The 144,179-nt window shown below is 37.0% G+C and overlaps 1 protein-coding gene and 1 pseudogene across 5 annotated transcripts; both read right to left on the bottom strand.

Annotated features, from left to right (window-relative positions):
* Positions 1 to 28,777: 28,777 nt before the first annotated feature.
* LOC118916953 (40S ribosomal protein S20-like) lies at positions 28,778 to 30,024 on the bottom strand (annotated as a pseudogene).
* An 11,270-nt stretch (positions 30,025 to 41,294) lies between these two features.
* On the bottom strand, positions 41,295 to 111,701 carry MSR1 (macrophage scavenger receptor 1). Of its 5 annotated transcripts, none has more exons than XM_057505143.1 (10): positions 111,513 to 111,701; positions 101,259 to 101,440; positions 99,533 to 99,646; positions 93,909 to 94,321; positions 90,894 to 91,080; positions 80,702 to 80,782; positions 75,778 to 75,867; positions 68,343 to 68,396; positions 51,171 to 51,359; positions 41,295 to 41,504 (listed from the first exon to the last, which is right to left on the bottom strand). In XM_057505143.1, exons 2-10 carry the CDS (start codon positions 101,359 to 101,361, stop codon positions 41,371 to 41,373), a joined length of 1,365 nt encoding a protein of 454 aa, XP_057361126.1. In that variant the 5' UTR covers positions 101,362 to 101,440; positions 111,513 to 111,701; the 3' UTR covers positions 41,295 to 41,370. The 5 variants fall into 5 exon arrangements, with proteins under 5 accessions (XP_057361126.1, XP_057361125.1, XP_057361129.1 ...); XM_057505142.1 differs by having other exon boundaries at positions 41,296 to 41,504; positions 101,259 to 101,362; positions 111,513 to 111,699; XM_057505146.1 differs by lacking the exon at positions 41,295 to 41,504 and adding an exon at positions 66,099 to 66,148 and having other exon boundaries at positions 51,232 to 51,359; positions 101,259 to 101,362; positions 111,513 to 111,700.
* Between the last annotated feature and the right edge of the window lie 32,478 nt (positions 111,702 to 144,179).

Below are 144,179 nucleotides of genomic sequence, written 5' to 3'. Positions count from 1 at the left end.
ATACTATGTTTGTGAGTGGAAGATTCAATATTCCATCTCTGAAAAGTAGTCAATGGATTTAATGTAGTCCCAACAAAATTCAAGATTTTTGTTTCCAAGAAGATTAACTAATTCTAAAATTTATATTGAAATGCAAAGGACCAAAAATAGTCCTATAATCTTGAAGAGGGATTAACAGCTGAAATACCTGCAGTACCAGATTATCAGGAATCAGATTTATAAATTATAAGGATTAAGACAGTTAAGATTAACCCACACATATATGATCTGATAGACAAAGTTAACATTTCAGTGAAGTAGGGAAATCTTCTCAATAAATGGTCTTGAATAATTTGATATCTATATGGAACACAAATTTATCTTGAACCCTACCTTACACCAAACATAAAAACATCAATTCTAGATAATTTGTAGATCTAAATATAATAGGTAAAACAACAAAGCATTTAAAGGAAACAGTCATGATTTTAGAATAGACCAATATTTCTTTTAAAAGACACATGAAATCTTTACCATAAAAAGAAAAAAGTTGGTACTTTTATTGTATTAAAATCAAGTTCTAGTTCTAAAATATCACCATTAAGAGACTGAAAAAGTGACATGTAGAGTGGGAGCAGATATATACAGTACATGTCTGACAAAGAACTCATATTCAAAATATATAAAGAATTCCTCTAAACCAATAAAGACAGTCAACACAATAGGAAAAAGGGAAGTTCACAAAAGAAAATGTTCAAATATCCAATAAACATATGAAAATGTGCTCAACTTCATTAGTTTTCAAGGAAATGCAAATTGAAACCACAGTGAGAGTCAACAATGAGTCTTCAAGAATGGTTAAAAAAAAAGAGAGACAATATCAGGTGCCCACAAATATTTAAAGCAACCACAACTCTATATGCTACTGTTAGTATAAATTCGTATAAAACTTTGGTAAACTATTTGGAAGTATATAGAAAAACTGAATAAATACATTATCTAATTCACTTTTAGTATATATTCAACAGCAAGGCATATGTATATTCATGAAAAGTTATCAACAGAAATGTTAATGGCAGCACTACTGTGTGGTGGACAAATTGGAAACTAACCAAATGCCCAACATATAAATGGGCATTTACGGGTGAGTAAGTACATGTTAGCATAGTCATTCAATAAAAAATATACAACAGTATATAATGGATATATATTAGTATATTCACACAATAAAATACTGTACAACTACATAGAATAATTTTACAATAATTCCTAGAGAAAAAGGCTGTCAACAAGGACTACATTCTCTATGAATCCATTTACATAAAGCACAAAAAAGAAACTATGCTGGTGCACATCATGGAAGTATTTGCTCTTGGGTGCTGCCAGCAACTGGAGACAGAACAAGGCATATTCTGTGTGCCATCAAAATTCTGTTTCTTGACTAATGATTATATGGGTGTTTTCAGTTATCAAAATGTATGAAGTGGCACATTTATGATACTTGGACTTTTGTGCATGCATGTTAGACTTGAATTAAAAAGTTAAAAAGAAATAAAGCTCACTCTGGCTGTTCATGAAGAATTTATTTGAAAGGAGCAAGAGTAGAACTGGGGAGACAATTTAGGAGGTCATAGTTCTGGCAAGAGATGAAGGCAGCCCAAGATGGTAGTATAGTAAAAGGAAATTACATGAAGTTTTCTAACTATCATAGCACAGAGCATGAAACTGAGTTAGCTAAAGAAATACAGCAAGTGGTTTTGAGAAGCAGCAATGGTGCATTTATGATGCATACAATCATCTTGTGTAATTTCTGTAGCTATATTTAGCTACTCAGGTACTAACAACAAAAATGCAGGCAGTTGATTTTACACAGTATTGGGGTAGGGTCAGATCAGCGTGAATAAAGAATGAAGTATCAGAGTATTGGCAAGAAACTCCTCACATTTTTCCGTAGAGATTTGCCTTCCTGGTAGTGACAGATGTTATGGTTCCACCAAAACCTTTGTTTCTGATTCACATTCTCAAATCTGGAGGTTTTCCACAAGACGCATGGGTGATCATGCATATGTCATGACCATGACAGATTTTTTAAATCTATTATCCAAATGGCTCCAAACGTTAGAATTAACATAGATTCTGCATTTTCTTTTACATCTCATTTTCAATCCATTATCTCTGGTTACATCTTGAAACTCCCTCTATTGGCTCTTCTTAAAGTAAAAGTAAGGTTGGAAAATAGCTGTGTTTTAAAACCCAGGATTATAACACTAGACGTTACCTCTTCTCCAAAAACTGCATCTGTGACTTGCATTTCCTGGCCTAAATATGTGGCAAAGTTATATTTTAGGTCATAAAGGAAACAGAGTATAGCTATTGAGCATTGCAGTAACGGATGTTTACACTAGATTTCTGCTTTGGGATTTTAAAACTAATGAAACGACAATCATTCAAGCTGTAATATCCATGGAAACGTTTCACTCAGAAACCACATGATAGAGAATATCCTTCTCATATGCAAAATAACCTAGATGGCATTTCTGAGATGGCATGAATTTTCATATCCCTTATCCTTGTATGAAAGCTTTCCTTCTCAATCTCAGATAATATTGAAAATGCCTATTAAATCAAATAACTTTTATGGTTTGCTTGTTATGCTCAAAGCACTTTGGCAGATATTTAGACAAATAAAATAATCACCTATGGTCTCAATTTTCAAGAAGCCTATGTGTTTGAATTATTTGTAAAATAGAGATGCAATAAAAGGTTGGAGGCTTTTGAAATTATGTTCTACCATGATTCCAGGATAGATACTGTGAAGTTAATTGTAAACTGCAACATGCATTTATAAGGATTGGGAGAGGGGTGATGAAAGGTCCACTTCAGGATAAGATGGTGAATAGCTGCTAATTCCAACTCTCAAATGTGACCCTGTAGGTATCACAGAAGAGAACATTTGAGTTACCCCAGAACCAAATACTTAAAACTACAAGAAACTGTTGATGAGCTATATGGTGACTGGGTCCTGCTGTAAGTTCAGGAAATAATAGCCTTAGAATGGGTCCCAAACCGAACCCCTTGCCAGCCCTTCTGACTGCCCAGGCTGGATCACTTATTGTTCCAGCTCTATTTGGGGGCAGAAAAGCATCAGGAGAAGTTTGATACCTTTGAGAGTCACTGGGTCCCATCAAGGACATGCTAGTTAAGGAGCGGGTTGTAAGAGTTCCGTATTTTGTTAATAGCTTGGTCACTATAGAGTCTTCCTCATCTACCATATCTAGATGAATAAACCCAGCATCATTCTGTGAAAAGAGAAGTGCCTAGAATTGAGATAGTAAGAGATTCCCTGAAACACAAGATTGGTTGGTGGGAATGAAGGTGTGATGGGGATGTACTGGAACTGCATCAGGTATCAGAAGCCCTCTGCCCTAAAGCAAATTCCACCACATTCTCTAAATGGCAGAAAGGGCAGATACTAGGACCTGGGTTTTCATCTCCCCTCTTCTCCCCTCTGCCCCCTTCCAACAACACATTACCAGATTCTTCCGAGAGAATATTAGTTCAAGGGACTAAATATGTAAATATTAGAGAAGTGTAAGCACCATAAAAGATATGCTCCCAAACCAAACAATGTATAAGTAATTTAGAAACAAATAATGAAAGTAACATCTCTACTACTCCAGCCACCCTGTTCTCATTGCGGAGCGCCTGGACTTCCTGACAGAGAGACGACACTCAGGACCCTGTTCTCATACTACAGCTGACATATGTCCCAAATCCTCAGGGTCAATATAAATGTAACTGGGCATTTATGTGAAAAGCAAACATAGATTTAAAATATCATAAGGAACAAAGAGGAAAGTTATGTATAGGTAAAAGTGATATTCCATCAAGAAAAAATTGATCATAAGCCTTTGTACCAGAAAAGATATATATATATATATATATATATATATATATGGTTGTGTGTGTGTGTGTGTGTGTGTATATATATATATATATATATACACATATATAAAAGCAATATACTTGACAGGATCCCAAAATGAAAATAAATGAATCAAAATGTATTTTGAGATTGTAAGTTAAGTTAAACTTTTCAGGAAATAACAGATCAAACAGTTGAATTAAATTTTGGAGGATATCTATATACTGGTAGTCGCACACTAATAGGTATGTACTGAGTAAAATTAGTGGGGAAGAAAAGCGTATAGTATGTGACGTTCATATAAGAATGTGGGGGAAATACGATGTGCGTGTCTTCATATATACTTGTATTTGAATGGGACACAGAAACAGTAGACATACATGAATAATTATTAGGGGGTTGGGAAGATGGTGGGAGTCCAGCACAAAATCAGATATTTTTTTGTGGATATTTTTTATACAATATTGGCTTTGTAGATACCTATTAAAAAATAACTCGTCTTTCAAAAAGAGAGTCTGCCGTTTTCCAAGTCAGCCACGTGGCGTCCAGTGGGAAGAGACGCTGCGACGTGGTGTCCGCCACGGCAAGGATCAGAGCCGGCGGCCTCGCAGATGGGGGCGCTGGGGTGCCACCGGTGAGCAGGATGCGGGTGGAGGCTCATTCCGGACTGCAGATGAGGAAGAGGTCTGAGGGCGAGGATGGAGGGGAGATCCACAGCTAGACCAGCTCCATGGCAGGATCCCAAGTGGCGGGACAGGACCTACAGAGCTTGGGGCCCGGTGAACCCTGTGGCGTCGAAGGCCAGAGCAGAGGGGCACGAGGCGCGCGCAGGAAAATTCTGAGAAACTGGTGCGCCGGGCAATTTCTAAGAGACCTATATCCAAATTAGGAACAGGAGAGGTTGTTCCAGAGCCAGTTTTGCCAGAGCTTGAATATGGTTCCACCGAGGACCGAGCCAGTCCGTCTTGGCTGGTGGGCTGGGACAAATGAAAGGATCTTGAAGAGCAGAGGGTATACACAAAATGTATAAGCAGGTCTTGAGGAAAAAGTACCCCATTTTTTTCACTTATAATAGTATGGGTAAGTTAATAAGTATTTTCACATTCATTACATCATGTGAAGCTCAGAATAGCTCTGTTAAATAACCAGAACTCCTATGTCTGTTAGTGCTCCCTAGATGCGAACGCTGGCGTTCAGGTACATGAAATGGCATGTTCATGTTCACATGCCTGGTAAGACACTGTGCAGAACGAAAACAGTTCTTACCCCTGCTCACTACCTCACCACTAATTTATTCAGTCATTACTCAGTAAGTCAAGCACTTACTAGCAAGAGGCAGTTTTTCTCCTTGTTCCCCCCTAGGGAGGCAGCCCACCATGCCATGAGGTAGCCTCTCTGCTAATGTGTATCCAAGAGGAATTCTCTTCGCCTCTATACCACTGGCAAGAAGAAATGTGAGATAAATGCATTAAATTCAAGCCCAGTGTTTTTCAAGACCACAGTGGGATGCCCAGAAGCCCATTTATGCAAGGTGTGATGATCTAGTTTTGGGGTTTGATAAGACTCCCTCACCCACACTACCAATGTGTTCCTTAGGACCATTTCACTGAATATTAACACCAGCATCAAGGAGAGGACAGGGAAATAAGAGAGATGGAATCTAAGTTCCACCAATTTTTCTATTTAGTAGCCCATGAATGAGAATGCTTAGGAGGCAGGATATTGACAGGATGAGGTGCTGGGGTTATTTGATGATGCAAATTATTCAGCCTAACCCAGCTCCCTCCATGGAATGGATAGTAAAATTGGAGCTTTCTCACAGCCACATGACAATTTGCCTTGGACACTGTGTTTTCTTTTTATGTTGAAAAAGGGAAAGACCTTCTCAAATCCTGTATTTTTTCCCACATTAAAATCATCATGTGCTTTAAGTTAATGGGTCAGTGGGACAGACTAACATTTTAAATAGACTTAACTTACAGATGTGCATATATTAGGGTGAAGTATGTCTGCCTTTTCCCTTTCTCCCTTTTCATACCTTATTTCCATCTTTATCACTAAACTTTTGCCAGTAAATTCTACAGATTAGCTAGCTTAGATTACATGTTATTACTGTTTACATGATGGTCAGAGATACAGGTTGCTAGGATGTTTCTCAAAATGTCGATTGCAGCTGCCTGATTTCCATTTTTGATTCCAGTAAAGGTCGATCAATGTTGACAAAAGCTTAATTAATTAGTCCCTTTGACTACAGGACAATTTGGAATGAAATTTCAGAGGCAATCTCAAATAACTGGCTAGGTTTCACCTACTCTGATATTTCTTACAGGTATTTACTTACTACTTTGTTTCCTGTACTTCAAAAATTAACCCTTTTGAACTTTTATTTTTCATTTTTGATGAGTGGTGACATGTTTATTCTCCTGATGGTTAGAAGCTTACTTTCTAATTATGCAATCCCCCCATCCTCTCCCTTCTTGCCTGTCCCAGCCATGCCCACTCTCTCTTTCTCCTTTCCTTCCACCTTTCCTTGTTTCTACCTATTCTCTTCTTTCCCAATCTTCTATTATTCTTTCTCTTTGGTTGTTTTTTTATAATTATTTGACGACTTTCTACTATGGGCCAGTTGCTATGCTTGTTTCCAGGTATACCGGCACAGCTCCTGGCCCTGAGGACATCAAACTCCAGCAGTGTCACTACTAAGCCACCATGGACTACATGCAAGGGATGGAGGGAAAACCTTGAGAAAGGGGCCATTCCTTGGAGGGACAAAGGGTAGAATGAAAGAATTGGGGAAGTTTGCAATTCCTAAGTTTTTATGAATCTATCAGAGAAATGAGAACAGCTTCAGCACAGGGAAACATAATGAAATTGCATGAGGTGTTCAGAATCCTGAGGAGCCCGTACACGGCTGTGCCAGAAAGGACACGACAGTGTTTACGGCCGGGAAAGCACAAGGTGTAGGTTTGAAAGGGCCTGCATCCGTGGTGGGCTCTGTGAATTTTATCTTGTAGGCAATGCACTCCATTAAGGATATTCAAGATAGTAAATAGAGTGCATGATTCTACTTTAAGAAAATCATTTCTCATATAAGTGGTTTACGACTCTTGAAGGAAATGTATAAACAAACAAAACTCTCTTATCTATGATCCCTTCCCAAATAATTTTAGGAGCAAATAGCCTAAAGCCGTGAACCCAGGAGCTTCTCCTGCCAGGGGGGTGATGACTAGCTCACCGGCGCCTCAGGGCCGGGCCGTGGAGGAACCAGCATTCAGTCAGGAGACGCACGGTCTGCGCACATGCACTCAGCTATTCCTGAGCCGGTATCCCGAATTCCTCAAAGCTCATGTCCGCTCCCTTGAGCACGTATTTTGAGTGCAACCAATTTGTGATCTCAAAATGTAAAACGGTGGAGGCAGAGGGGATCCACAACAGTATCAGAATAAAGGTGTTCAGTCAGTCCGTTCCTCCCATCACCCAAAATGCCTAATGGCAGCATATTGCTTCTTGAGTAAGATTGCAGTTACTTTGCTGTGATTGTGATCATTTTCAAGTGCACGAGGGGACAGCTCAAAATATTTGCCAGTGAACTTTAATCAATGCCATGAGAAAATTGTGGAATATCTCCCACAAAATTGTAGTCATCTTCTTGGACAGCTTCAGCAGAAAAAGTGGAAAACTGCAGAAAATTGTTTAAAATAATGCAGTTAAAATGGTTTACACTTGCAGACAACCTTTCTCTCAAGCCCTGCTATTTTATCATTTATTTAATATCATCTATGATTTTAGCTGCTAGCTTAAATTTTGCTTTCGAGTTTCCTCCTTGCATTACGACTGCCTGGCCCTGGCATGCCACCAGTAAGCATTTTCTCTTTCCTGATTACCAGGCACCCGGGCAGTTGCATATTCTGGTTTACAGCTCTAAACGGTGATGACTGCTTATTGAAGACTGCTATTTCATGCACATATTTTGTGACTACGCTGTTTCTGGTTAAATTACAAACATTTCAAATCTTTTATTGCTGACGTTCCAAGCGCCCTTTTTTAGATAACCACAGGTCTTTAGTTTTTAATAATCAATAAGAGCTATTGGCTTCAAAATTTTTATACAAAAGAAATTTTTTAAACTTACAGGAAGCTTATTATTTACAGAGTTTTTAAAAAATAATAATGCAATAGGATTAAAGGTCTTATCTTTGTAATATAACTCTTTTCTCCTCTCTGGACTTAGAATTGTGATGGTTTAGTCCACTTATTTGCCAATTAATCAAATGCACCCTTGCAGTCCCTCTTTTTTTCTTGTGCAGTTATTTGTGTTGTAGGTTTTCTCACAAATAGTCTCCAAGCTTCCAGGAAGCATGAAACATACACCACTCTTTTCTAGCTGCCAAAACTCCCAGAAAAACTTCACATACTATTTTGCATATTCTATATTAGCATCTGGATTAAATATTTTGATGAGAAACTTGTTTCCAGTCTTTTAGTATATTTGATATATGAGGGAGGTAGATTTGCTTATAAATTTACCAGTCTATCTTATCTCCTTCCTTTCCTTATAGTTCATGTGCTTTTGCTATAAGAATTTTCAGATTTCCATGGTGGAGGAGTCGTCAAAGTGCTCTTCCAATAATGGGAAAGTAGATTAAGATATACATTATATACATAAATTTCAGTACACAATAGTGATGACCTGCCCCACAGAGGTGCTTACATGTTTATTTAATATGTTTAAAACATGTATTTTAAATAATTGCAATGTAGGAAAATAGGCAAAAACACAAGTAAGAGAAGATCCAGATGCTATTATTATAAACTGAGCAGAGAACCTAAGAAGAGAGAAGGAAAAACATTTCATTCTGGCAGGAAATGTAAAAGATTTCAAGGGGTGACATTCATAGGAGAGAAGTAAGTATAGAAACAATTTGGAAAAAATTTGAAAGTAAGCTTTGATCATATAAAGAATAGAGACAACAAAAATATTCTTTCTAAAGGAACTGGACATAGAAAAAAATTACCTCCTTAGCCCTAGAACTAAAAACTTAGAACTTATGAACTATAAGTAAAACCTCATAAATGTCATAAATACTAGAGAAATAGGATAACCATACAGGTAAAACAAATATATTGAAAAGGAGCTGATGCTACTCCTGAGACAAAAATCTAAAAAGAAAGAGATACTTCAAACTAATGGCAATATTTTTCACTTACGAGAGAAAACATGTTTTCCAATTTATAGAAGGAGGAAAATGATTCAATATCATTCAAACCAGCCAGGCAAATTCTAGCTCTTTCAATAACCACTTTGGAGAAAAGACAGTATTTTTGAACTTCATAAAATTTATAGAATGTGATCCATGGCTCTAGACCTTATGCTCAGCTAAAATATTAGCATACCTAAAGCCATGAGAAATTAAGTTTTTCAAGAATGAAGTAAAGTTTAGGGAAGAAATAGGCTTCCAAAATTTTAGAAACTGTCATCAAAATAAAAATACTCAATTCTTATTTACAATTATATGCAAAAGTAATTTTTCCAGAAGTAATTCACACTCATGTTTCCCATTTAATTGGCCAGCACTTAAGGAGTCCTATCTGTATATGAACTAATGTACTAAGTGGACAAAGAGATTTCCAATTTGGCAAGACTGCCTAGAAATCAAATATTGGACCCCACCATAATTTTTTGCAACTGGGGTAGCAGCCAAAATTGTCACTGCCTGCCTCAGATATCAGGAGAAGGTGGCAAGGTAATAGATGCCTTAAGATTTCACTGAACATATGGTGTCCAATACTGTTCCCGTGTAATGAGAAGCACTATTCATACTGTCTTGAGAGATACTCATACAGAACCTGTTCAGCCCTGGGCTGCCAGGAGTGGGGTGGGGTGCTTGCCTGATCATGATCCAGATCCTCCTTCAGTATAGACACAAACATGACAGGACCTTCCACATCAGTGTGGCCCCCAAGGGACTCTGGCCAAAGGGATCTCTGGTGGTCCTTGTGGGATGGGACGTAAGTGGGACGCCTATGTCATACCTAACATTTCCTCTTCCATCAAACTCATACACAGTATCTTGGGCCAAATCCATGCACATCTTCTGCTTCCTTTTTCTTAGTTTATACAGATTTTTATCCTTTTATTAATCCAAGTTTTTTTCATGCTGTCATGAATCCTAGCCAATATTCCCTTCACTAGTCAATTTGCTTGAATTCGTGAGCATAAAAGGCTCCCCATCTAGGGCCAGTGAGGGATATAACTTGTCTACATATTCTTCCCATTCAAAATCCATGCCCACATTTTTTTTTGTCCAAATCTTGCAATATGGAGGCTAAATTTCTTGGTAACTGGGACTGTTAGGTGCTTTCTCCTCTAATGTAGGGGCTGGGACAAAACAGCTGGGTGGTATGTGGAAGATGGTTTCAGCCTTAATGGACAAGTCAGTAATTCTGCTCTGCAGACATTTTCAAATCATATCGAATAATAGGTGAGAAGGAAATGATCTTCCCTATTCTGACTTCTAGGAAGGTTTTCCAAATTATTTTAGACTGTTTCCTTATAATTTTGAATGACTCTGCATTCTCATGATGTATTTCCCGAAACCATTTATGTCTATGGCTTAGGGTTCTCCTTGGCAAGGGTAAAAATATATGACACTGTGAATGCTATTGCAAAAATCAGATATCAATACCAACAAATGCCAAGACCTCTTAAAAACAATGGTTGCAAACAGGAATTTATTAAAAGTTATCCCAGCAACAGCAAGGGTGTAACTGAAGAAATTAATCAATGAAAGCTGATGAAAAAGATGTAATTTTGAAATTATGGGTATGCTTAGGAATATCTCACTATGTGGGAAGAATATTTTGATGTTGCTTCTTTTTATAACTGGATACATTTACATTCAGTTCTGCACTGGAATGAAATGAGAGGCCCTATCATTGTGAAGCATCTAAAGTTCACCAAACATTCAAAAGTACCAATGAATAGAAACAAAATATTTTTGTTAAGGGAGTGCCACACAAAAATGGCGTTTTCCTACAAGGGCCCTTCTTCACCGTACTTCACATTCCCACATTTCTGTTAGTATATAACCTAGGCCTTACACTGTGTGTGTTTCAGTGTAATTTTGGAATTCAGAAACTGTCCTCTTTTGGTTGATAGTCACCCTCCATTTGACATGTGAATCTCTTACTATATTTTCTGTTGACAAAGGTACCGTTGTTGCTGACACTTTCCTAAGAATGATCCTAAAACAAAGATAGAGGCCTTCTACATAGATCTTCCCCCTTGTTCCCACCAATTTTTTTTTTTTTTTCTGAAAAGGATAAAGGGAACGGAAAGAGAAGAGGAAAGAAGGCGGCTTTTTGATTATTCTTGGTTGACAAAAGACGAACCCCCTACATGGATTGCTCGGGGTCCAAGCATTTTTCTGACTTGTGAGCAGATGAAAGATAATATGAGGTCCCCTCAGAAAATATGGAGGAGGAAGCAGCCTGAGTGGCTGATTTATGTCGGTGGCTGGGTTAAAGTTCCACCCATTCATTTGAGGGCAACAGCGACAAAAGAAACGATCGCTAGAAGCCTGGCCTCTCAGTCCCAGCTGGGAGACCATCCGTGCCTCCAAATCTCTGGGAGGAATATTCCTACCATCCGCTCAGCATTCGGAGCCCCATGCTGCGACAAATGGTTCTACCATAGTATTAAATATGATTTATTTTTCTCTCTTGTCAATTTGTGCCTTGACAGTACCTGTAACCATTTAATATCATTCCTTTATTTACCATCAACCTAAACATTTTACATAAATGAACTGAAGCTATATACGTATATGAGTTTATGTGTGTCTTTACTTTATAATTTCTAATTGTAAAAATAGATACTTTGGACTTCACTGAACTTGTTAAATAGAAGTGGAAGTGTTATAAATGCTCTGTATAGAAAAGGAATGGGAGTAAAGTTCTGTAAGATCATGAGAGTAGTTCTCTGTTTTGGAGAAACGGAATAGGAAAGAGGTCTTTGGAAGGGAAGAGAGGGAAAAGGACAGAATGTACCCATGCCAAAGTGAGAGGACAATGGCACTGTGACCTCAGATTAGGGTGGCTGAGTAGTGACAGGGAAGAACAGTGGTTCTACTCAGAGTGAGATGGGCTGGGACTGGGGACATCTCTGTGCATCAGAATTATGCCAACAGGAGAAGGAAAGGGAGACTAGAGAGAAGGATACGATAGAAATACTGTATTTTGTCCTATGTAACTTAGAGTTGGTTTTTTAACTGAGTAGTCAGATCATAGATGTGGGTATACCATAATAAAAAGAGAATAGAAACAAATAAAGTAATTTCTAAAACTTTGTAAGGTCATTGCCCTAATCTACTTATGATGGGGCATCACTGTCATTAGAAACCTGTTTATGCCATAAAGGAGAGCAAGACAATGGGTCAACACCAGTTAAGGAGGATATAGAAGCAATAGAAAGATACAGACAAGCTGTTAAGACGTAAGACACAGCTGTTAAGACGTAAAACAATAAGTGGGACCCCGCCAGCTTCCTCCTAAGACATCTCCCTGCAGAGGAGCATGAAATTCTTAATGTCCTGAGCTGGCTCTGCACCCACTGCACAGACCCAGACACAACCCTGTCACGGACCGAGTCAGTGAAGCCATTATGTTTGCCTGATGCCAAAACCCTCCAATGAGCCTGGCAAATTCTACCACAGATGAGGTAGCTTAAAGGGCCCAGATTCAGAGCAACAAGAATCATGACATCTATTGGAGTTGAGCTCAACATAAGTGCTGCATGATACTGTACTTGACTTCAAATTTGTGGATGTACAAAAAAAAACAAAGCATAAAAACAAAACCATCCTTTTTGTAGTAACATTGTTAAGTGGTTGTAAATTCCCTAAAAAGCAGCATGGTATATGTAACACAGGATGTATTGGAGCCAGTTCTCCCTAGATTCAGATTTTAGTTCCTCTATACTCTGTATGACTTAAACCCTGTTTTCATATTTTTCTCTTTAACCAGGGATAACATGAGCTCTTACCAAATTGTGGGATTCAAAGTCTCAGGTGAAATGTTCAAACTATCACTTAGCATTTTGTCACACAAATCTTAAAAACTTAAAACAATTATGATTTCTCTCAAATTCTGAGGAAAAAGTCTCTTTCCTGAAATAAACAGATGAAAAACACCTTTGGAAAGAAGAATGATTTCCCCCAAAGGTAGTTGTTCCTTCTACCTTCATCCCACCACAACTTATTTTTCATATCAATTGATATGTTTCTCAGATTTATAGGTTCTGTGATATCCAAAAAATTGGCTCTTCTTTTAAAAGTCCGTTTATTTAAGCACTTATATCTCATATTTACTCATTCAATATTACCTTGAATTTTGACTTAGGCTTCCCAGTAAAAGTCCATTTATTTAAGCACTTATATCTCATATTTACTCATTCAATATTACCTTGAATTTTGACTTAGGCTTCCCAGTAACATGGAATGGGTTTTTAGAATTTAGAATCAGAAAAAAAAACACATTTAGAATGAGAAAGTACAGGGTAATTTTTTTTTTTTTTCTTGGTAGCTTTGCAAGTGAGATCATCCTGGATTAGGCAGTTTAGGACCTAAATCCAGTGCCAAGTGTTTGTTCAGAATGGGACAAAGGGAGATTTGACAGAGAAAGAAGAGGGAAGCGGTGATGGGGCTGGCAGGGCAGGGCCGGGAGGGACGCGGACAGCAGCCAAGGGAGGCAGAGGGCCGCCAGCAGCTGGGAGAGGAGCAAGTCAGCACAGACTTTGGGCCTTAAACAAATTGGTTATTATCTCCCAGTACCATAGTCAAAAGCCTGACCTGGGTCTCAGGGACTAAAATCGAGGTGTTGGCAGGGCTGCTTTCCTCTCAGAGGCTCTGGAGGAGCACCCAGTCCTTGCTGTGTCCAGCCTCTAGAAGCCGGCAGAGTCCCTGGGTTTAGAGCCCCCTTCCCCCCACTTCAGAGCCAGCAGACAGGTGGATTCTTGCACACTCCGTCTCTCCGACCACCTCTTCTGTCTCCTTATTCTGCTCTGAGTGGTGCCTGTGGTAAAGTTGAGCTCATCCATATAGTCCAGGATTATTATCATAATCTCCCCATTTTAAGGTGAGCTGATTAACAACTTTAATTCCATCCGCAACCTTGATTCCCTTTTGCCGTGTAATATGATGTGCCCACAGCTTTGGGGATTAAGGACATGGCACCTTTTATTATCTTTACTTCTGGCTAAACATTCCAAAACTACTCCAAATTATTTTTGAGTTCTGAGTCACCTGGGTAGTCATGAACACTTCCTCCAGGAAGTCCTTCCTACTTTTTAGTTTCAAAAGGTATTCTTGTGTCCTTTAATAATCTTTGGTGCCCTGACCCATGCGTTGTTGTACTGCATTTAAGTCAGTCCTGCGTGCTTTACTACTACTTAGAAAAGCACACTAGAAAATTCCTCCTTCTCTTACATAATAAACTCTTTCAGAAAGTCATTTTAGTGTGATCTCATTTGCCTATTTTTATTTCAGTAATGCCAGTAATTGTTTTCTCTCTTCTCATTTTCCATGACACTTGACTTACATAATTATAAATGCAGATAGAGTACTCTCATATTCCTCACATCTGAGTTCATGACTACTTGTTCCTATTCACTTTGACTTACCTATTAGTTTTTAAACCTCTTTAGGAGATAAACATGTTTTAAGTTGTTATGCTATAATAGCATATGATATATATATGCTATTTGTTAGCCACCATATAGAAGGGTGTGGTTAACACTGAAAGAGATCACATTTTAGGAATACAGTGACGCTTTTAGTAAAATAAAGAGTTCAGAGAAGACATGAAAAAAATGGTCCCTGGACATGAACAGAAAAAAAAAAAAAAATGGTGCCTTTTACCAGTCTTCACATGTACTGACTGGCCAGTAAGTAAATATGTAAGTACCTCTTCAATACCCATTATTCTCAATGTTGAAAATAAATTACCATTCCTCACGCTCATTATTAATACATTTTTAGCCAGATTGTTCATATAGACAGAGAACCCAGAACAAACCACCCTAGGGAAGGCCCTAATTAGGTAAGTGTCCTCTTCCACACCCATGAAGTCTGAAATTTAGTTAATTCATACAATTTTGCCACTTACACAGATTTTTAATAAACCACTGCTTTCTGTTTTAGGCTCCCATCCTAAATCTAGTGGAGGATGAGATGCCTTAGGGGACAGCAATTTATCCTTTTTCATTCCAGGCAGCTGGTATCTGCTCTCAATCCACCAACAAGGTCCTGGATTCTGCCCCCTCACCAGAGGTCGCATGTATGCATTCATGGTCGCAGTGGGAACACATATGCACGTGTCTGCTGCACTGCTGTGGCCCAGAGAGGGTGCAATTCTCCCCTCCTGGCTACATCTGCCAAATGTAGAATTAAAGAACTAACTAGATGGTATGACCAGATGAGATCCTCTAAAAGTATCCTGTACCTCAAAATCCCACTGTTTTGTTGCAAACTTTCTTTGTCTCTTCTGGGTGGTTCACTTAAGCTCACTGTGACTGATCATATAGTGCACAGGTATGCTGCAGTTAAGAAAATGTCCACTAGCCCCTGTAACAGACAAGCCCCGATCATTAGTGGCTTAACACAATCCATGTTTATTTCTCACCCATATGTGGGCCCCTGACGGTTACTGATTGTAGTTCTCCTCACATCTGCTACAGCCCCAGCTGCCAGAGGTTCTGCTTCCTAGAATATGGCTTCTAAGGATATTTTTAATGGTGTCTTCCAGACTGCGAATGAGGAGGAGGAAGGGGAAGGGGGAGTGGAAAAAGAGGAAGTAGAGGAGAAAAAGGGAAAACACAGAGGGAGAGCTTTACGGAGCAGACCCCTGAGTGCTCAGTATCACTCCTTCCACCTTCCTTTAGTCAGAACTTGGTAGCGTGGCCATACCTTCTGCAACTGCATTCCCAGCAGGAAGGACAAATGCTATTTTTCTCTGCTACAACGGGAAAGGTAAGAGAGATTTCATTTGATTTCACACTTCAGTTCTAAATACTTTATCATACAAAGGCTAACGGAGGTAGGGTTTGCAAGAAAGTAGGTGCACAGATATGTTTTGTAGGAGATTTGGGGATTCTACTACTACTGGAGATTTGGTAACACCACTAAAATTTCTTTCCCCATCCTCCTACAACACATCTAATGGGGGACAACATGAAGTACTGAACAGCTAGAGGAGGAAAAGATGTCAAAATGAAAAAGGGAGAATGGAAACATGCTTTGAAGTTTTCCTGAAAACATTCTGTTCTCACTTCGCTATGTGCTCTCCCTTCTACAGGGAACGTACAAGGAACCCCAAATGGTTGCAAGTGTGCATAGATCAAAGTCAGTGCCTCCTTAGATGGAGAAAAGGCATCAGATTGAAGACTTCCCATTGATAAGAGCTACCATGAGCACTTAGAATTATTAAACTCTTTGCTTGCCTTCTTCTTTTTAATTTTCACACCCATCTCATGCGACAATTCTAATGAGATTTTTACAAAAACGAAAATTGAATTTCAGAAAGTAAGTTACAATATGACACAGCAGAAAGTGGTGGAACTAGGACTAAATTCCATGTCCTCTTTACTGCAGGGCCTTGCACTCCTGCTGATATGGGAAGGCTTCAAGATCATCAACAATATGTAAACACCTCATTTAGGAAAGAATAGAATGATATTTATCTTAAGAAAAATATTTACCTCTAAAGAAATAAACTTTAAATTTCATTTGAAATAGGTTGTATTTGGTAAAAATCAAATTACAAGTAGTTTATTTCACTTTCCAAGGAAATTTCTAAGGAAACAAAGATTCAAGTACAGTAACAAAACAAGGAGAGTTTTAGAAAAATACAATGTATTGAACATCTTCATATAACTAAGAAAAACCTAATATGTACTTAAAATTTGCCAAAAGAAAATTATTACTCTAAAATAAATAATTTTTATCCATACATGCAATTTTTTCTTAAACTTCAATACTGCGAGGAAGTCTATATTGGATTTGGAGGGATGATTTCCTTACACTGGTATCTTGACTCTGTCTAATTGTACCTTAGTTATAAAGAACGGTTGATGGAAACTGGTACAAAGTTACATAGGACCTACATTTGAAAAATGATTCCTTATTAACATATTCAGCCATGTCTATTACCCACAGCAGATTTCAGAATATATTAATTTTCAAGTTACTTGTTTCTGATGATTACATTTCTTGCTTCTTTAATATAATGATAGTAACTATACAATGTTTTCCAAATGAGTTTACTGAAAAGCCAAAATTTTGAAGGATAGCAGAGTATACCACCCCAAAATATGCCACTTTGGCGTAAAGATTTTTCTAAACTGAAGGCAATTCACAAGAAGTAGATACAAGAAACACTCTGCTCTTCCCCTATCTGCTAAACACATGACAAGATTTGCTAAGGTTCTCCGTCCTTTCTCTACCAGGAAGGACAGAAATGAACCAGAGACAACTCTACATCCTCATCAGCCCAGATAGGGCACCAGGACAATCTACATAACCGACTTGATTAACTAGCCTTTAGTTACTGTTAGTTCCCCCAAATGACTTTTCCACCATCTGTTATTTTAGAAACTCAAAAATCCTTTTCCTTTGTCTTGTCACTTCTCTACAAATGCAATGTTCTTTTGTTAAGAAGCTAGATAAATCTGGTTCTAACCACCCCTTGAATTACTCAGCACTAGGTAGTCACTCCCATGGGTATACGCAATGTATATATTAATCGATTTGCATTTGTCTTTCTCTTTTCAATCTGCCTTTTGTAGAATTTGCAGGGCCCCAGCCAGTAAACCTCAGATGGGTAGAGGAAAGATTTTTTTCCTCCCCTTTAATGCAAAGACATAAAATCCAGGACCAGGTCTTCTGAACAAAATTAACTTTGAGGAGGAGCAGCATGCTAATGGACTTTATTACCAGACATAGCAAATAAAGCACCACTAGACAATTCAGGGAATGCCGCGAGTAAAGCAATTAGTCTAAAATATAAGATCTTCTCACAGAAGTAAAACTCATACAGTCTGTTACTTCTCCGAAAGAAGTATAATGTAGGAAAACCAGAAAAATACAACAGAGAAATTGAAAAAGAAATGAAGAGTAAGAAATAGAAAGAACATAAATGTTTAACTCAGATTGAAAAGCTAGTAGGGAGCATCTAGATGGAGTTCAGCTTAATTTGAAATTCATATAAACCACAAATGACGATTTTAATGTAACTATGTCCTAAATATTGCATGGAGCATACCATTACTCAAAAAAAAATTGTTTATTTGAAATTCAACAGTTAACTGGTCATTCTCCACTACTGTTAAATCTGGCAACTCTAATAAGAGCATATCAATGACTCTCATTTTCATTATTACTATTAAATTCTTATTCCCCACCTTCATAGTTTAATACGATGTTCTGGTTTCATGTTCATTTGTGATCATTTATTTGTGACTCCACTCGGTATACAGAATTTTCCTGGCATTATTGCCACAGTATTAAAATTTTTGTAAGCATTTTTTTAAACACTTGAGGTTGGCTGCTTTAAGAAGAGAGCATGCAGTTTTACAATGTGTTATGCACAGATAATGTGTTTTTAACTGTGAATGTGTTTATTGAAGGCAAAGAAAGTATTAAATGTGTTCTCATGGATCAGTAATTGCCAATCGAGGCAGGTTTTCCCTTATTCCCACTTCTCACACTATTTTGATTTTTCCTGCTTTTTTCTCATCTCTTCCTGATTCCTGGATCTATCCCTCTCCAGCTCTCCTTTGCCTCCTATCTCTCTGCAGCTAAGCCAACACCTGAAAACTCATGTAAATTTACTCTACTGTCCACACCCTGTTGACCTTTTCTGGCAGTTTCTCATTTACGTAAAGCAGCCTATAGTCAAAGGAATTAAAGTCTTGCAAAATGCATGACTACAAACACTTGCTGTGCTTTTTCTGCTTCTCAGTAGAGGAACTGATCAGTGTCTGCTGGCTTAAAGTGTGACAGAAGCATACACACAGGAAAGCAGATATGATAAACCTCTTCATGATAGGTTTTCCTCTGAATGGGGCCTGACCACCTTACAACAAAGTTGGAGTAAATGTACTTCTCCTAAATGCTGTCAATACTCGGTCTCCTACCGCCACAATTTCCAACCTTTTTTCACCCTCCATTCCTACAATCCACTCTCCTGCCACTAAGTTCACAAGAATTTACTAGGTCCTAAAATCCAAAGTTCACTTTACTTTTCATTTTTGAACAATGCAGCATTTAACATTGTCATTCCATCTTCTGGAAATAATCACCTTCTAGCATTGTACCCCTACAATGCCTTTTCCTTTGAAGTTATTTATGAAATAATTAAAACTGCAAAACAAAATCATATGATGAACAGCTATGAAGCCACTATCTATCTTGAGAATGAAAACGTTAAAAACAGAACTCGAACTTCCTATACATTCCTGTCTACAGTCCTGTCTCTCTCACTCCCCATCCCCAGAGCCTCAATTTGGTGTATATTACCTATCTTTATTTTTTTACCTTGATTACATTCGTATTTTAAAATAAAGTATATTATTGATTGGCATTTACTTGAGTTTCATATAAATGGAGCTACACTATTTCTCTATAGAGGCCTTGGTTTTATTGTTATTATTCTTAAATCAACTATGCGAGATTTATTCATATTGGTCCACACAATCCTAGTTTCTTTTTACAGCATATTCATTGTTTGAATACACTACTGTTGACTGCCCGAAAGAATACCCCAAAAACCTTTTGATCAAGTGAAGTTTATTAAAGCACCTGCAGTAAAGGAGAACTCAACATTAATTTCATTTTATGCATGTTCAGAAGAGAGAAAGCAAGGGAAGATATTTATATAGCTTTAGGATGCAGACTGGGTAATTTTAAGGTGGACCTTGCAAGGCAAGAAAGTTCATGACTGCACAGCGTGGGTTTATGGCATCACGACTTTAGATTTGGGGGCACAGAGTGAAGTTCTTAAAGATATCTTGGTAAGTCTGATAGACTAAATGATAGAATTACTAGTTTTTAAAGCAGACTATGTCAGAAGATTCACAGACTTAATTCCAGAGCAAGTATTTTTTCAAACAAGTTAACTTACTTTGCTGGTTCTCAGTATCAGTTAACGTAGGGCTATTGTTAATATAGCTCAGTTTTCTTTAAGTCTGGGGCAGGAGAAGTATTTTCTTTTTTCTAAACACAGCATGATATAATAGTGTCTAAATTTTTACCACAATTTTCTAAGATCCATTTTCTCTGTCAAGTGATTTTTTTCAAGACTACTATGAACAACTCTGTGATACAATTTATTTTTATTTTTATTTTTGTGAGGGCATCTCTCATATTTATTGATCAAATGGTTGTTAACAACAATAAAATTCTGTATAGGGGAGTCAATGCTCAATGCACAATCATTAATCTACCCCAAGCCTAATTTTCGTCAGTCTCCAATCTTCTGAAGCATAACGAACAAGTTCTTACATGGAAAACAAATTCTTACAGTGAATAAGTTACATGGTGAACAGTACAAGGGCAGTCATCACAGAAACATTCGGTTTTGCTCATGCGTTATGAACTATAAACAGTCAGTTCAAATATGAATACTCATTTGATTTTTATACTTGATCTATATGTGGATACCACATTTCTCTCTTTATTATTATTATTTTTAATAAAATGCTGAAGTGGTAGGTAGATACAAGATAAAGGTAGAAAACATAGTTTAGTGTTGTAAGAGAGCAAATGTAGATGATCAGGTGTGTGCCTGTAGACTATGTGTTAATCCAAGCTAGACCAGGGCAATAAAACATCCACGTATGCAGAAGATTTCTCTCAGAATGGGGGGGGGGGGTGAGGTGCTATGCCTCACCTCTGTTGATCCCCAATTTCTCGCCTGATGGCCCCCCTGCGACTGTGACTGTCTTAGGTTGTTCCTCCCTTGAGGAATCTTACCCGTCTCTGGCTAACCAGTCATCTTCCGGGGCCATACAGGGAGATGTAAAGTTGGTAAGTGAGAGAGAAGCAATATTGTTTGAAAAGGTTAGCTTTTTACTTCTTTGCATATTAATGCCCTGTGGCTTCTATGCCCAGCATTTGTCTTGAGGTATCTTTACCACTTGGAAGAATTACGATACTCGGTAAATTCGATATGAGGCACGAATTCTATTTAAAGGTTGTAATTAGGAAGGAAGAAGAAAAGCTATAGAAGTAGCAGGTGGAAGAAAACATGGGAAGATTGACTATTTCTTTGACATATCTTCTTGTAGAGTAACTTCAGCATGTATAGGTTTTAAGCTGCTACTTAAATTGCACACACACATTAACATAATAGGAGTATAGTTACATAACCAAAGCATATCTGTAATTACCAGCCATCTCCAGTGAAACCAAGAAAACCAGTTAGGCACCTTAGGCATTTGTGAAAACTTATCTATGATATGGTGGATATTGTCCAACTGAACTTGAACAGTCTGAGAGAAATCAGACAAATTAAAACAACCCATTCCTGGGGACTGTTCACATCCCATATGTTCTTTTAACAGTAAATAGTCTGTAGTTGTAAGATTTTGGAGCACTACAATTTGCACTTCTCCTAATTCTTGGTTCAGTCCCAACAGTATAGATTCACTCAAATTTGTTGTTTTACTGTAAGCACAGGCCAGCTTAGATATATCCTTATTCATTCCCATGGCAAGTCCAGGAACTGGTGGGATGAGTGCATCTACAGCTGTAGCAGTGCGTGAATCTTTGTTAGGGTTTTTTGATGATCATCTTCTGGCATGAGTCTTCCAGAGAGTGCTGATGTTGGAAGTTCTTTTTCATATCGTATCTTAGTTGATTTTTGGGGTAGCCAAATTAGGCTTTGATCCTCTGTATAAACACAAACAGGCCCTTTGCCTACACTTTTATATGCCCTTTATACCCTTGTGTAGAACTCATTGGAGGTCACCACACAGGAACAGCCTTTTTTTTTTTTGTATCATTAATCTACACTTACATGACGAATATTATGTTGACTAGGCTCTCCCCTATACCAGGTCCCCCCTATAGATCCCTTTACAGTCACTGTCCATCAGCATAGCAAAATGTTGTAGAATCACTACTTGTCTTCTCTGTGTTGTACAGCCCTCCACTTTCTCCCACCTCCACATGCATACTAATCTTAATATCCCCTTTCTTCTTCCCCTCCCTTATCCCTCCCTACCCACCCATCCTCCCCAGCCCTTTTCCTTTGGTACCTGTTCATCCATTCTTGAGTTCTGTGATTCTGCTGCTGTTTTGTTCCTTCAGTTTTTCCTTTGTTCTTATATTCCACAGATGAGTGAAATCATTTGGTATTTCTCTTTCTCTGCTTGGCTTGTTTCACTGAGCATAATACCCTCCAGCTCCATCCATGTTGCTGCAAATGGTAGGATTTGCCCTTTTCTTATGGCTGAGTAGTATTCCATTGTGTATATGTACCACATCTTCTTATCCATTCATTTATCGATGGATATTTAGGTTGCTTCCAATTCTTGGCTATTGTAAATAGTGCTGTGATAAACATAGAGGTGCACTGGTCTTTCTCAAACTTGACTGCCGCATTCTTGGGGTAAATTCCTAGGAGTACAATTTCTGGGTCAAATGGTAAGTCTGTTTTGAGCATTTTGATGTACCTCCATACTGCTTTCCACAATGGTTGAACTAATTTACATTCCCACCAGCAGTGTAGGAGGGTTCCCCTTTCTCCACAGCCTCGCCAACATTTGTTGTTGTTTGTCTTTTGGATGGCAGCCATCCTTACTGGTGTGAGGTGATACCTCATTGTAGTTTTAATTTGCATTTCTCTGATAATTAGCGATGTGGAGCATCTTTTCATGTGCCTGTTGGCCATCTGTATTTCTTTTTTGGAGAACTGTCTGTTCAGTTCCTCTGCCCATTTATTAATTGGGTTATTTGTTTTTTGTTTGTTGAGGCGTGTGGACTCTATATATTCTGGACGTCAAGCCTTTATCGGATGTGTCATTTTCAAATATATTCTCCCATACTGTAGGGTTCCTTTTTGTTCTATTGATGGTGTCTTTTGCTGTACAGAAGCTTTTCAGCTTAATATAGTCCCATTTGTTCATTTTTGCTGTTGTTTTCCTTGCCCAGGGAGATATGTTCAAGAAGAGGTCACTCATGTTTATGCCTAAGAGGTTTTTGCCTATGTTTTCTTCCAAGAGTTTAATGGTTTCATGACTTACATTCAGGTCTTTGATCCATTTTGAGTTTACTTTTGTATATGGGGTTAGACAATGGTCCAGTTTCATTCTCCTACATGTAGCTGTCCAGTTTTGCCAGCACCATCTGTTGAAGAGACTGTCATTTTGCCATTGTGTGTCCATGGCTCCTTTACCAAATATTAATTGACCATATATGTCTGGGTTAATATCTGGATTCTCTAGTCTGTTCCATTGGTCTGTGGCTCTGTTCATGTGCCAGTACCAAATTGTCTTGATTACTATGAGTTTATAGTAGAGCTTGAAGTTGGGGAGTGAGATCCCCCCTACTTTATTCTTCTTTCTCAGGATTGCTTTGGCTATTCAGGGTCTTTGGTGTTTCCATATGAATTTTTGAATTATTTGTTCCAGTTCATTGAAGAATGTTGCTGGTAGTTTCATAGGGATTGCATCAAATCTGTATATTGCTTTGGGCAGGATGGCCATTTTGACAATATTAATTCTTCCTAGCCACGAGCATGGGATGAGTTTCCATCTGTTAGTGTCCCCTTTAATTTCTCTTAAGAGTGACTTGTAGTTTTCAGAGTATAAGTCTTTCACTTCTTTGGTTAGGTTTATTCCTAGGTATTATATTTTTTTTGATGCAGTTGTGAATGGAGTTGTTTTCCTGATATCTCTTTCTGTTGGTTCATTGTTAGTGTATAGGAAAGCCACAGATTTCTGTGTGTTGATTTTGTATCCTGCAACTTTGCTGTATCCCGATATCAGTTCTAGTAGTTTTGGGGTGGAGTCTTTATGGTTTTTTATGTACAGTATCATGTCATCTGCAAATAGTGAGTTTAACTTCTTCTTTACAATCTGGATTCCTTGTATTTTTTTGTTTTGTCTGATTGCCGTGGCTAGGACCTCCAGTACTATGTTAAATGACAGTGGGGAGAGTGGGCATCCCTGTCTAGTTCCCGATCTCAGGGGAAATGCTTTCAGCTTCTCGCTGTTCAATATAATGTTGGCTGTGGGTTTATCATAGATGGCCTTTATTATGTTGAGGTACTTGCCCTCTATTCCCATTTTGCTGAGAGTTTTTATCATGAATGGATGCTGAACTTTGTCAAATGCTTTTTCAGCATCTATGGAGATGATCATGTGGTTTTTGTCTTTCTTTTTGTTGATGTGGTGGATGATGTTGATGGATTTTCAAATGTTGTACGATCCTTGCATCCCTGGGATGAATCCCACTTGGTCATGGTGTACGATCCTTTTGATGTATTTTTGAATTTGGTTTGCTAATATTTTGTTGAGTATATTTGCATCTATGTTCATCAGGGATATTGGTCTGTAGTTTTCTTTTTTGGTGGGGTCTTTGCCTGATTTTGGTATTAGGGTGATATTAGCTTCATAGAATGAGTTTGGGAGTATCCCCTCCTCCTCTATTTTTTGGAAATCTTTAAGGAGAATGGGTATTATGTCTTCCCTGTATGTCTGATAAAATTCCAAGGTAAATCCATCTGGCCCGGGGGTTTTGTTCTTTGGTAGTTTTTTGATTACCGCTTCAATTTTGTTGCTGGTAATTGGTCTTCTTTAGATTTTCTGTTTCTTTCTGGGTCAGTCTTGGAAGGTTGTATTTTTCTAGGAAGTTGTCCATTTCTCCTAGGTTTCCCAGCTTGTTAGCATATAGGTTTTCATAGTATTCTCTAATAATTCTTTGTATTTCTGTGGGATCCGTCGTGATTTTTCCTTTCTCATTTCTGATACTGTTGATTTGTGTTGACTCTCTTTTCCTCTTAATAAGTCTGGCTAGAGGCTTATCTATTTTGTTTATTTTCTCGAAGAACCAGCTCTTGGTTTCATTGATTTTTGCTATTGTTTTATTCTTCTCAATTTTATTTATTTCTTCTCTGATCTTTATTATGTCCCTCCTTCTGCTGACCTTAGGCCTCATTTGTTCTTCTTTTTCCAGTTTCAATACTTGTGGCATAAGACCATTCATTTGTGATTGTTCTTCCTTTTTCAAATATGCTTGGATTGCTATATACTTTCCTCTTAAGACTGCTTTTGCTGTGTCCCACAGAAGTTGGGGCTTAGTGTTGTTGTTGTCATTTGTTTCCATATATTGCTGGATCTCCATTTTGATTTGGTCATTGATCCATTGATTATTTAGGAGCGTATTTTTTAGCCTCCATGTGTTTGTGAGCCTTTTTGCTTTCTTTGTACAGTTTATTTCTAGTTTTATGCCTTTGTGGTCTGAAAAGTTGGTTGGTAGGATTTCAATCTTTTGGAATTTACTGAGGCTCTTTTTGTGGCCTAGTGTGTGGTCTATTCTGGAGAATGTTTCATGTGCACTTGAGAAGAATGTGTATCCTGTTGCTTTTGGATGTAGAGTTCTATAGATGTCTATTAGGTCCATCTGTTCTACTGTGTTGTTCAGTGCCTCCGTGTACTTACTTATTTTCTGCCTGGTGGATCTATCCTTTGGGGTGAGTGGTGTGTTGAAGTCTCCTAAAATGAATGCATTGCAGTCTATTTCCCCTTTTAGTTCTGTTAGTATTTGTTTCACATATGCTGGTGCTGCTGTGTTGGGTGCATATATATTTAGAACGTTTATATCCTCTTGTTGGACTGAGCCCTTTATCATTATGTAGAGTCCTTCTTTATCTCTTGTTACTTTCTTTGCTTTGAAGTCTATTTTGTCTGATATTAGTACTGCAACCCCTGCTTTCTTTTCGCTGTTGTTTGCCTGAAATATGTTTTTCCATCCCTTTACTTTTAGTCTGTACATGTCTTTGGGTTTGAGGTGAGTTTCTGGTAAGCAGCATATAGATGGGTCTTGCTTTTTTATCCATTCTATTAGTCTGTGTCTTTTGATTGGTGAATTCAGTCCATTAACATTTAGGGTGACTATTGAGAGATATGTACTTATTGCCATTGCAGGCTTTAAAGTCATGGTTACCAAAGGTTCAAGGTTAGCCTCTTTAGTATCTTACTGCCTAACTTAGCTCACTTATTGAGCTGTTATATACACTGTCTGGAGATTCTTTTCTTCTCTCCCTTCTCATTCCTCCTCCTCCATTCTTCATATGTTGGGTGTTTTGTGCTGTGCTCTTTTTAGGAGTGCTCACATCTAGAGCAGACCCTGTAAGATGTCCTATAGAGGTGGTTTGTGGGAAGCAAATTCCCTCAGCTTTTGCTTGTCTGGGAATTGTTTAATCCCTCCATCATATTTAAATGATAATTGTGCTGGATACAGTATCCTTGGTTCAAGGCCCTTCTGTTTCATTGCATTAAATATATCATGCCATTCTCTTCTGGCCTGTAGGGTTTCTGTCGAGAACTCTGACGTTAGACTGATGGGTTTTCCTTTATAGGTGACCTTTTTCTCTCTAGCTGCCTTTAAAACTCTTTCCTTGTCCTTGATCTTTGCCATTTTAATTATTATGTGTCTTGGTGTTGTCCTCCTTGGATCCTTTCTGTTGGGGGTACTGTGTATTTCTGTGGTCTGTTCGATTATTTCCTCCCCCAGTTTGGGGAAGTTTTCAGCAATTATTTCTTCCAATTTACTTTCCATCCCTTTTCCTTTCTCTTCTTCTTCTGGTACCCCTATAATATGGATATTGTTCCTTTTGGATTGGTCACACAGTTCTCTTAATATTGTTTCATTCCTGGAGATCCTTTTATATCTCTCTATGTCAGCTTCTATGCATTCCTGTTCTCTGGTTTCTATTCCATCAATGGCCTCTTGCATCCTATCCATTCTGTTTATAAACCCTTACAGAGTTTGTTTCATTTCTGTGATCTTCTTTCTGGCATCTGTGATCTCCCTCCAGACTTCATCCCATCTCTCTTGCGTATTTCTCTGCATCTCTGTCAGCATGTTTATGATTTTTATTTTAAATTCTTTTACAGGAAGACTGGTTAGGTCTGTCTCCTTCTCTGGTGTTGTCTCTGTGATCTATGTCTGCCTGTAGTTTTGCCTTTTCATGGTGATAGGAATAGTTTGCAGAGCTGGGACGAGTGACGGCTGGAAGGACTTCCCTTCTTGTTGGTTTGTGGCCCTCCTCTCCTGGGAGAACAGCGACCTCTAGTGGCTTGTGCTGCGCAGCTGCGCGCAGACAGGACTTCTGCTTCCTGCCCGGTTGCTATGGAGTTTATCTCCGCTGTTGCTGTGGGGGTGGCCTGGCTCGGGCAGCTACTCCAAAGTGGTGGAGTCGCGTTGGAGGGGGAGCAGCCGGGAGGCTATTTATCTCTGTAAAGGGCCTCCATGGTCCCTGCAGCCCAGGGGATTAGGGTGCCCAGAGATCCCCAGATTCCCTACCTCTGAATTAAGTGTCCCGCCCTGCCCCTTTAAGACTTCCAAAAAGCACCCTCCGAAACAAACAACAACCACACACACAAAAAAAAATAAATTTAAAAAATAAATAAATTAATTAAAAAATGGCCATTCATTTTTCTTTATTCTCCAGCGCCAGCTTCAGGCATCTGCTCACCGGTCTTGCTGCCCTGTTTCCCTAGTATTGGGGTCCCTATCCCTTTAAGACTTCCAAAAAGTGCTCGACAAAACAAAACAGGAAAAAAAAAAAAAAGATGGCCACTTGCTTTTCTTATGTCCTCCGGCGCCAGGCCTCCGGTACCTGCTCACTGTTCTTTCTGCCCTGTTCCCCCAGTATCCAGGGCCCCCCGCGCATGCACTGTGTCTGCGCTCTGGCCCGGATGGCTGGGGCTGGGTGTTCGGCAGTCCTGGGCTCCGTCTCCCTCCCGCTCTGCCTGCTCTTCTCCCGCTGGGAGCTGGGGGGAGGGGCGCTCGGCTCCCGCGGGGCCGGGGCTTGTATCTTACCCCCTTCGTGAGGCGCTGGGTTCTCTCAGGTGTGGATGTGGTCTGGATATTGTCCTGTGTCCTCTGGTCTTTATTCTAGGAAGGGTTGTCTTTGTTATATTTTCATAGATATATGTGGTTTTGTGAGGAGATTTCCGCTACTCTGCTCACACCGCCATCTTGGCTCCACCCCCTGTGATACTATTTTTTAAGAGTAGAATCTTAAAGTATAACAGAGTAAAGGAAATGAGCATTTTAAAATTTACTAGGTGATGACAATTTGGTCCACAAATAGATGCTTAAAACTTAAATTCCCACTAGAACCTTATGAGTGTTTTCTCTAATCTTCTCAGTATTTTCAATGGTTAGACTTTTAAAAAATTTCCCTAAGTTAAACATTTTATTGTGTCTTTGTGTGCTGTGGGTAAAATTGCAGTATTTCCAGAATCTCTTGCCAGGCCTTAGTGTATCTCCATATCAATAGGTGTTTCCCAGGGGTGGAGAGAAGAAGTGTTTCTCCATATCAACAGGTAATTACAAAGGTAAGAAGGCTTATCTAGACCAGAGAGGTTTGGTGGGGCCCCTTCTTCTGTAGCCCTGAGAGACATGGGAGAGCAGCAATGGACCACTGCTTATAAGAAACAAATGGGATTCTCCCACTTTATTTCTCCCTTTGACCGATTTTGTTTTCAAAGATATTTTGCCCCAGGATTTTCCCCTTGAGTTACAGTGCTTTTTAAAAAAAAAAAAAAAAAAAACAGCTGATAATTAATTTATTAAAAAGTTTGATTTAAGCATCTGCAATGGTGACCAATCTCAACTCCTGGCTCAACTCAATACTGATCAAAAAGTAATCTGCTTGACAATCCCAGAACAGTGCAAGTCAATGAGTTGCTTGTGGGATCCTCATCTGAAAACGACCCCAAGTCTTGGACCCTTCACCACAAGGTGTTTTTCTTACAGTGATTCTCAGTGTTGGTAAGCATCCAAAATGGTCCTTTCACTTTGAGATTCTTTTCCTTTGCACCTCTGATCAAGTCAGCACATACCTTCCCCAGAGACTTTACCCTGTGGCTGAGTAGAGTAGTTCTAATTTGGTGACTTGCCACCTCTGGTTCCATAGGTGTCTTTACAGTGTCCTTAAAAGCCATGGCTGCAGTGTGGCTTCCCGATCGACTTGTTCCTCAGCGAGAGTCAACAGCCCCTGAGCAGGAACAGGGGGACCAGGGCTCTGCAGCAGCTGTGACGGCGTCTTCCTTAAAGAGCTGTGCGCTTTCTTAGTGATTAGTTTGTTCTCTGTCATATTTTTTGCCTACTTTGCTATGGAGTCATTTGTTCTCTTCTGTATTGATTTTACATGCTCTGTAGTTTTATGGAAACCAATTATTTTCTTATTATATGCAGTACAATTTTTGGCTTGTCTTTTCTTTCTCTGTTTTATATATTTAGATTCCAATAAATATTATTCAATGTAGTAAAATTCAATCTTTTCCCTATATTTTTTTGTCTCATTCAAGAAATATTTTCCTACAGGGAAATTATAAAGATAGCCATTTTCATTATTTTTTCTAGTTTTCCAAGTTGAGATTAACATTTAGATCCTTAGTTGAACAGGAATTGAATTTTGTTTCATATAAGTAAGGCACAGATCTCATTTTTTTCCATACATGGATGAATAGTTTACTCAGAATAATTAAGAACATCTTTTCCAACCTTCTATCATACATCATGCTTCCATACACATGTTGGTCTACTCTAGGCTCTAAATTTTATTCTTTTTCTATTGTTCTATTTGTCTATTCCAGAACCATTACCATCCACTTGTTTGGCATAATGTCATGATACTTTGCAAATTTTCCCATCTAGTTCTTTCTTCTTCAAGCAGGTCCTTTTTTATTTGCTTTTTTCCTCTTACCTTCCATGTCATTTTGGAGTCAGCCTGTCAAGTTCTACTATAAATATAAATACACAGAAACAACAAACAAATTTTAAAATCCTGATGCTGTTTTAATTGGAATTACATTGACTCTAAATAAGGCTGGGAAGAATTGGGTTTTTTTTTTTTTGATACCCAATCTCTTTATTCATGAAGATGAAATCTTTTACTACTTGCTTGTACCTTTCTTAATATTGCAGTGACCATGAAAATGCACTTCTCTGATCCGACTGTAGAGGGCAGAGCTGGCTGATGAGGGGATCCATCACCATCTGGCAGCTGGTGTCACATGGCCCCAGGTTGCTCCTGGGCTGATGACTGAGCACAGTGGGGAACTAAGGCAGGCCCCTTCTTGCTTAATTCAGGGCTCCTCAGACAGGTAAACTGGGCTCAGGGTCTCCCTGGTGGCTGGGCAGAAACCTTCTTAGACCTGCTCTGTGGTCTGAGATTATTCCTACCCAAACCACCCTCCTTCCCTCTCTCCTTCCACAGGCATCAGACCCAAGTCACAGTCTAAGGCTCTCCTACTTTTTTCCCCCTCATCCTTCAAAGGTTTCCCCTACAATGTTTTGTTGCAAATTGCATCTCAGTGTCTACCCTTTGCAGTATCCAAATGAACACAATGCTTTTCAAAGAGTTTTGCAATTCTCCTCCAAAGTTATCTGATTTTTATGAGATTTGTCCTAAATACTTAAGATTAAAAAATCATGCCTTTTGATTGCTATTGGGGTGGAGAGATTGAACACAGGGACCAGCATATATCTTTGAGTACTTGCCTAGATCATGTATTCCTACCTCAAGGATGTAGAAAGCAGAAGAGAGACTGTCATAACTGTGCTAGGTCAGAATCCCTATGGACATACAAAAGGCCCCTGGCCACCCTCAACCACCCTCACAAGGCTAAGATTTAGGTTGCAGGGATAATAAAGGGAAAATAGCAGGACTCCTGACTCCTGCCTGCAGAGACTTAGGAACAAGACGAGTAGAATCACAAAGCATCCAAGCTCAGGAATGACATACAAACCTGGTTCTGTAAACCTAGAATTGAAAAATCAGAGTTCTAAATTGATCTATTGGTTTCTTATGTATCAACCCCAAATTTTGGATGTTACCATAATGAGGCGAACCCTATGGATTCTGTCTGAAATTTTGGAGGTGCCATTTCAGTAAAACCTTGCTGCCCAGACAAGAAACCACTACAGGGTGACACAGCCTAGAAGAAACCTCCTAGCAATTGAAGATCATTTTCTAAGGGTTTGGTGGAGAATTTTGGATGAGTTTATTCATAAATCTATGAGAGAAGTCAAGAATGAGTAATCTCATTTTTTCTAACAGAACAGCCTTTGGTTTGAGGATCAATCTAAACTTGAGACAATGTTCTGGAACAACCTCCACACAAAGGAATAGAACAATCTCCCCGAACAGTGGCTGCCTGGGTCAGGCCGAGCTGGGACACAGCACCAGCCCCCGTCCCTTGGCTCTCTGGGCTACGTGCTTACAGTCCTCTTATTGTGGAGCTCAGTGGCTCCCTATGTTCCAATGCTGAATGCTAGGACTCCAACTGCTCACCCCACTTGTGAGATTTAGCTCATCGACTTGGATTCTGCCCCTACTTTGCAGGATGCTAGGTGGTCCAAAGCCATATTTTCTTTCATTCCATTGTTAACACCATTTGGAGTTTCAATAGGCCCTATCCTCTTGCAAGCTCCCTCCCTGCCTCCACTTTGGTCCAGAAGTCTCCATTAATGAGCAGATATGCTGATCAGCGGTCCACCCTCCCAAAGATGTAATCAGTGTGTAACATTCAGGGAGGCTTTTCAGTGAACTACATTACTATGGTTCTTTACGCTCATTATTACTTTGCTGTAAGAGATAAGACCAGTGAATCTAAAGAAGGTTGAGTAATTTTCCTAAGCTTACACCAGGACTAAATTTGTGAAATGCAGTCAGATGAACCCAGGTGTTCTGGACTTCAGACCCTGTGTCCCTTCCACTGTGCCTTTTCACCTACCACGGTAAGCACTTACGTTCCCCTTTTCTGTACTCAATCTGCAGGTGGCTGACCTCACTGCATCATGTCAGATGCCTCAGTGCAAACTGTGTGTCTAAACCTTGACAAGGTCCTCTCAACCAGACCCACCCTCTGTCCCTGCCCTGGTCAGAGGGGCGTGTTATCCTCCCACTGCCCCTCACTCCTCTGCCTTGCTGATAAATCCTTGGAAAACACAAATGCTGGGAAATCAGCCGTCTTCCCTATTTTGCATTTTAGTATTTCTAGTTCCTTCTATTTCCATTGTAAACGCTACTGATTCTGGGATGCCACCATTATTTGAGAGAATATTCAGCTATAGAAAAACTTTTACAACTAAGTTATATTTCCTGTCTCCTATTTAATTTGTAAATTGTTTTCCATTAGCTTTAATTTATTAAAATGTGCCATGAGAAGTCAGAAAATGCTCAGAGAGCCCAGTTAATATGCCCTGGCACCAACACTCAGGGAAGGTTATGCCTCCTCAGCTAAGCAGACGCTTAAGTCACTTAAGGCTCATTTTAAAGTTCAAAAATGAAATTATTACTGCATAGGGACATCAGCAAAGTGCTTAAAGGGTACCACAGGAAAGCAATAAGTGATATTTTACATGAACAAATACCTTTTAATGGTCTATTAACAATTCTGTGTTTGAACCACACATTATCTTCTAAACTGGGCATTGTTCAGAAGCACTGGACTATAATATTATCTATTATATTATGAGTAGAATAAAGTGATAAAAGAGCTGAACTATTTTCCAATGATGGCTGGAGACAGGTTAAGGAGTTCAGGGCATGAGAGAGAGAGAGAGAGAGGATGGGTAAAGAGATCTGTGATGTACAAGGATACTTGAAGAAGACTGACACTCCACTTGGGTCCAAGTAAGTCACAGCACCAGAGAGCAGGATAGAGGGGCTGCAGTTCTCATGGTCTCTCACTATGAGCAGGGATACATTAGGGTGTACCTGGCAAAAGGACCCAGCTGGACTGAAAAGGAGAGGCTGTTGGCACAGACTTAGTGGACCATAGACCCCAGCTGGGCAGGGCCCCAGGAGCCCCAGGCAGGGAAGCCCTGCAGTAATCAGACACTGAGGCAGACACACAGGGATTTGGCCAGTGTATGCAGTAGGATTAATAGGACACTCAGAATTCTCAACAAATAGGATAGGTGCCAGGATTCTGGCTGCATTCATGATTTGAGATCACACCTGCTTGGTGGGGATTGGGTTTCTAACATGGGTTCAGTCTTACTTCACGAACTGGCCAGACTGAGTCATGAAGTAACAGAGCCTATTTGTTAGCTAGAGCCTCGGACAGAGTATGAATCCACTGGGCACATCTACATCGTGGAAATTCTTCCTGTCCATCTCTTGTTGAACAGTCCTATCTCACTAGTCAATGCTTGCCTGTTTTGAGGTCTTAGTAAATGTATGGTGGTGTTCTCTTGGAAACTAACTTGTAAGATTAGCAGCTGTAATAGAGAATGGGAACTGTATTAGGTGAATGTTTTTTGTAGATTTAGAAGAGGAAAGTAAGACTCCTCAGTGAGTGACACAGTAAAAAAATAAAATAAAATGTGATCTGTGATGTACAAGCAATTAACAGGCCTTCGATGACAGGTCAGAGCCTGAGCGGGAAGAGACTGAGGCGAGAGGTATCTGAGGGGTAAAGGGTCAGTAAGATCTACACGTGAGACCTTCCCAGGGGCTGCAGGATTCAACAAGGGGACACTTCATACTGGTTCTGAGCTATGTTAATGGGAATCATCAGTTTCCTTGAATCCTCAGGCTTTATGTTTGTGGTATTTTGGTCACGATGGAATGTGAGTGGTGTCGCAATAGGCATTAAAGGAGAAGAATCATACTCTTGGAACACTAAGATGAAACCTGAATTTAACTGCCTCAGAGGAAGCAGGAACAGCAACCCCAGCTCATAAGGGAAGCATCAGGGCTGTTAACACCAGTGAAATTCCTGGGGACACCGGTGGGGGAGACCTAGGTCTCCTTCTGCTGGGGGGGGGGAGGGAAATCAATCTGTTTAATGTAAGTTTAAAGGATCTCTTTTCAGACTTCTCAGTTCCAGACTATTAGAGCAAAAAGAAATGATCTACACACATTATCTTCCCAAATTATAATTCAGTATGGCCCTGGTGTTAAAATAATCTATATCCAGATCTTAAAGAATTTCTGATCCCTGTAAAGACACATTTATAATCCCTCAAAATGATGAATTCCTTAAATTAGTATCTACTATGTACTTTCATGTCCTAAAAGTCTATATTTTAAAACTTCAGTGGTGGGGAGCTAGAATTTCAACACCCAAGAATTAAAGTGGATATAAAGGTCTCTGTCCACCGTCCTTGTTACTATAGCTTTTAATAAGTATCCCTTCAGTATGTGCCTTTCAGTGAGAAATCTAAGTGCCTTCTTACATAATACTAACCTTAAAAAGTTCCCTCAATTGCTCTCACATTATTTTATTGATTTTTACAAGTCTATAAGTACTTTTGTTATCCCCATATACATGTGAAAAAATTGATGCTCACGGATTGACATTTATGGAGTTTAAACTTTGATGTGGTGAACGAGCACCGAACTCACATCTGACCATGAGAGCTAAAGAACAGAAGGTACTGGGAGGTGAGGGCTGAGCCCAGCCGTCATGGTCTGGGCCAAGAAGTGTTTCCCTGAAACTTCCCACTCAAAACCGTGCCTTTGATATGCAAAGGTGGGCCTCCCTTAAGTCTTTTAAGAAAAGTATGGAAATTAAAGCAGAGTCTCTATCACTAACGATACTGGCACCTGGCTATGTCATAACATGAATTATACAATAAAGGTAATTATGCCAAAATGATGAATCAGAACTACTAAGAAACCTATAATATTATTACCACATATTAAAAATCCATCCTGCACACATGTATAATTCTATACTCAGGATTATACCAAACCAGACTCACTCCTGAGTATAAAATAAAAACAAATTTTCTCTACCTCTCTCTCATTTTCCCTTCCTGAAGAGCAATAATAATAATGCTAATTCAAATATTATTAGACTGCAGAGCTTACAGATTTTCGTATCAGAATCTAATTTTACCAGAATTTTGACACCATCAAGTAGGAGTCAAGGTGTAATATCTTACCATAAAGATTAGAAAGTGCCATTGGCTTGCTTAATTTCACACCACTCAGCAGGGGCATTGTGAGCCCCAAACTAGATCGTGGGACCTGCTCTAAATTGCTGTGGAGCAACAGGGAGGAATATCACTTTCAGCCTAAACCCCATAATCAAGCTAAGCAGATGCCTGGTATTATGTACATCAAGCCTGCGTATAACCAGTTTTTCTTCCGGCCGCCATCACCGTTAGATATTACCTCCCTTTCCACGGCTTTACATTGGTTCCCAGATGCCTCTTAAATCCAATTAAAACCTCCAAGTTGGAGTTTTTATTCTAGCAATTGGTTCGTTTTCAGCTCTGAGTGTTCTACCCAGGCGGTTAAAGTCTCACCTGTGCCTGGCCCTCCCTGACACAAATCTCCACGCCAAACCACATTCTTCTCCTTTTAGATGATAACCACTCGCCAAGAAGGGCCCAGGGTTCTTCCTTTTCCCCTACGGCTCCGTGGCTGTCCACGGCGGGCCCGGGGGGCTCCGTGCTGTGTCAGGTGCCGGCTGAGTGACTTAATGAGCAGACGGTTTGGATGAAGACCTCGGCAAGTGTGCTCTAGGACTGGACGGTTTTATTCTAACAGCTTTTAAACTGAACCCCAGGTCTTTTCCGGGGTGGGAGGGGGGAAAGCAAAACACTGGAGGGAGGAGAGAAAACTACTCAGGGGAGTGACCGGAACTTCGGAAGCAGATTCCCGGGGAGTGTTTCTGCCAGGGCTTCTGGATCTGGGATGTCTGCGTGGTGCCATCTAGGGCCAGTCTCTGTGAAAATTCCTCTTCCTTTTCGTTTTCTTTTCTTTCTCTGAATCCAGTGGCTCCCAAAAGCTGGCTGTCTACCTTGGGCAAGCCAAGCACCCCCAAGCGGCCCTGAAAATGGCCCCCTTCCTGTTTTTAATATTCTCCAGTTTTCAAGATAATTTCTTCACTAAATTAGACTGAGCTCATTCACACAGCATTTCTCTCTTCCTAAAGCTCTGAGTACATTAAAAGTTCTAGATACACAGTAAACTTTCGATTTTAATTTACAGGGCGCCATCACATTGCTGGCCCTAATGAAGCGGCGATGTGTGGAGGTCTCAGAGCCACATCAAAATGCAACTTGCAAACAAAAGCAACCTCAAATCATTCAGTTTCTTCACTTACATTAACACCATCCAATGTGGGAGGGCTCGTGAATATTAGGGGTCCTTAACAACAACTTGTTAGTAATTCTAGTTCACATGTGCTCCTCACAGTAATGCCCTGAGTTACTAAGTCACATAGAATCACTCCATTTTATATGCCAGGGTTTGAGCATGAACCTAAATCACTCCCCTTAAGAACGTGCGGCCAGCAGGAGGCAGAGCCAGGACAGAACTGTGGTTCCTCCCCATTCCCATCTGGTACTCTGACCAAATCATACAGCTTCTTACGAAATATTAACCTCTTCCTGAAATGACACAGCCTTCCCTTGGGGCACATGGCAAATAATAACAAATTGTTGGAGCTGCTCATCTTCACAAGGAGAGCATTAGCACAGGGAATATTATGTGTTTGTGTTTTATCTTAGTGTGGTATGTTTCTCAATGTTAATAAAAGGTAAATGATATTGTAATTCTATTTTAAAATGAAAAATACAACAGTGTTCTGACATAGCAAATGTTGATTCTGTTGTTTCACATAAGCCAGTTTTATGGGTAGAGATCACCCCCAAAGATAATTTGAGTACACAGGCACAGAGAGGAAAATGTTTATGCAATAAACTTGATCCCTTAAATTTCTTTGTATTTTCCTTACCACCAGCAAGGTGGAATGAAAGTGTTTTTAAGTAGGTAGTCAACTTTAGAATGTGAATATTAAGACAAAAACAATTGTCTTCTTAAAGTCCCACAGGCCATTTTTTCCCCAACTAGTTTGTTATATCATTTCTTCAGCGTAAAATGTTAAAAAATCACAAACTGACTTACCTTCTAATTCAAAATTCTCCACATATAATGAAGAGATCATTAGCAAATGTGCTGTTCCTTGGATCTCCTGTTTCTTCCTTCTGTCCTTCCCTCTGTCTTTCTCTTTGCTTTTTCTGAACCCTCTCAGGTGATGGCTTTTACTCCTTTATCTCCTTGGCAGCTGACTTGGGTATGTGAACAATTAGTTTTCTCCCTCAGCAGGCTTGACTTTCCTAATAGGCCCTTATTCAGAAAAGGACCTGTGTTTTTTCACTTCATTCTGTCATTAAACCTTTAAAGGACAAAATTTTATGCAATTTAGCAAAAGAAAATAAATGCACAATTTATGTTTTTAATTTTATTACTCATTTTAAGGAAATGTAAGCATAAAGCATAAAAGGCTTTTTTTTTTTTAAGTTGAAATGTTTTACAGGTTTGATTGAACTTACTTGGCCCTAGAAAGGTTCTTAATGATGATTAACAAATGTATTTGAGTCTGTTTTTCTCCCTAACCTTAAATCACTCTAGGCATGTAATTCTACAGTTTTTCATTCAGGAAACCCCAAAGCACTTTAAGGGTCACATTTAATTCTAGATACTAAAAATAAGATAGTAATTTCCCTTTTTAAAATCCTTGGTGTATTTAACATTTTCATAGAAAAACCTACAGCACAAAAATTGGATACTTAATTTAAAACTTTTAAAGCCTGGGTCTATGCGTTTCAGCCTCAGCACAGAGTTGCGTTTAGAAAGCACAGTTCAACAGCCAAAGTAATTGGAAATAATTCCATTTTTTACTTACATGCTTTATATACTGGAAGGTGAAAGCTTAGGTTCTTCTTAGGTCTTGTCTGTCCATGTATCTTGCCCTAGGCAGGTGCATGATTTTCTAAACTCCCTGTATACAGGGCTTCTTAAAAACATCCAAAGAAACTCTACCCAGCTTTTCTTACCTGGCCTTGCACAGTCTATGGTATGTTTCAGCTGTGACCTTTGGCCCCTGGCACGGGAGGGTTGTTGATCCCATTTGCAGCATTTCTGAGCAATGCTTGTTGCTCTTCCAGCTTGAGTTCCAAGTCGGGCAAAACATTTGACCACAACTGAATGCCTACATCAGTCCTTCAGGTAATCCTCAGACAAGTAAGAACTGATGTAACAATCATTTGGAAGGTCTGCTGTGTGTCCTCTGGAATCAGGGACCAGAGCCCCAAACTGGGACTGTTGGCTGCCACTGTTTCAAGTCCAAGACAGCTACAGGGACCGGGAAGTGAGGAGGACAGGCATGAAGAGCAGTGCTACAAAACGTACCCAGTTTTCAAGTTGCTTTTTTCTTAGCTCAACATTTGCTTAGTTGCTGTAAAATTCTGTTTTCCAGAGTCCTGACAAAGTTAGTTGTGACAGTTCTCACTGGTTTTTCCATGTTTCTGTGGGGAATGATGTCTTGCCGATGGGTTTCAGCCTCAGGGACGTTCACTACGGCTTCAGTGAGGCCGAGGAATGACAATGTAACACTCTTCAGGGGAAAGGGTTTACTACCGGGCTTGTTCTCCTGGCAATAGATCAAGCACTAGAGTTACGTCTGTAATCCACCTTCATCTCTGCCTTCTGTTTATATAATGACTCCATCAGTAAAAGCTTATTGCCTACAGGTGTGGAAGCAGTGGCCTAGCAGCAGGCCAGATACATCATCAAGTAGTTTAGGTTCACGTGAGGATCCTGGCCACAGGAACCTTCACTTTATCCACAAATGGGCACATGGAACTGCCAACTCCACTATTTTGCTAATGTCACTTTCCCTATTTTTTCCTTTTGTTTAAGAAACTATTCTAAATAATAACATACACCTAAAACAAGTCCTTTGTTAAAGATATAAAAGTTTAAACATAACTTTTGTAAATGACATGAATAAAATTCTAAATATACTCAGTCAAACAAAAGACCTGATAAATACCAGTAAGGAATACCAGGTTCCATTTTGTGATGTGAGAAGACTGATTTGGTTAAAGAAAAACACTTAAAAATCCATTACCTAACATTTGCTAAAGAAAATGTGGAAAGTAAATGTACAGTTAAAACAAAATTGGACTGTATTTTGGCTATATGCTTTGTAAAAGCTGTATCTAGCGCCAAACAGATAATTCCTAAAATTCCTGTATTCCATTTCAATAAATTCAAAACTGTATCAACATAACCATGTCCTAATTGTTCTTCCCCTGTAAACACTGTTAACTGTCTATCTGACAGCCAGCCATTCCCTTCTTCCAGCTCTCTACCAGAACCTTGATTTCCTTTAGTTAACATGGACTTTTGAGCTTCATGAGCCGTGAGCAGAGGTCTGGAGTAAACTCAATGTATTATTCTAATGCAGTAGTGGTAGTTTTGTATCTCCTGCCAGTGATTGGTTGATTATAAGCATTGCTGCAATCCTGAGCACATGAGTTAAAGAGGCTCCAAATGTTCTATTTTCTTCTTGATAACAAGTATTACATATGATTCATAATAGAATATGACTCAATTCAACACTTTCCCTGAGACTACCATAGTTTATAATTTTTGGAAAAATTGGAAATTTTTACTTGAAATTATGTCTGCAGACAATTAAGGTGAAATATGTTTTGTTCTCAAATACCAACTGATTTTTTTTCTTATTTTCTACCTCCATTTTCCTTCACCTTCCTCTTTTTTAAAAAATATTTTTTAATGCAAAAATTCTTTTTAATACCATCTCGTTTGCTATGGAAATACCTAGATAGTGGAAATGAACACAGAGAATTAATAACTAGGTGAAGGTAAAGGCAGGGTTTGAGACACGTCTGTCTACATTCAGAGTCCATTCTCTAAATCATGACATTACACTGCTGGAGGAAGTCACTTATGTTCAACAACTAGAAGAATGTCATATGATAGAAGTGCATTTTTAGCAGGTTGGTTCTAATAGTTCCAATTCTAAGATAACATTCTTGCCTTTGCAGGTGAGAGGGCAATGAGTCTACCATCTGGTTACTATTTGTAAAGTGAGACATCAGGATAGGAAAAAATGTTTAAGCTCATGCTATTACTTATCACATTATTAAGGGAAGACCAGTAAAGCCCTTCGACAAGTACTGCTACTTTCTATCCACATTCCTCTGGGTTGGGCTTAGGAAACTTGAAAATTATGTTCTAGTTAGGGCTGAAATTAGATTCAATTGGGCTTCAACAGGAATCACTGGTCTTGCTGCCTGTACACCTGGACAGCAGGATGTATTCAGTGGGCTCCAGGGTGGCCTCTCACTCTAGGATATGCCCTTGGGAAGGGCTGACTGTTACTAAGGTACTGGGAGTACTCAGGGTCATTGACCCTTTAGGGCTGAAGATGTCTCTCTCTCTGGTTGTAAATGTTGACTTCATCAAAGACACCAAAAAAGGATAGCTGAAACTTCCCTCTGCACTTAAGATACTTGGGTGCTGTTTCTTAAAATGGAGTAATTAGATGTATTCATATTTTAAACACATTGTCCCAGAATTGTAACAAGCTAACTAAACTCAGCTCAATTAAAAATGCATAACAAACTAAACTCCATGTTTAAACTGATATTTACGAGCCACCAATTATCTGGACATATGTAGGGATGGTGGGCATCTGCCTTTTCTCATATGTCCTGCTTTCAGTTAACTTAATAGTTCAGTAAGAAAGACTGTCAATACATGACCATGTAAAATAACAACCATGTTACTAGTATCAATAACCATGTTATTACTGGCCATTCCAGTTATGGGCATGTAAAACCTCCTGATGAGTTTTGCATCACGGCTAAAACCTATCATTAACATTGCTGTTTAATGGCCAAGGTACTGCACATTCAGAGATCTCGAGAGCTGGAGAAGATTCTTCCTTTAAAAATGTGTATGATTGGAGATTTTGCAAACTTGGCACAATCTCAATCCTCTCATTATTCATAAAGTAGTTAAGCTAGTCAAAGAAGACAAAAAGCACCAAAATTGTAACCTTGTGGTGAACATATAAATTGGAGCCAATGATTGGAATGTGTTTCCATTACCACTGGCATTTGTAGTCTAGAAGCCTTGAACTTCAATATACTCAATTCAACATGCATCATTATTATTAGAAAATCCCATTTAAAAACCTAAAGAAGTTAAAATGGTTCAAATAGAGAATTGCAATTAAATATAAAGGTGTTCAGTATGTTTATCCAGTGATTTTTAAATATTCTTTTTTTGGACAATATTATTAATATCTTAAATATTAATTAAATGATTTTAATGGAACAAAATGATCATTTTGCAACAAAGATTTATAAATGTGAATGAAAATATAATAATTATAAAGTGCATGTGACTCCAGCATCTTCAGCATGTGAACAGACTCTGACGCCCCATTGTCCAATTTTACACTCTTCAATAGATGATTCTCTCCCAAAGCAAAATACTTCATTCAGCCATATTGGACCAGTACCTGCAAAAATTATATACAAATGCATTAGTAAGTACAGTTTAGGGTTTATGTTTGAGTGGGACAAAGCCATTAACTTATTTACTAATTTAACATAACATGTTGATTCTTATCTACATATAAATTCTGTCCTATTAGGATTCAAAAATTAATCTCCTGCCCCAGAAAACTTTATATTCTGTCAATGTGTAAACTACTAAAATACAAAGTACTAAGAGCTGTAACAAAGGTACATACACAGTTCTTTGAAATTTTAGATTATAGAATACTTGATTTTCTCTAAGGATTTAATAAATTATTTTTTAAAAATAAGAAAGTAAGTAAGCTTTAATAATTATGGATATATGCAGTGACCGGATTATATAAGTATAGTTGTACGAGATACTCTGGGATATAAGATATCCTGGACTTTTTCTTTAGCTTCCAGTGTAGTTCAGTGTATGTGTGCCTGGCTTACCAAATGCATTATCTGTTTTTTAATTAAACTAAGACTAATACAATCAGCAAAGGGCTTAGAAACTATCCTGCAAGAAGAACATGGATTTTTAATTGTAAACACAAGCAAACAATGTGAAAGTGGCAGAGCTAACACTGTGTTTGTCTGAATTCTTCCTCAGACACATTGGAAGGGAAAACAATGCCCGTCACCAGTAGGCTACATAGCAAATATTTAGTCTCCTAAATAGACAAACTTAACTGCCACTTTCAAGAAGACAGTATTTTATCAATGAATATGAAAATAACTTCCTTTGGAAAGGAATTTATGCATGTCAAGAAAAGATAATTTTAAAAATAATATTTGGAAATGTTTTTCTGAGATTCTCTGAACATTTTCTAAGTACATCACATACAAAAGTTCTCTTTTACACTTAAGACATTTGGAAACAGAATCTTTGTAAAACTTCTAAGTGAATGATTTTATGTCTTTTTTTAATAGATAATATTGCACACATCTTGTTGAGTTTTCAGGAACATTTCATGCCATCAAGAAACTGATTATTTTTTCAAAACTGGTGAATGGTAAATTACTCTGGATCAGTAATCTTGATACTGTAAGCATAATCAACAATGCATTTCTTCCATTTGAATCAATAAGACATTGAAAGATTCTCTTTCAGTCATCAGAACTATATAAAACATATTTGGAAATAATTTCAACTTAGAAACAGATCTTTGTGTAGCTCTAAAACATAATGTTAAGACTTGTTTCTCAGAGAGGCATGTATAATAAATGGCACATATGACATTACTCATACTGATTTTCAAATATTCTGTGAGCTTAGTATATAAAAGTTAACAATGTATATGTTAATAACATGCATAATTGTATAGCAGTATGTGCATATATGAATAAATTAGAAGGTATTGGGATTTTTGTAATCATAATGTGGACAACATTTGACCTAAACTTTAAAAATGGGTATAAAAAAGAAGTCATTCCATATAGTGGGGGCAGCATGAGAATGCTTGATGTATTAGAATAGCTAACAGTCTTCTGGCATTCAAAACACAAAGTATATTAATGAGGAAAGAAAGACTCATTGGAAAGGTTGGATAGAAAGTTGGGACGATGATATAAAAATTTTAGAATTTTATATTGTGAGTCATCAAGAGAAATGACAGCATCAGAACTACATTTCAGAAATGTATGTCTGGCAGAAATGTGGAAATTGGACTGAAGAAGAAATATCTGTTAGCTAGAAGGACAGTTAACAGGATGTCTGTATAGATATTTTCCATAAAGGCTCATGTTCCTATTTACTCTTAGAATTATTCAGGAAATTTTTATTTTCACATGCAAATTCACTTAATTCTTGAATAATTTTTGCCCTCACTAGAAAAATCCAAATATGAGACAAAATTATATTTAGGTTTACATTATCAAGGTAGTTGGGAACATTGTATTTTTTATCTCATATAACAATAACTAAATTATTAGAACCCAGACAATGTTTTATTAGAAAAACAAAGGTTTTCCTGGCTGACAATTTAAGACTAGTAACCTGGAAAGCTCCAGTGTTTTTTTGAAATGTTTATAATAGTTCTGAGCCTTCTCAAGTTGAAATTTTTAAGGCAGATAAAAAAGAAAAGATTATGTCCTCAAAATCAGAAACCTTACTAGGGATACTTTTCAGCTCCCAAAATTGCTCTTACTATGTAAAGCAAGGTCTCTTTTGTGTCTATGAGTGTTTTCATGTGTGAACAAGTTTGTGAATCTGTGTTTCTTTTTGAATATATAAAGTCTATACAAACTTTCTGGTAACCCTAAAAGGCTACTGTAGGCAAATAATAACAATTGCACAAACAGTAAAACTACCCCCATGTTAACACCGAAGTCAAAACAGTGGGATATTTATAAACTGTATTTATTACATTTATGGATGTTTATAAGTTGTATAAATAAATATAAGTAAAATTTTTGGTGAAAGCCTGGCTCTGTCATAATTGGGAGCATGGGAATGGTGTGGCTCTATGGCCCTTGTAGCCAGGGCACTGTGATGCCTTCACTGTATGTTTTGTAGATCTAGTCCCTGGATTTTGATCTCAGGATGCAGAATTTTTACCATCTAAAAGAAATAAGAGTGAGAATCCTCCTAAAGGCTGCAGCACAGAAGGGTCATCCCCAAAGGGGCAGCGCTAGATGGATACTATTTAGTCAATGTGCTGACATGTGAGACCAAGTCTATAGAAACCACAGTGAAGGAATTCAAGAGCCTTAGAATACCAAAGCTGTAGTAATAAGAAGAAACATTTAAGCACACTCTTTGAGGAATCTACTATGTAATGGGAAATATTCAAAGTCCTTTGATTTTTTTTATCTCATTAAATTCTCAAATAACCTTAAAAAGTTAAGTGCTTTTAAAGGGCCATTTTGCTGTTGAGGAAGTGAAAGTCTGAGAGACTCAGTAGCTGTGCCCAAGGTCATGTGGCTGACGCACCCTGGAGCCGGCTTCCCCACCCTGCCTGGTCTGCCCAGAGCCAGGGCCTTTAATCAGCAATCCCTTGCATTAGTAGATTCAGTCATTCAACAAATCTGTTTCAGTAGTTGCACTGAGGGAACAAAACCCAAATCCATTCACTCTTGAACTGAACTGCTTTGTGAGGGTTTCTGCTTTAGGAAGATGCAGCAACTGGGGTCACATGCGTCATGGGCGGCAGTGTTGATATTTGCATCTAGAACCCCTACCTCCTATTCCAGTGCTTTCTCCACCAAGAACACGTGGATGTTATAAATATATTGTGCCATTCAGTAATTCTGTTCTTTTGCTATGTGGAAAAGATTCAGACACAGTGAACATCCTAGGTTTTGTCACACACAGTTTTCAAAATGTATGCCTGCTAATAACTTTGTAAAACAATGGTAGTTATCTCAATCTCATAGGTAAATAAACTGAGACTCAGAAAGGATGTGCAACTTTCTCAAATTAACAAAGAGAATAGAGCCAAGCAGCAGATTATAAGGACATTTACAACTTAGTGCTATTCAATGCGTACACACAAGTTCAAATAAAGTTTTAAAGATAACTTTCAAATATTTTATTTTTATATTAATGTATTCAGGACTATTGAGCATAAGGGAAGATTTTATTTAATACCTATTTCCCATCTCATTCCAAATTGTTTTCTGCATTAAAAATTAATGCAAAGGTAGGATGAAATTCAGAAAACTTTATGTAGACCGCAAAGAGTAAAACAAACTTTGTTTTTACTTTTTTAGGTAATAACTGTTACTCAAGAATGTTTCCTGTTGCTTCTGTCATTGTTTTTTTTTTTTTGCCTCTGCACTAACTTTTCTACTACTACTATGCCAAATTGTTACATATATTTTAGATGTTTTTGTCTAATCCTATCTGTTTATCATTTATCTCTTTATCTACCTAACCATCTCTATATCTATTATTCCATTTACAATTTGAGAGCCGTAGGGAACAAGTGGACCAGTTTTGTGTTTACAAAAGCAAGCCAACAATAAATGTATTGTTAACGGTTTCTGGAATTTTGTGAACATGGTTTGTGATGCTTGGGTATGCTTTACATATGATACACTTCCTCTTAATCTCTTTTTAAAAGACAGGTATTGAAATTTCTTGGAGAGATTCGAGTTTCTTTAACTTGATCTTCGGTAACCCATCACTTCTATCAAAATAAAGTATTCATATATCATATATTAGCCAGATATATAATAAAGTGATGAAATTTGAGATTAGCTGCTGAAAAGTAAGTGGGAAAGCAAAAATCACTAATGGATAAAAGTCTCTGAATGAACTTTAACTGAATCCAGTCATGTCCAGGTCACCCGAATTTTTTTTTTTGCAGCTGACACCAACTCACCCATTTATTTGACTGAGAACATTAAAGAGGACAACAAAATTAAACAATGTTTAATAAAATTCCTATAGAAAACTCAGTCTCAGAGCAAATACTCAACTCTCTTTCCAATGTCACTGAGGACTGAGAGCTCCCAACAGTCTTTGGGGAATATGCAGTAGTTGTGCTGATGCTGCCAGTACGCAGAAGAGCACCCACTTACACATTCAAACCAGTGGTTCCTATTGCACATGTAACATTATTTGCCACCTAGCACCCTAAATATATGGTACCTCAACAAATAAATTAAAGAATTCCATGTGTCATGAAACCATTTCAATTTGAGCTAGTATCCTTAAAAAATCACATTTTTACAAGTTTTAATAAATACAGTAAGAACAGCTGGCATTTTACTAAAATCCTGAATTTTAGTTCTGGAGTTTATCCCATATATAGTTTCCTTTTCATTTACTTTCTGCCTTGGATACATTTGCTCAAGTATTATGCTCTATGAAGTGAAATCTTTCATAGATAGCATGTAAAAACTGTGTGTGCCTCATTACAGAACCAGCTGGAAGAACTGGATCAAAAACTTAGGAAAAAGCTCTGCTTTCTGTAGAACTTTAAAACATACAGCAGTTTGATTCACACATGCAAACATATAGGAGTCAATTTCCATAAGGAGGTTAAACATTGGGTAATTGTGAACTTCCTTCCATAACATCTGTTTAATATAAGAAATGGTAGCTTCCCGAGGGACCTCCAGCTGGATATAAATCCCAGTGGGCAAAAGGAAATCCACAGGTATGGAGCCATCACATGCTATCTGTGAATCCACTGCCCAGATGTCAAGGATGTCTGCCATAGCAGGAGGCATTATGAAACTGAAGCACATTTATAACCATGGGGCCCTTGAAATGATAGCCCCCATTTCAGTCTTTTAGGAAAACAGATGGCATTCTTTATTTTTAAAAGCGAAGTTTTCATGGGAGACTTTTTTCAGATTAGAAGATAACACTGCCCGGGACTCCGCCGCCGCCACCTCCCGGCTCCGAGTGTGTGGTCAACAGCCCAGGGCGCCGCGACCTTCCAGTTGTGGCGCCCCCATCCCTGCCTCCCTCAGTCACCTCCCGCCTGCCCTTGCACGGCGCTACACCAGCCCGCCGACCACTTCCTTAAACTTAGATGAGCTAGCTGCCCCAGGCCCAGCCTTCCCTGCTGCATCTGCATGCAGGCTCAGATGTGCCTGGAACACATTCCTGGGGTACCACCGTTGTCTGATAAAGGTCATCCAAGTTTGCTACAGGGAGACCACTGGGACAAGAGATCCGAAAGCCTACACAGGGACAAGGGTCTCCCTCTTCCTTCCCTGCCCCATGCAATGACAAGCACTAGGAGCTATTCAGTGCTTCCTCCTTTTAACCTCTTTTTGTCTACTCAGGCAAAAAAGAGAACACTCCATTTCATGCAAAAGGTGTATCCAAGTGAAAGAACCTATTTAAAGGAGCATGCTTTAAGCTTTATGCCTATAAATCATTTTGCTTGCAGCTGCAAAATGAATTATTCTTAAAGCTAACAAGAATTATCTCTCGTAAGCCAGTTTTGCTATTTTAAAATCAGAAGGAAACAAGGAGAGGGGGAAATGGTATCCAGAAACTGTATTCTGTCTTTAATGGGGGAATCATACAAAGGGGATAAATTAAACTTTTTTTTTTCTTGTTTCAGTTTTGGTAATAAGGTATAATATAGTATTAATCTGGTTCTTCTTACTTTCCTAAGAGAATGACAAATAATTAAAACTCAGATGCAACTCTCTTACCCGTCTGCTCATATTTCTAAGTTTCCTTTCCTTTCTGTATTCCGCATTCAGAACTGCCTTTTCTTTTCCTCCTGAGTGAAATTATAAATTTAAGGTGGGGTAGGAAAATAAGGAGGACATAAAAAGGTTGTTTGCCATGTCTACGCCAAAATCAGCTTACAATGTAAGCCTGTTTCTTAAAATATGATGTGCAATGAAGCAGATCATGACATTCATTTCTGAGTCCTTTTCTTCAGAACAAATAACCTCAGTGCTACTATTTCTCCCAGCTCATCTTGCTTTATTATTTTAAAATTCTCATAATCATTCTTCAATTGCTTGGTGTGATTATTCAGTCACACTTGTGTATAGCAGGAAACCACATTCAGCTTTATGACCTGTGAACATCACTGATGTCAGGAAGCTATGTAACATCAATCTGATCCTTCTACCTTTCAGAGAGGATGGCATCTGCACTTGTGATGGTACAGCGGGTGTTGGTGCTTGGTAGAGATCGCTGCCACTATTAAGCAGTGCTATGAGTGAGGCTTTGTATTATGCACTTTCTACATGCCAGCTTATTTAAGATTCAGAATAAATCTGCTGGGTTGTTATTATTATTCTCAGTTTATTAGAAAGGAAATTGAAACTCTGAGACATAAGCAGCAGAGCTAAGGTTTCAACTCTTATCTCCTTATTTATAAAACTCCCATTCTTTCCAATTCACTTCAGTAGGCACTTGTAAATGTGGAAGGAAAAACACAATTCCGGTGCACCTTGTTGTCTTACTATAGTAAAAGTCTAGTAAAGGTACAGAATGACCAGTTACCGTAAATACACAGCCTCACTAAAAATGGACACTCATCTCAGGGAGGCAGCATCTGAAGACAACGTAAAAGAATCGTCTCCATGTAGCCAAATGTGTAACTTCACATGAGACTAAACTCTATCGTTTCATTACTTATATAAGTAGAAAACATTTTCTTGCCAGTATTTCAGAAGAATTATTTCCTTCCTTTCTTACCAATGCTTTAGATGAGAAATCCCTAGAGATACAAGCAGGAATGAATGAAAGCAATGGGGGAACAAATATTTTACTTGTGAGACGAGGCCTTAAAGTTAATACAGTCTTAAGACACTAGACTCCAGCTGTGTGCCTACCACCTCTGTTTGGAAACTTAATGGGAAAACAGCTTTGCAGTCTATGGAAGGCTTCATATACAGAGAGGAAATAAAGCTGGGTAATGACATCTTGTTCGCTTTCCTACCGCAGATCGTATTTTGCCAAACCTTATTAGTTTTCCCCAAATTAAGGTGCAAGCACTACTGCTGTTGCTCTGAGTTTGGTTTTCTCTTTGTAATAGATTAAAGGTTACCTTCAAGATATGAGAGATGAATAAACTATACTACTGGGCTTGTTTCTTAAAGATACAAAGCTAAATGCAGAGTTGCCAACTCTGGATAATGTAAGCTATAAAATAACTCAGCTTCATGAAAGATGTTTTAGGATATTTTTCTCTTTTGGGGCTGAGCCATTCAGCTAGTCCGTGTTGATTAAATTACCTGAACTGGCAAACTGTATTTCATTTTGTCAACAAAGACACATACTAAGAATTCAAATCATCCGTATGTGGTTATTTCTAAAACTGAATAATTCCCAGCAATCTATCAGGTGAGTAGGCAGCATGAATGAGAACTCTTGGCCTTCTTTTAGAATTGCAATGGTCGACTTCACAGAAGCTAACAGCCACTTGAAATGTTCATACACTTTTGTATTTAAAATAAATAGCCTTTCAAGCTATGGATTTTAGCTACCATAAACATAGATTCCCTCCCACTGTAGAAACTGACTGGCATCTTAGTTTTACTAAATGATTGACTGATTCATTTGATTCTCTACTGACTAAGGGATGGAGGGTTTTTTTTCTTTCCCTCTTCTCTGGAAAAAAAAAGTCCATTTATTGATGTTTAAAACATTTCACTTTAGGGGGTAAATTTTACAGGCACATGAGTAATTTTAATCCCAGAAACTCTCACCATCACACTCTTTTGTCTTCTTTTGCCTGTTTATGAGATTAAATTATCCTTCTGGCCTCTGAAGACTTCAGAACCTGGACCCCTGCTTAAATTCATCTCTTAGACCTGATATAGTGAATCTGATATAGTGAATTCATTTAGGTAAAGGGCTAAAGGATGTAATTATGGCCTATTATTAATACTACTCAGGTAGTTAGCACAAATGCCTGCACATAGTTACCATTCAATAAACTAGCATAATATTAACATCTTTTATGAATTTAAGAAGTCTATCTTATATTGTTTTAGTTTTTCTATCTGATGATTTGACATTATCCTATTTTACCACTGTAGATAAAATAGCAGCACTACCAGATAATCTTATCTCTATAACTTTGCATGTAATTTCCTCTTGTCCTTATCTATTTAGAACAATACTTATGAAACTCAAAGTCAAATCTTTTTTTTCCTTGGTCAACATCAACTTCAGAGAAACCAATTATTATTATTTCTAATCAGATTTGAACAGTAGGATAAGTAACTAGGAAATAATGATTTTTAAATTCTAGTTTATAAACCTATATGGCTATTTATTTCTAATCTCATAATTCAGAACTGAAGTGCTTATGTATGTTTAATTATACATAAAGCTTATTATAAGGTGCCAATTTAGAAAAAATAAATCAGACAGTAATAATGTGATGGGTATACATTCAAATATTTTGTGCCCTTACAGCACCTGATGGAGTGTAGTTTTTCATGCCACTTGGCTGACAGACATCTTGCCATGTGCTCACTTAACCTTTCTGAGCTATCTCTTTTTACACATTCATAGAAGGTTATTGAGTCATTCAGGTGAAAATACACGAATATACATGCTGCAAAAGAATTATCCAGTGTTTTATCAGCCTCAGAGAGGAAGACAACCTTTCTCTTCCCTTATTTCCCGTCACATTTCTGAAAGGGGGAGAAATCATAGTAGTGGGTCCAGAGAACCCGAGTACCCGTCTCCTTCCCATTCATGGTTCCTTATTGTCCTTTCAGAAGGTGGGCTCCATAGTGACTAAGGACAATCTCATTCTGTGGACCACGACTAGGAGGTAAATGCAGATGCTGGTACCCTCCCCTCCAGTTCCACAAGAGAGCAAATATGAGTGAGCACATGGAACTGCTCAGAGGCCTACAAGATCCAGCTATGCGAACTGAGCTTCGCAGGATACCGTGCCTTGTCTATAATTAACTTGTCCCTGTTTCTCTTGTTCTGCCTTACCAATCACTCTATTTTTTCTACATTAGTATTCTCCAACTAATGAAGTCTAAATGAAGTTTAAACATTAAAGGTTGTCTGAGAGCATATGCTATTTGATTTAAATATCCCTTTCTTTTCATTTCTGCTTTCTAAGAAAGGCCATTTAAAAAATCCTACGTAGAATTTTCTTCTTATCCCATATGTTCCTGTCTCTACTTGATTTTATGTATTAGAGAGTGCCTACATATCACTAAAAAAAAAAAAAAAGAAAGAAAACATTTTCTTTAATTTAAATTACCTTGTCCAAAATAAGCTCCCTTATGCACATTTTGAACACCTTGGTATCCCAAACTCCTACAGATGACCTGTCCACCACGCAATTCCCAGCGGTCGTCACAAATTGTACCCCACTGGCCATTATGGAAAATCTCCACTCTTCCTTCATGAGAAACACTACCACCAACCAGTCGAACTGTTCTGGATGGAGCTGTAACAAAAACAAGCAGGGGTTAATTTTGTATTCTATAGAGAGATAGACAGATAGATACAGATATAGCCATAGAGTGTTTTGCTTTTAAGAAAAAAAGCATTTTAGCACAATGTTCCAGTAAGTTCAGCTACTGGAATAAATATTACACTTTCTAGCACCACCTATTGATAAAGATTTTAATTGCAAACATTGCATTAGTTGAAGCTGAAGAAGAAACAATCTATTCTCTCTGTTTTAACATTTATGTCAGTTAGTACATGAGAACACATCAAAGATTGTTCCAATGACTTAAAAATCAACAGCTACAAGTTTATTAATATTATATAGATTTTTAAATACTTTTTAGAAAAATTATGTCAGAAGTGATGTGCTATTTTAACACACTAACACACAAAATTGAACACACAATTCAGTGACTTTCAATGATATTGAAGGTTGAGAAGGTACATGATAATATAAACACAAAAATAAATGACCAATATCCTACTTTTTACCAAGAGAAACAAGATGACTAAAGTGACAACAATAACTTAGAAAAAAATAGTATTAGTCCTTATTATAAGGCCCTGGATTTTTGTTCCAAAGTGTTTTTTCTTTTTTGAAAAAGAATTAATGATATAAAAATCCAGCAATGTTTGTTCATTTTGAGAACTCACTAAAGCAGTAAATTTGTAAATAAATATACTATAATTATAAAAATAATCGTATTCTGCAATATCTAATGGAATTTGTATATGTACAATAAACTTATATGAAATCTTGATCACATACAGGTTTACATAAATATGAAATGGCACTTTCCTCTTTTTCAAGGACAACATACACATTTGAACTTAGGGACATATAAATAAAAGTGTGTAATTAATATTACAAAAGCAATTAATTTGAAGAATCAAAATTACTTTAAGGAGCCTGTATGAGTCAAGTAAGTTTTGTTTAAATATCATTTGGCTGAAAAAACAGAATGAAAGGCAGAGACAGAAAGTATTTCTAAAAATTTAGTTAGGGCTAAATAAAATTCTCTAATAATCATAAAAGATAATAAAAAATGCAGTTCTACATATATATTTTCACACAGCAAGATGTAATTATCAACAGAAATATCTAATGTGAAGGGAATTTTAGGGAATGGGTTTTCAAAGTTCAATTAATTGAGGACATATTTTTTTGCCTAATTGCAGTAAATTTTGTTCAAACAACAATCCAGTAACATGTAAAGAATATCAACCATTTTCTATAACAAAACTAACTTGACTGAGCCATTCAGAAACATAATAGCTAACATGTAAATATGGAGTATTATAATTATTTTGATTCTTCCAAAATAGAATTCAGTGCTAAATAGTGAATTAATGTAATCATGCCCAGGTGCATAAGCCATTCCTCACATAATAAACATGAATTTAAAACATTTTTAAAGGGAAAATAATTTTCTCTTACAGTATTCACACTTTCAATTACTGAGTAAGATACCTGTGTGACCCAACATTTCGCTGTAATTGCCTAAGAAAACAGGAAATAATCCAGGAATAGATTGTGTAGTTTTAAAAATTAAAGTCCTGTAGCATTAACTAGTGCCTCCCCAAATGTGTTATTCTTACAGAAGGTGAGTATATCCAAGCATAATATATTTATCATGATGCTCTGACAAAATAGACACCATATCCAAACATTTGATTATATCAGCTTGATTCTCTTATTGCTCAAGTAAGTGCGTGAAAGTGTCGTCACTATGCATTCTTTACCCCTTAACCTCTCCCAAAATGTCATTAAAGAGCTTTGCTTATTCTGGGGCAGTGGTTCTCAAACTTCAGCGTGTGTCTTAGTCAGTTTAGGCTTTTATAACAGAATACCATAGACTGCATGAGTTTAACAACAGATATTTATTTCTCACAGTTCTGGAGACTGGGAAGTTCAAGATCGAGGCTGAGAGATTTGGGGTCTGGTGCGGCTAACTTCTTGGCTTACAGACCTCTTGCGTGTGCTAACTTGGCCTTTCCTCGGTGTTTGCGTGTAGGAAGAGAGAAAGAACAAACTCTCTGGTTTCCTCCTATGAAGGACCTACTTCCATTCCAAATATTATCACTTTGGTGGTTAGAGTTTCAACAAATAAATGTGGTGGAAGCCCAAGTAGACATAATTCAGTTCTGCAGCATCACGTATGAGAGTTAGGCTGCTGGGCCCACATCCAGAGGTTCTGACTAAGCACGTTTTGAGTGACACCCAAGATTTTATACCTTTAACAAGTTCCTGGGTGATGTGAATGTTATTGGTCCAGGGACCACACTTTGAGAACCACCCACCTAGAAGATCACCTTATACATTTGAAAGAGGAAGCATGTTGTAACAGAAACAGCTGCTGATATTTCTGTATAATCTTTTGGTCTCATTTAATCCAAAACAATGGCTGCAGCTTTCTTCCAAATCCCTACACTTGGGGGATTTTGAGGATCAAGGTCCTCTATTTGAATTTGTAAGGGACAAATATGTTTGGACTTTTTTATGCCTGTCTGTTACCTAAAAATATTTTAATTATAAAGCAATTATTGGTAAGTAACTATACTTGCCTGCTCTTTGACCACCTCTGAACTAATACTGAGGGCAGAGGCAAGCCAATGGCTGCATACATGTGCACAGCACCCAGTCAGCTACTCTGTTTTGGTGATAAAGTTCATTTTGTCATTTTGAATGGCCTGAATCACAGCATTCTCTCTGTAAGACTGCAGATCATAATTCTCTCTGAATTTAGCCAACTCGTTATTATATAGATGTAAATAATGCCTGTGGGTTTCTTTGGCATCAAGCCAATGTATTTTTGCAGACAGAATTTTTCAAATGGGGAATTTTTGTCTTATATAATATTTATGTAATTTTTTTTTCCTGGGTAGCTGTCTTAATTCTTCTCTTAATTTTATTACTGTAGACTTCTTCCAGATTCAGATAAACATAGTTAAACACTGACTATGTGCCCACTGAATAACTCTTTCTAATAGTTATTACTTTGTAATTGGCTAAAAACAAAAACACAAACCAAAATGGAAATGATAATGTATGTTAAGGACCACAGGATTCCCCATGGAACCAAGCCAGGGATAGGATGATACTTAGGCAGCTGAAACAGTTGAACCAAGTCTCAAATTCACTCTGGACTCCCCTCCCAACTTTATCCAAGACTCTCCCTGTAAGTTCCCCAGTCCGCACGATATAGCATATGTGTTAATAACTCCAAAGTTTTTGTTTTACAAGCTCTTCCTCAGTTATAGTTCTAAAATATCCAGAGAAGTCTTCCTATGTCCTAGTTTGGGCCAGATATCCATCTACAGACTAAATAGTCTGGGCCAAAAACAGTGTCCCTTGCATTAACATGGCAGTCCTGGAGTAGAGGTGCAGAGACATTTCTGGGTTATCAAGAAAGTTAAAATAAAATAGTGCATTCTTTAAAATGGTGTACAAATGTAACATTTTTATTTTTTCAAGTTTTGAAAATTTTGAGATTTATATTTTGTGATGAAATCATTGGAATGAATATATTATCTGTGAGTAATAAAGGTCCAATAAACCCACAGAAACATATGCTTCTGCAGAGAGACGCAACCTATGCTATGGTTTCAGATGTGGCTTATTTGATCCTTGTTGCTTCCAAACATGATTTTCTACTATTTTGAAGAACTTTTCTGGATCAGTGATGAATAAACTATGGCCCATGGTCCAATTCCAGCCTATTGCCTGTTTTGTAAATCAAGTTTTGTTGGAATGCAGCCACACCCATTCATTTACATATGTCTAGGGCTTATTTCCAGCTCGGCTCTAACCTCAGAGTTGAATAGTTATGTCAGAAGCCTTTCGGCATGCAAACCAAAAATATTTACTATCTGGCCTGCACAGAAAAAGCTTGCCAATCCCTGATACAGTTGAAAACACAATGAACTTAGAGTGACAGTAGAAATACTCAATAGGGATACTCTGGCCAAGTGCTCCCTGAAACAAGTAAGGTCATGATTCATCGCTGCTTCTTTCTCTGGCCTAACACTTTGAGAACCTCTCCATCTCTGCACTCCTTGCTCTTTTGGTCTCAGTTGTGTCATTACTCACATTTCCCAGTAAGCCTTGCCTTCTTTTATTTCTGGGGCTTTGGCCTCTGTCTGGAATGTTCCCTTAGTTCCTCATCCCTCCCCTCCTGTTTCTCCATCCTCAATCTCCAGGTTTGGATAGGTTTCCCTCTTAAAGCTCCCATGGCACTATTAACCTACAAAATTACTGGAAACTCACTTATTTTCTGTACTAAACTGAGGTCCTTATAGCACCTGATGGAATATAGTTTTTCATGTCACTTGATGCAGAGTTATGGTATGAATGAATGAATGAATGAGTGGTGAGCTCTTCTTGATATGCAAACTGCATCACCTAAGTGGATTAAATTGGTAAATGCTTAAAATATCAAGTAATAGAAGAAATGGAAATTAGTATTTCTCAAGTCTCTAGAGTAAATATGGTCTTATGTGTAGAAGCAGTAAAGGAAATTGTGAACAAAAGAATGACTTAACTAAGATAAACATAAATTCTATTACAAGAAAAAAACGACATGGCTATCTACTGAGAGCCCCCAGGGTGGGAGGGTTTAACCAGAAACCTTACATATTGCAAAACCTGATTTTATAGGTTCAGAGGATTTATCTCTTAGTGGCAGACTAATGTTAAACAGAATCTTGGAACTAAACGTCAATTCAATTTCAACGAGAAATGTAATTGCCTCAAAAACGGAAATATTTGTATCTGCCTGACAAAGCCATTTTCTCCCCAGGGGCAATCTGCATAGGAAGTCAAATCACAATCAGTGAATTATTCATTTAACTAATTTATTAATTTATAATGAAACAGAGCAGTGAGACTTTGCCTCTGGGACTGGCCAACACTCTGGTTAGCACATTTTTCTTTCTATATATGTTAATACATTCAATCAAGTTAGGTGATTTGACATATCAGCTCTGATTCATAATAGTTTAACTTTCAAAAGGAAAGCTTATTTCCTACTTCTGGAGGGAAGAGTATAGGACTGATAATTTCTGTATGCTCTTTAAAGTCTGTGTGTAGAAAATAAAAACCATATAAAAATATTACATTAATAGCTCATTCACATTTCTATGACCAGAAGATCTAAAAAGAAAAATAATAGAGCAAATAATTTACAAAGGGTTTTGTAATTTAATCTGAAGAAATAACCCAAAATATTAACAGTTCAGAGTTTATTTTTGTTTTTTTCAATTGTAGGCTTATTTTTAAAGGAGGACAGAAAACAAAAATATAGTTAAGTATCTCAGAATGGAGGGCCACTTAAAGTAATACAGAGCTTACATTAGATGGATGATAGTATTAGAGTCATTAAGCCTAATTGTCAAAAGGATCATGCAGAAATAGAAAAAAAATGATGATAATATTGACTATATTAAGATTAAAATTTTAATTTCAACTACACAAAAAAATCAATACATAAAAAGTTAGAAGGAAGCTCACAAGCTTATTGACTTTGTATACGGAACAGAAATTGAATATATAATCTTTTCCTTATTTTCTGTAATTATATTATTTTTAAAACTAAGATAAAATAAGTGGTGGCTGGATCATCACTCATGTCCTTAGTGTTGTAAAGGGCCTATGACTCAAAGTCGAAACTCACAAAATTGAGAGGGAAGAACAAGCCTAGAATGAAAGAGATGGTATAACGCCATTCATGTAAAATAACATGCAAAACAATACTATGATTTATGCGTAAATACACAGGTAGTAAAAGTATAAAAACAAGAGTGGAAAGAACATAAACTCCAAGATAAAGGTCTATCTTGGAAAAGCACGGGAGGCAAGCCTACAAGGGGCTCAACTGTACTCATTTACATTACATTTCCTAAAAAACAAATACCTGTAGTCAGTATGTTAAGAGGTCAACATCTATAAAACCCAGGCAGTGTGTACTTTTTAGCTATTTATTATAAATGTTCTCCCATCTTCTGTTTATATTTGAAATTTATTTTTTATAAAGAAGACAACACATTCAGTGATGTTGATGGAGCCATGCTGGAGCCTAAATAAATTTTAAAGTGCTTCAGTGTGAATCTTTCTTTAAAGTTAGAAAAAAGATATTATAAATCTACTAACCTCTGTTAGACAAAATGCTCATCTGAAAAGACAAATCAGGAAGCAGGGGAACTCTGGTGCTTCTTTGCATCTGTCCATCACTGCTACTTGAGTGGAAGTCAACCGAGGTTAATATTTTTTGAAGAGTGTACTTACTTCATTTCAATTATTATATAGTTTACCTCGTGGTCATTTTAAAAAATCACTTATGGGAATTTGGACTTAGAGTTAAATTTACTACAATGGTATTTGTTATATTTGAATTTCAAATATGACAAAGAACATATTTAAAAAGTCTTGGTTGCAGTTTGACCCAGAAATCCTCACACTATGGCAAAATTCCTCTAAAAAGAGAACTGGTATTTTATTTAAGGTGATTAGCTTAATGAGGCATTCAGTTATGAAAAACACAACCCAGTTATCAGATATTTGGAGAAACTGAATTTTGCCAGAAAAATAATGTAACAGATTTTGAATCTTACTCCGGAAGTCAGAGGAGACAATATTTTGGAAATTCCAAGACAGAGTAACAAGGACGACCTGCAGGGAGAGGATTCTGGTGAGGGGATGGGAATGCGTGCGGCTGGCAGGGGAGGCTGAGGAGGAAGCCGGCAGGGAGAACCGGTGTCTGGGTGCACTGGGAGCTCTCTCGGGAGTATTAGGAGCTAAAATGTTTCTGCCACCGGATTTTCAAACTGCCAATCAAGTAAAAATATCTGCATTTCAAATAGCATAGTTTTCTTCAGGGGACAGTGTTCATTTTGGAGATATTTTAATCATTTTAGAGCAATCTTGTTATTATTTACTATTGTTTTTCTGAGTCTTAGTTTCTCAAGTTACTTAGGGAATTTTTAAAAAATTATAAAGGGGAACTTTATCTATTTTTGAGATACTTTATCTGTTTTTAAGATTTAAAAAATTTTGCTCTCCACTTAAAACCCTAGGGCATAAAAATAATCAAGTCATCCATTAAGATATTGAACAGAGCTAATTTAGAAAACTCACATCAGAAAACAGCGTAAATAACAATTTTTTTTCAGATTTCTGATAAGGCAGCCTAAGCCAGAGCCCTCAAAGGTCCTCATGTTCTTCTTTATAAGCTGAGGAGACACTGGTAAGTGATCTAGCCTCTTGGAGCTTTCACTTGCCCACTTATAAAAGAAATATAGTAACACCTACTTTTTAGGATTGAGGTTTCCAAATGTGACAGTATGTGAAAAAATGCATTTTAAACTGTGAAGCAGTATATAAATAGTGGTGATAGGATTATTAATTACATTTTGTTCTGAAAGTTATTCTAGGAACCTATGAAATCACAGACTGTAAGGTATTTGAGCTACAGATCTTGTGGAAAAATGTCCCAAATCTGGCCCATTCAAATTTTAATCTGTCCAGTAATTGGCAGGGCTGACAACTAGTACAGATTCCCTGACATTTTATGAAAAGAAAATAATTTTCCAAAATAACAGTGTTTGTACCATGAATTAGTTTGGGAGGTAAATTGAAAGATAGTATATATTCTGCTTGGCATTATGTGCTGTATTTTGTTTACGCCAATAACTGCAGAACCCTGCAAGCTGCTACCAGACTGATTTACTGGAATTGGTAGAAGACAATAGTATGTGTGGCCTTTGGTACCTCCACACTCGACAGGAAAGGCCGTAACTTGTGCTTGACAGCTGTGCTCAGAGGCACTGAAGGACAGACGCCTCAAACATCCAACGAAGAAACTGTTTCCCTCTCAAGGGAGCATTGCCTCCATTTGCTCAGTTTGCACCTTTACTATTTTAGTGTAATCAAAATGGATGCTCTTGGAAACTAGACAAAAAAACATGGGGTGGCACATTCTGTTCAGATAATAACAAAGAAAAACAGAAAAAAACCCACCCTAAAATATAGTATATCTCAACCCATAGGATGAGGTATTAAATGCTGTATTTCACAAAAGGTCCAAAAGCTTAATCATCAGAAAAAGAGAACCTATATCATGAAACATGAGGTTTCTCCAGACTAGAAGTCAGGGGACCAGGACTCTGCTTTGGACCCACTATCTGGGCTATTTTTAATTCCCTTATGTTTTGATATCTTTTGTAAGGACTTCACAGGACCTTCGTGATAGTTATTTTAGTTCACCAAAGCACTTTGAAGAGCTCTGAGAGGGAACATCAGGTCAATGTGCATATTATGCTGCACGTAAGCAACTGAATTTAGCATTGTATAAACCAACATTCAAATTGCAGACCCACCATCTTTATACAAGCTGTGAGATTCCACACGTTAGCTAAATGCTCTAAACCCTCATGGGAAAAACTGGAGGGATAGATTGTAAGAATTAAACGGAGGAGGTATACAAAGTGCTTTGTAGAGTGCCTGGCACCCATAGGTATTATGGTTACTAACATCATTTCTTAAGAATTCAGATTTCTGGCCTATGATTGAAAATGGGTGATGGCAGAGTTTCTCAACTGCTAGTGCTTCAGAATCCCAAGGAGAGCTTCTGGGGATCACCTGTATTAGTCCTCAACCCATGCTCCTGAAGTAAGAACCTCTGCATGTCAATTCTAGCATTAAGTATTTGATAAAACCCTGAGAGATGATTCTGATGCTCATCACAGTCTGAAAACAACTGCTAGAACAATATTAGGACATAGTATGGTTACTCAGAGAGTTCTACACTTTTCACATTATAGAATAATTACCTAATACATTGCTGCCTAATAATTAACAAGAATAATACTACGTTTTATTGAACAGCACAGCCAGGTTGATCCACTCTTTCAGGGCCCTGTACCCTGCATTGTGAGATTCTGAAGGGGAGATCCTGCCTACCCCATCTCTTGGCATTTACTTCATTTTAATGGGCAATTAGTGTGCCCCACTCTGAGCCTGCCGTAGTTAGTCAAGGGAAAACTCAGGATCCAAGCAGAGACAACAAGAGTTGATGAAGGTGGCATTTCCTTTTGAAGAAAAGAAGGTGGCATTCCTTATCAGACATGGCTACATGGGAAGGATAATGCAGCATAGCAAGAGCCTATCTGACAATGAATGAAACATATAAAGAGAAAGAGAAAGGCAGAGACTGAGCCCGTACGACTCAGTTTGAACTCCCAGATCCTGCTATGCCTGAGGCAAAACCATCTCTTGGAATTCTTAATTATGTGAACCAAAAGATTCTGCTTCTTGATTAAGCAGGTTTCTGTTACTTTCTACTTAAAAATGGTCTTACATTTTTACAAAATACACATACATAGATGGTGATTATTTGACAAAGAACATCAGAAGTAGCTTCCCAAGTCATTCTGTTCTGTCATTCATCTCATCACCATTAGTTACTGCCTATTTAAACTGCATAACCCTGGCAGTTTTTATTATTTCATGAAATACCATAATGTCAAAGAACATTACTGAAATGTGAAAACTAAATATTTGCAAGAAACAAAACTGAACTCATACTCTTACCGCCAAAAACACCAGGATAGCTCAGATTTATTCATGGTATAATATAGACCCTCTTTAAGAAGAGACTGGCAGAAAAGGAAACACAATGGAGAATGAGGATTCTGAAGATCCCAGCCATGTACCACAAGAAACTGAACACCAGCACTAAGATCATTTCTTGATCCCTTCCTGTTAGGGGCTGAATCATATGCCCCAATATGCATATGCTGAAGTCCTAATCCCAATGGACTATATTTGGAGATAAGGCCTTTACAGAGATAATTACCGTTGAAGCAGGTGGTATAGGTGGGACCCTGACAGCACCTTGATCATGGGCTTCCAGCCTCCAGAACTGCGAGAAAACCAGTTTCTGTGGTTGAAGCCACCCTGTCTGCGGCATTCTGTCTCGGCAACTCTAGCAGACTAATATCCTTATCTTTTTCTTCTCTTAATTTGTTTTGTGTTTTTATTATTTGCAAATGAAATGAGAAATAGATTACCTCAATGGGTATCAACTTGAAAATATAATTTTTTTGTTTAATTTATAAAGAACGAGCAGTCATCCCTATGTTGTCATATGAACACACTTGAAAACCTCTCTTGAACCAAAATAATCACTTTGTCACTGAAATATCTACTTTAATGGCTTAGATTCTTATTTAAAAGACTACAAAAATATTTATTAAGGGCCTGTTAGATGTCTCAATCCAGTAATAATTCATTTGGTAATCACTGTGATTATACATCTTTTTATATATAAGCAGTGTTTCTAAGTGCCAGTGATATTGTAGGAAACAACTAAATGAGAGTATTTCAGGAGAGAGTTTAAGGTGGAAGATGTTTTGGAATAGAACAGATAATCATCTTGTAGGTAACAAATGAATTACGCTATACATCACATAGAATTAAACAGAAAATTGTGCACAAACCCTGAATATTTATATTCAGTTGAAAGAATTTACCTGTCTTTCAGTATTTCCAGGAAATGAACATTCAGAATTACATGGAAATTCATTTTGTTAAAGAGTATACTATCCTATACAGTAGGATACCTTTAGATAGTTCTCTGTAATGAGCCTCTGAAAGGTCTCTGGGACTTGGGTGTTTCCCTTTGCAGTGGATCAAGCAGGATGTAAGAATTCAGGGGAAGCAGTAAATGGGAATAAGGGTAACACTGCAGAAAAGGATCAAGAGTCTATAGGTTAAGGCAATGGGAAATATTTCTTGGGCGCTTGTGTGTGCAAGCAAGTAACTGTGTTCTTCTAAGGAACTAGGTCTTGAGATTCACATTGTAGAGTAGTGCATTTCCAGAGAAGCCAGGTTGAGGGGCTCAAGTTAATAGGTTGAAAACCTATGCTTGGAAGGTGCTTTAACGGAATGAAATAAATGGTCTTGTGTGACTATAAGACTATATTTACTGCAGAGTAGGAAGCAGACCCAGTTTTCTCAAGAGGGGCAGGAAAGCCATCTAGGCCTCTTGAGGTTGTGAAGGAATGGAAAGTGGTGAATAGGGTCTCCATCTGCTGTCTGGTGCTTAATTGGATGAATTTTAAATTTTACTGGTGTGAAAGACCTGGATGGAGTTGTCTTGATTTTTTTTTCTTTCCTTCTAATGGACTGACTCCAGTGAGAGTCAGGCTGTGAGAGTCAGCTGGGAAGAGACTACACAGGACAAGTGCTTAAAGACTGCTTCCAATCTCTATTTCAATTTAGCAGACAAGTTAGTCATACACACTACTGAGGTATGTGTCTCTTGCGTTAATGGAGCATTCTGTGTTTTTAGCAACAAGTTGTGGAATTAAATAGAGCTTTAAACACCACGTAAGTGTCAAGAATGAGCAGCCTGGATCTAAGGTACCTGAAGCCATTGAGTACTCTCTAGAGTTTGCTGAATCACGGCTGATGGTACTGAGAAAGGACAGGGAGAGGTTAAAGAAGGTGCAGGAGAAGAGAGAGACATCAAAGCAGCCAAATTACATTGGAAAACATTAAAATCGAGCCAGTTACTGAACTAAAAATAGAATAATAACAGGTACCTCCTTTCCCTGGTGTCAATCAATAACTCTTATTTATGGATAATGCAAGCTCGTGAGCATTCCAGGGGGGCAGTCTTTTTGAGAAACATACCCCAGGGAGAGACTGGAGGCGACAGCAGGAGTCACACACGAAGGTGGAAGTGTACACACAGATTAGCTGAGAATGCCTTTTGGAATGTGACCTAATGGAAGTCATACTGTAATATTTATCTCCTTAGGGTCTTCATGTTATTAGGCCATTCTAAAAAAAATTAACTGCTCATTTCACTTCTCTCTCTTCCTTCTTCCCCACACCCCACGTACTACAGATGTGTGGCATCTGCATATATAAAACTAACAATGAGTGGGGGTGTTGCGTGGAGTCACAGACACTAACAGGGACTCTGGAGACTGACACACCTGGCTGTGGGTTTCTGCTTTTCCACTTATTAGCAATACACCTCGTTTCCAAAGTATAAAATGGGAATAATGATGGTACTTACCACAAAGGCTCTTCTGAGGATCAGCTGAGACAATGCCATCAAAAGCCGCCAGTGCACAGCTGATGTTCTCTAAGTGCTCACTGTCCTACATCCTCAGTGATGAGGGGGCTTTACTCTGGTCAGTGCAATGCTCTGAGAAAGACTAGGATTCATTTAAGACTGTGGTGTGTCCTCAGTAGAAATCAAATGAAAGATAAATTGATGTTTCATATTGCTGAATGAGTTTTGAAATGAAGCACTTTACATTTTTGTCCTAATTACATAGTCTCACAGGGCACGAGTGAAGCACAGGAAAAAATAGTAACAAATGATGAGTAATTAGTATGTTCAGGACACACCGAGTGTTTACCTATATGGTAGGAATTCTTTTGCTTCACTGAAACACTCTCCCTTCCAAGTACATAGCAGACAAACCTCTGTGACAAGGGTTAGGGCTCGGTGCTGATGTGTTTGTTTTCTCTTTGTTACATGTTATCGATGTTGGTATAATTTGTATATTTGAACTGGGCATTCACCATTTATTTTTGTTTGATGAGAGAAGGAAAGCCCATATGCTCTGATTTGGACGGTTCAGATTAGTATGCCACACACAATAATTAGTATGCTGAATGAATGCATGAATGAATGAACGGGCTTTCTTTCATGTCATGTGGTCCAGGTGTCAGATAACTTGTAAACTGAATCTCCTGGAATTGGCTCCCCGAATCTCTGATCAGGGCCAGTCTGTGGCCCGCTAGGAAGAAGAGGGTCCCCAGGTTCTACCTACCCCTGCCTGTGCAGAATGGGGTAGGAAGTCACAGCCCATGAAACTGCGGATAAAGAGATCCAGCTAATCTCCAGATGTCTGCATTAACTGGCTAGTTAACGTCCCATCTGCCAATGTTGAGGACATCTGGTGGCTGACTGGTTACGGAGACTTGGGTGTCACGCAGGTGCAGACCCACAACAACACTGGTAACTCGTTTGTTTCAGCCCTTCACAGAGCTTCTCATCAGCAGCATCCTGGGCTCCTGCTTTGTCCTTCAGAGCCTGGACTCTTGTTTTATCCACCTGACATTTGTTCTGACCTCTCTTGATGGATTCTGGCCCCTGGCGTGCACTCTGTTTTGTCACTCCTTTCATTTATAACTGACGCTCTTCTGCTCAGCTCAGACAAACTCGTGGATTTGTGATCTAGTCACACTTGCATTGCTCTATCTAATGTAAAAAATCTCGGATTCTCTAGCATCTCTTTTTGTCCAGGACATTTATTTGGCTTCTTGCATTTCCGTTTTGCTTTCACTCCTGGTCTGATTACAGATTTAGAATGTCTGCCTGAGAGTGAGAAGCAAGCGTTCCGGTTCAGAGAGACCACTGTGAACATTCCTTACATGTTTAAAGCACTTTATGATTTTACAGAGCATCTGCATGTGCACAGCATCTTATGTGACCCTCACAACAACCCTGTGAGGTAGGTGTGAAGATGTCCACTTCACAGGGCAGGAGAAGGAAAAGATGAGGGATAAGGCACATGGCTGAGAATTCTACCAGAAACGGAATGCTGTGAAGTCTGGAACTATTAAGCCTTTAATGAAAGGAGAACTGTGGAAATGTGATCTGTTAATTAATAGAGACATGCACAAGTAACATGTATCCCACATTTTTTCTATTCCTTTTTTTTTCTCTGCCTTTTCTTACCATTTTTCCTTTCTCATTTTCATCACTTTTTTCAGCTACACAAAATATCTACTATAAGATTTTTCTCCTGGATCTATACTGGATATTATAAGCATAAAATGCAAAAAGCTTTTTAGCATAAAAAACTTATCAGCATTTTTTTTTATGATCAAAATATTCTTGCTTGAAATGGCTGGGTAATTTAAAGAAACCAGTTTTGTTTTTGGGCTCAAGTGTGTTATTGAACTGTCTAAGCGCCACTTAGCTCACCATAAAACTTGGAAAAAAAATGCTGTGATTTGGAGAATAAGAAGGCAAGGTAAACTAAGTGAATCAAAATCATTAAAAAAAAAATTCTAAGGAATTTAAAAATCTTGATCTCCTCCAAACACCGAAAGAGCCTTGTTCTTCCCCCGATACAGTTCTGCTGTATTGTTTAATTGCCTTTTTACATGTCTGTGGCTTTCAGAGACAATTGGTTTTGTAAAAACTCTCTTATTTCCTGTTACATCCAACTCCAGGAGGTATATGATGAACATATGCTGAATGAATGCATGAATGAATGAATGGGCTTTCTTTCATGTCATCCCTACTGCTGGTTGAGATAGTGTTTTTGCATGTAAAGAACCCACATCTAATCAGTATCCATGAGATTTCCCCTAGAACCCAATGGGTTACATCAGGTTTAGCAAGAGAGCAGATGAGCGGGTGGCAGAGGGCTCCTGGCCTGGCTCACAGGACAATGTTTGGCCTCCCAACTGAGGATCCCAGGGGATGGTGGGGTACGAGAATGGGGAGGGGTACAAGCATGGGAGCAGAGGCCCAAACATCACCAACGGCCATCAGAGGAAGCCATGCGGAAGCCGGCACACACGAGAACCAAGGTCATTTGGAGGAGCCACACTGGGATCTTGGAATCAGTTGTGCTGATGCCTTGTCCAGAGGTGAAGGGCCTTTTAATGAGATGGTAGCAGAGGGTGTCCTGCCCAACCCACCTGATCTTAAAAGGGTCCTGCCCAAACACGATCAGGGAGTTGTACTGCTCCTGACACATATATAAAAGAGGAAATCAATGATTACTTTTATTATATAAATCATGCCTGAAAAATATTAAAAAATGTATACTAAAATAATTCAATATAAATTTTTATATATCAGAATTAATAGAAGATGCAAGCAATCAGGCACTTTCATAAAGAATGAATTGGTACAACATATTTTGGGGTCACTTGCAAGAATCCATCTAATTGCTAAATGCACCTTTGAACTATTGGTTCAGCTTCTAGCAAATACTCTATTAAAAATTGTTCCCACAAGATCATGTATGGGAATGCTGAATGTAACATTGTTTATTAAAGCCAAACCAAAGCAAACAAAAATCATCCAGTGTTCATGACTAGGGGATTGAATGATATATTATGGTAATTATGGTGTAGCTGTATAATGGAACAATGTGTAACCATTGAAAGGAAAGTTAAGGCATATGTACTGACACAGGGAGGTGACTGGCTTATTAGCTTAAGTAAGGCAAAAGCAGGACATACTGTAGAGATGTTTGTGTAAATGATTCTCACTTTTTGAAACCGAGTTATATACTCTCCGTGAGCAGGGAGGTGTATGGAAGAGAATCTGGAGGCTATAGACACATAAACACAGAAAAATCTCTCTTACTGCTTCCTCAAAGTAAGTATGCACATAAACTTCAAAACAGCCATGAAATATCTGTAAATGAAAATATTTCTGAACCTATGTGAAAAAAAAAATCAAAACACTTGATAACCTCAGGAAACAGAGGACAGTGTGGGTGTTTAATTTACAGACAACAAAATAAAGAAGTCCCTTATTTGCCAGACTTAACCAGAGTCAAGGTTAAGTAGCTCAGAGAAAGTCTCAGGAAAAGAAGAAAAGGATATAAAGAGGAACAAAGATAAAGGTGGAGGTGAAGATAGACATAAATAAAGATAGGGAAGAGAATCACGCTAGGAGCTCAACTGAAAATAAATGGTGAGACAAGGGCAGTAACTGGAATAAAAAGTATACAGCAGACGAAAGTTAACACATTAAAGAATAAATGGACACAAAGGAGAAAAGACATACTCATGTTTCTGTATCTTAATATACCAATAGCAATACTAAGAATCATTGAATAACGCTAAAGCAACGTGAGTCCAGTACTTGTCGCTCAATTTAGGGGCAAATGCAGATCAACAAGCAATGGTGGGGAGCATCAGAGGTCACAACATACTTTCATGACTGGCATTCACAATGGTGACCTAAAGTTACCTGAATGTGGTACCATACACAGTATTAGGTTATAATTATTTGTACTATAAGGCAGAGAAAATGATACTGTATTTTTTAAAACAGTAATTACAATGGAAAACCGCTATATTTTTTATATGTTAAAGGATTTGCCATAATCTGTCTAAAACAGCCCTCTGATGGTTAGAGTTCATGACCCCTGTGTGCATGTGCATGAGCTAGTCCCACAGACACACACACACACACCACATGTTGTTCCCATTGGGAGTACTGGGGCGGAACCCCTTGATTCTGAGACGTCAAGTGATGATCCCTCATTCCTTTTCAAAATCCTTTCATTATATTTGTGCAGATTCAGCCTAGACCCACAACGATCGACTTGTGACGTGGCATACCGAAGACATCTCATCTAACATTTAGGTTTTAAGGTCCAATTTACAGATTCTCTACACTGCAACATGAGGCCAGCATTCTTTCCCTGTTATGAAATCCATTCTGTTGTAATTTTGAAGATCAGAGAATACCACTTCTCAAGTTTTTAGGGAAACAAAACAAAGTACAAATTACTGAGCTCTTAAAGAATTAGTCTGTCGGGGTTCCTAGACTGCCCAAATTTCTATACCTAACATTGCAGTTAGCTTCGCTGGTAGGTAAGGAGGCTGTAGTTGTTTTCATTCATAGGCTCAATTTTCCTTCAGCAAATAGAAACTGGCTTGAAAATTGAACTATTTTCTATGTGGAATTTTTAGAAAACTGTGCTCATCACAAATACAAAATTTAAATGGGAAATGAAATTCAGAGTGGTATAACTTAATATATTTATTTTACTCCAATTAGCACTCTATTTGTTGAAAATAGTGGTTGATTTCCACATAACTTCTATGGTGGATCAAGCCCAGACCACTATCACCACAAGTCTGTTCATTACAAAGTTACATTTAAAAAAAAACCCAAAAAACAAGAAACAGTGAACTTACTTTGTGTGCTTCCACTCCCTTTTTCCCCCTTCTGGCCTTTTTGTCCAAAATTTCCTTGGGAAAAAAAAAAGCAGACAATTATTTTTGAAATTAGCGGAATCGGAATGCTTGCTTTAAATGGAAATAGAGCATCACAGGGTATATAGTCTAGAGTATTAACTTGTAACAACCTTCAGACATTCAAAGAGAAATACGATGCTGATGATGGCAGCCACTGTGCAGCTTAGCAGCTGTCAGAAGAGAAGCCCTATTACCAGCTGGCATTGCTCTGGGCAGGTGCTTGCTTACATTCTCTCCGGGTATTTACAAGGGCATTAAGTGTTCCATTTGCCTCCAGCAGGCCAAACTGAGGGGCAAGAAGTTTTTGTGCTCACTCCTCCTCTCCTCTTCCTTTGACTGTGCCTTCCTCCATCCCCCAGGAAGCCTGATGTCTTCCACCTTGTACACCCATTACAATTTGTCTGTCCTGTGTTCTGTTTCTTTAGAGAGGAGTGTCCCAAAGACTGGGCCAGGAATGACTTTCTGGGAGTTGTAAGATCTACCCTGGGCGGAGCTAGGAAGGTGTGGGGGAGATCTAACCCTGGAGGCTAGTTACGCTTGGTTTTGAGAAACTCCATCCATTTTCACAGAGCTGTGTACAAATGTTCTTTAATATGAGGGACAGAGATAGAAACACCGCTAGGACCTTGGCCTTTGTTAATGGGTTGCTATTTCACCCACAGTTCCACCGTCCTTTAATACCAACAGGAGATTTTAATAGTGATAATTACATATCATGAGAGTGCTGCTGTTTAACTTCTTCATCTTCTTCCAAAAGGTCCTCAGGTATTTACCTGGCAAGTAATCACCTTCTTGGCATAAATGCAGTACTGATCAGAGTGCTATCGGTCTCTACGTAAAAACCTTTGTTACTGTTCTTGATTTCCCCTAACAAAATCAAGGGCCTCTGTCATTTCATCCAATAACTCAGAATATTGTTTAAAAATTGTGGGCTTTGGACTCATAATAATTTTTAAATTCCTTTCCTGAATTATTTCACTTTGCTACTTACTAGGGACCTGGCTCAGAACAAGTCTTTAAATCTTTCTGAGCTAAAGTTTATTCTTCTGTCAAATGAAGAAATACCTTTCATGCAGAGTTGCCTTGAAAATTAGCCACAATATTCATAAAGCACCTTGCCCATAAGAGATGCATATAAGAGATTTGTTTTATATCTCCCAAAGTCTGTGATTTTATTCTCAGTGAATGAGAGCATTTTTTTCATTTCAGTTCACTTTTTATGGCACAATTACTTTTAATTTTATTTTAAAGTTTTAATCTTTATTTTTGGATTTTGTTTTCTTGTTTCTGTAGTTTATTTTTCTTCCTCAATGCTTTGAGAACATTTTCCTCATTTATCTCATAGAGAAGATTTTTTTTGATCCCTGATTTACCAGATTTAAAAAGTGCAAAACAGTATGTGATGAGAAACATGAGAATTGAGATTTAGTACTTAAAAAGCATGTTATTTACAATTAAATTTTTATTTTGAAGATTTTATGAAATCCCAACCACTCCTTATCAGAGTATTATAAATAGCTTGCCTCTAATTGCTTTGCATATGTGATTACACTGTACATCATTAAATTCATTTTTTCATTGTGATTAGCCATTTCTGGTAATGTTAAATTATCAAAAGTCATTAATTTAGCAAAAAACTACTCCAAAACTTTCCCATTTTTCTTATGGCAGCTTCTTATAACATACAGTACCAAATTTGCTGATTTTTCAAGAGAAAAAGTCTAAGAAATTAAAAAAAAATTTGGGTGGAATATGAAGCTGAGCAGTTCGAATTCTGTTTAGAGAAGATAATATAAACAAGCTTAATTTTATTATTTCATCATTAATTTCATCAATAGAAAATAAGAAGCCATATATTATTCTTGGAAGTCTTTTCATTCTACAATTTGTCTTGAATATTTTAAAAATAGAAACGAGCACTGAGGGAATGACCCACTGCAACCCTGATAAGTTCTAGAATCCCCTGATAAATAATAAAAGTTTATATTTTATTTTGCGTTATATCTTGCACTACTTTTTTTTTCTTAATGATGTTAAGATGAAACTTATCTCCTTCTTATAAATAAATAAGCCCAAATGTTTTATGTCATTTTAGCATAATCCAGAGATTTCCTCCATAGATAACACTTGGAAATCTGGTCTCCCGCTAGGACACATTAAAATCATCCTTTCCTGAGAAGAGGAGTATATCTCTCCTTTAGAATAATTCTTCTGGCTAAAAATGAACCCAAGAGCTTAGTCAAAACCTGGAGTTAACCATTCCCTGTCATATATGGCACTCTTTAATAAAAAAAAGAACCTACATTTCTGAAAGCTATTGAAAAATACGAAGTAAATACTATGCAAAATGCCAACGTTCTAACATTAAAGTACATATAAAGGAGGTATTTTCAATAACATTATGATGATTTCAGGTATTTTTATGCCCCTTCTATGAGCTAGGCCCTAGATTAGTAATTTTCCCATCTAGGCCCTAATCAGCCCAAACTCTTGACGATTTCGTTTCAGATGTAGCCATCCTCCCTTCCACGACTAACATGCTTCTTCCTGTTCCCTGAATTCTTCACCCTCGACTTTCTCATCAACCTCACACTATCTTCACCCTTCATTCCTTTGTCTTTTCAACTACTCCTTTATTTTATTTTGCCATCCACATTTAAATAGCCATCAAATCTCTCTTAAAGAAAAAAACCAAATCAAATAAAGAAAACACCACAAAAAAACCTGACCTTTTTCTCCACCTCTGCAGAGCCAGACTGCTCAGAAGCTGGCTCTCCCCCCATCTACACCTCTGAGCAGCCCCGACTCAGGTTTCCACCCCACCCCACCCCATCCCACCCACCCAAACTGCCTGCGATAAAGGCAACATCATCAGAGCAACAGAGCAAAGAGCTTCCTGCAGATTTCATCTGACATGACCGCTTTTTGAAACTCCCTCTGCCTTTGATTCTTTTGCCCAGCACGTTCTCTAGGTAGTCTTCCTCACTCTGGCTGCTACAGTTCCATCTACTGCTTTGCTTTTATGGCTCAGCCTGTACTTCTAGTACTACACCAGGCTTTATCCCAGTCCTCTTCTCTTCCCCCTGTCTACCCATGAAATATTATGAAAGTCTCTGACTTCAGTGCACATTTATATGATCATAGCTATAACCTCCTCTTTTTATCTCTGGTCTCTCCTCTAACTCCAAACCCTTATACAACTATGAATATCTCCACAAGTGACACTGAGAAAGTGTTCCTAATTGTTTGTCAGATAAATCAATGAATTATTTATAGTCCATAGTTTTAGATGCTCCTAAGAAAGACCATAACTCACCCTTAAAATAAGACTTTGAGTGGACTCCAAGAGTCTAACTGTAGAGAAGCACATTATTTACATGCTGGAAAATCTAGTTCGTTTAACAAGGTTTTATCCAGAGTCCTCCTGGGATGTTGAAGATAATGGAGGGTAACACTTAAATGAAATCCTCAAAGCTTTCTGCCATCAATATGTCAGATTATAAATACTCTATAGGTCTGCTGTGTATCAAGACAGCATAAAAATATTCCCTTCCTCTTCTCGTATTTGTGTATCTTATCAGGACTGTGCCTTATTTACCTCTCATTTACTGTACCCAGCACTGTACCTTGTATACAGAGGGAGTACTTAGTACTTCTGGAAGGAAGGGACAGGGAAGAAAAGGACAGCAGGAGAGAAAATAGAAAATAAATAGGGGGGCTCTTTCTTAAACTTTCTGCTTTGAAATCTGTTAATGTTTTTGGTATCACAGGTATCACACAGATGGTCCACACTGTGTCATTAATTAGAATGTGTATGACAAGTATGGGATTTTATTTCTAACTGTACCATCTTCTTTAGACCCTTACAGAGGAGGGTCTCCCTACTATCCTTTGCTTTAATCTGCAGTATAACCCCATGTGCTGCTGCTCACAGTTCTACCAAACTTGAGTCTTTTTAATATGGAAGGGATACCCTACGGATATCTTTTGCCAAGGGATTCATTACCTTTATCTTTGCTTTTATGTTTATAGAGTTTCTCCTTCTTCACTCCTTTTCTTTACCTGAAGATGTGGTTCTCAAAATGTCATCCCTGGATCAGCCTTATGACCATGACCTGGAAATCTGTGGGGTAACAAATCTCCAGGGTGCCAACCCCTGACTTAATGAACAAGATACTCGGGGGTGGAGCCCAGTAAGCTGTTTAATAGACCCCCATACACAGGCAATTCTAATGCCTGCTGAAGTTTGAGAACCACAGACCTAAAGAAATTGTACGCATCATGTAGGCTAGCACTGACACAGCTTGCTCTGTAACAAGCTGTCTTCCTGTACAGAATTAATCATTCTCTACTTTCTATTTCCATACCTTTTGTCCTATTTCACAAATGTTTCTTACTTACTACATTGCATTATAAATAACTACTTCTTCATTTTTCTCTCCCCTTCTCCTTGAGGGCAGTGGCTATGGTATATTTTTCTCCAGCACACAGTGAACATTTATACAATTGTGTTGATTAGGTGAATGAATCAATTGATGCTCTGCAAGTACTTTGACTAGTGGGCATTTGTTGAACTCTGGGAGTTTCAAAGTAGGAAAAACTGTAAACCTTGTATAAGCTGTGGCTAATAACTAACATGTACACAGATAGCCCCTTACTTCTGAATTTTTGACTTTACAATGGCACCAAGGCAATACGCAATCAGTAGAAACCGTACTTTGCATTCTTATCTTTGCCTGGGCTGGTGGTGATGCAGCACGATGCCCTCATGACCTTGGGTCGTGGCCGTGAAGCACAGCTCCCAGCCAGCCAGGCGGCCGTGAGGCTAAACCACCAGCACACTTGGAACCATTCTGTGCTTCATTTCAGCACAGTGTTCAATAAACTACATGAGATATTCAACACCATACTATAAAACTGGCTTTGTGTTAGGTGATATTGCCCAACTCTAGGCTAATGTAAGAGTTCTGAGTATGTTTAAGGTGGGCTAGGCTAAGGTATGATGTTCAGATGGTTAGGTGTATTAAACGCTTATTTGACTTAGGATTTTTTTAACTTACCCCTTCATAAACCAAGAAAGAGCTGTGCAGCTTGCTTTTAGCAGGAACTGCTTGAAGCACTTTAAGATATCTATTAATTCATTTGACTTTTTAAAGAAATTCTAAAATGTGGATTCTTTATAGCCCTATTTTGTAGATTAAAAACCTGAGGCACAGAGACAGAGTGGGGAGATAGGACTCAAATCTAGGATTCAAATATGCACTCTGCTATTTCTGTAAAGTGCTAATACACACTATGCCATCCCTGTATCTCCCAAGAGTACAAAGAAAATATACATGGAGTAACTGTGTGCTACCATGAAGCTCAAGGTCAAACCACTCTGACAAATGTTTAAGCCCCCAAAATGAACAACCTAAGATTGGACTTGTCACATATACTTAACAGAATCATCTTTGTGATCAAACTTTTGTAAAGAGGTCACTGTGAGAAATTTCCTGGGAGAAAACTCCCCAAAGGTGGGGAACTGGTTTGTCTTGTATCCCTGTATTCCCAGTTCTAAGCACACTGTATGAGAAAATGGAGGCAATAAGTAAGGTAAGTTATTTCTTATCAAATAAGTTAAGTTGTGCTTAGTTACATGTCTCTTCTGTGACTTATTCCTAACTTCTTCCCTGACCACGTAGAGATAAAGGTTGTGTATAGTGGACAGGCGGTTGTGAGAAATAGCAAGGCCTTCTTGACATTCCTAACATTTCTGCCATTTTCTTCCCTTTTTGTGTAGACTTTCTAGAAAGACAAATTAGTAACTCTGACTTATTCATAGGTCATAATAACACTCCTTTATAAAGTTGACTCTTATGATTAGTGTAAATAGGAAGTTATACATAATACTGCACCAGGAAGAATCCCAAACAAAATCCTCCCCAAAAAACATGATTTTGCTGGGGATAATAAATGATTACCCATTTGAGAAAGATACCAGACTAATACACCATTTTAATTTAAAACAGAATATAGATAAAATGTTTCTTAACTTTGAAGAATTATTTTAAATTATCTTAGAATCTGTAAGTAGCTTTTGTCAAATTCAGGTTTTTAAATACATTTATCCATTGAACACAAATTGCTTACATAGAAAGTTCAGCAGAATTTCTCATTAACAACAAAAACTTCTTCCCACATTGACAAAAAGGCCTCATTAAAGCTAGACAGTTTCAGAGATGGTCGGTACATAAATATCATTCAGTTCAGTTAATCAGGTCTCTGGTGGAGCCTGACTGTAGCCTGATGATCTGTGGCTAGCTGATTTTTCTCCAATCCTCATTGCCGCAGACACAGTCCATGAACAATGATACTATTAAAAATACTCCAATATCCTTAATTAGAATTGCTGAAATCCAAAACACTGATGACAAATGCCAGTGAGGTTGTGGAACAATAAGAGTGCTCATTCACTGCTGGTGGGAATGAAAAATGCCATGTCCGCTTTGGAAGATTTGGTAATTTCTTATAAAACTAAACAAAGTCTACCAAGTGATCCAGCAATCACACTTCTCTCTAGGTAATCTCAGGTCTACACAAATGTGCACATGGTTGTTTACAGCAGCTTTAGTCAAGATTGACAAACTTGGAAGCAACCAAGATTTCCTTCAATAGGTGATGGATAAACAACCTGTGGTCCATTCATACATTAGAATATACTGGGCATTAAAAATAAATGCATTACCATGCCACAAAAGGAGGGAGAACTTTAAATGCCTATGGCTAAATGGAATAAGCCATTCTGAAAAGATTATGTACAGTATGACTCCAATTATGTGACATTTTGGTAAAGACAAATTGTACTACTATATAACAGCTGACAGTTTGCCTTACATGGGATGGGATTTCAGGTCTACCTGTATTCTGCTAACTGTACTTTAACAGGGTTTGGCCAGTTTTTATTAAGGGATATTTACGTTTTGCACATTTTTTTGCCCACTCCTGGATCTGGTTTTTTGTTTGTTTGTGTTTTATGAGTACACTTCCTTTATCAAAGGCAACAAAACAAAACAAACCAGAACAGAACAAAATAAAAAACCCCAAACATGTAAAAATCCAGGTGCTAGGTTTTTGTCAGGCTTTCCAAAGTCTTTGTTTTGAGATAGATTCCATTCTTCATGGTGATTTAGGGTTGTGTGGAGTTGATAAATCCTTTATTTTTTTAAAAACTATTTTCCTTTGCGACATAGAAACTTTCCTCAGGTGGACAAAAATTGGTTTAAAAATGTTTCTGATCACAAAATAAACTTCATGTGATGTTACTATGCATACTATGATGACTGTTGTTTAATTTCATATATTCTATAAGGAAAAATGTACATTATCGTAATACCTGGCCTCCCCGTCTTCCCCGGTGATCCTGGGAATCCTCGGCTTCCAGGAAAACCAATTGCTCCCCGGTCACCTTTAGGACCTGGAGGACCTGCATGGGTTAACGAAGAAAAAAGGAGTGGTGATGATTCATCATTTCATACAGATTTCAAAATATAACAAAACAATTTAGTTTCAAATAGGTGAGTCTCCACGTGGAGTAATAATATCTTTCCTAAAACTTAGTGTATGCCACTGATAATACAAACAGTTAAGTAGAAACATTAGTGCATTTAGTACATTACAGATATTCCGTACAGATATTTGTTATTACAAATCAAAAGATGTGAGAAAAAAAAATCTTGGCATTTCAACCACAGGGCTTATGTAGCTTCATCAGGAAACTCAAATGACAGGACTCTGTCAAAACGGTAACTCTGAAATGCTAAGCCAAAAACTGAATTCTTGATTTGTCCCAGATAAAGTACAATTCCAACAATGAGAAGTATCAGTGTTTATTTAAAAAACTGGGGTTCCAGTTTTGGGATATATTATTCTCTTTCTCATGGACTTGTTTTTATGTATTCCATTGTAATTCCAAACAATAATTAACCATATATATAATATACATGTATGTGTGTGCGTGTGTCTACATGCTTAGTATATAAAGATTCATTTATGAGTATATACTACATGTACAAACCCAGAGTTTTACATGCATAAATGAAATCAACGATTTTTTTTTTTAACCCCAGATGGCTGTGGTGGCGATGGAAACTGCATATAATGGCAGATGTTACTTTCCTGTGGGAGAAAATATTTCATCCTGGAGTCCAGGAGTTTGGGGTGAGCTATTATAAAAAAATATCATTTTAGGTGCCACTACCAGTTCATAAAGATCTTAGTAATCCAATTTTCAGTCAACTTCTTGAGAAGCACATTATGAAAAATTGATTATATTATCTTCTCCCAATGTCAATCTTTTAATATATTGCCATTAGTTTACTAGTTTCCAAAGGAGGGCTTACATACCTAATTCATTAAAAAAAATTTTCTTGAAGTTCATTAATATAGACAACTAAAATATGACTGTTCTCTAAGAAATATTCAGCTTAAGTATATTATTCTTAATCATTAAGAAATATATTCAATCCAATGTAAAACTTTAATTCCAACAGAAACTAAGCAGATATCCAAAACAATAAAATGATAAATTATGTTTAGAAATACTAGTACTACCAGGCCATTTCAATTTAATTTACTTACTATCTGCCACTTTGCATACATATTGGTGCATTGAATGTGTATATAGGGATACATTGTGTACATACACACACACATACTACTTTGGACTTCACAGCATACAACTTCAAAAACACCTGACATCACTTCTCAAGACAGGCTGATTATTATTTATACCTTTTTTCATAATCCAAGCAAGGCAAGCTTTTTACTTGCAGTTATTAAGATCTACCACTCAAATATCCAAATAAAAACACTGACTCTAAATTCTTATATTTATCTTTTGAATCTTAGAACATTCCATACTCTTTATAGAGCGCCATTCACTGGGGACTCCCATTTTTACCATTTTCTCTATTAATTCAACAAAAAAAATATTGTGTATGCATATTGCCTAGTTATAAAAGCAGATTCTCTGATCCTTTCAGGTGGTAATTAGTTAATTTACCCAGAGGCAACATAAGCACATTGTATAAAGAATTGCAGTTAGGGAATGTTAGCATTTCAAGGAACCTCACGCATCATCTGGTCCAAATCTACCATTTGCTAGAGGCAGGGATGGAAGACCAGTGAGGTCCAGCTATTCTGGTAACCTGGTCTGATGATTACTCACATATCCTGGGTTCCTATTCAGGCTTCCTTCTGTTGCCTAGCAGATTGCTTGAGCACAGATCCTGTAACTGTGCCCATCTGGCTTTGCCGCTTACTAGTTTGATATGAAGATTATAAATATGATGTAGGGATTAAAAGCGCTAAGAAATATAAACACTTGGAAAAGTGCCTGCGATGTGGTTAATGTTCGTATTAGCTCCTCCCCGCCAACCGCTGCCACCCCTCTTCCTCTTCCCACCCTTTCTCCTCCTCTTCTTCTTCTTAGTAGTAAATTCATTATTTTCACCAGCCTTTGGTGAAGGCTGCTGAATTTAGTTTTGCTTGATGATATGGACACATGGTTAGCAGTGACCTCTTTGGATCCCCTGGTACCTCCCAAAGAAACCAGCTTCCAATTCTCAGACACAGAGCATGAGTCTGCAGCCTGCAACATTCCTTAATCACAGGCACATTTTAGGGAGCATGACCCTTGTCGAAGGCTCAGGGAGTGGCCTTTCTGGGCCACAGACTAGGAGGAGGGGTGAGGCAGGGTAAAGACACGCATGGCTATAAAGACTAATGAAATATGATTCCTCCCCTCCAATATCTGTAGTTAGGATGGACTTTATTTTCTTCTCCAGAGGCAGAATTCCTGTGGTGGGAAACTCAGGCTATGTCAGAAAAGGAAACAGCACCAGTTGATGATGAGATTTTTGCGGCCAGAGGACACTTCGGTTCCCCTCCAACAGCTTCCGTAGGTAGGGCCTCCCCCCACCTACCCAAGGTGCACAGGTCAAGCTACCCTGTAACTGATGCCACTGGATAGCAACAGCCCAACAGATGGCCTGTGAACAGGGTACTTGAGTAACGAAGTTCTCCTTCCTTCAAAGTATTGCTGTCATAGGAGAATAACCCTTGAAATACCCCCAACAAATCTCAAAAGAGATCAAGAATTCTTACGACTTTCATCACTGCTGTAGAATTTCTTATCATACTGTAAGTTCTGTGAAGGCAGAAACTCTCGATCTCTGTGCACAGGATCCACAGAGCCTTGGGGAAATGTCAGCACAGGAAATGCTCAGGAAACATTTTGTGGAGTAAAAGGCAAAAGGGCATCTCTGCGGTGCGCTTCCAAGGATGTGACTCTGAAGTGATTTTCTATGATGGTATTTCGAGATAAAACATTTTTGACATGATATCCACCCCAGTAAACAAGTAACAACAGTCATATATTTAATATATTGATTATGTAAGACTGCTGAAATAACCATTTAAGTTTCTCAGGTTTTCATATCACGGTTATGAGTCGGGACTCTGACTCTGTCAAGCCGAGTTTAGTGAGCTCAACAGGAGGTAGTGGTGGGGTTTAGGTGAACTTACTCTAATCAGGACGTAGAATAATGACTGTTCATCATATCCTCTTTACCTCCTGATGCCAGTACCAAGTGTGGGACAGTTAGGTTCTCTGTCAGAGAACGAAACAGAATTCAGCAATGAAGCGGGACAGAACCCATGGGACAAACTCCTGGTACCCTGGTTTTTGCTGCAGTGCACAAACCGAACGGCAGCCTAATGACCTAAAGGTCCGTTTAGCACGCCCACCATGGAATGCTCTCTGTTTCTGAGGGACCGCACCGTGCCTGTGCGTGCACGTGAGCAGCACCTAGCGCAGCAGACTAAAGGCAGCTTTGCACTGGATCTGTTTGTGGCGTCAAAAACAGACTTCTAAATCCCTCTTTCTATTTCTGTAGCTCTGAAACAGCCGCAAAAGATGCTCCCAAGATGAAGCTTTGTACAGCAAGCTGTAGCCCAGACTGAACTTCTACGGTTGAGTTATGAAGCTTTGACAACTGCAGTTTGTAATGGAGGGGCTGACAGACCTTTGACCAGCGGCTCTGGCAGCTGATACGATACCGGTTGCTTCCCCTGCTTTGACATTAATGTGCTGTTGTTATGATCTCCTGAGTACTAGTCAAGTAGACAGACTTTTCTGAATAAAGAATCTTACTTGGCAGTACTTTCAAAGGCACACCAACAACCCACCAGATATAATATATATACAATTATATAAAGGTATATATGTATTTATGTATAAGAGACTTTTAAAAAATAATTTTTAAACCTTTTTAATGTAAGCTTTATGTATTGGCTCTTTAAGCACAAATGATGTAAAGGTCAGACAGGTGTCAAATTCATGCTTTTCATTTTTAAAAATGGTTTTTCTGATGTAAGCTGGGCAAGTCAATATATTGATCTAAAAGAACATACATCCAAAAGAAAGTAAAACAGGATGAAATGCATGGTCCTTAGGCTTTTTTTGGGCAGCTCAAACCATTCTAGTTATAATTGGACCATGCAATATACTCCCCACTTTCCAAAAGCATGCAGGTATTTGATTTCTAGCCAACAATAACATGGTAATCACATTATTGTTGTTGTCTTCTTTATTTTTTTGAAAGCAAGGAAAGTTCATGCTCTTTCTCCTTTTCTGCCTTCTATTATCTTCTTTCAAAATATTGCTTTCAAGATTACAACACAGATGAACATAATTTGAAACAGTCTTGCTCTAAGTAAAATAGAGAGTGGCTGATGGCAAAGGTAAAAGTCATCCATATTCTAGTCAATATTTACATTAAGATTTCTTAAGTTTAAGCAGTTATATTCCAGTGAAGGACTATATAAGGAATATAATCCAATTTTCCTTTGACTCAGATGAACATATTTTATTTTTTTTATTGTAAAAAAGCAGATAACTTGCAAAAACATTCATGTGAAGGTCATTTTCATATTCTCCTTCACATGTGACCCAAAGCTAGGTCTGCTATCTACTGTTTGTAGATAGATATAAATATAGATAGCACTCAATAGACTTATGAACAACCCATGTGGTGGCTCTTGTTTAAAGCACTTAACTTTCTTCAAAAACCAAAGAGTCAATGCTTACCATTCAGTACATTATATTGATCAGGATGCTGGAACATTTAATATCTTCCTCAATACACCCTCCAGCACCACAAAAAAACAAATCAAATGCCTATTTTCATTTACATACATACACAGATGTATATTACCCAGCCCTGCAGCATATGATTAAATAGTTACTGTTATCATACCTATTGGACCTGGAATGCCTCTTGCACCACCTTCTCCAGTGGGACCTCTATCTCCTTTTTCACCTGGGGGTCCAGGAGGACCTTTAAAAAATAAATGACAATTACTGATCACAGTTTTAAAGCATAGGTAAAGTGAATTTGCCACTTGTCAAGACAGTCATATAAGTAAATCCAAAGTCTTCTTATATATAATGGGGATGAGAGAGCCCTAAATGAGAAACCCTAAGTATGTATTAAATGTTTCTGTGTGCCTAGTACTTTTCTAGGTTTCCAGAACCTAAGGGCAGAGAGGAGACATTGAGCCATTGATTGCACAACCCCACATTAGTATTGTGTACATACTAGGAAGACGTCACTATATTGAGTAAGACACTGTAGGTGGAGGAAATAAGTTAGATGTAGAAAATATGTAGTAAGGAATTATAAGTCATGTGTGAGACCCTCAAGGGAATCAAAAATCCATACATAGTAGACAATCAAAAACCGTATTGTTGAAACTGGTAAAGTCAAATATTTGTTAGAGATATAGATCAGCATTAGCAGCAATGGTTGAGAAGACTTCATTGAGGGAGCAGGATTTGCTTTAAAGAATGGGGAGAATGAGAAGGAAGAGAATTCTGGGTAAGTGGGAGAGATGTGGGGCAAGGCAGAAAGGTGAAAATGAGTACAGGAAAAAATGACAAAAATAAGTAATGTTTTCCAAGTAAAATATTAAGTAGAATCTCTAGATAGATACAGATACTATAAAATAAGGTGAAGAGATTGCAGGGACAATTTTGACTGCTTAGCCTCACAATCACCCAGGTGTTCCTTGAGTTTGAGCAACAGTGATTCAGTCATCTGAATTTTCTGTGCTCAACAAGAGAGATACCCAGTAGTCACATCTTTAGGACGGTGGCACTATGGCACTAAGCACATCTTCAGAACTTACAGGACAAGTATCATTCCCTTAACTTAGAACACTTAATTCATTTTTTCAACTCCAAAAGGAAGAAACAAACCTGGATACGGCATGGAATAATAAACAACAGTGTTTAAAAGAGGTGTTTTCTATCACTGTGGTTCACACACTAGCCCAAGGACACCACACAACTATATTTAGCATCACTGGTTAGCACTTGTTTACAAACTTTAATCAAGGGTGTGAGGAGATAAAATAACTGAAGAATTCTAAAAGAGGTCCACATAAATAAATAAAGATTATCTCATGAATTAAGTGTATTCTGTCCATTTTCTTTGCTCTTCTTAAGTCTTGTCCCTAATTCTCTCCATTTTCTTATCTGTTCCATTTTTCAAGGTCCATTTTGGGTGTTAAAATCTTCCTTCAGTGGTTACTCAATTTCTAAGATATCACAGCTCTTCTCAATGGCACAGTGTTCCTATCTCTTTATATACAACAGTGGACAGTAATGTTTTATTATACTTTCATTACAAAGGCAACTCTATTATAGGAAATATAAAAACCTAGAAAAATTATGAGAGAATATATATATTCACAGTCCTATCACCTTAAGAGAATAACCATTAACATTTTTTTCCTGGGTATGTGTGTGTGTGAGTGTGAGTGCCCCATCCTCTGGGGCAGAGGATGGGGTGCATATTTTTCACGAAATCATCATGCAAACAAATTCTCCTAAGCTATAGCTTAATATTGGAGACATATATTTAGTTGTTACACAAAGAATGTCACAGTTTTGCATCACTGGGAATCTGTATGCATCTTCTGTTCCACGCAGAATGTAGTTCTTGCCAACAAAAAGGGTTTAACTTCCACACCATGAACACAGCTGCAGTTCATTCATCTTCACATAGTGACAAAGGAGGCATGCAGGACAGAAGGACTCAATTTGTAGCCTGAATTTTGCTGAGCAAATTGAAGGGAAGCAAACCCAGGGTACTCAAGGATCTTGTTTTGAAAAGAAAAAAAAAGGGCACAAGCAAGGACTTTGATTTAGTGATTAGTGCTCTATAGGAAGGCACAGACATTCCGGAAAAACTAGAATGTGTGAGAATGTGTGATACAAGAAATAAGTGATGCACAGAAGAGATCTAGGCTCTTAGCCTCTAAGATTGGGTTTTCATCATTTCTTTGGAACTCTCATAATCACTACCCTTTCAATTATATTGCATATTACTATGTATATCAAATGTATACAGCTCTAACACTAAAATATTAATTCAATCACAATAAACATATGTGTTATTTTATAAGTTTCTGATTTAAAGATCCCTCTTTGTATTTTTACACAAAAATACTGGTATCAGGTATCTGAATCCCAGAGTAAGTAAACCAGGTAAAGGCTTTCCTTGGGTTCTAACTAGGTGGACTGGATATCCCGTTTTTATTGTTTTATTCTTCATGTAAAGTTAATTTCACCTGTTATGTTTAATTTTTATACACTGTTATATCTCTTGCACTGCCCAAAACAAAACGCGGTAGCATATCAATAAATGTTTTTAGCGTCTTTTAGATATTCTGGGGTGTGGAAGTACATAGGTCATATACCACTTGTCTCTCAGCTTCTTGTGTAGAACTTCTGAGAACATTGTCTATATAATGCTGCTCTGCTACCTTCCAAAACTGGTCTCCCATCCCTGCTGCAGCTCACATTCTCATCATCCTGCAGTTGGACTGTTCTAGAGTTATTCCCCCCCTCATAATTCTTTCAGGGTCAGCTTTGTTTTCCCCTTAAGTAATATCTCCACCAACTGTAAAGAACTGCTGCAATCTATTCTGCCACACTGTGGAAAAAAGAATAAAGACCTTTTAGTCAGGAGACTGAGAATCTATTGTAATTGCATTCTTTATTCTGAGCTACTATTTAGCCTCTCAAAATTCTGTTCCATAAGCATATCAATAACCACCTCTGTGCATCAGTAAATAGACATAATGCCACCTGTCACATCCCTTGCTAACATATATCAAAGAAAACTAGAATTAATATTGGCCAGAAAGTATGATTTGCTCTAGCTCAAGAAGACATAAGAATTTACACTATTTATCTTCATGTTTAATACTTTCTCACTGCAAAGTTACAGGAATAATTCATAAACACTATAGCAATAATTTGCCATGAATACACATATAAAATCTATAAAACACGCATACAAAATCTATTTATCTCCCTATGATTTTTTTTTAAGGAGAACTAATATTTTTCCATAACCACAAGAAATGTACTGATTTGGAATACTCAGTAATCATAAATATCATAGATCAAAATTGCCCAGTTTACTGGAAAAATAAACCTAGGCATATCATATCATTTAAAATCCTCAGATGATAACATAGCATTAAATATAGCTGCCTACATTTCCAGAGCTATGCTTATTTATGTCCTATTCATTATGATATAAATTTTCTACATTGTTCTTAATCTTGCCTCATATTCAGATCATAAAAATCTGCCAAGTCTTCTACACTATTGCTGCGTAAACCTGTCTTTTATTTATTTTTTTCCCTTACAGTTTTCATGTTAATTGGCTTAGGTATCTTTAATCTGGAAGAGACCTTAAAGATTTCTTAGTCAGAGAAACTGCATTGCCCAAAGTCTTAACGCTGCCTGAGTAAAGCCAGAACTAGAACTCTCCTTTCCTGACATCCTAGGCTGTATTACTCCAAACTTAATTGACTTCATTTTTGGCATCTGTTCTTCCATTATTCCTGAGATGTTTTTTCCCTTACACAGAGTGGCTAAAGAAACAATCGATTTTTAAAAATCCCAATAATTAGGGGCGGAGCCAACATGGCAGCATGAGTAGGACAGTGGGAATCTCCTCCCAAAAACATATATACTTTTGAAAATACAACAAACACAACTAGCCCTAAAAGAGAGACCAGAAGACGCAGGACAGTGGCCAGACTGCAGCTACACCAGCGAAAACCCAGCGCCTGGTGAAAGGGGTAAGATACAAGCCCCGGCCCGGCGGGACCCGAGCGCCCCTCCCCCCAGCTCCCGGCGGGAGAAGAATAGGCAGAGCGGGAGGGAGACGGAGCCCAGGACTGCCGAGCACCCAGCCCCAGCCACCCAAACCAGAGCACAGACACAGTGCGTGGGCAGAGGGCCCTGGATACTGGGGGAACAGGGCAGTAAGACCTCTGAGCGGGTGCCGAAGCTGATGCCCCTGTGACAAAGAAAAGCGGGGGCTTTTTGAAAGTCTTAAAGGGACGGGGACTTAACAGCTTGACGGAAACAACCCAGGTCACAGTACAGCAGCTGGAAATCACAGGGAAAACCGGGTGCACTAACCCCCTGGGCAACAGCTCTGAGACCCCTCACGGAGGCAAACAGTCAAGCAGCCCCCCCATCCATTACCCCACCGGGCGCTGCGAAAGCAGAGAAGCAGCCTGAGACAAATTCCGCCCACAGAAAGGGAAATTTCTCCCTCCCGGCCAGGCAAGACACAAAGACCCACTCTACACGCAATTACCCAACACAAGCCACTAGGGGTCGCAGTTGCCCCAGTAAAGAAAGGCCAGTAGTAAGTGAAAATTTTGGCCCTCCCAGCTGACAGTCAATAGCACCTGTCAACATGAAAAGGCAAAAAAATATGATCCAGACAAGACTAACCCAGACAGCTTCAGCATCTGCTACATCTTCCCCTGAGAAGGAATCTGGGGAGATAGATTTAGCCAGTCTTCCTGAAAAAGAATTCAAAACAAAAGTCATAACCATGCTGATGGACTTGCAGAGAAATATGCAAGAACTAAGGAAGGAGAATTCAGAAATAAAACAAGCTCTGGAAGGACTTCAAAACAGAATGGACGAGATGCAAGAGACCATTAATGGACTAGAAAACAGAGAACAGGAACGCAGAGAAGCTGATGCAGAGAGAGATAAAAGGATCTCCAGGAATGAAAGAATTTTAAGAGAGCTGAGTGATCAATCGAAAAGGAATAATATAAGAATCATAGGTATTCCAGAAGAAGTAGAGAGAGAAAAGGGGATAGAAAATGTCTTTGAAGAAATAATTGCTGAAAATTTCCCCAAACTAGGGGAAGAAATGGCCTCTCAGACCACAGAGGTACACAGAAATCCCATGACAAGGGATCCAAGGAGGGCAACACCAAGACACATAATAATTAAAATGGCAAAGATCAAAGACAAGGACAAAGTATTATAAGCAGCCAGAGAGAAAAAAAAGGTTACCTACAAAGGAAAACCCATCAGGCTATCATCAGACTTCTCAACAGAAACCCTACAGGCCAGAAGAGAATGGCATGATATACTTAATGCAATGAAACAGAAGGGCCTCGAACCAAGACTACTGTATCCAGCACGAATATCATTTAAATATGAAGGAGGGATTAAACAATTCCCAGACAAGCAAAAGTTGAGGGAATTTGCCTCCCACAAACCACCTCTACAGGGCATCCTACAGGGACTGCTCTAGATGGGAGCACTCCTAAAAAGAGCACACAACAAAACACCCAACATATGAAGAAGGGAGGAGGAGGAATAAGAAGGGAGAGAAATAAAGAATCATCAGACTGTGTTTATAATAGCTCAACAAGTGAGTTAAGTTAGACAGTAAGATAGTAAAGAAGCTAACCCTAAACCTTTGGTAACCACAAACTTAAAGCCTGCAATGGCAATAAATTCATACCTTTCAATAATCACCCTAAATGTAAATGGACTGAATGCACCAATCAAAAGACACAGAGTAATAGAATGGATAAAAAAGCAAGATCCATCCACATGCTGCTTACAAGAGACTCATCTCAAACCCAAAGACGCGCACAGACTGAAAGTCAAGGGATGGAAAAAGATATTTCAAGCAAACAACAGAGAGAAGAAAGCAGGTGTTGTAATTCTGGTATCAGACAAAACAGACTTCAAAATAAAGAAAGTAACAAAAGACAAAGAAGGACATTACATAATGATAAAGGGCTCAGTCCATCAAGAGGATATAACCATTATAAATATATATGCACCCAATACAGGAGCACCAACAGACCTGAAACAAATACTAACACAACTAAAGGAGGAAATAGAATGCAATGCATTCATTCTAGGAGACTTCAACACACCACTCACTCCAAAGGACAGATCCACCAGACAGAAAATAAGTAAGGACACAGAGGCACTGAACAACACACTAGAACAGATGGACCTAATAGACATCTACAGAACTCTACATCCAAAAGCAACAGGATACACATTCTTCTCAAGTGCACATGGAACATTCTCCAGAATAGACCACATACTAGGACACAAAAAGAGCCTCAGTAAATTCCAAAAGATTGAAACCCTACCAACCAACTTTTCAGACCACAAAGGCATTAAACTAGAAATAAACTGTTCAAAGAAACCATAATTAATTGCACAAATCTCTAAATTCTAATTCTATCAAATGCTTAATCTTTTCCAGGCCATGAAAATTTATATATATGTACATATATATAAAAGACTTCGTAATTTTCATATATATATGGTGCTTTCAGACCCTGCAAAGAAACTATGTTTAAAATTTTTCCAAATAAACATCATGTTATCCTTTCTCACCATTGAGCAATATCATATTTTATTTCTAATTTCCTTCCTCAAATGTTCACCAACTTGTTTCTTTAAATTATGTTACCCCTACTCCCCACAAAACTACTGTTTCAACAATAGTCCTTTGACTGTAATTACTATTATTACTTGAGAAATGTTTTAAAATAAAAATAATAAATAATAAAACGAATTAAAATTTCTGTCTTAGAAACTTGGAAGAATGATTGCCTTTTCAAAGTATAATTGCGTAAGAAGGCAGTATGAGTTTCACTTACTCATTCAAAATAGAATTGAATATATTCATTCAAGAGGGAAACGCTAGTTTCTCACTTACGTAATTCACATATAATTGCCCACCCCACTGTAGACCAGGCACTCTACCAGGGACTGGGTATGGAGAGAAACATGGAAACAAGACTCACCCTCATGGACTTCACACTCCATTAGTAAAGATAATGAAACAAATAAGCAAATGTAAGTATGACATGATTTTAAGTAATGGTAAGTACTATGATGAAGTTAAAGCAAATAATGATATAGAGAGATGGGAGAAGAATGAGAACAGGAAGGGATAAATTTTCCCTAAAAAGGTGATTTTGGGTGGTACCAAAGAGTGAAGACCTAAGAGAGTGGGAATCTAGAGCCCCTAAGGTACAGCAAGAAGTGAAACTAGCACTTCCTCCTTCTTAACTTGTACTTTTAATCACACTTCCATTCTTCTAGATTTCCAAGTTAGCAGAATGACTGATGGAAAAATCAGAAAATGAAGGCAGATAAGTAGATGGGTGTCAGACCAAGTAGGAGTTTCGATTTTATTTCAAGTCCAATGGGAAGATACTGGAGGGTCTTAAGAATGAGAGAGAAAAGGTCTAGTACGTGCTGCTCTGGATAGCATTCCTTTTGCTGTATATTGTGTAGTCCAGATTAAGAATAGGATCAGGGAAAACAACTGGGAAGTTAATGTAGTGCATCAGACTGGAGTATAGTTGCTTCTATTAGCACAGTAGCAGAGGAGACAGGGAAAAGGGGTTTTATTTGGAATATGTATGGTGGAAGAGTTAAGAGGATGCAGATGAATGTAGGAATTGAGAGAAAGAGAGACATCAAAGATAGCAGTTGAATAATTATGCAACTGACAGGACTGGGAAAGTAACAGATTTGAGGGATAAATGATGATGGGATGCTCAAGAATTAAGGGTTTGGTTTTGTAAAAATATAGATACTTATTTGAAATCCAAAGTGGAGAGGTTAGGCAGAAAGACAGATATGAGAGGGGTGGAAAGAGAGTAAAGCCCTCTAAAAGCGACTCAAAGAGTTAATCAGATAAAACCAGAAAGCCAGAAAGGATTCACAGAGTTAATCAGATGATGTTTCAGGGGCCAGGAGTGACTTGAAATGTCCAGATGCTCCCCAAATGAAAAACAACTCCCCAGATAAAGAAAAACATTAGAGCACAGGCACACCACACATCAGAGTGCAGACATGTCTTCATTTCACCAATTAGATTAGGCCTCCAAGGCCAAGGATTGTCAATCAAGGACTTCTCTGCCCTGCCAAAAACCTCATAACAGAAGCCTCACAGTAAGCAGTCAGGGCTGGCCCGACCTCAGGCAGCCCGCTCTGTTACAGGGGGTAACAAAACTTGCTTTGCTTTCCTGACTTTGGTTTCACGTCTCACTCTGACTTCCCTGCAACTCTGAACCGGGTTCTTCCCAGCAGAGGTGTCTAACTGTTAGAAATAGAGCTGGTTAACTCATTTCCTTTATCATCTGTTTTAATGCAAAAATTAAAGAATACATGCAATGCATTCTACATAAGCTATAAAACACAATAACAAAGAGACTACCCTGCAACACTGCAACCCAAGAAATGGGTATCTATATAGGCACGTTCACTTACTTCCTTGTCAGAGTTCAATATTAATCTGAATTTTGTGTTTCTCATGTCCCCAAATTTTAAAAACAACTATTCTTATAACATATGGATCTATAAATATACATTATTTACTTTTATTAAGTTATGAGCATTAGAAACAAAAACTGTACTACAAATAGTACTCTGGGACTTTTACAATTTTCCTTTCTTGTAAACACTTGGATATTAGACTTTGCAATTTTCCTAAACTAGTGTTAAGTAAAATGAAATCTCGTGGATTTGTTTCTTACTATCAAAAAAATCAAAATATTGAAATTATGAAACAGAGCTTAACATACATAGAAGCCAGAGTAAGGTCTAACATGAATTTAATTAGAGTTACAGGGGAAAAGATAGAACTGTGAAGAAGCAATACTCAAAGAAATTGAAGCTTCTAATTTTTCCAAATTTATGGTAGACTTAAATCCACAAACACAGGAAGTAAAGCAAATGCCAAATGAATAAACTGTCAATATAAAAACACAAATTAATGAAATTGCAGGTATTTAAAACAAAGGTAATAAAAAGCAGACTGAGAGCAATCACTTTTGAAACAAGGAAAGCCAGAAGCAGGGGATATCTTCAAAATACTGATAGAAATCACCAAAAAGCTAGCACGCTAACCAATGTGTATGCAGTAACACAAATGCAAAGACCAAGGACAAAATAGAGAAAATGAAATAAAAAAGGTCTCACCACCAATGGACTTTCACTAAACAAACCACTAAAGGATATATACCTCAGGAAAATGATCCTAGACGAGATGTCTGAGATTAATTTAGAAGGGGGAAAAGTTGGTAAAATCAATGGGCAAATCTAAATAAGTATCATCTGTATATGCAAGAAAAATAATATTGACAAAACTCTTGTTTTAAAAAAACACATCAAATAGAAATGTACTCAAAAACAGCAGGAAACCATGGAAGAGGACAAAGCATTTTAGTTCTATGTATATTTCAAGTTAAAGGTGAAGATACCAGTCAACTTTAAATTTTGTTAAGATAAATTTCAAGGGCAACCAGCAACAAAATTGGACTAGAATAATTTTGAAAATCTTTTTGGAAAGCAAAGCAAAGGAATATAGAACTGGAGAAATACAGCACAAAATAAGATGGTAGAGATAAATACAGTGAAAAGAAATGGTCAGATTGCATATTTTTTAAAAACGTATTCTCTAGAAGAGACAAACCTAAAGCAAAGGATACCAAAAGGTTGAAAGTAAAATAGAGAAAAATGTTTAAAATGCAAGTAACTAAAAGCTAGCATAAAGATATATATGATGTATGTATTATTTTAAAAATCAGTAGGTTTCAATTCACCTTGTTTTATTAACAGGAACCAAAGAAGAAATTGACAAATTCATTGCTATTTTGGACAGTTCAAAGACCTTTCTCATTAATAATGCAATCAGGTAAAAAGAAAGAAAGAATCTGGAAGTTATGAAAAACAGAATGAATAAGCTTGATTTGAGGACTAGCAGAAAACTTTGTGCCTTCAGAAAATGTGTACTTGTCTTCAGTAATACGGGATTATTTTGAACAATGACTGATTAGACTTTAAGAGAGATTTGTCTTTTTTTACATCACTTTCTATTTAAAGGATACAAGATCTTGTTATCTTCCCATGTCTTGATATGATCTCAAAATTCTTTCCTCTGGAAATGTGTAGTAAATGTGTGCTCAAAAACTACTTCAAACCATAGGATTTTTAATACCAAATCTCTGCATGTATCAGAACATTTTAATATATCATTTTCTGGAAGAGTGAGAAGATTATTTTACCTTGAATCAAAGTGATATTTTTCAGTGTTTGAGAATGCTCCCAATCTTTCAGTCTGAGGTCATTAGTGATGTTATTCAATAGTTTCACTTCTCCTTTTATTTCCTTTTCCAAATGTACTTGTTTTTCTTTCATAGACATAATTTCTGCTGATGCATTGTACACACGCTCCTCTAATTTATTCATCTCCTGTGAAATATAAGCAAGCATCCACAATTTTTGTTACATACATAATTATCAAATGTGTAAGTTTAAGACGCTCTGAAAGCCAGGCTTCAAAAAATATGTATTATAGGAATATTATGGAATAAGAATATGGAAACCTGAAATCTGTTTCAAAATACAATTCTTTGGTTTTGAAGCATTTCCTCTTTTGACTGAATGGCTGAATTTTCACACCCTTTATCCCCTGAAAATTAGTTGAATACATACAAGGTATGATTCTATTTCCAAATACATAGATGTCAAATGCTAAAAATTAAAAAACTTGTCATATAGTTTTTAATTTATTTGAAGTGGAATTTCTTTATACTGTATTTACAGTAGCAACAGTTTCCAGTTCTGTGAATTGGAAAGATTTGCATATTAAACTGTTTTAAAGAAATAAAAGTTTAATATAATAATTCCTAGTGGTAATGAACATTCAGATAAGCTTTTCATATTCAGTAAGATCTCAAATAGCATATTAACAATATTTTGCTTTCAATTTTTGTTCCCTCTATATTTGAGGTTTATTATTCTGTTTTCAAATACATATATAATCTGTTTGTATTTATACTCATACAAAGATTGTGAATGTGAGACCGTACTACTTTCTGGAATAAGCTTTCATTTTTCATTCAATAAGACATTAAGGATATTTGCCCATTAAAATACGTAAAACTGTCTTATTTTCAATGATTTAGTGGAAACTAATGTACGTGTTTTTCATAATTTAAGATTTATATTCATAATGGACTTTTGAGCTATACTTTTTTACATTTTTAAACAATGCTGCAATGATTATTGTTTTCTATGAGCACGTACATGCACATGAGTGCACACGAACACACACACACACATGTACTGACCTAGTTGCTAAATCTCTATAAATGATTACTGCCTTTAAAAAAAATTAGCTTTGAACGTTCCTCCATTCCCTTGTGCCTCCATTTCAAATGCTGGGAGCCCTTCTAAAAAATAAGAGCAATCTATCAAAACTCAAATAGTTCCTCAGTCACTGGATTTTGATTATTTCCATTAATGATCACTTCAAACATGTTCAGTATTTCTACTGTCTTCCAGACGGTTTTCAATTTGGTTTCAGCTCTTCATCTGTGTGGGTTCATAGATATTCTACAGTGTCTGCTGGACCTGAAGCATCACCAATACCAACTATATCTTTGTTCTTCCATCTCGACCATCTTCTCCTTCTCCTCACCCTGTTCCAGTGCTCCTCTGCTTTTAAGTAAGTTATTTCTTCTCCCTTCCTTTTTCCCTCCAGCTTAATCAGTTATTACCCCTATGATTGACATTTTTTACCACTGTCGCCCATGTTCTTCAACCCTGTTGACAGTTTCTTTTTATAGATTTTCTCTAACCCCTCCATAGCCCAAGTCCTTGATCTTTCCATAGTATTTGATATGCTTAGATACTTACTAACAGTGAAGGAAACACTAAGTCAGATTTTGGAAGTTGTGGCATATCAAGGCTGATGTTGGATAAGTTCAACAACAAAGTCCTCATATTTTTACTGCAAAGATACCTTAATATGAGGACTGTGTAAACATTTCAAAGTCTGAGTCACTGCACCTTACAAATAATAAATATGTAGACTATTCTTTACTTGTTTATTCTGTGTTCAATAATGTAGTTGGTTTTCATTTGATGTTGTAACTTTAGAGGATTATCTTTGCTCTGTAATTTGCATTGTTTAAAATGACTACTGTGTAATATTGTATGTATACAGAAAACAACTTCATTAATTAAGAATGGGTCTACTCAAGTAAAATCAACTACAAGAGGCCAGCATCACTTAGCTAATGGTGGGACTTTAACAGGTCACATTAATTATTACCTGAGGTTTTAGATATTTTGTAATATGAAGATTGTTTTTCCACATGAATAGTTGTTTTAGTTACATGCTTATTTTTCATAGAAAGGAACAATTATAATTATTCAACAAGAACCAAAAATACAATTTTGAAATAAGTGGCTTTCTTCTTAATTTCTTTCTTATCACTACAAAATAATTCAGAGGTTTGGCCACAGAATAGTCTAGAACAGAGATGAGAAAATTATGATCTCTGGGCCAAAGTCTGTTTTTGTAAATAACATTAATTGGATGACTTGAATCATTTGGCTACATATATGTAGCTGCTTTTGTGCTCCGATGTCAAGGTTGAACAACTATGACACAGACTGTGTGGTCACTAAAGCCTGAAATGTTTATTCACACCTGGCTCTCTAAAGACAAACTTTTGCTGACAGCTGGTCTAGAACATGTCTTGCTCTCTTGTGTATCTGATTCTATGATGATAACAGGACATTATATACATTATTCAAATTTACTTCTTAATAGTTATCTTTACATATTAAAACTTACATAGACTTCTTGGGAGTGGCAAAATTAACTATTTTAGGTTATCCATGTAAACCAGATTTCCATTTCTTTGATGACATTTTATGTCTGCTGTAAAATTTACAAATACATAGTGCCTACTTCTCCAAGTCTGATAGGATTATCTAAAAATTGTAATTAATTTGGACAGTTTTATGAGGTGCTCTAACAGGATTTACAAAATTGTAATACCTTAAGAGTATGTGCAATGGGAAAAAGTCCACCTTTTCCTGGGAATCTGGAGAAGGCATTAGGTAAATCCATTTGAAACCTTCTGGTAAGACAGCCAGAGGAACAAGGATAAGCAGTGTGATGCTGAAACAGGGCTTGAAACTTTTGTCTCCCTGGACTGTCAGAGGAACCAGGATCTACATGGATTCAATACCAGCATGTGCCCTTCCAATACAAAAAGTCTTACCTCTTCTTGCTTAAAGGCATTCTCTTGAACTTTGCCATTCAGTGTTTCAATATTGAGATGTAAATCAAGCAATGTGGTATTTAGACTTATTAATGCCTTGGAGATTTCATCTATGGCATTTCCATGCCCCTGGACTGAGGAAACCAAGGAACTTAGCTGGAGAAAAACATCATTCAATCTTTGATCAGTCATCACACTGAAATTCTGGAAATGCTCTGAATCTATAAGATTGGCTTCTTTATCTGAAATATATTGGATCCTCTTCTCCAAGTTGTTCATGTGTTCCGTAACAACTTCTTGAAATCTCATTTCATCTTCACTGTCATTTCCTTTCCCTGTGAGACTTTGAGATGCACCATTTACATCAACTGAACCAACTGTGCAATTCTTCATTTCCCACTTGAGGAGATGAGCTGCATGTTTAAGTAAAAACAAACAGTCACGGGCCTGTCTCCTTAAATGCATATACTATTACATGCCACTTCACTTCATTCCATTCTAGTCCAACATTTTGAATGCTATCCTAAATCAGGTACTTATTTTAAATATACAGTGTATGAACCATAATATTGCTGAGAGGGAGAGTCTCCTTTTCCCACTTTATATTAGAATATATTATATGATTAAGTCACTCTGTCTGGATTGCTACTTATATGAATCTTCTGGGCCATTGTATTTGGCTTGGAAAGTAAGAGTAAATTCTACAAATTCTGAAATGCATTGTGTCCTACTCCTCGGGTCTGTTGTTAGGACACAATAATAATGCTTAACACAGCATCTGAAGCTATTCTGAAGATAAATGATGACGATGACAAAAACAATATCTAGTAAAAGTAAAGTATTAGTGCAGTCCACACTATGAATACATTCTTGGCTCATTTTCCTCATCACTTAAGCTGGCAGGAAATTATCATCTTAAATTTATACAGTCCTGATTTAGAGTTGGTGGAGCAGAAAATCAGGCAAATAACTTTTTTCACTTTAAAAACTATTGTTTTTACAAGACTCCTCTTTGCCTACTATAAAACATATACTGATAGCAGATAATTTGGAAAAGGGCAATAAGGAACAATAATACGCCATTAGTCTCACTGTCTTGAGTTAAATGTTAACATTTTGGCTTATGTCTATTAAATCTGACTGTTTCTACTATCATATTACTATTACAAAAGCAAGATTATATTTTATATATAATCTGTAAACTACTTTTTAATTAATATAGAATAAAGACTTCTGCATATTAATATTATTTTACAAAAAAACTTTATTAGCTACACTGCATTCTATGTATGGATCAACCAAATTTACTTAGCCAAACCCCTACATTTATTTGCTTCTGTTTTCACTAATATAGTCAACATTTTGATGAACAATCTTGTGAGTAATTATTTTCTGAAGAAAAAATTCTATTAAATAGTATTTGGGGAACATACAGAGATGCTGATATTTATTTCCAAATTGGCATATGTTCTCTAAACAAGCTAATTATCATTCTGAAAGGGTCTATAACAGTATGTTTACAGTTTCAGAAAATGAAAAGCATCAACATTAACTTTGTAGATAAAAATAATACATAACTATACACAATGAAGGAAATGTTAAACATCATTTTATCATTAACCAGCAATGGTTAGGTTTATGTTGTTTTTTTCATCCCTCTCTCTATGTATTTGTATTGCTTGTACTTTCATACATACATCTACCAGTTTGATCCCTATTAGTTTGAATGCATAACAATTTCCATATTTGACCATATGGTTTAAAAATATATCTACTGAACACCTAGCTGTACTTCATATGTCAGTTTTCATAATAAAAATGATATAGCAATAATATCAGCTTTATAGGTTTTTGAGAATTAAATAAGATAACACATGTGTTCAGGGGTACCTGTTATATAAACAAGACCTTGGTGTTTACAAAGGAACAAGCCACCTGCTTCTGGAATCTAGCTCCTGATTTACTAGCTGGGGTACTCTGGGAAAGTTACTATTCTTCTTGTTTAGGTTCCCTCAGAGACCTAAAAGTAATAACTACCTCAGCAGTGGTGCTGAGGATGGATGAGATGAGGCATGTAAATACCACAGCACACAGATGGCACATATGAAAACTGTGTCCATGAAAGATATTGTCTTGGTTATAGAAAACACTGTTTCACCACCTGTACTTAAAGAAGCTGTTCAATGATAGTTGCTATTATAGCTATTGTTATATTAGAAATACTAAACTGTATATGCAATTATACCCCAATTTTAAAAAAGCACATTATATCATACCTTCCTAGTTACAATCCCTTTATACTTACTTATTTGAATAAATAAAATGTGTTACTACATTTTGATATGATCCACAACACAGGCCATAGAGTGTACATTATTTTACACTTTTTAATTTAACAAGAAAGTGGACAAATAGTATATTTCTAAGTTGGATCTCATCACATTTATTAAATAAGTGTGGGGATCAAGTTTTAGATTGACAGCTTCATTTCTGCATTCTTCAATTCTATCATTTATGTATGAAGCACTACTGTGTATGAGGCACTGTTTGAACAACTCTGGAATATGAACTTGACTAGGAACGGATTTTAACTTTGACAATCAGAAATACAAACTAACAATTTTCACAAAATTATTACTAAGATGTCTCTTAAAATCTGTCCTTTAATTATGATTGTGTTATTATTTATTTATTGTATATATATATGTATATATATATATATTAGTTACTGGTGATGATTGTCTGTGACTTAAAGCATCTACATTCCCAATATTGATAGCATTGGGTATTATAACAAGTTAGTATTGGGTAATATAACAAATTGGGGGAGTTTGAGTTTTCAATGAACACAGTAGTCTCCATGCTTTATTTTATGAGGCAAAACAACCTAATTGCTTAATCATGTAATTTAATTTGCCTGGGAATAATTTTTTATTTTATATGGCTAAAGCAAATCTTTTTCATAGTATGAAAAGGGAAAACCTGATTTGACAAAATGGCCTGTGATGAAGGGTTTTTATTTGACATCAAGTTCAACATGAACTGACAATAAAGGCTGTATTTTGTTTATAAATTTAAAAATAAACATTGCTTGTGTTTCCAAATCCTGAATAAAAACTAATTTAATCCTTACTTTCTTTAAAAATGTAAAGAACACTACAGTTCATATTTTCAAGGTTCATTTCTTTCATTATCACTGTGGAGATGGCATTTTGTAACTTTTCTATTTCACATTTGAGAAGAGACCAACTTTTATGGCTTGTGCAAAGACCTAGGGACAGAGTTACATTTGATTTTATAGATCACATTTCTTCTTTCATGTTGGTAATATCTTGCTCTACTAAAATTTTGTATTATTTTGAGGTAATCTTCAGAATTTCAGTAACAACTTATATCTACTAATCCTAGAATATATTTTACTGCTCAGGTATTATTACGTTGTTATACTACGACAGCGAGCCAACAGCTTCTTAAAGGTAGCATATAGAAAAGATTTAATAATTAAGAGATATCTTTCAATGTATAAGATACTTTAAATTTAAGTAGTTTTACTTAAATTTTTCTACTGTCACTTCATATTTGCCAAAATGAGTAATTTCCATCATTTTTAGAGATATATTTTGTCTACATTTGAAATTAATTTTTTTTGTATCAATTAGAGCTATATATTGCATTTTAGTTCCTTTTTGGAAAATATTCTGATCTACAACTTACTTAAAGTTGTAAATGGGTTATCAACTGTTTATTATTCAATTGCAGTGAGATCTACTTCAAATTCTGGTGAGTCTGGTTGCTAATATGAACTTAAAAGATTTGAACATTTTCACTTCTTGTCAATCTTAATAGGCATACCTATTGTAGTTTTAGCAAAAAAACTTTCAATCAGTCATTGTTGACCCTAGAATAAACATATTGACTTAGTGGCATCTCCTGATTTCTTGGTTAGAATCCTGAATTCTTCTCAGACGTCACTCTACGTTCTGCATGGGTCTGTTAGAAAACAGTCAGACTCCCTAGGGTTGGCCCTGCAGGCCATGGTTTGTATAAATTGATGACATTTAGCCACATCTTAACTGGCTTACAGCTGATGATCCCAAACAATGAAGCACCTTTCAGCTATTCATTTCAAACTACAGGTAAGTTTATACATAAACAACATACAGATAACCTGCTCATCAGGAAGTCAGCTGTCTGATGATGGACCTGTCAAGTCCTTTTATTTAAATGGCTGTGCTTGGTTTGATTGGCTCATTGGTTTAGTTCGGTGTGGTTGGTTTCCGTTTTTGTTTTAATGGCCAAAATAGGAGTTAATTTTTTGCTTGTGGAAAATACTTTCCCGGCTAAAACTCTGTTTTATTTTGTTTCTTTATAGGCCAACTATATTTTGTCCTAAAAACCCAATTATCCTGGGAGACAGTAGACCACAGAGGTGAGAAGTCAAGAGTCATGTGTGGAACTCCAGCTGTGCTACTGAACAGTTTCTTTCTGTGGATAATGAAGATAAGTATATGTCTGCTCAAGGGTAACTGCAAAGGTATATTAAGATAATCTGTGGAAAATTTATAGCCCAGTGCCTGAATGTAGTAAATGCTCAAAAATAATAGCTATTATTATAATTGTTGTTTTACTATCATCTTTTTCTTATCAGAACTTTTGGCTCTGTCTTGAAATATGTCTTTAGAGGATGCCTCTAAGCAGAGGCGGTTTGGCCTTGTATTTAGGAGCATTTTCTTCTTAAGCTGATTAGTATGCATGTAAAACTATCTTACTCCCAGCCTATCTCTTGTTAGAGTGGATGTCCAGACATTTTGCTACTTAAGAGAGGAGAGGAGAGCTTAAAGGCATGTGAATTCAAATGTCAGTCAAACCCAACAAAAATGCTACTGAGGGGGATCATATTTACAGATTTGTCTGAGGGATTTGTAAGCTGTGGAAAACTTCAAATCTATCCACGATTCAAGTCAGACTCTCCAAAAAAAATACATGGTTGGAAAACGTGTTGAAACCAAGTAAAACGTTTTTTTCTAATTTTTTTCTTTGATTGAGAGGATGCTGTGAGGTTATTTTTACAGATGTTTTAAGTAATAGCCTTATGAAACATTTGGCCACATAAGTTATAAAGATATTGCTGAAGTATAGGCCATTATTTTACAAGTTCTCCTTTTTTTAAAGACTTAGAGGAATATTTCTTCCTGCTTTTAATATTAGGAGTACAAGAACTTTTCCTGAACAACTTGTTTGTTTTTATATTTTAGGCATTGTTAATATCAAGGGTCATGTTTATAAATTTACATTGGCAAACTAGAATACTTATAATAAAATTTGTGATGCACCAGAAATATACAGGACTTCAGGAGATAACATATTTCTGAAATGGTCTAAGCCATTCCATTTTACCTTCACGTATCTATATTTTTATCTTACTCTTCCATTTTCTACTCTATTTCTTTTTTTTTTTTCACTTTAACTGCAGAATGTATGTTTTCATTTAATAAATTTGAGGAACACTTTGTGATATAAAGTAGCCTTTAAGAATCACTCATGTACGGAAGACTGAATGCTTCCTCTGGCTTCTGCGATAACTCCTTCACAGGATAAGGAGCTGAGTTTCCACAGTGCTGTACCTGCCACTATTCCGACGACAGGCATGAGAACCACAAACACAAGAAGATACAGGGCAATCAGTGCAGCTTTGAAGGACTTCATTTTCTCTTGAAGTGTAGGGCCATTTTTAGGATCTAAAAAAAACGAAAGTGCAACGTAAAATTAGAAAACTTACTCTTCTTAATTAAAATTTTTGTCTTCTTCAACTATTATGACTACTAAGTGTAATGAAAGAGAGAAAAAAAAAACCCTAACAGGTCCTTGGATATGCAGTAGGAAGCCAAAGGGAGAGTCACAGGAAAAGCCAATACAGGCATCAGGATGAATGACTGATTCGCTAACTAAACACCTGTGACAAAATTACCATCCTCAGCAAGTTGACTTGTCTCATTTAGGGACATTAACTGATAAATTTTAATATTGAAAGCAACACGTGCAAACATAAATTTTATTATTCTCTTGCATACTGGGATCTGTTCTGGGTGAAAATAAAATTCTTCAGGAGTTTCTTCAGAGTATAAAGCAGGTTAAAGAAATATACATTTTCAATGATAGTTACACAGATTTTCTTTTCCAATTCCATCTCAATAATTTCGTATTTGGATACTACATATGATTGGAATATAACGTAAAAATGAAAAAGAAAAAAATGAAATAAACAAAATCATCTATATTCTGACTAAACTTTGGAATGGATCAATGAAGCTCACCCTCTGGATAATTCAGAACATACTCATATTTAAGTATTATCTATCCATTTATGTGGAACAGCAGTTCACATAATGAGATGTTAATTGTGGAAAAGGTAACTATATTGAAGGAAATCTTAGCAGAAGAGGAAGGCATTTCTCTCATTAAGTAAATAAAATGTCCATTAAAATTTTCTTCCCTATGGCCACTGCTTTTATTGCTTGGTAAAAATGAAGTCAATATTATTTTTGGGCTCTGTCCTAAATTAAAAACAAAAGTTTAGAAAATGTTCAATAATGTTGTTAAAATAGTCTATTTTAAGAAATGAGAAAAGGAAAAATTGTGTCCTCCCAAAAGATACTGGTGATGTCTTAACCGCACTACCTGAGACTGACCTTATCTGGAAACAGGTCTTTGTAGTTGCCATCAAGCTAAAATGAGGTCTTACTGGATAGGGTGGGCCCTAAATCCAAGGACTGGTGTCCTTATAAGAAGAGAAGAAGACACATAAAGACCCAGGAACAACCATGTGAAGCACAGATTAAAGTGATATAGTTGCAAACCAAGGAAGGCTGACAACTGCGGGAAGCCAGTAGCAGCCAGGAAGCGGCAGGGAGGCATTCGCCCCTCGGGCCTTCAGAGGGAGCATGGCCTTGCTGACACCTTGACTTCTGGCCTCCCAAACAGTGAGACAATAAATACCTCTTGTTTTAAGCCACCCAATCTGTGATATCTGTTATAGCAGCCCTAGAAGACTAATACATGCACCTCACACACCTGATTTCAAATATTAATTCACAGTACTAGGGTCATAGTCATTTCCCAGCCACTGGGAAATCAGAGGACTCAGTCAATACTGTGGACTAATTTAATTTATTACAAAGCTTCCTTATTCCAAATTAAGCTTTCTTTCTACTGTATCTCAAGAGAGGAAAAGACATATTGATCCATTATTTTAACATTAATACACATTCAGGGTAAGTCTCAAGACTATACTTTTACGTGTGTCAGTACCTCTAAGGATGAACTCCACAGGCACCCCACCCTTCTACTCACTCAGAGGAAGCAGAGCTGTCATGGAGCGAGCATCAAACCTCACGGATTCTGTACAGCTGCCAGTGTCCTCCTGTGGTTCGGGTAAGCGAGCCCACTGTTCCATACTTCCATCAAGCACATGCAAAATATATTAATTACACATTAAATGCTGAAGGCCCTTGGCATAATGTTTCAAGCTGAAACTTATAATTAGAACTCAATTTTAGCAAGATAACAAGTATGCTTAGTTAAATTTACATTCCTGCCATATATGCCAATATATTCTATCTATCCATACATTTTAATTTTACCATTAAAAGGCAGATGTACATGAAACCTACTCATGTATATTTCTATGTACAAATGTGTATCTGTGTTCGAAGGTGTGTGTTTTTTGAGAGCGAGAGGTAGCACTTCCTAGATAAAAAAAATACTTCCTTTTGACAGAAACAACTGTTTAGCTGAAAAGAAAAAATAATTTCCCTTAGAACAAATAGTTGTGCAAAGATTCAAGCAATTAGTTCCTGTGATCTTTTATCAGAGGTTCTGGATAGAACAAATAGTTATGGAAAATTTGAAACAAATATTTCCTGTGCTCTTTTATCAGAGTTTTTTGCGCCAGCTTTTCTTTTGCCAAGGCATCTGTTTATCACTTTAAAAAGATAACAAGAGTCTTCAGATTAGAAACCACAAAAGAACTTAGTTTTTCTTTTCTTGTTTGCATTTTTTACTTTCACATTGGCAGTACCACAAATACATCCTCGGAGCTTTTTAAGCACAACTTATACTCTATGACACAATCTTTAAGATGCATCAGAATCATTTGGAAGGCTTGATTTAAAACAGATTGATTGGGCTTACCCTTGGGGTTTCTGCTATTTAGAATGGGGGCTAAGAATTTGCAGTTCCAACCAGTTCTCTATGAGGACCACATTTGAAGAATATTTTCCATGAAAAGAAATTGTGTGACTTCTTGGAAACAGTTCAATTCATTTGACAGATAAATGTAGCATAAAGCCAACATCTGATCTTTTCTTATTTTCTCTAATTCTGAGTTAGGGATTTAGCACTGCTGAAGTTTCAGCTGAATGCACTGGTGGCTCTGGGACACCAAGCTCACATCTTGTTCAGGAAATGAAGAACAGTCATTCATATGCAAGTATTCATTCTCCTTTGGGGAAAGGTATTGACAAGTGAGGATGTGACTCAACTCCTGTTAATAAGTTTTTTAAAATATTGCTATGGAAATTATTTTGCAGTTTGCAATGACAGTCTTGTAAATGCATCATTCTATGGATTAGTTGCAGATGCCATAAATCCTGTTGAACTGGCAAAGGACTGTGTTCTTTAAATGATCTGGCCACTGCAGAGGAAGAGAACTGAGGGTGAAGGTTTTGGACCTACATCCTTTTTTCTTAGGCAAAGAAATAAACTATTATTTAGGGAAAATGACCGTTATGGGAAACCAAACTGGATCATTCAGATCCAGAATCGCCTGCCATTTCTCCCTTTTTATTTTACTCTATTACTTGATTTGGATGACAGTTTTATTTGCAAGGAAAAGAAATGAACAAATAATTTTTAAAAAACTAAAATGATAATAAAGCTTAGCTAAATTAATTTTAAAACTATAATTCAAAGCAACTGGTACTTTGTGACTTTTCAACTTTGAACTCAGCCTAAAAAGGATGGGCTCACAAAATATACATTTATATACACCTGCTATGTAACTAGAATTTTTCTTTTTTCCTTTCTGGGTGCTTAGTGGTCACTTCTTATGTGTGTTTGAATATGGCTCTGATGCTAGTATTTGAGATGTTATGACTTCATTTTTACTTAAACTGCAATGGAAACATCTCTTTTATTAATCTTCCAGATGGGAATATTTTTGTAAAAAGGGTAGAATCTTTTGAATATGCTTAATTTCTCTAGACTATGAGCTAATAAAAGGGGACCATGTATATTTTCCTTCAATGTTATACTGCCAGAGCCTAAAGCAATCTGGAATATAGAGTATACTTAATAAATATTTGTTGAATGGATGATCTGATTTTTTAATGTAAGATTTTAATCATATAATTAGTTTTTTTTTTTAAACAAGATGGATGTTTGAAGAGAGGGGACCAAAAAGGTACACTTTTTTGATAGAGGACTTCCTGGTAAATAGGTTTTGTTCATGATTCAGATTTTTTTTTTTCCTGTATTTACATTCTTACTCTTTTGATAGCTTCCTTGAACATGAACCAAATCTCAGGGCTGGGTGACTATGTTCTGTTGACGAGATACTACCGCTCACTCTAGTCTGTTCCTAATCAGCATGCATTTTCCTTCTGTCAGCTGGCTGCTAGCTAAGCCACAGCCCACTGCAGTTCTCAAGGGAACAGCACAGCATCTTGGCTGGGACAATTCCTTTTCGTGAAGGATTGTCTTAGTTGTGCAGGATGCTTATCACCCATAGTTGCCACCCACTAAGTGTGATAATGTCTCCTAATCACTGTATCACTGCTTCCCCTGCAAAAAATTCCAACTCCATCCCCATGCATTTCCAAATACGCATCCCTCTTTGCGAACGAGTCTTCAACATGCCCTCCCTGCTCCCACATTGTCGATGAAAAGTCAGGAACTTTATTTCTCTCTTTATCTGCAATATTTGCCTTGAGCAATCTGACTGTTAACATGACTTTAATGAAGATTTGTCTTCATGAAAAAAGTATCTTCATGAACTTCAGGCACAATACGGATTCCTCAAATTGTTTTGGGGGATATCTCACAAATCACTCCTTGTGTATTTAGCCTTTAAAATTTTTTTTTAAATTTAAAATTCAGACCTTTGTTAAAGCCTATATGAATGCTTGTTATAGCAAACTTAAACATTTTATTATTTTAAAAAGAAAAGAAAATGGCAAATCCAGACTGATAATATACTGATCTTCTCTAATGTCTCAGTAAAGCAGAACAAATGTTATTTTAAATCCATGTATTTGCTCAGAAGCTCCACATGTACTTTCAAATAAATTTGCAATTTAGAACCCAAAGGGTCTCTTTGTCATAAGGACTTTTCTTGGGACAAAGAAAGAATTCCACCTTTTTTTTTTTAAAGATGGCTCTAGAATGCTAGATGGTACATGAGGAAAAAATAAATCAATAGAACGTAAGTACTGGGATATTTTCAATCAAAGACTTTAAGATGGAAATACCTATCCCTTTATGGAGGTCAGCCCAACAAACTCCTTTTTTGTGTCATTGTATCAAGTACTGTGCAAGTCACCAGAATGCCAAGATCAATGTGTACAAAACACTCACAACCAACAAAGATCTTATGAATGAACACAGAAGACTAAAATCTTTGTAAATAATCACCGACCAGTGTGATACGTATGTATACGTACAAAGCACAGTCCAGCAAAAGGGAGTCATTAACTCTTTTGGGAAGTGAGTAGTCAGAGTGGGAACATAGAAAAGATGGTGCCCTTATCAGAATTTTGAAAAATGAGCAGGAATGTGGGGTGAGAATAATATTCCAGGGATAGAAAATATGTTAACGGGCATAAAGGCATGAACAACATGGGAACTAGAGCGGCTAATGTCACAGCCGCAGGGGCTCTGGGTGAGGCCCACGGAGAGGCCAGAGAGGCAGGCAGCTGGGTGCACCTACTTATTCTTCCATCATTTTCTGACTGCATAATTTTAACTGGCTTTCACAACCTAACCACAATATAATACGAAGATGTACTCATACAAAGTAAGCAAGAAAATTACTTGCTTTGGCAGTAGTGACCTGATTTATATTTCTAGTGGTAAAATATATATTGTCCATGAAATAATCTTGCTTATTTCCCTTTCACCCTGAAATAGAAAGTAAACTCAGTTTTGTTTTTCTTTAGGCCTCTAAGCATTAATCTATCTTTTATGGGCTTATGTGATGATGATAAAAGTTCTGTAGATTACTGTATCAAACTATGGTTTCTTTGGGCAGATTTATTTAAACTTTGGAAAAGAAAACCCTCTAAGAAATGTCTACAAGTGGATTAGCTTAACTGACCATAGCAGGGTTATATAAAACCCCTGACAGGCACAGAGATGGAAGGGAGATGAAAACTAAAATTCAACCGATTAGAATGATGAAAAAAAATATTCCTCTCTACATAGTCATCAATATTATAATCTTTGTATGCTGGCAGATAGTAACTACACTTACTGTGGTGAACACTTTATAATATATATAGTTGTTGAATCACTACGTTGTATACTTGAAGCCATTATAATATATGAGCAACATTTCTAATTAAAAAATAATTGCCCTCTGGCTACTCTGGTGTATCACAGGAAGTTTTGTTTGTTTTCTGAGACAGTGTATAACAAGGGTTAGTTAATCACGAACTGTATGAAATATTAGTATATGTTTTTTCCAGAAAAAACAAAACAGCTTTGGCTAATCATGAATTAGGGTTCACAGGATTGCTGGCATCTCCTATGGCTACTCTCTTTTGTTCTTAGTCTCTATGTGCTTTCTGAGAATCTTAACCTATTTCCGTGGCGTGACCTACCTCCTGGGCACTGACCAAGCCAATATATCCAGCTCTCATCTCATGTCTCAGAATCAGACTTTTTAAAATAATACAATCAGCTACAATGGTGCATTTTCCACATCAACAAAACTTTTCTTTTTCCAGGATTTATGATGTCACCTTATCATCCATTTACATTATGTTTGTTAATAACTTATTATTATATTCTATTCATTGTGTAGTGCGACATACATGATACAGTCAGGCAGATGCAATAACAGAGGTAAAATCTAGAGGTGATAACAAAACATGACCACTCATACCAGAAGCCAGGGCTTCATTCTAGATCCATCTCACCCACAAGAACCACATCTGATTGCAAAGCATCTCCTGGTTTCCTTGGACCCATTCTTTCCTCCACTCTTTCAATTTTTGGCTTTCAGCTCACTTTTCTCTACCTCACCTAGGCATCCCAGATGGCAGCAATGGGGTAGGCGAGTAGGGGAGGATCCAAGAGGCATTAGGAAAGAGGAGGAAATGAAAAGAATTGATGAACAAACACCTAAATGGAGCACTTTAACAGAGAAGAGACAAAAATCAAATAGCAGAAAATATTTTTCAGGAAAAAAAGTATGCAGAACATATATCTGAGAGCCTATTTAGTGAGCAAGTAAAGAAAGAAAAACTAGTGCTAAAAATCAGAAATGAAGCTTTGACACTATGGTGGTACAAGAACAAGTCAGGGTCACAGCAAAGAAAAAAGAATTTCAAGACATGTAAGACAGATACAAGTGCATCCCTAACCTGCCCCTTGGCATTTGAGCTGTGTTGCCTGAACAGCAGAGGCAGAGCATACTCTTGAGAGACCAAGAAGCAGTAAACATGTAAAAGTGCAAGGCAGGTGTAGACCAGAAGTCTGGTCATGGTCATGCTTTTCTGCAGAGAGATGCTGAAGACTGCACCAGGACAGTACATTAAGGGGGGTTTCCTCTTCCCTGCTTATTTCTCACCGTTTCCCAACCTACTCACAGTGGAGGCCTAGACCCCGTTCCCATCCTGTCACCCTTCTTCACTCGTGCTCTCACTGGCCTCACTGCTTTGAATGCAGTCTGCAAGGCTGATGGCTCTTCCATTTTTTCTGCTGCCCAGACCTCTCTGAACTCCACACCCGTACATGCTATTGCCAAACATCACCACTCTTTGGATTTCTAATACGGCCCAAATCTAGGGCTCTTCCTTGTCCTCACCTCCTCTCATCTGCCACATCCAATCTCTCAGATCCTGTTGGGTTGTTTTCAGACCCAGTGCAGAAGCTGCCTGCTTCTCCTCACCTCCCTCCTGCCAGCCTGGTTCAAGCCCCAGCTCTCCCACCTGACTACTTTAATAGCTCCCTAACTGGTCTCTCAGCTTCACTCTTACTCCTTCCATTGAAAAGTAAGTCAGAACATGTAACATCTCTGCTCACAACCTATGAACTCCTTCCCTCCTCACCCAGGTCCTGACCAAAACCTCACTCTCTCAGACCTTTCTCAAACACTAGATTTAAAATGAACCTACCTCTTTCACTTCCTCTTCTCCTTTCTGGCTTGATTTTTTTTTTTTTCCCAAAAAAACTTGTTGCCATCTAACGTGAAATACTTTTTCCTTACATATCTTGTCTATTGTTTGTCTCCTTTCACCCAAGTTAGATCCATGACTCAGGAGTGTTTATCTCTTTGGATCAATGACCAGAAAGTTCCTGGCACTTAGTAGATGCTCACCACATACATAAATATAAGAAATTATCTAAGTAAATGAAAGACATTATTTTTCTGCAAGATGACTAAGTTTCATATCCTGGGTCAGGCCTCAAGAAAAGTTTGCATTTCACTAATGTGCAAATTTTAAAGTTCTTCCATTACACATTGGGAAATAAAAGTTTTTTTCTCTGAATCATGTGTGAACAGGAGACTGAAACAAAAATTTTCACCTCCAATATCCCCACTTTGTCTCAAAGTTGTTTATTACACTTCCCACATTACTTCAGTTCTTTATTATCAATGTAATTTTTTAAGTAATTTTAGAGAACATACACTGTGAAGCTTTGTCAGCAGCCAGTGAACAGTTCTCACAACTCAAATGTGCCTTTAAATGTCACTTCCAAAGTTAAGAGATAAAGTAAGTTCACATAAAGTTGCAATTCCTACCAAATGTCAACACACTGACAAAGGATTGTGAAATCTTATGAGTTTGTATAACCTATTGAAAGCATGTCCTCATGAGAAGTGAAACACATCTCTGCAATATCAGCTTTTCACAAAGTGGGTGAAGAGTTTACAGAAGCTACAATGGGAAAACTATATTGAAGGAATTTCACTTTTAACTTATTTGGAAACATACTGATTATATTTTTCCTGTTTTTGTTATATAGACAATATAACAATATTAAAGATAAGTTGGGACAAATGGGAGAAAATATTTGCAAATCATGTGTCTGATAAGAGGTTAAAATCCAAAATTAAGGGGTTAATATCCAAAATATATAAAGACCTCATAGAACTAAAAAAAACAAGCAGTCCAAGTAGCTGAACAGACATTTTTTCCAAAGAAGATATATAGATGGCCAACAGGCGAAAAGATGCTCAACATTACCAGTCTTCAGAAAATGCAAATCAAAACCATAATGAGAGACCACATCACACCTGTCAGAATGGCTAGCATCAAAAAGACAACAAACATTGGCAAGGATATGGAGAAAAAGGAACCCTTGTGCACTGTTGGTGGGAATGCAAACTGGTGCAGCCACAATGGAGAACAGTATGGAGGTTCCTCAAAAAATTAAAAATAGAAATACCATATGACCTAGCAATTCCACTTCTGGGTATTTACCTGAAGAGAATGAAAATACAAAATTGAGAAGATATATGCACTCTTGTGTTCACTGCAGTATTATTTCCAGTACTCAAGATATGGAAGCAACCTCTAGGTCCTCTGATAGATTAATGGGTAAAGGAGATGTGGTATGTATACACAATGACATGTTAATAAAAAAAGAATGAAAGCTTGCCATTTGCAACATGGATTGACCTGGAGGGTATTATGCTAAGTGAAATAGGTTAGACAGTGAAAGACAAATACTGTATGACTTCACTTGTAGGTGGAATTTAAGAAACAAACAAAACAAAAGAGAAACAGACTCATAAATAGAAAACAAACTGGTGGTTGCAGCAGTGAAGGGCAATGGGTGGAATGGATGAAATACATCAGGGGGATTAAGAGGTACAAACTTCCAGTTATAAAACAAATAAGTCACAGGGATATAAAAATAAAGCATAGGGAATATAATCTATAACATTGTAAAAACTACATATGGTGACAGTAACTAGACTTCTTTTGGTGATCATTTCTAAAATATATGTGTCAAATCATTAGGCTGTACACCTGAAACTAATATACTATTTGTATATGAACTATACTTCAACTAAAAAACTCTATCATTGCATTACTCTATGAAGCAATACCTTCATTTTTCATATGATATTTCAGTCTGTGTGTGTATATGTGTATATATGTAAATGTTACACAGTTGATACCACAGTATACATATTTTGGTCTTATGATTTCCCTGAAATCCTACCAATATTTTTAACTTCAAATTTAAAATGGATTATATAATAATTCACCAAATACATGTATTTTACATATATAACCATTTTCTTAGAATATCATACATATATTTTTTAATTTCCCCTCTTCTTGGGAGGGTAATAATTTTCTAATAGAGATGATGATGATGTAAATATTTTCATACTCAACTTTCTTATTTTGAGATGTTACTTTAGGATAATTCGCCATATGTTGAACTACCAGGTAACAGGAAAACTATTATAAACTTCTTGGTATCTACTGTCTGACTATTTAAAAAGTTCATACAGATTCATGAAGACTCCAGTCATATATGACTATTGTGGTTTTATGCAAAATTCACCATTATTCAGTAATAATATTTACTTTAGAATCAATTTTCTTTTGATGAGTTAAACAGTATCTCAAGGTGGCTTTCATTTGCATTTTGTTGTTAGTGTGGAACAGGTAGTTTCATATAATTGTTTATTATTTACTTTTCTTCTTGGGTTTTTGGTTTATTCATAGTAATTGTTTATTCATCTCCTGAGGCTTTTTCTTTTTATAGATATAAGTGAACTCTTTATATGTAACATATTTAATGCATATTCTTTCTTCAAAAACTGTTCCCTGTTCAGATTTATCATCAAACTTCAAAGGTTAATTTCATCTTTAAATTTGGGGTAAATCATAACTTTGCAACCTTATTATTTTAAAAGAAAAGTTTTGATTCTACATGAACAGCTAAAAGTGCATATGAATGAAAATTAAATGAATGTGTTTGTGAAATCAGTAGCTCTACACTTAAGGAATGTGTTTGTAGGAGGGATTAAGGTGAGAAATGGACATCCCTGTTGTGCTTTATTTTACTGTAATGGATTCACCCTTGAATATGAAGTCTTGGTTTAGATATTGGCTGTGCAGTTCCCTAGCTATGTGACCTTTGGCAACTATTCTAATTTATTTTATTGTGGCTTCTATATATACATAAAATATTATTACAGTGTCAGTGTAAAGAAGTATTATGAGGATTCAAATTAATTTTTGTTAAGCTGCCTGGTATGCAGGCAGCCATCAATAAATTAATCACAGGTATTTTAAAAGATGAATGTTTTAAATGGACTTCTCTTATTTTATCCTCATAGCAGCTCCATGATATATAAAGCAGTATATTCTCCATTCGACAAGGTTGGGAAACGAAAACCTAAAATGGTTAAGTAACAGTTAATGCTGTACAGACAGGGGGTAGGGTAGCTGGGATTTGAATGTAGGCAGTGTGTGCTTCCAGAATATCAACTCCTAACTATTACATAAAACATATATAATCTTAGTTTTAGGACCTTTTTATCATTATTCTCCTCTGGCCAATGAGAATGCTAACCCCATTTTATGCTGTTTCAGTCTTACACACTCATCAATATGGACCAAAATTCTAACATCTCCATGGTGATTTTTTCAAACCCTTGAAATAATTTTTTTAACCCTTGAAATAACGTTGGCCTCTCTTACATCTCATTAATAATTTCCTGTAACATTTTCACACTATTTAAGGTGTTCAAATCACACTATATACCTAATCATGAACTTCCTGAAGACAGATACCATATTTTAATTTTTGTATCCCTCCCTACTTCTAGTTTAGCGAGGTGCATAGAGTAAATGCCCAACCAATATTTGTCATGTCAGTACATAAAGGTAATAAAAGGTATTAAAGTCAAAAGTACTATGTGAACAGTAGGGAAATGAGACTAATTAAATATGTTTAATCCTATTTTGAATAAAGTCAACAATTTTTTTGACAAAATATGCACAATTATATGCCAAAAACTTCTTACTAGTTCACCCTACAAAATATTTAGTATATTTCATATATATTTATGCCGATACATACACTTTCCATTCACAGAAAACCTAGCAGAAATCTCTATTATCATTAAAACTACCAAACCAAATTATTGGTGATAAGATAAAAATTCTACCAGAAATTATTGATTTCATATATATATATATACATATATATATATATATATATGTATATATATATATATTTATATCTCATATGTCACACATTCAGACACACACAAACACAATAGACAGACACTGAGTAGAGACATGGAATTAATAGAAGCAATTTTGGAAAAACATTACAATAAACTTCACTTACCTTTTGTCCCAAAGACAGCAGCACTGATTTAGCCACTTCCCTCTCTTTACAATTGAAACCTAAAATCTTTATCACATAGTATTTCAGCATCTGGACATGAAGAAAGGAAATGACACATTTGCGTGTTGAAAAGCTTTCTTAACAATGTGTTTCAATAGCACTCTCATCAGTGCACAAGTTTGCAAAATCTAAATTTGTAAGATAACTCATTCCTCTTCCCAACTAGGACATTACAAAAGAAAAAGAGAAGTAAAATTATAAAGAAACAGGGATTATTATAACAGGGTACATTATATATGGCAGATTAATCTTTCCCTTTTTATAAAAGATGTATGCCTTCTATAACATTCTCATTATCTCTTTTATTAATCTCATTATCTCCTATTCTATATCCTCTTTCACACTATAATTTTGAGAGAAGACCAAGTTTAAGTGATTTGTTTTCCTTCATCCTTTTTCCTAAGTCCCTAGTCTTCAGCTTCAAGCACAAAACATGAGGAAAGGATACAGATATCAGTTAAGTGAAAGCACAACCCAACAGTGCTCACACTTCAGTTCTGTCTATACTGATGTCAGCATTAGCTAGAGAACTCTTTTGAGCACCTAACAAGTTGCTTATTTCCCCAGGAGTATATATAGTGGGAGACAGGGGTCTTAGGTGTGCAGTTGGAAAGGAATGTCCTCCACCTTCTACCTTCCTGTCAGAGTTCAATACTTTTCATCTCATGAACTCACAATTCAAATTCCAGGACACACATAAAAAAAAAATAATAACTGCCTCAGTGAGCTGGTTTTAGATCTAATTTTGGGGGAGGTATGTAGTTTATATTCTACAGGCATTTGGTGCTCCAAACAGGGGGGAATCATACCTCCTGTCAAAAGGTGGCCAACATTGTCTTGCCCCACCCCAGGCAGCACTGAACACTCCCTTCCCAGGAGACGATATCCCTGGTAGGAAGGATGCATACATGAACGGTGCTGTGTTTGAGAGACAGAAAGTAACAGTATCATAGTATCACAAGGCCAGAAGAAAATAACAGTAACAAAGGCACTGAAGCATGCCGCTTTAGACAAGAAGGTCATCACTGAGCTAGATCCAAGCTGGACCAGCATGAAGGCTGTTAGGCTAGCCCTTAACCACACCAGTTTATCACCAAATTCTTAGCGAAGAGGAACTGGAGACTAACATCAGAACTCACTCTATTTCCTTTATAATTGTTCATAAATACATCTTATAGAACATGGTCCTTGTGGGTTTTTACAAAATCTGGATTTAGAAATCCCTTCTTATATTGTTAATTCATATACCCCTTTGTCAGCACTTACATGGTTTCAAAAGTCAGACTATGGGAATAACAAGCTAAGAAACCGACTTACTAAAATTCTATCCTAATGCGTTTCTCTCTGCCAAGAGCAGGCTAAATTTCTAGGATGTCTCAGTCATATTGTTATGTATATATTTTTACTTCCACAATGCTAACCACTTCTTTACTTGATTACTTTCGCACTCTTCAACCAATTTAGGCATTCATTAAAAAAGCTCTCTTTCTCTATGTATGTATATATTATATACATTTATATTATATATATAATATACATATTATACATATGTTATACATATAATATACATATATTATATTACATGATGTTTTCTATTAGGTCTTACTATATGTAAGATGCCTTACAGGGAACCAGGTAGGAAACATTCGGGTCAAGCCAATGATTAACTGAAAGAACAGAGAGAATGTCTAAGCTTGAAGTTGGGATTTTACATTCATTGCTCTATTTGATTTCAGAGTAACTCTGGCAGGTCATTTTCCTGATTAAGAATTCAGAGCTTAGCGTTGTAAGTAAACTTGTCAAGACCATAGGCTATGAGTCATCAGAGCTGTATATAAATCCAGTTAAGTGTGATCTCAAAACTTGACAAAATACACATTTTTCTAAATCTCAGATCAGTGTATGTTATTATCAGGGGGTCCTTCTCACAAATGTTACATTGAAAACAAACCACAAACATGGGCTCATGCCAGATCATTTGAATGGTGGCTTTACTATAAGTTACTGCCATGGGATTCCAGGGACTTTGTTTTTCCTGCTTATGGACATCTGTGTGCAGAGTTAAGGCTTATATAACATTATGTGCAATATTCACATAAAGCTTCACAATCAAAGACAGAAATGAGCTGGAAGAACTGACTTGAGTCTCAGAGAACTCACCGTGGTAGAGGCATATATGCTGAACTCAAAAGATGTATTTTACATTCATTCCTTTGACTTGATATATCATCTCTGACTTTCAACACAAAATTAAAGGCATGCAAAAGGCCAGAAACGGTAAGCCAGGCTCTGAAAGTTGCATTCTTCTTAGGTAGTTAGGGAAGTGGCGGGGAAGAATGCACAAATGCCAGTGACTAATTTCCTTGCAAGCTCAGCTGTCCTCTCAAAGCAACGTGAGCAGTCACCCTTTCCTCGTGATTCCTGTCCTACTAAAAGGACCCAAAAATAACAGTTAAGAATAAAAGTGAATGTGAGCTCATTTTTAAGTGATATTTTAAAAACAGGAATGCACACTGCACTGAGTTTAGGGAAGTAAGGCTTCAGAATTAAAAGGACAGACCCATATAGCTCAAATAAGCATAAAAGTGATACAAGTGTCAATTAATTTAAGCCTAAGCAAAATCCACTAAGCAAATTCCTACTGGAAGTCTCCTGGAATTATTATGCGATGCCAGCCTACGGGCTGAAAAAGAGAACAGGATTTTAACTATAGCCAAGGGAATTGTAGCAAGGTGAATATTATTTCCTTTATAGCAATTTCACATGCCCCATTTCCTTTTCTTCTCATAGCAAAATCTCTTCATTTTAAAATGAACTTAAAAGACTTCCAGAAAAATGGTCTAGGGTCATGTTGCCAGTAACAGAGCATGAACTAGAATACAGATGTTCTTTCCACTATGCCACATGGATCTTTAGCTTTCATAAGTATAGATGATTGCTTATCTGTACATCTCTATTTTCTCCCATAAAATCTTAGAAGCTACTGCTGATGATTTCCAGGAGTGCTTCCAAAGCTCAAACCTGTCTTCCTGTTTGATCTGTCTGCCACAGCTTTCAGAGAATATCTGGACTGAAACAAATGGCTCCTTTGGTCTCTGGCTTCTGATAAGATTTGGCAAACGGGTAGCCCAGGAGATTTGTGAGAGGAAAAAGAATTAATTCTTTATATTAATTGTCTAGAAATGAAATAAATATTTATTGTCCAGGAATGTTGGGTGGCCTCTTACAAAGCTACTTGACCTATAAAAGCAGAAAATTTCTGGGTCTGGTAGGCAAAAACCAAACTCTCATTATGGGGGATTTCTGTATCATACCCAGTTCCAGAACTGTGATAGTTAAAACAAAAAAATCCACTGTTTTTTGAGTGATGGGCCCCTTGAGGAACAACCCAGCAACTTGGCAGTAGGACTTGTAGTAGACAGAATAAGGCCCTTCCCCAGAAGGATATCCACATCCTAATTCCGAGAACAGTGTTATGTCATAGGACAAGGGGGAATCAAGGTTGCAAATGGAATTAAGGTTGCTAATCAGCTGACACTCAAATTGGGAGATTATTTTGGGTTATATAAGTGGGTCCATTATAATAACCAGGATCCTTAAAAGTAGATAGAGGGTCAGAAAAAGAGAGTTGGAGAAAGTAATATCATAAGGGAAGGGAAGAATGGTAAGAGAGATACAAGTTGCTGGCTTTGACAACAGAGAAAGAAGGCCACAGGCTCAAGACAGTGGGTGCCCTCTAGAAGCAGAAAATGCGAGGACACAGATTTTCTCCCAGAGCAATGTAGCCCTGCTGACAACCTGATTTTAGCTCAGTAAAATCCTTTTTGGACATCTCACATATAAAACTGTAAAAATAAACTGGGTTCTTCTAAGCCACTAATTCTGTGTTGTTATTGCAACAGTAGGAAACAAATATGGGGCATCACTAGTATGAGTGTGAGAAGCAGAGAGGCGTGAAGTGTTTCCGTCCAGCAGGCTGTTGGTGTCGCATCCTGGAGACGGTTGGGGGGGAAGCCAGAACACAGGCAACACGGTCACCTCTGATCTTGTGAGGAATAAAATTAATACACCTGGGAAGAGGGGCTTCAGTTAACATCAGGGAAGTTTAGAAAAACTAGACTATTATAAAGCCATATCCAAAGCCAAATGTTGTTGTTTGTATAAAATTCAGAGTACTGAGACCGAAACATAAGAGGTATGTGTGCACTTTAGTCTCCCATCCCCTCCTTACGCCATCCTTCAACAAATATTTGATACAGAAAGCATGACACCCATTCAATGATAAATTCTATCTGGAAGGGGTTCAGGATGAGATGCATGTAAAGATCCTAAAAGGAAAAGTGAGAAAGTCATGGAGACTAATGCAGATGAATATGAAAAATTATTGGTAAGAATATGGATATTATGAATAAGTATATCTCCAACCAATCAAAGAAATGAAAGAAAATCTGGCATCTGATGTAAAAATTCAAACAAAGGATAGTTTGTAAATGTACACTTTTCAGAGGAAATATTGATTAAAAAGATGAACAACAACAAAATAGACAATGGCAAAGGTAGTGAACTACAGGAATAGCAATCCTATAGGACACAAAGGTAAAAACAGGGTCACATTTTATAGGGAATGATGGTTTTCCCATTTTCAGGGAAAAAGTAGATTTTTTCCACTGCCCCCTTCAATACTGAAAAAACAGTAAAACAATGTCTTCAAAGTCCTCAGTGAAGTTACTGTGACTCAATGATTTCACACTGTTCCAAGTTGTTACTAGTTGTAAAACAGATGGACATTTTTAAAATGTAAAAATTCAGGAATCCTGAGATATATAAAACATGTGAGGACTAAAAAAATAATCCTTAATGAATAGGACTGAAAACAACATAGAGAATTGTTGTAAGCCCTGAAAGCATGCAGACATTGTTTGAAAGTTGTAAATTTTCTCATCATAAAACAAAACAAAAAACCTCTGTATAAACCTCCCTGGACAACTATTTCTCTGTTTGCCTTTATAGATAATTCCTCAAAAACATTCTTTATAGTTATTTCCCACATTTTTCATCATATACGTGATTAATAGTATCTTTAATATAACACCTCTAAAATATTTTATTTCTACCTCTTCTTCCAAAAAGTTCCTTATTCTTGCTCATTTGCCTTTCTCAATACATGTCATTTTTCATACAGGTACTCTAGCCAAACACTGGAGTCATCTTTGCATTTCAAGGCAAAGGAAAAAATGTTAATTTTTAAGTAACCTGGTGACAGATAACTAGCCATTTGTGGAAAAATAGCTAAGCTAAACCCATACCTCACCACTTAAAAGAATTTTAGATGAATCCAAAATGTAAACATAAATCAAATCAATAAAATGCTTTGGACGGAACTGGGAATATGTGTTTAGTTCTAAACAAAGAGGGTTTTCTTAAACAAGAAATAAAACCCAGAAATCATGAAAGAAAACAATGTGCTGAATTACATTAAGGAAATTTTTTTCAGAGCCCCCCAAAAAACCCATTAAGTCAGAAAATGCCTGATACATGTATTCAAAATACTGTTTAAGATGGAGTACATTATTTATATGTTCATTCCTTTACCAATATTGTAAACTACTTGCAATACGTTGTATGTGTTTTAAATATTTCAAAAAAATTTGGACCATATCTGACAGTCACAAGATATTAAATACATTAAACTAAGGATGAACAACCCAAGTGGTAGAAAAAGATTAGTAAAGGAAGAAAACTTGGAGAAATTCTTATTAAAATGTTCGACTTACAGGGCTTTTTGGGTTACCTATTTTTTTTCCAATGTGAGCCTTGTTAGTTTTTGTCTTTCATGAAATTTATTCATTTTTTCTAAGTTGGATCTTGAGGGCTATCCTCTCTCTGTCATGCTAGATGTTGCTAATTTGTGTTTTCCCTTTTTATATCGATTAGTCAGGCTAGAATATTAAACCTTTTATTCATATTCTCAAGGCATAAGATTTTGGTTTGCTTTTGCTTGACTTCTACGGTTTTGTTGTTTTCAATGTCACTGATATCTAGTCTAATCTTTATTTACTTCTTTTCCTTTACTTTTTTTCCAGATTAAGTTTGCTCTTCTTTTTTCAATATAATGTTTAATGCTACAAATTTATCTCTAATGATGATTTGCCTGCAAACTACAAACGTTTTCATATTTATGTTTCCATTTTTATCCAATTCTAATCGTCTTCTAATTTTCCATATGACAGTCTCTTTGGACCAGGGTTTTGTATACTACATGAAATAGCATATGTGCACATCCTGCAGGGTCTTTGTGCGTTGGTGACTGGGTTTCTGGTATCAGTTTCATGCACAGACAGCAAAGCGTCTGTTACGTTGTCTCCTTGCTCCCTAGGGATAAACCCACATGACATTTTACAAAAGTGGACATCAGAAGAGGAAACTGGCCAAGAAAGATGAAAGTCTAGTAAGAAAACTGAAAGTGATGATGCTAGAAGCGAAATTCAAATCAAATGTGCATGGGCTTACAGAAGGAACAGATGACAGGGGGGATGTTAAAACCACAGGTATGCAAGAGACCCTACACATGCAGCTAAAGGAGCACAGTGAAGGCAAACACACTAATAAAGTGAGGGAAGTGGTTTGACAAAAATGATTAAGATATTCCAGAGGAATTGATAACGGCAAAAACCTCACAGTAAACAAACTCTCAGAGATGTTTCATGGCTGGAAGCAAAAGGATAAAATGTTGAAAGCTATTAATTCTTGGAAAAGAGTATGAAACAATTGCCAAGGCAAAAAAAAGATGCATCCTCTGTATGATGTTCTGTAAAGAAAAAGGCAAGAACTCTTAATATATTTTCTTTTTCAAAAGAGTAAAACAAATTTATCTTCAATGTTTCTAATGTTTTAAAGTACAGTGTATGGAGGAAATAACAATTTTACTATTTTTTATTTCCCTATGCATTTATAACTTGCTGCAAAAGAGTTTTTAATGTTTGGACAAAAGTTAACTTTAAAGTTAATGGAATATTCTAAATTTTCTCACTGGCTAAATTTGCTTATCTCATTTTCAACTGGCAGGGTCGTTTTCATGGCCTCCCACAGCCGTTCAAAGTGAGGACTGCCTATATTTAAAGTGGGTGTTTTTATAATACAGTGAAATGATGTTTTATCCAACTGACAGTCTGCACATATTGTGAAAACATACACATAGCAACTTAAGATCTAATAATGGCAATCTACATGAACAAAAATATTACTTGCAGACAATAGCCTTCTAAAATATACAACACAATGATAGAAAGAAAACTCTAAACACATTGCTCTGTGTGATCGAAATCTACTGGCAACATGATGTCATCTTATAAGCTGTGATCTGAAATAGGGTGATCAAGAAACTAAATACAAATACATTTAAAAAATTAATTTATAATTAAAATAAAATGATACACATTTAATGATATACTCAGTGAAAGGCATGACATACAGATGTTCACATGGGATAGTTCTCAAAAATGATTGTAATTGCAATTCTCTGACACAGTTAAGTTGGTTTGCTTAGTCCGTTTTAACTTTGAGAGTTCCCTTTATCTAAAAGCAGTATCAATATTGACGGTTCCCATGGTACCACTGTAACATTTGCTCAACATTTTGCAGATGTGTGCACATAGATTAAAAGACAAAAGTCGGGTTTTAATTCCCTAGCTTCTGAGATTGCTTTGCCCCCATCCTCTTTTTATGTCAAGATTGTCAATCTCTGATTTTTGCTCAGGTATGAATGTTTTTCCAGGCTTTTCTTTTCTTCTGAGGATTTCCCACACATTGTGCCTGCCCCTCTATAAAATTAATTCCCTTGTTATGCCAACATTCAAAGTAGACTCTGAAAGTGCACATACATCAACTATATAAAATTAATTTTATTCATTGCTGGTTTTAAAAATATAAATATTATTCAAAATGCAATTCGAAGAATATGTACTGCTCCTCCCCCTTTCCTAAGACTGATGATTTGAAAGTAATAAGAAGAAACGAGTTTGGCTTAATCCCTATGATGGGATGGGTGCCCTTAAAAGAGGAAGAGGCACGGGAGCCCTCTGTGTGCCATGTGAGGATTCAGTGAGAAGGCAGCTGTCTGCAAGCCAGAAAGAGGCCCTTACGGAGAACTCACCAGGCCAACACCCTGATTTCTGGTGTCAAGCCACTGGAACTGAGATAATAAAAGTTAAGTTGCCAAGAGTTTTGTAATTATAGCCGCCAAGATGACTAATACTGGTTGTGTGTGTGTGTGTGTAGTTGTCTCCTTTGTCCTTGTCAGCTTGTACATTCTCTCCTTTTTCTTGGTGTGTTCTTAAAAACTCACATCTATCTTTCTGAAAATCTCTAACCTCACTTCTTTAAAGTGTTTTTCTGTTCCTAAAACTACTGTTAGACTTATCTGGGAGCTTCTAAGTCTATTCTCCATACAATTTTAAAATTAATGCTTTCTTTTTTATCATTTTTTAAATATCTCCTCACATAAGTATGTAATAAATTAAAAAGAAAATATATATGGGGCATATTTCAGATATTTTAAAAATATTTTCTTGTTTATTTTTAATGCTATTTTCCCCTTTATCTCTCCAAAGATTTTAAACATATTTAAAGTGATATGGCATTGTGTTTTTCAAAATTTTTCATTTTGAAAAAATTTGCTTTCTTATTGCTGATTTTGTGTCTTTCTTGGTGTTAGTGTTCCTCTCTTGATTTTTAATTTCAGCTTGAAAGCTTAACTTGATTGGAGCATTATTCTACTCCTCTCCCTTCTTCTACTTATTCCTTTTGTCTATAAGCTCTGTTGCAAGACAGTGAAGTATAAAATCAGATCCTTTGCTGGGAGTCATGGACTCTCATCTAAACAACAATGAATACATCCACTTAGCTGGTCTGTGATTTCACTTGGGTCCTGTCTGAGGTGTATACTCTGCTTTCTCCATCCTCTGCAAGTCATCAGCTTTATGGAGCCCCAGGCCAGGGCAGTGGTTGCAGTCTTTCTTCAGGTTGATGTCATATAAGGGGAGTTTTCCCTCAGCCTTCAGTTTCACGTAGCAGAGAAGCCTGACTTCCCCAGACCACTACTTGGACGGACTTTTGGTCCTCACTACTTATGGCCAAATTCTACAGCCTAAGTCTGAAGAAAGTGCTCAAGAGTCCAACAGACTCTTGGCTCTCATCCTGGATTCCTGTCACTTGTCTCGTGTGTGTGTGTGTGTGTGTGTGTGTGTGTACATATATATATATATATATATATACTGTAAGAAAAATGAGAAGAGAGACAGAAGTTTATAAGAGGGATCCCAGAGGAGGAAGAGTGACTGGAAACATCTCAGACTCGCAGTGATGTTCTGAAGACAACCAACAAGGCCATGCTGAAACCACTGAGGCAAAGTTGAGCGTCAGAGGAGTCCTGTACCTGCCACGAACGGCCTGCCTTGGTTGGCACCACTGCCATGCTCATTCTGTGTTGGGAAGCAGACTAAGGCAGCACAGCCCGAGTGTGAATATCTGGATCTCACAGGCTGAGCTCGGGCCTCAGTGTGCTCTGATGCTCGCAGTCAGAGATCTGAGAGGGGCATTCTCATGACTACCATGTCTTGTCATCTTGTTTCAGGTGTGTCTCTTCAGGGAAATACAGATAATACTTCCAACTCACGAAGGCAGACTGACTTATCATCAGTTCTCTTCCTATGCCAAATCTATATAAATGACCCAACATGAGGAGAAAAAATGCACGCCCGCTCTCAAGCAGCAATTAAAAACTCGAAAGAGATCAAAATCTGAGTGGACACCTTGAACAACAGAAAACAGATGGAATCCAAACCCAGAAGACATTCAGCAGAGCATTGGAACAACCAGCAGATGCAGCATAAATGATTCTCATCAATAATTTGGGGCACAGGAAGGTACCTGGGGCAAGTTACAGGAAGACTGGATAAAGTAGCAGCAATTGGTGTCCAGGCAGTAATAGCAAAGTCAGGCCCTGGGGGCAAGGAGACAAGTACCTCCCCCTGGGGCCTGCTGTGAAGATGGGATAAGTGGGTTACACAGCAAGAGATGACACTGAGTACCTGATGCGCAAAAAAGCAATTTAAAAGGCCATAATAGGTAGCAAAAACAAATTTCACCTAGGTGCTGAACTATTTGTAAAGTCCTATGAAGACTTGTCCATATCAGTAGGAAGTGCAATCTATCCTGAACTTTATTTATCTCTTCTTTAAGCAGTACTTTAAAATAGACTCTTGAAGCAACTTTTAAACCTGTAAACTCCAGGTTATCTCCTTTTCTTCTTTCCTTTCTTCATTGTTCTTTCTTCCTATTTTTAATTCACTTAAATTATATGGAAATTTTAAGATCTTTTTCTTTCCCCCTGCAAGTCTAAAATGTAGATATTTTTAATTGATTATAAATAAATTAATGTGAGGTAATATATAAGAACTGTATGTTCTCTTAAGACAGACATATCTTTACAGCACTTCATGGGTAATCAGTTTCTTCTAAATTTCCTTTATCAATTACTAAAGATGTTAAAAACACATCCATTTTTCTGTTTTGGTATTTTAATTCCACACTTTTTTAAGATTTCACCTCCAATAAAATTTTGAAAATTATACTTTATTCTAATTTTCATTCAGATCTAACATATTTTGAAATATCAAAGGGTCACTGATTTTCCTTGTAAATTCTTTTATAATTTATGTGCTCTGTCTTTTTATACACATCATTTCTGTGAAAGATTATATTTAGTCCAACACACATTTGCTTTCCTTGTCACAATCGCTTACAGTTTATTCCTTACAGTGTCTTTCATAAAGACAGAAATGAAGTAAAGAAATGTATCCCTCTATAATCTTTTCTAGTCATAATTTTACTGCAGGGCATATATTTTATTTATGAGAAATAGTGTGAAGATACTGGTTATAAAGGCATGAAAAACTCTAAGTTGAACTGTAAACATTGGTTTTCCAGGTTCACTGAGCAATGAAAGAACAGAATAACAAGGCCCCTTTTTTGATCTTTTCTCATGTTCTGGAACATTAGTGGGGGGAGCAGGGAGGGATGAGTATCAACTGGTAGTTACATGGAAGAGCTTTAACAAGGTTGAAACGTTCTGCCTCTTCCTTCACAAAATGACCCGGTTAACTACCTAAGCCTCCTCTGCCTGGCTTTCTTCCTGGAGAAGCATGGACATAACCATCTCTAACAGGACTGGTGCCGCAGATTCCTGAGGCCGCTTGACAATGTCACACAAAAGCTATCCAGGCAGAAGTTCACTACCATTCCAAGAAGTGAGGAGGAGGATTATTTTGTGTGGAAAATATTCATGATACTTCTCAAATACCAATTTGAAAATTTTTCCCTCAGAATAAGCTGAAAAGTCAAGGCTCCCAAAATCTCAGTGTTCATACAAATCCTCAAAAAACTGAGCAAGACTTTTAGTTTGGACAATGGTAGTAAAAATGCAGTATTTTAGAGCAAAAAGTTGAAAGTAAGTTATAGAATGATAAATTTTATTATCACTCTATCTGTATCAGACTACATATATTTTATGTAATAAGTCTGACATATTTTATGAAAATTAGGAACACTTTAACTTGAGTAGAAAAAATTCTATAATTATATAAGAGCAAATGAAATGTACATGTAAAATTCAACATGTTTTTCAAAAATTTGAAAATTATTTTGTATTTTTATTATCCAAAAGTAACAAATAGATATTACAGATATTTTGAAAATTTATAAATTCACCAGCATTCTTTTTAAAATAAATTCTATAAATAGTATTTTCACATATTTTCTGGCATTCATTATTTTTAATTCACAACGGTATTATTTAATTAAGATCATGGTATGTGTATATATATATTACTGCTTTTTACATTTCATCTTGTACTGTGTACCTTTTTTCCATGTCTGTAGTCTTAAAAAAGAATTTTTTATTGGCTGCCTATTATGCTACTGTATTCACTGATTCAACACTTCTCTATTTTTGATATGTAGATTGTTTTAAGGTTTAAATATTGCTCTTTGATAAAAATTCTTGCATATAAATTCTTATACATATCCTTAATTATTTTAATAGGACAGAATTCTAAAGGTTGGATTCTTGGTTAAAGTATATGATTCATGCTTTTTTTTGCCTCAAAATGAAAAGTCAAGGCCCCCAAATCTGTGCTCAGACAGGCCTCAAAAAAATAAAAGACTTTTAGTCTTGAAAATGTTCATTCAGAACATGCATGTTAATTTACATTTCAACCAGCAAGATATGATTTGCTTGCATTACCTCAGCAGATGTTAATATAACCAATTACTTAAAAATAGTATTTGCCAATTTTGTTTAAATTTATATTTATTTGATTACTAGTGAGATGCCTCACATTTCACATACTTAAAGTTAATTTGAAACTTTAATTATGTTAACTTTTCTGCTTGCTCATTATTTTTTAATATTAATGGTTTTCAAAATTATTTATATATTGGTTATAAGAACTCTTAAATGCAAAATGCTTTTTACAAATTGCTTTCCTTGCTACCTCTTGCCACTTTTTAGCATTCAAAAAATGTAAACAATTTATATCTATAAATCTATTAATATTTGCATTGTGATTTTAATTAGGACTTGGTAAATAGGAAGTTCTCACCCTTTCTAAGATTAGGTGTGTATATTTCTAGGTTTTAAGAACTAATTTCCTCTATTTACATATAAAGATGAGATTGGTGTGCTGGCAAATGTAAAAACTGACTTTGTAGTGGTTGCTGATTTCCATGAGACAAGTACTCAGGGCTGATTCCAAGCTACTAACAAAACCAGCTCCTAACACTTATGAAAATTTAAATATTGGCTTTTGCAAACCTGTGGGAGCTGACTTCTGTATACCATTACATTGAAATCTTTAATCCATCCAGAAATTTGTTTCAGAATATAGTGGAAAGCAAACATCTAACTTGAATTTTCCTCCCTTGCAATTGATATTTTTTTCCAGATGGAAAAGTACCAAATACTACTTTATTTGGGCATTGGTTTGATGTTTTCTTAAAGATATTCAAAACTAAAAAGTTAATTTTGAGAGTCTCATACTGTGGTTATTCTGCATAAAGTTTTTTTCCGTCATATACAATTTATTTAAAATAAATTCAGTTGCTTTGAATTATTATATTCTTTTATTGGTTCTATGAGGTTATGTTTTATGTTGTGTATTGATAAACAATAAATAATATTAAATATTAATAGTAATATAAATTTGCCACCTTAATTCATATACTCATTCATGTGCTAACACTGATTTTAATTGCGGTTTTATACATTTTTTAAAATTATTAAGACTGTAATCACTCTATATTATAGATATTCTTATTCATGATGAACTTTAGAATCACTTTGTTGATTTTCAGATAGTATTTCATTGGAATGTTATTTGGAATCACGTTAGAGCTATGCATTAACTTTGATATCTTGTAAGCCATGTTTTCACTCAATAATTATTTACCAAATATCAACTCCAGTACATATCGAGCATAATGGTATACCTATTTAAATGGCAAATGAGTAAGGTAGATGTGGTCCCTGACTCCATAGGGCTTACCTTTATAATGCATCATATTTCTATTATAAAAAATTGAATGCCTCTCCATTGCTTTCCAAGATATTTCATGTCTTTGTAAAAGTTATAGTTCTGTTTGAAGAGGTTCTATGCATTCTTCTGCTTTTTTTTTTTTTTTGGTTTTACCTACATGTTTTAAATTTTGATTTTATTTTGTATTGTATCTTCTAGCTGGCTTTTGCTGCATTATACAAAGATTATTGAGTAAAACACACATTCACACATATGTGTGTTTACATGTTTATGTGTGTTCGTGTATCTTATATTTAAATTATTCAGGCTTTACTACTCTCCTGGGATTTTTTTACAATTATACAATATGTAAAAAAAATTTTCATTTCCGACTATTACACTTTATTCTAACCCTCTGTGATTTATTGAGTCAGCCAGAATTTTCAGAAAAACATTAATATTGAAATAACATAGCAATAAAACTATCTGACCTTGTATACCAGTTACTTATCTATTTAGGTGTTCAATTCTCTCTGAACCCTTTTGATTTATTTATGTGTCCCAGATATCCATGCATTCAATTTATCCAAATATTTTTGCATGAATTGAACTTCATATTTACTTATGGCTTATAAAAAATTTCTTATTTACAGCTCAACATTCTTTCTCATTTCTGATACTATTTATTCTTTCTTCCTCCATTGTATAAATAAAAATCTATTTGTCCATTTTTCAGTAAATTGACTTTTAGGCTGTCTTTATATTGGCTTACTATAAATAATGTTGCTATTATCACTACTGTGTATGTGTTTTGGTAGCCCCACTGAACAAAGTACATATTAACATTAGCATTTTTTAGGTGACTATGAAAGAGTGGAGCTTACAGGTAATAGAACATGCAGACATTCAGCTTTAGGAGATGATGGTAAGCAATGTCCTCAAGTATTTGTTCCAGTTACAACTCACACTCTTCAGGGAATTTATTTTCAGGTGCTCCTCCATCTTACTAATTGGTATATTCTGCCTTTTTTATACTAGGCATTCTGTTATATGTGTGGCTTTAATTTGCCTTTCTCTGACGACTGATGAATTTGAGCACCATTTTATACATTTATTGGGTTTTGGTATCTTCATCTGTTAAAAGTCCATTTTTCTACTAGGTTAACATTTGCCTTTTTGATTTATTTGAGATTTTTAAATATTTTGTGTTAGTCCTCTCAAATACAGAGGGCATATGAGTGCTTTCAGGGTGATAGTTGGCTTTTCTCTCTCTTAACTCTCTTTAACTTTATCCCTTTTTGAAAAAACTTTGCCTACATCAAATATTGAGGACATTTTCTTATGTTTGCTCCTAAAAGCTTTACTATTTTGCTTCAACATTAGACCTACAATCCAGCTGGAACTGTTTTTTTGTGTTTTGTGTAATAGAGATTCAATTTGGTCTTTTCCATGTAGGTACCTAATTAACCTACCACCACTAATGAAAAAGACACTCCCTTCCCAACAGCACTGTAATGTAACCTGTGTCAAAAATCAAATGACCCTCTATGTATGGGACTGCTTCTGAGCTCTTGTTCTGTTTCATTGGTCTTTTTGTCATAATCTTTAAATATGTTGCTAATCATGAAGTTTCACTGTAACGTTAGCTAATATCTCAAACATAGAGTCCATTTACAATGCAATTTATTTTTCAGAATAATAAATGCAATTTTGTATTTCAGAATGCTCAGTTTAAATTTGTGCAACTCCTCAGATTCCATCAGGTCATCAAAGGTTTTGCCACATACTGTAGCTGATGAAGAGCTCAGACTTAGAGTAGACATAACAGCTGAACAATTTCCTTCTTGTTCTCTTGTTCTGAATTATCTTCAACATATGGTCTGTCTTGATGAATTTTTATAACACTTGACCATGTAGTTAAAACTAGAGAAAAGACACTTGAAATATGCTTACTTAGAAATGTTGTTAATTTCAGTATTTTCAAAAGGAAATAATGCCACTACCAAACACCCTGCATTAAGAAACTCAGACTTTTATCTCAAGATAAAGCCTGATACAGCATGTGACACAAGGGCCAAATGAAACTGCCAGTTTCAATATGAATATAAAATATAAATGTAAATTTTAATTTCCTCTTATTTTTTTCCTAGATAGAAAATAAACAGAACCTTTGTCTCTAGTCATGATGGAGCAACAGGGACTAGATTCCTTTTGGCATCCAAAATAACTATAAAACTTAATAAAGTATATGAAAACAATTTTTAGGTATTAGATACAATGCCACATAAAACATTAATTCCTGAGTGAGGAGACGCTGCAAGATGAGCCCAACAGCTGCCTGAGCTTATTGTCTAACAAATACAGGGAGAGGCATGGCTGTTTTAACCCAAAGCAGAGCCTACTGTGGAAGCTGTAAATAACTCAGCAGACAGTGGAGGTGCCTGGATGGTGTGAGTAGGGCAGGCAGGTGTAAGGGCTGCTTACTCTTTGCTCTGTATTCAGTGTATCTAAGGTCTGTTCTTTAATGCCATGTCCTTGACCCACTAATAATTCCCTCTAGAATTGCACAATCCTGCCTCCAACTTTTGTTGAATGGTGCCCCTTCTTCCTCTTCTTTTGTGTCTGCTTTTTGTGTGAAATATTCTGTAAAGGAAAATTTTAAAAACATCTTTCAAAACCTTCATGGAAATGTTATTTGGACTTATGTCTTTACATAGTTACTAAAGTGCCTATTAGCTATTTGATTGATTCTGCGTGAAAACCATTTGTGTAATGGTCTATATATAAAAAAATCAAATAAAAGTGAATCATAAAGTAGTTTTATTTCATGTTCATAGAAAATGGCAGTCTTGTAAGGAATTGTATACTTTATACACTCCCATCCCATTATTATCAAGAACAAGCAATCAGTGATTGAGAGAAATGATTTGGAAAAAATAACTGATCCAAGGAAGCATAAGAATCTGGATTCGCTATTTCACACTTTTATCAAAACGGAAATTTGCAGCATAATTTTACATTCTATTATCTCATCAACTGACTCAAAACTGGATATTCACCCTAACTTACAGTTTTCGGAAAATAGAGTTCACGTTACAAATAAACGAGTAGCAGTAAAGCGGAAAGCTAGTTCAAGACGGTGGCGTAAGAAGATACAAATCGCCTCCTGCATGGATGCAACGAATTTACCAATACATATGGAATTATTTCCTCTGAAAAGGACCTCAAAACTGCATGAACAGAGCCTCCACAACAGAGCATAAAAGGGCAGCACTGAAATGGGTAGAATAATCTTGCCCCAAAAAACAAAAACTGAGAAACACCACCCCAGGCACAGGGTCCATAATTACAAGGGATGTGAAAAATAAAGAACTTTTCCTTGAGAAGTGAGGGGTCTGTACTCCATCCACATCAGGCACCCCAACCCCTAGATCCTGCACAGCAGAGACAAGTCCCCCAAAAATCTGACTTTGAAAACCAACAGGGATTATTGTGTCCAAAAAAGCCAGAGAACTCAGAGAAAGGAGAAGCTGCTTTTAAAGGGGCTCATGCACTGACTCATTTGCCTGGGAACCCAGCATGAAAACACCAGTTTTCAGGATTAATATTGATTAAATCAGAGTCATGAGTAGGCAACATATCTGGACCTCTTACCTCCCTGCTTAAATTTTTTATTATTATTGCAACAAAGAATTGTTCCCATTCCCTTCCCTAGAAAGTTTTCTAATCAAGTAAAATTTTATACATTCTCCTTCAAGGCTTTTCATTGGAGCTCGAATATATTTGCTAGGACGGGAGCTAAAAAGGGGCAAACACAGAGTTAAATTTATCTGATGATCCTCAATTTTTTTATAATGAGAATGATTTTTAAATTAAAAAAAAATTTTTTTAGATGTAATGTAGTAGTTTGAAGTACCCTGATGGGGGAAAATTTTATTATAAAGTCTGCTTTTAATCTCTTGATGATGATCATTTAAAATTCTAAATAGGAATTTGAAAAACACAGAGACACTATCTATGTAAGCATCAGTTTCTTCATCTTTAAAATATCAGTTGCACAGGGTTTGGGGAAGTGTTCTTTAGCACTTTGCCTGTAGAGGGCTAGCACAATTCCTGAATACAGTTGTCTTTGCAAATGCCTCCTGCTGGGGGAAAAGGATCAGGAGAGAGAAATCAATCATTAATAAACTTTTATGCGTTTCTATCACAGGGAAACTGAGTTGATTTCATCCCAATCTCTAGATTAGAGATTAAGTTTTCCAGAACTCTGTCCTTGGAATTGTGACAAGAATTTCAAGAAGTAAAAGTTCATCAGAATGAATCTTCCTTGCTCCTACAGTGACCCCCTGAGGTCCCAGATGTACTTCAAAAAGGACCCCATAGAAAGCAGCATGGCTTGAGGAACAGGGAATTGGTGGCTCCAAAACCTTCTTACAAATCACTAACTTCGAACTGCTATGGGGATTTTAGTGAAGCTTCCTTTGTATTCACATCCTGCATCAGAAATGCAATGAAAGATTAAAGCTCTCCTACTTTAGTGTATTAGGCCAGAGTTTAGCAAAGTCACACTGAAATACATTTAAGCAATTAAATTCAAATCTCAGCTGGTCTGAAACTCTACCCTTTCCTTGGAAATAGTAACTGTCCTAGACCCCCAATTCTTAGGTATCCTTTCAGGGGCAATTAAGAGTGATGGCCAGAGGAAAGAAAGACCCTTCTTAACACCAGTGTTTCCTGTAATTCCTCCATCTGGAAGTGAATGAGTCCAAATAGTACCTCAAATCACTCCAGAAAAATTTGTTACTGCTGTAGGAGGCTAGAAGAGCACTGGAAGAGGAGGAATAACGGGAAATTAGCTTACAAGGAGGATTTTGTTATGTTGCCCCTGGAAATCCAGTATGGGCACATTGTTTTGATAATAGTGGCCAGGGGACAACCTGGGTGGATGAGTTGCAGAGAGAGACCAAGAGTCCAAGACCTGAACCTCTGGCAAGGAGAGATGTGCTCTTCAAAGAGATACACACTGACAGATGGGTAGAACTGAGCCTAAAGGTGAAGCCTACAATAGTTAAATACTTAATAAGGAACAATCAAGATTCAAAAATAAACAAGTAAATAAATAAATAAAAATAAAGGGCAAATGGGTCTACTGTGAGTACAAAGAATAAGAGGCGGCACTACTCTCCCAACTCAGGTAAGGCAGGACACTCTTACCAAGGAGCACGGTGGAAGTGGGATGCTACTGGCCCCTCCTGGACATGACGTGGCTGCTCTCCCAGTGAATTTGTGGCTTCCGTTAAAGTCACAGTTAGCAGAGTAGGACTGGGTCATAACCAAACAGAATGAATGTAGTAAGCTAAGAACTGCCGTCCTGCCCCAAATTGGGACTCCTTCATGTTAAGTGGCCCATCTACTGCAAGGATATTACATAAGATGGCAGGGTCTAAAAGCTCACTGGCTTATTGACTCTTACACCAGATCAGAATTGCTTTAGGTTCTTGATGGATTAAAGCCAGTCTAAAGTTATCTGTAACTCATTAATGCAAGCCCTAACCTTCTAAATCAAGCATACTTAATAAATGAACCTCATTATATTCACCAAGATTCTCATTTTACCCTTCTAAAAGAAGAGATAATTGATAATACTGCTTAGGAAATTCAAAGTTCATATTCTCAGAATAAGCTAAAAAAAAGATGTATCTGAGAGTTCAAAACAGAACATGAAACTCAGAATTATTCCCTCCAAAGTAGGACCTATGGAACCTGTTTTTTCCCTCTTAAAAAAATTATAATTTTAACATATACTAAATACCAATTCATATCCTGCTGTATTTTACTTAACCTTTTAGGATAATTATTTTTATATATCATTGCATATCACGTATGTATCAATGAAAAGTAAAGCGAATGTTTATGGTTCAGTGCTTGGTATCTTCGTAAGGGAAAGTAAATGATCAAATAATAAAGGTAAACAACAAAACTTGTCAAGGACAGAATTGTTTCAACAAAACTATAACCTTGGCATACTTATTTAGTTGATACACATTTACTGAAGGACTACTGTGTGTCTGAAATTTTGTTGGGCCCCTGCAGATCAAAAAGTACGGCATAATTCTGGTCTCAGCTTACATTCTGTGGCTAAAATACAATCAGGAAAATTTTTGAACACTAGGAAAAACTAAGATTAAAAGCTAGCATTATGAGTCCTATAGCACAGGACTGCAGAGTCGTCACTGGAACATTTAACAGGGACACTGAGTTCAGACTGTTGAGGGGAGGGCAGAGTCCTAATCAACAAGGAGAATTAAATAAAAGGGGGTTACAGAAGAGAAAGAGGTGAACTGAGTAGAGGGAAAGACAAAAAAAAAAGTAAGAGGTGATGGAGGAAATATGAAATGTTTAGGAAACTACAGGTAATTGAGTATAGACGAAATGAGAACAGGAGAAAAAAATGTATACAAATATTTTTATAATTTGGAGTTGACAAAAACTTCCTACTTCTGGCATCAGGATACCATTCAGGCAGCAGAGAAAGGAAGGGGAGTATATAGACCTTCGAGCCCCACTGCTTGGGCTCATATCCTAACTAATAAGAGTGACCAGGGAGAACTACCCTCCCAGAACTTCAGCACTTTAGTTTCCTCATGTGCAAACTGGGAATAATGAAACAATTTTTTTAACCTGCACTCAAATGTTGTCTGGCCCCCTGAGGCCTTTTGAGACTCAATGGATTAATACCTTTAAGAGCATCTAGAAGAGTGTCTGACACATAATAATAAGCATTCCATCAATATCAGTTATTAACAAAATCAGGGACCATAAAAATGTTGCTAGATGTACTTGTATATAGTAAAAAAACAAATTTCATAGTGATAAAATTACACTGAAGTGTGTTGATTACACTGGTTGGGGATGACCGGAAGGACTGACAATCTTCTCAGTGCGTACTGAGTTGCAAAAGGCTCTTGCTAAAGGCAAAAGTTTGGAGTAGAAGAGGAAAAATAGAGTGCCAGCAGCCCTGGAATCAGAGAGATTTTCAGGCGCAGCCCCCTGGGGCCTTTCTTAGCCACAGAGAATGCACTTCATCTCCAGCTTATGAAACATCAAGATAAAGAAGCCTTATGAACCTTAGCTTCAGGAGAGCCTCAGCAGAAGTTTCCAGTGAGATCTTTTATGCCCTACTGGCTACAGAGTCAAGCCAGGTAGTCAAACTGGTAAAACCAGGGGTAAGACATAATAATGTGTATCCTAAAATTATGCAAAAAGACTAGTCCATAATATCCCAAAGATAGTTTTGAACCTTAAAGAGCATATAATAAATCATTAATTAGTGCATTGTATCTAATCTTGACCAACGGGCAGTACCAGAATACCAGGCTTCTCCAAAGAAAGCATAGAGCTGCCCAATCCAACTGTAAAACAACACTGTCTTATCCATTCCCCACTTCTGACACATGTTCAAACTTCTTAAACTATACTGTTCATTATCATATTTTCTGTATCTTTTGTACCATTTATAAAACAGAAAGAAGCAAAAGAAACAGCTAAAAATATTATTTCTATCATCCAATGAAACGTATATCGCTTCAAAGAACCATTTTCATTTCCAAATACTCCATCCCACACTTGCTTGTAATCATGTAATCATGCCTTGACAACTCTTTTCCCTCCTTTCATCACCAAAATTTGAACTTCAGAAATGGTATCAATAGATTAAGTAATAATTATTTAATAAGTGATTTATCTAGTTGCTCCTCTGTCCAAGCAACTTCCAACAGATGAACATTTTGTGAAGGTTTTCCAATCTATTACATGTGACACATCAATACCAGTATCATCAATCCAATTTAATTATACCAAACACACCAATATCATGATAAAAAACAGTTGCATAATGAGTTAGAATAAGATTATTAGAAAGTAAATCAGTTTTAAATATACTCAGCCTTTCAACAAAAGAAGCCCTTGCCTATATAAGGAATGTATTGGGTTAGGATATAAATAAAATGGGGAATTTCAGTGAATTTTGGATGCCAAGTGCTTATGAGCACAGCCATATGCCTCATTTCATGCTATAAGGTTGTACTGACATGTGTTCTCAACGGGTTTTATCTTTAAGCAATGCCCATTTCTCCTACCTGGTAAAATCCTAGTCAAGTTTAATAGATTTTTAACTGCACTATTATGTACACATGGCTGTTGTTTATGAGTGGTCCTTTGCAGTTAGAAAGGATTTATGCAAATTACATTGTCCAATTATGAATTCTCATAGACTAAGAAGACCACAAGTCTCTCATGAAATAACTTCTAGTGCCCCTGCTGCTATCGTCCCAGGCCACTGCCCTTGAGCAGACAGAGCAACATTAGCATTATTTTGAGCATTCTTCACAAGGTGTTGTTAGTCACTGACACAGAACATACAGATGACTTCAGAATGCATGCCTCTTAAATCAGCTAGGGCCCTTACTAGACCTTCTGCTCAAAACAAACAAAGGGGTTTCTGTAAGCAATTAGCTTCACCCTTATGGGTATCAGTAAAAACAGCTAAGGATATTATCCTTCTCTTGTTCTCAGCTTCTCACAAGGCTCCCAATTAATACAGGCATTTCTTTCTTGAATGATCATTATTGGTTTCCTTTCCAAGAGCCATCGTTTCCCCTTCCTTCCATTTATCATTTATTTTTACTCAGAGCCTCTGGTGAGGGCCATCAGGTTCCATCAAAGGATTGACCCACAGAGGCAGCAATATGAATCTTGGCTAATCAGTTTAACTACAAATGTATAGGACTATCAAATCTGCACAGGAGACAGACAGAAACCACTGAGCCTAGCTTAACTGGGTAAGGGAAACAAACCACCCACCCCATCATCTCCTTAAGAACTGGGATAGTGAAATTTTGAGGAACCACCACGGGTGATATTTAGCAACCAATCCTTCACCTGGAACTCTTAAATACAATCCAGATCTTGCTACTACAGGATGAGGCAGAGGAAAAAAATAGAAGCAGGAAAGAAGTTTATGTAAGTTGCCGTGTCATTTTCTATCACCTCTTCACTATCTTCCCCACAACATTTCAACAACCTAACCAATGATGATCCCCCTTTATTTCCATGCATAGTAAGTTTTAACACTCAGTCATTCAATTGTGTCAAAAGTTCTGTCAGTCTTTCCTTACCTTTTTTTAATCAATCCACTTCTCTGTGAGAAGGTATATGTATGGTAAGGAGAGGTATATGATAAGCCCATTTTAATACTGTACCTACAGTACAATTATTTCTCTAATCACATGATAAATAAACAGAGGGACCAAACTAAATATTTTCTGTAATAAGTCTTGGGAACTCAGAACTTTGCTTCAGTTACTAGGCATGCAAATCCAAAATAACGAGAATTGGTTTCAGCAAAGACCCACTGACCTTCACCCAGAACCGCAGTAACAGGTGCATGCATCCCACCAGTAGCTGAGCCCCAGCCCGCCCCTGCTCAGCAGGGAGGGATCTGTAGCTGCTTTTGGTTTCTGATGGTCTTGTTGACAACCAGAATTACTGTTAGTCACATGTCAAGTTTCTGGGGATGATAGTGGGATGTATCTTTACAGGGTCTTTTTGAATGTTTTTACATTGCCTACAAACCTCCATGGCCACTGATCTTCCAGAGAAAAAGTTCAAGGAACAAATGAGGACATCTACTTTTTAAAAACATGTTAATGAGGAATAATTGATGTATAATAAATTACAAATATAGAATTCAAAATGTGATGTGCTTGACCTGTATAGCCATGAAACCACCCTCACAATTAGGATGAAGAACATGTCTGCCACCTTTCAGGATGCCTTCATGCCCCGTGGCGATCCCTCCTGCCCTTTTCCACACTCCCTCTGGTTACCAGGCTATCGTGATCTGCTTTCTGTCACTAAATTTGGCTTACATTTTCTAGAATTTCATATAAATGGAATTACCTGGTAGGTCCTTTTTCTTTTTTTTTTTTTTTTAGGTTTCTTTTACTCAGCATAATTAGAACTTCATCTATGTTTAATAAAATTGCAGCTCTTTTGGCTCTTATGACATACATTTACGAGATAAATTCTAAAAAAAAGTCCTTGTATTTTAACTGGCATCTCATTAAACCTATAGGTCTACTCATGAAAAATTAACACCTGGAAAATGCTATACCTTCCTACCAATAAATGTTGTGTTTCTCCATTTATTTACTTAGGATTTATGTAAGTCTAGTTTTCATTTTCTCCAGGGATGATTGCATATCTCTCCTCAGAGCTATTCCTAAGTAATATACCAGAGTTTTTGTTACTGTAAATGAAATCTTTAGTATAGCATTTATGTTTCCTGTATATAAAAATGAAATTGATTTTTATATACTGAATTGGTATCTAACAGTTTACTAAATTCTCTTGTTCGTTCTATCTCTTCGGATTTTCTATGTAATAACTTTTTATTTGTTATGATGACAACTTTTTACTTGTGGATGATGACAACTTCTTCACGTTTAAAATATTTTAGAATATACACATTTTTCTTATTTTTTAAAAAAGTTGAACTCAGCATCTAATTTGCTAATGGTCTTTATCACAAATGATGCTAAACTATCAAATGCTGTTATTCTGGGTCTACTGATATAATAATATGGCTTATAAGTTTAATGTTTAATTTGATTAGTTTAATAAATTTTCTCATGAAAACCTTGCAATCCTAGAATAAACTAAATGTTTTTCCTAATAATTTTTTTTATTTATCATTAGGTTGCTGAATTAGTTTTCTAATATTTTGGGAATGGTAAAGGTAAAGGTTTTTCAGATGTCAACAAAAGCATTATTCATAAAGTGACAAATTGTTAAACTGGACTTAACTAAAGTTTGAAATATTTGCTCTTTGAAAGACACTGTTAGGAAAATATAAAGATAAGTTACAAACTAGGAAGAAGTATGCATAAGCTTACTAATAGTAGCATTATTCATTATAGCAAAAAAATCCAAATATTCAGCTACAGTAGAATGCATAACTACATTGGGTCTATAGATGTAATGGCTTACTATAAGAAGAGAAAATGAATAAGCATGAGCTAATCAACATAAATGAATTTTAGGAACATGTTGATCAAAAAAATGTTAATTCTAGATGAGTACATATAAATAGATTCCATGTATGAAAAATTTCAAGAATGGTAAAGCTAAATATTTAATTTTAGAGAATACTGGCAAAATCATGAAATGAAAAAGGTATGTTATTAACTGAGAATTCAGGGTCCTGAATGGATAAATTTCAGCCTGCAATCTGGGGGAATACAAGAGAAATGCTTTTTTTAAAAAAGAAGTACAACTGACATATTCTCTCCATAGTTTTGCACTTTCCAGAATATCATACAGTTAGAATCATACCATATGCAGCCTTTTCAGACAGGCTTCGTTTACTTAGCAAAAGTTCTCCATGTCTTTTCAACTCACTTATTTTTATCATTTATAATACTTATTATATGAATGATAGTTGTTTATCTATCCATCCATTGAAGAACATCTTACTTGCTTCCAAGTTTTGGCTATTATAAATAATCAATTTTTTTAAAGTATGGGGCATATAAATAACATTACTTAAACTTTATTATATAGATTATTATATATTTATTAATAATTTCATAGTTAACATAATAAAAAATAGATTATCCAACTATTAACATTATAATATATGCCTCTGTATCTTATATACATGTGTGTGTATATACATTAGGCATTGTTAAAACTATACATCTATATGAGTCTATATTTGTATGTGTCTATATGCCTGTATGTGTGTGTACCGGCATTTATGAACATGCAAACTTTTTTCACAGCACGTTGTTGAGTGGAAAAAATGTTCCTTAACAAAGGTTCTTCCTATATAGGACTATTGAGAAAGGCAATGTGTTAGCAGGAATTTTGTTTCTAATTTCATATCAAGGCTATGCAGGAAATAAACTATGAATGTGAAATATATTTAAAATAGCTTAATCATATTAACAATTTAAGGAAAGTCAGTTGATGTTAAAAGTAGAACTTTGTAATAGGCTAATGCTATGAGTTGAACTGTGTTCCCCGCAAATTCACGTTTAAGTCCTAAACCATTATTAACTCAGCATGTGGCACGATTTGGAGATAGGGTCCTTACAGAGGTAATCAAGTTAAAATGAAGTCACTAAGGTAGGCCCTAACACATCATTACTGGTGTTCCCAGCAAAAGGGAAAATTTCGACAGAAATTCATAGAGGGAACATGATATGACAAGACACAGAAAGAAGACAGTCACCTGTAAGCCAAGGAGAAAATGAAGTCCTGGAACGGGTCCTTCCCTTGCAGCCTCAGAAGGAATCAATCCTGCTGGCATCCTGATTCTGGACTTTTAGCCCCTAAGGCTATGAGACAATAAGTTACATTATTTAAACCACCTAATCTTTGGTACATTGTTGTCGTAACACTAGTAGACTAATACATTCAATGTAGAAATTTACCTGGAGCTTTTAAATGATATATTGCCTTTTTAAAAAAACTTCAATGAGTTCTCAGACATAAAGACTTTTCAAAAATGAACTTCCGAATATTTTGATATTTGTAAATATACTATTTTACTTTTTATGTATTTCTCTAAAATGTGAACACCAGTATTCAAAAAGAAATCCAGAAATATGACTATGTAGCAAAATATGGATCATCCACGACTAATTCCTTACAAACACATAAGCAAAGCATTTTGAGAAAAAAAAACAGCATTTTATAAGTTAAAGATTACAGACATATAGGAAAAAAGTGCACAACCAAAGGCAACTAAATTCAAAATATAACATCCTCCTGAGGATACCAGTAAAACTATTTTTGCTTTTATAATCTTAGCACACTATATGCCTTGAATATTTCTTGTTTCTGCTGTCTTCCCTCAGGATATATCTTCTTAATAAACCATAACAGATAATACTAAATGTATACTAGACATCTTCAGCAGGCTGCTTTGCATTTTGAAAGTTAGGTAATGGTATTTCAAATACACATTGAGTTGCACCCTAAATAATTTTAAAATATTTATATATGATTACATATACATATGATATGTATATACTATTATTAATAGTAATAACTAAACAAATATTTAACACCTCAAGACAAAGATAGTAAACATAAGGAATTACAAGGAAAAATAAGAACCCCATATTCAGAGTAAGTTATATGGGAACAGCAGAGCTGAAATCATTTAACTACATAACATGTCATTTCCTGCGATTATGGCAGTGGAGTCATAGCATGTTTTTGTAAGATGCATCCTTAATCTTGTCTCTATGTGAAAAGTTCAACTCTACATTTACTTATTAAGCAACAGCAATGGCAGATTCCATACTTCCACTGACGCAAAGTCCCTTGTCTGGATTTAGAAATAAGGTAGGTATTGAAGAAGCTACAAAGCATTCACATAAATTACTTGTAAATCAGTAAGATATTGTCATACAGTAGTCCCCCCTTATCAGCTTCACTACCTGGGGTTTTAGTTATCTGCAGCCAAGCAGTCTAGAAGCAGATAATCTTCCTTCTGATGTGTTATCAGGAGGTCAGTAGTTGCCTAACATTATGTCACAACGAGTACATCATTCACCTCGCTGCATCTCATCTTTTAGGCATTTTACCATCTCACATCATCACATGAAGAAGGGTGAGTACAGCACAGTAAGATATTTTTAGAAAGAGAGACCACACTCACTTTTATTAAAGTATATTGTTGCAATTGCTCTATTTCTTACTAGTTACTGTTGTTAATCTCTTACTGTGCCTAATTTATAAACTAAGCTTTACCATAGGTATGTACGTATAGGAAAAAACATAGTATATATCAGGTTCAATAATATTTGCAGCTTCAGGCATCCACTGGGGGGTCTTGAAAAATATCCCCCAAGTGTAAGGGGGGACTGCTTTTGTGAAACGAGTCATAAGAAATATGTATTTGGTCATTCATATGACCAAATATTTATTTCCCAGGTATAGGTCTTCATCCACAGTTCCTGAAAACACTACAGAGTCTTAAAGGTGAAATGGATGTCTTGTCATGTTAATAAGAGACTTTTGGACCCCCACCCAAGGGCAGTAGCTGGAGGTTGAAGCAACCGATGGTCAGTAATTTAGTCAATCATGACTACACAATGAAGCGCTTACAAAAAACGGTGAGAAGAGCTTCTCTCTCTGCTCTCTTGCATCCTGCTTCTCTGTCAGGGAGAGAGCTTCTATACCTGGGGAACCAGAGCACCTCTACATGCCACGGAGCCAGGCCCCGAGCTCCACAGAATAGAAGCTCCTTTATTTGGAACCTCACCCTATGTATCTCTTCATCTGTTTGTTAACTTGTATCCTTTACAGTATCTTTTATTAAACTGGTAAACCTAGGTGTTTTCCTGGGTGCAGTGAGCTGTTCTAGGAAATTAATTGAACCTCCTGTAAAATTGTGAGAACCTCCAACCTATGGCCCCTTGGTCAGAAGCACAGGCAACAGCCTGGGGCTTGTGACTGGCATCTGGAGTGGGGGGTGGGGGGCAGTCTTGTAGTACTGAGGCCTTACCCTGCAGAATCTGGTGCTGTCTCCAGGAAGATAGTGTCAGAATTGAGTTAAATTCTCAAACACCCTGCTGGAGCTCAAGAATTGCTTGGTGTTGTGAGTAGGAAGACCCCTCACACACACACATTGGAATTGTGCCCAAAAGGAGTTTAGCACACCATACACAGCTGTATATGCATAATTGTTATGCAGGACATAGGACTTATTACTGAGTGACCAAGGATACTTACTCATGTGTGAGTGAAGAGCAAATTTCGAAAGGTGATTCAGGTATTAAGTCTCTGAGGAGGTGACTTTACGATGAAGACCTGGGGTTCTGTGACAACTGGGGAGAAAGGCCCACAGGCTGTGTAACCTCACATACAAAGTCCCTGAGGTAGAGACAGTCTTGGCATGTTAGAGGGTAGAAAGACCAAGGTGTCCAAGAGTGGTGAACAAATGGTTACACACATGGCGGACACGGAAAAGGACCATGATCGGGAAAGTTCTAGTAAATCTTGGCCAATTCCCTGGATTCTTGCATTAGAAACCTACTGGAGAGCTTCAATGCATTCAATGCATTCAATGCATTCAATGGAATGGCATTTCCTGATTTATGTTTCTGAAGTCCTCTCTTGACTCATCTAAGAATGGATTGTAAGGGGAAAAAAAATATAATGATAGAGATCAGTTATGAAACTGTCTTATTCACCGCTGTACCCTCATTGGCTGATACATAATAGGGGCTCAGTATTTGTTAAATGAAGAAATGAATGAATTCCTAGGTTATAAGGGAGAGGTTTGAGGAGTCTGTGGAATTGTATGTTTAAAAACTGAGTTTATAAAGTACATCAGTTTTACATATCTCTGGATTGTGTAAGAAAATAACATTTCTGGAGACGTAGAAATCATGATTTGAGTAATGTCAGTTAACACCCACATTGGTAAAATTTACAAAAGAAATAGAAAAAAAGAGGAAGAAAGTGACCCAAATACACCATTAATTTACAGGGCCTATGAATCAGAGATAGCAGCATGTGAATTTTTAATTGACTATTACACGTCTCTGAAATTATACATCTGCTATATATGTGTCCCTGAGGATAATACAACTTCCCCGTTAATGATGATTAAAATAGAAAACATATTTTACCTCATTAAAATTCACTTACCAAACAACCATTCAACCCCTAATGTTCCCAGCAAATGTAAAAGAGGAATAAAGTTCAGTCCTTGGAATGAGGGTCTAGCTGAGGGCAGCGCCAGAGTCACGCTCAGTCATGAGGGGCTTCTGCTCTGTGCCCTTCATTTTAGAGGGTCACGTCCTGCACAAACATTGAAACACAATGACTTCCCTCCCCTCCATATGGTCTTATGAGAAATTTATGGCAGAGTTCAGCAACCTATTAACCAAGAGAAAATGCAGAGAGCAGAGAGAAGTACCCTCCCAAGCAAGAGGACAGGGCTCTGAGCGCAGGCAAATGAAGACACCCCTGGATGGGTGTGGAACATGGCCCAGAAAGGGGGACTGCCCCCGGGCCCCTACACTGCCTCCAAGCAGACCAGTTCCACACACCATCAGACTCCTTCCCCCCTCTCTGCCCAGGTGGGGACATTTACAATTGTCTGGAAAACTTATTTAAACAGGTAAGTTTTAAGGAGGGAAAACTGCCCGTCCCCCAGACCCCTGTTCCATTCAGGCCCAGGTCACCCATGACCAGCCCCGCCCCAGCCCACAGTGGGAAGCGCCGAGGCCCACTGGCCACAGGGCTTCAGGCAGGTGAGAAGTGGTGGAACCAGCACTTTCCCTTCAGCCTGGGGGTGACAAGGGTGCTGCTGGCTGAGCAGGCTGCGGGGCCCTGGGGTGAAACCTAGGCTGGACATTGGCGGTAATTTAGAACTTAAAATTATTTCGGATATAAATGCGTGGGCCTCTTTCTTTACACTCACAAACAGTACGTGAGCCGACTGCAGTGACTAGAAAAAGAACCATATTAGAACACGACAGCACAGAGCGTATCATGGAAATGGCTCAGCTGTGGGCCCCGTAGCCCCCTCCTAAGAGCGGTTTAACTTGATGGGTGCTCACGGCCTCTCTGAGCCTCGGTGGCTTTAACCACAGGGCAGTAGGAGCAGCATCTTCTCCCCACACTGCAGTCCTGAGGCCTGATGCCACCACCAAGCTGATGCCTCCATCCAGGCACAGGGCTCAACGCAGATGAGAGCCGCGGCCCTGAATGTGGGAGCTATGGAAAACAGCAGGGAGAGATGTGTGTTCCTCCCAGGGGTTCACAGGCAGTGAAGGCTTCAAAGAAAGGAGGGCAGCTAGTGGGTTCCTAAAAATAAAGCATCTAAAGAGAAATAAAATGAGCAAAAGTGTGAAGTATGCAAAAATGCATGTGACTGAACTTAACGGTGGATTATGGGTCTAGAGGTGGAAGTTGAAGACAGAATGGTTGGTCTGTGAAATGAGAGTTTGTAATCCACAACATATGAGGAGGTTTCACCTTGTGGGTAACTGGATATCACTGAGTTTTTACTGAGAAAGCAATGACCTGATAGGAAGAATGTTCTAGCAAGATAATTCTCACTACAAGTTGACTTCTCTGAAAATAATCATTTACAGTGAGTCATGTTTCTAATGGTAAAGCCAACTCAGAATCTCAGTGAGAATCCTGAAAAAGTGCCTTCCCAGAAGGAAGATGGTGGTGCCAACGCATGGGAAGTGGGAATAGAACAATTATTTCCAAGTAAAACCTAAGGGTTATTTGCAGAATGTGCAAGCTGAGCATAATATCTATAATATTCCCTTTTGTTTGCATTATGTTCACAGATTATTTCCATATAACTTATGTTTTAGACCTTACATCAATAAGTTTTATATTTTAGACTCTATAAGAACAAAAATAAAGTATTAAAAATGCAGAAAAAAAGTTATATTATTCTGACTAGTAGATATGTGAAGAGCCAAACATCTAAAATTGCCAAGAGCAAGTGTGTGGCTTGGTTCCTAGAAAATTTCAATTGGATTGAATTTCTGAGATATTTAAATACTTTGGATTTTGATTCCTACAGTTTCGTTGCCTTTCATTGCTCTGGTGGAAGTAAACTGCTTCATGCTTTATTTGTTCTTCCTTCCCAATTCCATTTTCAATAGTTAAAGCCCTCGCTGCACAGTAGTGAGGGAAAGCAGGAAAGAGGAGCAGAGACAAGACTTAGTACTTCAGTGCCTAACGCTTATAACCCAACAGTTTTGAATAATTTATTGTCTATAAAATAAGGCCCCTTTGTCTGTTCCCAAGCACTGGATGCCAAACAGCAAATATGAATAACAAAATCCTAGTCATTTTTATTGCAACTTTATTGCCCCTATATGACACTTTTCTGGGCATCTTATTGCTTTTCCACTTTTGTCCAAGCTATTAAAAGAGCCTGATACTTCTTTCCTATCTAAACAATTCAGCAGCAACTGTGAGGATAATAAAAAGATTTATAGTCCATTTGGATAATTTCTTGAAGCAGGTTAAGAACTGTTTCATATGTCTCAACCTAATATGATGTGATGAAATTCATAAAATCCTACCACTGGAGTGGAATTGAGAAAGAGGCTTAGTACAAACTATCATGATATATGCAGGTAGAGTGATGCCTAAATCCTTTCAATTAGAATTATTCCCGATCTTTTATAAAGAAGAGTGAAAGGAAAATATTTTGCATTGCAGTGTATTAACAAGTATTTTAGATAGTTTTGCCAATACATGAACTGATAACAGAAAAGCCAGAAAAGGCCTTTTCCGTTATCAACATGGGACATACTGATACTTTTTCTGGGGCAACATGGATAAACCAGGACAATCCCTAACAAACAAGGACTTTTGTTACTCTGATATTCTGTTCTAAAATGTGACTAGTCTACTATTGTCTTCCCTTGCACCTTAGAGTCCCTCTGCATATATCATTTCTCTACTTAAAATTCTTCAGTGTCATCTCACTGCAAGTGGGACATTGTAGTGATTTTTAACCAGGTCTGTAAATTCTACACAGTCCATTCTATTTGTATCTTTCCTTGACTGCTGACACTAAGACTGTTCTAGCCATGCGGCTTTTTACTGTTCCTTGAATTTGCCAAGCTAATTCTTGACACTTTTCTCTGTATTCCTTTTGTCTGACCTGCAGTTCTGCTATATCTCTGCATGGCTGCTTCCTTTTCTTCATTCAGATGTCACCTCAAGTGTTAAGTGCTCTCTGACCACTCAGTTAGAAGAGGCCTTCCCACCCCTGATTTCTCAGGCTGTCTTTATCTCACTGCCTTGTTTATTTTTTCCCACCTCACTTAATGCTAACTGAATGTTTCACATCGATTTACTTGTTTGTGGTTTATCTTTTCTCCTCCAAAATTAGCTTCATGAAGACAGGGCCATCGTCTGCATGGTGCACTGTTGAATCACAAGCATCCTGACCTGGTGCTCCATACTATGG

Source organism: Manis pentadactyla, chromosome 7 (genome assembly GCF_030020395.1).
Source record: "Manis pentadactyla isolate mManPen7 chromosome 7, mManPen7.hap1, whole genome shotgun sequence".
Classification (NCBI taxonomy): domain Eukaryota; kingdom Metazoa; phylum Chordata; class Mammalia; order Pholidota; family Manidae; genus Manis; species Manis pentadactyla.
The sequence above is the reverse complement of the archived record's forward strand: the minus strand, read 5'-3'. Positions and strand labels throughout refer to the sequence as shown.

Excerpts from the sequence above, each read along its gene's own strand:
- MSR1 (XM_057505143.1), bottom strand. The coding sequence starts at position 101,361 with ATGGAACAGTGGGCTCGCTTACCCGAACCACAGGAGGACACTGGCAGC. Across the intron at positions 99,647-101,258 it reads GACAGCTCTGCTTCCTCTGA|ATCCTAAAAATGGCCCTACA; the intron begins GTGAGTAGAAGG and ends CGTTTTTTTTAG. Across the intron at positions 80,783-90,893 it reads AAATATCACTTTGATTCAAG|GTCCTCCTGGACCCCCAGGT; the intron begins GTAAAATAATCT and ends TATTTTTTAAAG.